The sequence below is a fragment of the Gracilinanus agilis genome, chromosome 1 (genome assembly GCF_016433145.1).
Source record: "Gracilinanus agilis isolate LMUSP501 chromosome 1, AgileGrace, whole genome shotgun sequence".
Taxonomy (NCBI): domain Eukaryota; kingdom Metazoa; phylum Chordata; class Mammalia; order Didelphimorphia; family Didelphidae; genus Gracilinanus; species Gracilinanus agilis.
In genome coordinates this window covers 790,067,880-790,191,282 of record NC_058130.1, presented here as the reverse complement: position 1 = coordinate 790,191,282, position 123,403 = coordinate 790,067,880, and the positions used below count along the sequence as shown (strand labels likewise).

At 36.3% G+C, this 123,403-nt stretch overlaps 1 protein-coding gene and 1 pseudogene across 1 annotated transcript; both read left to right on the top strand.

The window, feature by feature from the left end:
* The first annotated feature begins 20,029 nt into the window (after positions 1–20,029).
* LOC123232476 lies at positions 20,030–40,982 on the top strand (annotated as a pseudogene).
* Positions 40,983–61,415: 20,433 nt separating this feature from the next.
* Positions 61,416–117,802, top strand: LOC123232475 (vomeronasal type-2 receptor 26-like). The gene is made up of 6 exons (XM_044658931.1): positions 61,416–61,566; positions 70,520–70,848; positions 79,361–80,164; positions 94,253–94,480; positions 109,180–109,303; positions 116,907–117,802. Exons 1-6 carry the CDS (start codon positions 61,416–61,418, stop codon positions 117,800–117,802), a joined length of 2,532 nt encoding a protein of 843 aa, XP_044514866.1.
* The last annotated feature ends 5,601 nt before the right edge of the window (positions 117,803–123,403 follow it).

The window sequence follows — 123,403 nt, the reverse complement described above, 5'->3', positions numbered from 1 at the left end:
ACACACACACACACACACACACACATATATATATATATATATATGAAGAGAGAAACCCATTAATTATCCCTTGAGTACTGCTTTGACTGCATCCCATAGAATTTGATAAGTTATTTTTCATTGTCATTTCCTGCAATGAAATGATTATTGTTTCTTTGATTTGTTCTTTTATTGACCAGTTTTGAAGAATTAGATTATTTAGTTTCCTATTAATTTAAAATTTTCCTCTCTAGCAACACTTACTATTATTTTATCACAGTATGATCTGAGAATTTTGCATTAATTATTTTTGCTTTTCTGCATTTGTTTGCAATATTTTATGGCCTAGTAAAGAGTCAGTCTTTGTATATATGCCATCTGCTGCTAAAAAGAGTATATTCCTTTTTATCCCTATTCAATTTTCTCCAGACATATATTAGCTCTATTTTTTAACATTTAATTCACTTCCATTACTTCTCTCTTATACATTTTTTGGTTTGATTTGTCTTGTTCTAATGGCAGAAGGTTGAGGTCCCTGACAAGTATGGTTTTACTACCTATTTCTCCTTAAGCTCTTTTAGTTCAGTTAGTTAAAAATCTGAAATCTGTTCCATTTTGTGCATATACATTTTTACTAATATTTCTTCATTCTTTATATTATCTTTTATCAATAAGTAGTTTTTCCTCATCTCTTTTAATCAAATATATATACATATATATGTAATATATATATATGTGTGTGTATATATATATAACTTTAGCTTTGTCTGAGATCACTATTGCTACTCCTGCCTTCTTTGTCTTAGTTGTAGCCCAATAGATTCTGCTCCAGTCTCTTGTGTGTGTCCACATGCCTCATGTGTGTTTCTTTTAGGCAACATATACTAGGATTGTGAATATAATCTACTCTACTATTAAGTTGATTTCTTTATGGTGGCAAAAAATTGAAAATGATGGTGTGTTCTTCAATTGGGGAATGGCTGAACAAATTGTGGTATCTATTGGTGATGGAATACTATTGTGCTGCAAGGAATGATGAACTGGAAGAATTCCATATGAACTGGAATGACTTCCAGGAATTGATGCAGAGTGAAAGGAGAAGAATCAGGAGAAACTTGTACACAGAAACAGATACACGTTGGCACTATCCAAAGTAATGGACTTCTCTACTAGCAGCAATGCACTGATCCAGGACAATTCTGAGGGGACTTTGATGCCGTACCTATCAAACTACCAAAACCCTTTTTTACTGCATTAGAAAAAACTATAACAAAGTTTATTTGGAAGAACAAAAGATCAAGAATATCAAGGGAAATAATGAAATAAAAAACGTGAAGGAAGGTGGCTTAGCAGTACCAGATATTAAGCTATACTATAAAGCAGCAGTCATCAAAACAATATGGTACTAGAACTTCCTGGTTAAGATGGAGGCTGAGTAAAAAGCAGGTGCTTAACCTCACCTAACTGAAACATACAGGACTCCTCAAGAAGACATAAAAACAAATCCAGAGGAATGAAGGGACTCCACAACAGGGCACAGCATTGAAGGTACGTGGAATTGGGGCATTTCCATGCTATAAAGGGGTGAAACAGCTCTCACTAAATGGTGAGCTCAGCAACCCCCTCCCCCACCCCACACCACCTACAGTGCCAAAGCCAGTGCACAAGAGCTAGAGCAAGCTTGGGGCACCCATTCAGTCATTGGCAGCTACCTGGGGTCACCAGGGCCTGTTCCTGAGAGCAGCAAGACTTAAGACCCCAAGAGGCTAAAGAACGCGCATAGACTCTGAACACAGACCCTGAGTGCAGGCTCAAGCACAGGCTCTTGTGTCCATGGATCCTGAGTGCAGGAGTGGACTCGGATCCTGAGCCGAGGAGCGGACTTGGATCCTGAGCACAGGAGTGGACCTTGAGTGAGGACCCAGTGCAGAGGGGTGCAGAACTGTGGAAACAGCTCCCTGAAGCTGATAAAGGAGCCTCAGACAGAGGAACAAACAAGGGGTCACCAGGAGGCTTGACCCTGAGAACAAGGAGATCTGAGACTTCAGGAGCCTAGAGAGCGCAAACAGACTCTGGGTGTGAAGATAAACCTGAGAGGGTGCAGGGCTAACAATGGCAAGGCAGAGACAAGAACCCAAAAAGAGAAAGATCATCAAGAAGAAATCTGTAACACTGGACAATTCTTACACAAAGAAAGTCCAGACAGCAGAGCAAACAGGTGAGGAGAACAAACAAGTAATCACATCCAAACTTTCCCAAAATAACGAAAACTGGTCACAAGCTATTGAAGAGTTCAAATCTGAGATGATGAGAAAGATGGAAGAGATCTCGCAAGAAAATAATAGTTTAAAAGGCAGAATTTCGCAATTGGAAAGTGAGGCAAGTTAACTGAAGACCAGAAATGACCAGATTGAAAAGGAAAACCAAAAGATTATAACCGAAAACCAATCCCTAAAGACTAGAATTGAGCAATGAGAAGCTAATGATCTCTCAAGACAGCAAGAACAAATAAAACAAAGTCAAAAGACTGATAAAATAGGACACATGAAATATCTCAATGAGAAATTGACAGATCAAGAAAACAGGGCTAGAAGAGAAAATTTGAGAATCATTGGTCTTCCTGAAAAAGCAGAAATTAATAGAAATTTGGACTCCATACAAAAAGAAATCATTCAGCAAAATTGCCCTGAAGCTCTACAACAAGAGGGCAATATATAGAAAGGATCCATAGATCACCCTCTACACTAGACCTCCAAAGGCAACCCCTAGGAATATAATAGCCAAATCCAAGAGCTTCCAAGTAAAAGAAAAAAATCTTACAAGAAGACAGAAAGAGACAATTCCAATATCAAGGAGTACCAATCAGGATCACAAAGGATCTGGCAGCCTCAACACTAAAAGATCACAAAGCTTGGAATATGATATTCAGAAAGGCAAGAGAACTGGGTCTACAATCCCGGATCACCTACCCATCAAAACTAACTATATACTTCCAGGGGAAACTTTGGGCATTCAACAAGATAGAGGATTTCCAAGTATTTGCACAGAAAAGACCAGGACTAAATGGAAAGTTCAATATACAACCACAAAAATCAAGAGAAACATGAAAAGGTAAATAAGAAACAGAGAGGAAAGAAAGAAAAGTCGTATTTTTTAAATTTGCCTCTTTAAGGGCTTCAATACAATCTAATTATTTGTATTCCTATGTGGAGAAATGTTATGTATAATTCTCTGTAGTGAACTTTATTTATTATTATAGTATTCACTATTATAGTAATCAGAAGAATTATACATATGGAGAGTTTGGAATACGAAACGGTCTAAGATGATATGGGGGTGGGTGGGAAAGAGGGTGTGAATAGTAGAGGACACCAAGAGAAACTTGAATAAATGAGAAAAATAGGCAGGAGTGAAACAAGGGTGCCCCATTATCACCTCTATTATTCAACATAGTACTAGAAACACTAGCAGTAGCAATTAGAAAAGAAAAAGAAATTGAAGGTATCAAAATAGGCAAGGAGGAGACTAAGCTATCACTCTTTGCAGATGATATGATGGTCTACTTAAAACAATCCTAGAGAATTAACTAAAAAGTTTGTAGAAATAATCAACAACTTTAGCAAAGTTGCAGGATACAAAATAAATGCACAAAATCACCAGGATTTCTATATATTTCCAACACATCACAGCAGCAAGAGGTAGAAAGAGAAACACCATTTAAAATCGTCCTAGACTAAAATACTTAGGAATCTATCTACCAAAACAAAAACAATAGTTATAGAAAACAACTACAAAGCATTTCCAAACAAATAAAACTGGATCTAAACAATTGGAAAAACATTGATTGCTCATGGGTAGGATGAGCTAACATAATAAAAATGAACATTCTACCCAAATTAATTTACCTATTTAGTGCAATACCTATCAAGCTACCAAAAAACGTTTTTACTGAATTAGGAAAAACTATAACAAAGTTCATTTGGAATAACAAAAGATCAAGAATATCAAGGGTGATAATGAAAAAAATGTGAAGGAAGGGGACCTAGCAGTACCAGATATTAAACTATACTATTAAGCAACAGTCATCAAAACGGTATGGTACTAGTGAAGAGACAGAAGGAAGGATCAGTGGAATAGACTTGGGGTAAGTGACATCAGCAAGACAGTATATGATAAACCCAAAGAGCCCAAATTTTGGGACATGAATCCACTATTTGACAAAAATTGCTGGGAAATTTGGAAAACAATATGGGAGAAATTAGGTTTAGATCAACATCTCACACCCTACACCAAGATAAATTCAGAATGGGTGAATGACTTGAGTATAAAGAGGGAAAATATAAATAAGTTAAGTGAACACAGAACGGTATGTTTGTCAGATCTCTGGGAAAGGAAAGATTTTAAAACCAAGCAAGAGTTAGAGAAAATTACAAAATGTAAAATAAATGATTTTGATTATATTAAATTAAAAAGCTTTTGTAAAAAAAAAACAATGCAACCAAAATCAGAAGCGAAACAACAAACTAGGGAAAAAATCTTTATAACAAAAAACTCTGAAAAAGGTCTAATTACTCAAATATACAAGGAGCTAAATCAATTGTATAAAAAATCAAGCCATTCCCCAATTGATGAGTGGGCAAGGGACATGAATAGGCAATTTTCAGATAAAAAAAATCAAAAGTATCAATAAGCACATGAGAAAGTGTTCTAAATCTCTAATAATTAGAGAAATGCAAATCAAAACAACTCTGAGGTACCACCTCACACCTAGCAGATTGGCTAAAATGAAAGAAGGGAAGAGTAATGAATGCTGGAGGGGATGTGGCAAAATTGGGACATTAATGCACTGCTGGTGGTGGTGTGAACTGAGCCAACCATTCTGGGTGGCAATTTGGAACTACACTCAAAGGGCTATAAAAGAATACCTGTCCTTTGATCCAGCCATACCATTGTTGGGTTTGTACCCCAAAGAGATCATACATAAACAGACTTGTACAAAAATATTTATAGCTGGGCTCTTTGTGGTGGCAAAAAACTGGAAAAGGAGGGTATGTCCTTCAATTGGGGAATGGCTGAACAAATTGTGGTATATGCTGGTGATGGAATACTATTGTGCTCAAAGGTATAATAAACTGAAGGAATTCCATGTGAATTGGAAAGACCTCCAGGAATTGATGCAGAGTTAAAGGAGCAGAGCCAGAAGAACATTGTACACAGAGACCAATACACTGTGGTAAAATAGAATGTAATGGACTTCTGTACTAGCAGCAATGCAATGACCCAGGACAATTCTGAGGGATTTATGGAAAAGAACACTCCCCACTTTCAGAGGAAGACCTGCAGGAGTGGAAACATAGAAGAAAAGCAGCTGCTTGAACACATGGGTTGAGGCAGACATGATTGGGGATATAGACTCAAAACTACCACAGGAATGCAATGATCAACAATTTTGAAATAGGTCTTGATCAATGACACATGTTAAAACCAGGGGAAATGTACATTGGCTTGGGGGGGGAGGGCAAGGGGTGAAGGGGAAAGTAGGAGCATGAATCATGTAACCATGTTAACTTTACTAAAAAATGAATATTGGTAAATGTTAAAAAATATAAAAAAAGAAAAAGAAAAAGAAAAAACCGCTTGTCTTCTATCTTGGAATCAATACTATGTATTATACGATACTATGTATTGATTCTGGGGTGGAAGAGTGGTGGGTGCTGGACAATGGGGGTTGGGTGGCTTGCCCAGGGTCACCTAGCTGGGAAGTGGCTGAGACACCCCAGACCTTCCATTTCTGGGTCTGGTTCTCTGTCCACTGAGCCACCCAGCTTACCCCTGGACTGAAACTTTTAATAAAATTCTGAAGAGACAGATGAGAAGAAAAAAAGAAATTAATAGAGACTAATGTGGATATACCATTTCATATCACAATGATGTGTACAATACAAAGGCCCAAAAGCAAGGAATTGAGGATAAATACAAGTGTACCATCATCCCATAAGAATCATCAAAGGTACTAATGACTCCAACTCCTGTACAAGTAATCTGATACTGCTAATGACTGTGCAGGATTGCAAAAAGAGAAGTCATTTTCATTTTATTTTTTTTTTTTTGCTATTTGGGTAACAAGTGAAGTGGATCAAAGTACTGCTTGGAGGTTCATGTGTTAATTTTTTTAAAAAACAGATAAGGGTTGGGGCAGTTGGGTGGCTCAGTGGATTGAGAGCCAGGCTTAAAGATGAGAGGTCCTAAGTTCAAATCTCAGACAGTTTCTAGCTGTGTGATCCTGGGCGGGTCACTTGGCCCCCATTTCCTGGTCCTTGCCACTCTTCTACCTTAGAATTAATATATAGGATTGATTCTAAGGTGGAAGATAAGGGTTTATTTAAAAAAAAGGTAACAGCAACAATGGTGAAAAATTTTGAATTTTGCTTTTGTTTTGTTTCTAAGGAAAATGATCCTTAGGCTGAGAAAGGTTGAATAATAATATTTAGCAAGGATTGGATATCCAAGGTAAATGGGTAGCTTATTGATGTCTTCACTAAATTCAACTTAATAATATTCCTGGTTGAAATTAATGCTAACTCACTAAAAGAAAAAAACCAATATGGTACTGACTAAGAGATAGAAGGGAGGATCAGTGGAATAGACTTGGGGTAAGTGACGTCAGCAAAACAGCGTAGTATAAACCCAAAGAACCCAAATTTTGGGACATGAATCCACTATTTGACAAAAATTGCTGGGAAATTTGGAAAACAATATGGGAGAAATTAGGTTTAGATCAACATCTCACACCCTACACGAAGATAAATTCAGAATGGGTGAATGACTTGAGTATAAAGAGGGAAACTATAAATAAGTTAAGTGAACACAGAACGGTATGTTTGTCAGATCTCTGGGAAAGGAAAGATTTTAAAACCAAGCAAGAGTTAGAGAAAATTACAAAATGTAAAATAAATGATTTTGATTATATTAAATTAAAAAGCTTTTGTAAAAAAAAAAACAATGCAACCAAAATCAGAAGGGAAACAACAAACTGGGGAAAAAATCTTTATAACAAAAAACTCTGAAAAAGGTCTAATTACTCAAATATACAAGGAGTTAAATCAATTGTATAAAAAATCAAGCCATTCCCCAATTGATGAGTGGGCAAGGGACATGAATAGGCAATTTTCAGATAAAAAAAAATCAAAAGTATCAATAAGCACATGAGAAAGTGTTCTAAATCTCTAATAATTAGAGAAATGCAAATCAAAACAACTCTGAGGTACCACCTCATACCTAGCAGATTGGCTAAAATGAAAGAAGGGGAGAGTAATGAATGCTGGAGGGGATGTGGCAAAATTGGGACATTAATGCACTGCTGGTGGTGTTGTGAACTGATTCAACCATTCTGGATGGCAATTTGGAACTATGCCCAAAGAGTGATAAAAGAATGCCTACCCTTTGATCCAGGCATACCATTGCTGCGACAAAAATATTTATAGCTGGGCTCTTTGTGGTGGCAAAAAACTGGAAAGCAAGGGTATGCTTTTCAATTGGGCAATCGAATTTAATGGACCTCTGTACTAGCAGCAATGCAATGACCCAAGACAATTCTGAGGGCTTTATGGAAAAGAACACTACCCACATTCAGAGGAAGAACTACAGGAGTGGAAACATAGAAGAAAAACAATTGCTTGGACGCTTGGGTTGATGAGGACATGATTGGGGATGTAGACCCGAAAAGACCACACCAATGTAACTCTCAATAATATGTAAATAAGTCTTGACTGACCTCACATGTTAAAACTAGTAGCAATGTGAGTTAGCTATGGGGGCGTGGTTTGAAGGGGTGAAGGGTAAAGTAAAAACATGAATTATGTAACTATGGAAAATTTTTCTAAAAATAATAAATTAAATTAAAAAAAAAAAACATGTCACTCAGCTCAGTTACCTCCTTTTCCTCTCTGGTCTCAGGATCAGAGGAAATGGTCATTCTTCTCCTAGCTAAAGAAAATCTCTCTCCATGTGCAAAGAACCTATCCCACCACTAATCAGTCTATTCCTCTCTGCAGGGCACCCATTGATCTTTCATCTTCAGCCTTTCTGACACGAAGTAGCTAATGACTCTCTTCCTCTGTGAACCAATAAACAGTTTCTCCCCATTGCTCCAAATACTCTCACTTTTTCTGTTTCTCCCCATGAGATAGTGTCCTACATCTGTACTTGGGTTCACAGCTAAACTGATAGAGATGACCATTTGCAGTGAGTTGTGATGGCTCCTTTGCCTTGTTTTCTCTGCTATACTTTCCCCCAGAATCTTCAGTTTGACTCCCCTGAAGCCCCAGGTCACCTAGCCCCATTAGACCTCTTCAGGGAATCTTCTCTTCAGAGCCTTCCTTCTCATGATTGGCTGCCCCGGAACTGGAATCTAGAGGGCTTCTACAGAACTGTCAGCTTGCTGCTATCAGCTCCAGTAGAGGGTGAGCTCCCTGAGGGTAAGGGAGATCCACTGTAGCCCTTTATGTCCCCTATAACTCAGCCCAGGACTTGGCACAGAGCAAAAACTTATATGTGTTTCTGGATACTAAAGAGTTCAAAGGGGATAAATTCAGCGGTTTCCTTACCTGCTGGAGACTTCCAGGCCCTTCAGGCCAAACACTGATTTCTTAGGGGGTCACAGACTGATCCCATGAAGGGAGCTGATAGGAAATGGAGACCTATAGCCTCATTTTACAAATGGGGAGGACAAACTATCTCTCCGGCTGACACCTAGAATCTGTTAGCTACGAGTTTATGCTGGTTAATGAGAAAAAGTTTCTCAATAGTAGATCCACCCTAGAGGGGAAGAGTGTGGGAGGAAAACCCTCCTGAACAGGTTACCTGGATGGGTTTGGGAGACACAATTATGGACCAGGGAGAGGCAAGATGGAATTAGCTTTGAGATTACTTTCATGTCTGAGATTCTCCAACACAGATTTGATCTCATACTTCAGGAGCACCATAGGGAGCCCCCAAGGTCTCATTACAGAATGCATAGTTCTTTTACAGGAGAAACCGGTAGCAGGAGGGCCATGGTTCTGGGACTTGGCACACCAGCCCTCATCCCTTCCTCATGTCTAAAAATTGCTCCCAACCCTGCCTGCTGCTGAGGGCAATATTCCTTTGGATGGCCAATCTGGGCAGCAGGGAAGGGGCTCCTTATCCACAGAAAAGAGGTTCTGGGCATTCTCCAGCATCACCTCCTTGTACAACTCCTTCTGAGGAGGAGACAAGAGGTACCACTCCTCCTGCGTGAAGTCCATAGCCAAATCCTTGAACATCACCAACTCCTAGTGATTTTCATCTATACAAGTTTCATCATGTCAGTTCACTACTCAATAAACTCCAGGGCCTCCCTGTTTCCTTTAGGTACAAGTTCAAAATCCTAAGTTTCTTATTCAATGTCTGTCATATCCTGTCTTTGTCCTTCCTGTGACATTTTCTTATACTTTATTCCTCTGTGGATTCCTCAACTCAGTAATATTGACTTCCTGGCTTTTTCTTACACTCAGTACTGCATTTCCTGACTCAAGTTATTTCCTTGGGGGACTGGTTGTCCCCAATACCTGGAATCTCCTGCTTTCATCTTTATGTTTTAATTGATCCAGCATTCTTCTTGCCCCAGGTAAAATCCCACCTTCTACAAAAAGCATTTCCCTAGCCTATAACATTAAACCTATTATTTAGTATTTCTTGATAATCTCAAATTTATCAGGTTTATCCTGCATATATCTTGTTTACATGTATTTGTTTGCCTGTGTAAGGGGGAAAAGGTGTTTTATGGTTTCAATATATTAAAAGATGGTCTCCAGAGGATTGATTATCAATCCTCAATTAAGAATAATCTCAAGTCAAAATTGACTTTTATGGTAATTTATTTACAATTAGGAAAGTTGAAGGTAGGGAAATTGAGAGAGAAAAACTCTGGCCCGGACCAGAGGCCCTGAACACTTAAGAATTTAGAGGCCCCAGCAGAGGGGAACATAGGTTAATTAAACAAGGCTTCTAGCCACAAGGCCTTTTACAATTAGAGAGGCAAGAGAAGCCTCCCTGAGGGTAGAGCATCCAGAAACACCAAGGGAAGAGAGAGAGAGTCAGCCTAACTTACTCAGGTGACAATTCAAAGGGAAGTAGTCAGAGGTCCCACCAGAGATCCTTCTACACCAAGTTCAAAACGCCAACTGCCTCCACAGGAAATTACCATCATATTTAAAGGATAGCATCTTTCATCACTTCCTGCATCCAACTCCAATTTGCATGTCCAATCAAAATAGAGACTTCTCATAGTACTGCCTAGGAGGGCAGTCAGTTGATTCTGATTCATCACCCACTCTAGCACATGTGAGTTACTCCCAGAATTAGAAGTGTTCTCACCTTTGGTGATTAAATCTAAAGATGGGCAGTGTAGACTTAATCTAATTATCACAATCCCCCTGTGATCATTTGCGAGACTGGTCTCCCCAATTGATCATTTGACATGATCATCTTGTACCCCTAAAGTTCTAACTACAATAGTTAGAGATAAGAGGTAAGTAGAAGAGATAGAAAGTGAGACAAAAAGCCAATTAGGGGGCAATCCCCTATGGCATAAGTGTTTACAATTCAAATAATATTTTCAATACCTCAAGTTCAGTTAGTTGTACCCCAAAGTTCATTTTGGATCATCTTGATTCAATGTAGATTTCTGCAGGCATCTTTTCTGGATCCTCTTAATTCAGTGTAGGTTTCTGCAGGCAAATTGTCCATTTTCTGGTTTCAAAGCATTAGCAGATTTCTTTTCCTGAAAATTTTCTCTAACAAAATTTTAAGGCTTGGATTTTTATAATAATACAACCCCCCCGAAGAGGGTGTTTAAAAAAGAAATACCCAGATCAGCTCAGAATACATCTTTGAGTTATAGGGGTGTATGAGTCAATTATCAAAAGAAAAACCAAAAACATAAAAAGAAAAGCAAATAGAAGAAAAATGAAACTTTGGGAGATAGATAAAATTTAAAATCAGAATCAAAATATCAAAACCTATGTATATAAAATTTCTGAATGAACAAAAATAAATTCATAACTGGCCGTTGTATTAGGGTCCAATTGATATAATTACATCCTACTCGTCTGTAAGACAAAATGCAGTAATATTGCATTTACCCATTGGCAGCCAAGACTACAGGAAGTTGCCATTCTATAAGAGAGTAAAAAAAACCCAGATTTATGTGCAAGGGAAGTGTCTGTCATTCCCTGGTATATTTTACCTTCACTCATAAGGATATGGGTGAGCCAGGATGATGGCCAACCTTCAATACCTGACTGGCAGTGTAGTTCGAAGAGTCCTACATCTTAACATATGTTAAGTGTTGCAACTTCATGACTTACACTGAGTTTAAGACTTTCAGTACTGGCATAAAAGTTCAACAATCCTACTTGGATTGGCATGGTGTTTTTTGACCTTGTAATCTACAGACCCACCTCCTAGATTTAATCCACAACTAACAACTTCCAGAAATATTATAGCCAAATTCTAAAACTACCAGACCAAGGAAAAAATATTACAAGCTGCTAAAAAGAAGTCATTCAGATACCAAGGAAACACAGTTAGGATAACACAGGATCTGGCTGCATCTACATTGAAGGAACAGAAAGCATGGAACATAATATTCCTGAAAGCAAGAGAACTGGGTCTACAACCAAGAATCAACTATCCAGCAAAACTGACTATATTTTTTCAGGGGAAAGTATGATCATTCAATAAAACTGAGGACTTCCAAGCAATCATAAAGAAAAACGACTTAAAGAAAGAGTTTGCTGCCTAAACACAGAACTCAAGAGAATTGCTACAAGGTAATTAAGATGGGGGTGGAAATAAACAAAAACATTTCTTTAAGGTACCCAATAAGTTCAATCAATTTGTATCCCTAGAAGAAAAGAAGATATTGGCAAATATTAAAAATTGTTATTACCAACAGGGTAACAAGAAGAAGTTGAGATAAAGGGAACAGTGACAAATTGTATAGGACAAATATATATATATATATATGTATATATGTACATATATATGTATGTATGTATGTATGCATGTATGTATGTGTGTATAAATATATACAGAACTTGAAGGGAAAAAGCAGGTAATATTAAGCAAATTGGGAAAACAAACAAAATGGAGTAAATTTATATTTCATAAAGAAGACAGTGGGGTGAACAGGGAAGAATAATAGTAGAGTGGAAGGGTAAAGAGGTTGGAGAGAGGAAATATTTAATACTTAAGTGCATTGAAATAAACTTAAAGAGGGAAGAACAATCAAATCCATTCAGGCAGAGAATTGATTCACACCTATAAAGAAATGGAAGGGTAAAAAAAGAACTGGTGTGGAGGGAAGTGGAAGGGAGAGGGGGGCAGTAGCTCAAAACAACCTAATAAAGAATGAGAGGGGAATAAGATAGGAGATGAGAGAAAGGGAAGTACAATAAGGGAGGGAATTAGGGTAACTGATTAACATCAAAACACTGGTATAGAAGGAACTAGTGAAAGAAGAAAGTGCAGGACAAGGGGAGAGAATCAAAATGTCTGGGAATACACAAGTGATAATTATAACTCTGAATGTGAATGGGATGAACTCGCCCATAAAACGGAAGCAAATAGCAGAGTGGAATAGAAACCAAAATCCTACCATATGTTGTCTAAAAAAACCCATATAAGACAAGCCAACATATATAGAATAAAAATGAAAGGATGGAGCAAAATCTATTGGGCTTCAACTGAGAAAAAGAAGACAGGTGTTGCAATCATGATTTCTGACAGAGCCAAAGTAAAAATATATCTTATTAAAAGAGATAGAGAAGGTAATTATATCCTAATAAAAGGCAGTATAAACAATGAAGAAATATCAGTACTCAACATGTAAGTACCAAATAGTGTAGCATACAAATTTCTAAAGCAGAAGCTAGAGGAGCTTAAGACAAAATAGATAGCAAAACTATACTAGTGGGAGACCTCAACCTTCCCCTATTGGATCTAGATAAGTCAAACCAAAAAACAAACAAGAAAGAGATAAGAGAGATGAATAAAATCCTAGAAAAATTAGAGTGAATAGATATATGGAGAAAAATAAATAGGGACAAAAAGGAATACACCTTTTCAGCAGCACATGGAACATTCACAAAGATAGACCATGTAATAGGGCATAGAAACATGGCATACAAATGCAAAAAAGCAGAAATAATAAATGCAACCTTATCATATCATAATGCAATAAAAATAGTTATTAGTAAGAATACATGGAGAAGCAAATAAAAAACTAATTAGAAAATAAATAATATGATTCTCCAAAATAAGTTAGTGAAAGAACAAATAATAGAAACAATTAATAATTTCATTGAATACAATGACAATGATCAGACATCTTACCAAAACCTATGGGATGCAGCCAAAGCAGTTCTTCTAAGGGGAAAATTTATATCGTTGAGTACATATATTGACAAATTAGGAAGGGCAGAGATTAATGAATTGGGCATGAAACTCAAAAAACTAGAAAATGAACCAATTAAAAATCCCCAGATGAAAACTAAATTAGAAATACTAAAAATCAAAGAAGAAATTAATAAAATTGAATGTTAAGGAACTATTAAATTAATAAATAAGACTAGAAGCTGGTATTTTGAAAAAAAAACAGATAAAAAAGAGGAAATTAAGGCAATCATTAAAACTATTTTGCTCAATTTTATGGCAATAAATATAGCAATCTAGGTGATGTGGATGAATATTTACAAAAATATAAATTGCCTAGATTAACAAAAGAAGAAATAGAATATGTAAATAACCCCATATCAGAAAAAGAAATTGAACAAGCCATCAAAGAAATCCCTAAGAAAAAATCGCCAGGCCTGATGGATTCACAAGTGAATTCTATCAAATATTCAAAAACAACTAGTCCAAATACTGTGCAAATTATTTGATATAATAAGCAAAGAACTTTTACTTTTATTTTTTTTATTTTAAACCCTTAACTTCTGTGCATTGACTTATAGGTGGAAGAGTGGTAAGGGTAGGCAATGGGGGTCAAGTGACTTGCCCAGGGTCACACAGCTGGGAAGTGTCTGAGGCTGTATTTGAACCTAGGACCTCCCATCTCTAGGCCTAGCATTCAATCCATCGAGCTACCCAGCTGCCCCACCCCCCAAATTACTTTTATGACACAAATATGGTACTGATTCCAAAGCCAGATAGATCAAAATCAGAGAAAGAAAACTACAGACCAATCTCCCTAATGAACATAGATGCAAAAATATTAAATAGAATACTAGCAAAAAGACTCCAGCAAATGATCAAGAGGGTTATTCATCATGATCAAGTGGGATTTATACCAAGAATGCAAGGATAGTTCAACATTAGGAAAACCATCCACATAATTGACTATATCAACAAACTAACAAGCAAAAATCACATGATTATCTCAATAGATGCTGAATAAGCCTTTGACAAAATACAACACACATTCCTATTGAAAACAGTAAAAAAGTATAGGAATAGAAGGACCTTTCCTAAAATTATTAAATGGTGTATATCTAAAACCATTACATGCCATCATCTGCAATGGGTACAAATTAGAAGCATTCCCCATAATATCAGGAGTGAAACAATGATGCCCATAATCACCTCTATTATTTAACATTGTGCTAGAAACACTAGCAGTAGCAATTAGAGAAGAAAAAGAAATTGAAGGTATTAAAATAGCCAATGAGGAGACTAAGCCATCACTCTTTGCAGATGATATGATGGTCTATTTAAAAAATCCTAGAGAATCAAATAAAAAGCTAGTAAAAATAATTAACAATTTTAGCAAAGTTGCAGGATACAAAATAAAAGCACATAAATCACCAGCATTTCTATATATTTCCAACACATCACAGCAGTAAGAGAAACACCATTTAAAATCACCCTAGACAATATAAAATACTCAGGAATCTACCTACCAAAACAAACACAGGAATTATATGAACACAACTGCAAAACACTTTCCAAACAATTAAAACTACATCTAAACAATTGGAAAAATATTGATTGCTTATGGGTAGGGCGTGCTAACATAACAAAAATGACCCATACCTCTCAAACTACTGTAAGGGGGGAAATAGTGTTTTTTGGGTTCAATATATTAAAAGATGTTTGCCAGAGTATTGAACTATCATCAGTCCTCAATTAAGAATAATCTTATGTCAAAATTGACTTTTATGGAAGTTTATTTACATTTAAGAAGAGAGAGAGAAAATAAGGAAACAAAAATCTAACTTAGTAGGTAAGAGGCCTGGAGAAGAGTGAAGCAAAAATTCATTCACAGAGTCTATTAAAAAGTTTCTTAAGAGAAGTTCAGGAAGATTTAGTCTTTAAACACACCATGTGGAATTCAAAAGAAGATATTTAAAGTAGTCTCACCAAGGTCTTGGCACTCCTTCATGGACCAGAAGAGCTCCTTCATCAGTCTCCCTCTTCAACAGAAGCCTCCAGCTGACTGAGGACCTTCTCCTTTTAAAGGGGTCACTTATGCGCCACTTCCTGTGCCTCCCTCCTAATTTGCATGTCCAATCACAATAGACACTTCTCATAATTCTGCTTAGGAGCCAGTCAGTTGATTCTGATTCATCACCCACTCTTGCACACGTGGATTATGGACCTCCAAGAATTAGAGGTGTTTTCACCTTTGGTTATTAAATCTAAAGATGGGCAATGTAGACTTAATCTAATTATCACACTACCAAGAAATATTTTTACAGAATTAGAAAAAAAACTATAACAAAGTTCATTTGAAAGAACAAAAGATCAAGAATATCAAGGGAAATAATGGGAAAAAAATAGGAAGAAAGATGGCCTAGCAGTACCAGATCTTAAACTGTACTATAAAGCAGTGGTCATCCGAACAAAAGTGTACTAGCTAAGATACAGAAGGGAGGATAAGTGGAATAGACTTGGGGTAAGTGATGTCAGCAAGACAGTCTATTATCAACCCAAAGAGCCCAACTTTTGGGACAAAAATCCACTATTTGACAAAAACTGCTGGGAAAATTGGAAAACAATATGGGAGAGATTAGGTTTAGATCAACATCTCACACCCTACCAAGATAAATTCAAAATGGGTGAATGACTTGAATATAAAGAAGGAAACTAAAAGGAAATTAGGCAAACACAGAATAGTGTACTGGTCAGATCTCTGAGAAAGTAACGATTTTATAACCAAGCAAGAGTTAGAAAAAATTCCAAAATGTAAAATAAATAATTTCTATTACATTAAATTAAAAAGGTTTTGTACAAACAAAAACAATGCAACTAAAACCAGAAGGAAAACAACTAAGTGGGGAAAAAATCTTTATAACAAAAAAAAATCTTACAAAGGTCTAATTCCTCAAACATAAAAGGATCTAAATCAATTGTAAAAAAATCAAGCCATTCTCCAATTGATAAATGGGCAAGGGACATGAATAGGCAATTTTCAGATAAAGAAATCAAAAATATCAATAAGCACACGAGATAGTGTTCTAAATCTCTAATAATTAGAGAAATGCAAATCAAAACAACTCTGAGGTATCACCTCACACCCAGCAGACTGGCTAAAATGATAGCAGGGGAGAGTAATGAATGTTGGATGGGATGTGGCAAAATTGGGATATTAATGCACTACTGGTGGAGTTGTGAACTGACCCAACCATTCTGGACGGCAATTTGGAACTATGCCCAAAGAGCACTAAAAGATTTCCTGCTCTTTGATCCAGCCATACCATTGCTGGTTTTGTATCCCAAAGAAATCATAGGGGGAAAAGACATGTACAAAAATTATTTACAGCTGGGCTCTTTGTGGTGGCAAAAAACTGGAAAGTGAGGGCATGCCCTTCAATTGGGGAATGGCTAAAGGAATTGTGATATATGCTGGTGATGGAATACTATTGTGCTCAAAGGAATAATGAATTGGAAGAATTACATGTGCACTGGAAAGACCTCCAGGAATTGATGCAGTGTGAAAGGAGAAGAACCAGAAGAACATTATACATAGAGACTGATACACTATGGTAAAATCGAATGTAATGGACTTCTGTACTAGCAGCAATGCAATGGTCCAGGATAATTCTGAGGGCTTTATGTAAAAGAACGCTACCCACATTCAGAGGAAGAACTACAAGAGTGGAAACACAGAACAAAAACTACTGCTTGAACACATGGGTTGATGAGGGCATGATTAGTATGTAGACTCTTAATAACCACCCTAGAACAATTTTCAGTAATATGGAAATAGGTCTTAATCAATGACACAGGAAGAAACCAGTGGAAATGTATATCAGCTACTGGGAAGTGGGGTGTTGGGGAAGAAAGAGCAAGACATGAATCATATAACCATGGAAAGATTTTTTTCTAAGAAATAAAACAAATTAAAAAAAAGAACTTGAGGAAGGGTCAAAGGCAAACTGTCACCAGAAAATAAATAATTAATAGCTTAATCAATGCTTAGAGTGTGATTTTGACATGGTGTAAAAGGGTGATTTATAGTAAGAATTTAGGGGGAAAAACCTATTTATGTAACCAAATTAAGAATATAGTCCCAGAATAAAATCTGAGTTATATTTTAAAGTGTGTCTGTTGTTAGAATAACATGAAGTGTGTGTTATTTTATTAATTATAAGTAAGTTACTACATTTATCATAAGTGTGTTAATCCATTCTACAATTTACTCCAAGCAAGCTAGTTCATTGTAGGAAATTACCACCCACCCCCAAAAGCAGAAGACCACACAAGGACCATGGAGAACTGTGGACCTATCAAGTCCTCAAACCCTGAAGGCCATGGCCTTAGAGGCCTAAAGGATTCAGAAATTGTCTCTGAGACCTTTTGCTTTTGTTTGGGGACAGACAGGAATCTGTAAACTGTGTGTTCTACAAGAGAAGTCGGAAGAAACATGTTTACCTCTGGTCCCATGATTTCTCTGTCACAATAAAGTTAGATTTTAACCCAGAAAGGTCTGCCAGCACCCTATTTTTACACATATATTGTTGGTCCTTCATAAACAGCCTTAATGACTTCCTTAGTTAGTTGGTGGGTAGTGCTGGGTATTGGAAAAATGCTAGATTTTTAAATCAGAGGAGGAAACTACAGCATACTTATGAACATGTCACTTATCTGCTCTGATATTTGATAAAAATGGTAGTACTTTCTTCAAGGGCTGATTGGGGATCAAATGAGTTCATGTAAAGGGTTCCTTGGGTACAATATACACGTCATCTACATGCTGATACCAAATCAATCTTTAGTGTCCCTCCAACTGTATTCCCTCTTCCTTCCAGGAAGTCTGGAGAGATGGAGTCTGGAGGAAGACTAACATGTTGAAGGGTTGTAGAATAATTTATACACACACTGAATAAAGGAAATGGAAATATCTAGCCTGGAAAATAAAATATTTAGATAAAGGAATCATAAAACATATTCAAGTATTTCAAGACTTGCCATGGAAAGGTTGCAGAGGAAGAATAGATCAAGGTGGCAAAGCTATAGAGTTTAAAATGACATGAAGAAAATGTCCCAATAGAGTTGATCCAAAGTATAATGAACTGTCCTTGGAGGTGGTGAAGTTTCTATCACTGAGTAAGATTATATATGGGGTTTTCTAGCTAGAATTCTCTTTGAAGAAAGGATTAGACTAGATTCAATGTGAATTAGTCAAATTCTCAAGGATTTGTCACTTCTCAAGGACAGTGTCATGATGGGGTGCTGAGGTCAGTAAAAATTTCAGGACTATGTGGGAATGATTGTGAAGGAGCGATTTCTTTCCCTGTATGTAAAGCTAGATCTAATGACATTAAATGGTCCTTTTAACTCGGATATTCTGTTCATTTCTAACTTAGTTATTTTGATGGGATAGTTGGGATGGGAAGGGGACTTGTAAGTAATTCATGCCCAAGGACAAGATCTAGAATGAATCACTCTGTACTCTAAGTTGTGGTAGCCTTGAACTGTATAGCCCAAGGTTAGCAAAAGAGGAAGGCAGATAACATCATGGATAATAGAATTAAATCTGAAGTCAGGAAGACTGAGATTCAAATATTGCTTCAGACAGTTCCTAGCATTGTTACTGTTTCCTCCTCCATCAAATGGATGATAGTGGATACAATATCATGGATTGGTTACATGACACTGGATGCAAAAATAACATCTACATACCCAAGTTATCATAAGGATCAAATGATATAATATATCCAATGATTGGTAAGTCTTAAAGTGACGTATAAATGCCATTTTCTGAGAGCCCTGGTTATTATTATTATAAGTATTTAAATGTGTCAAGAATACAAGTCTTGTAAGCTTTTGGCTTAACTGCCATCACTGAGAGTTTGCTATCTCACCACTTCATATTGACTCTATCTGAAACCCAGAATCAATCTCAGAGAGAATTTTGCCTTGACTTAACAGCATCAGTCCCAGAGTCCATATAGTCCCTTGCTAATACAGAGAAACATATGGTTCCACAGCCAAGGAAGAGGAAACATTATAAATAGGAAATATCATAAGAAACAAAGTTTCTTTGGTCCCATGAGCTCTGTCTGCTAGGGAAAGAGATTCCAAAACATATTTTTCTTTTTCTACTTTGATTCTCCCCTTGGACTCAGACAGAGTTGGAGATGCTACAGGTATAGATGGTCCCCAGAGATTCTACCTGCATGAGGGTGAGGGCTGATGTTAAGGAAAATCAAGACACCTGTCACCTCTCCAAAACAAAAGCATTAAGGATCCAGTCTAAGAGCTACATACTTAAATACTCTCCCCTTACCATTGCTACCCCAAATAGAAGCCTGCTTTACATTTGTTTGTGTTTCCTTTGAAATACAAAATAGGTCTTGGCACTCAGAAGTGATATTTCAGTTACTGGACAGTTCCCCGTCAGAACAAGACCCAAGGAGGCGAGTTTGTTCCATTGCTAGTCACAACTTAAAACTTCCCCAGGCTTGGGACTTTAACTGATTGCAGGGTGATGCTGCCTGATATTAAGAGAAAATTTTCCTTGATTTCTGTCCTCCTGATAATACTCACACAACTGTTGCCTTCTGTGACTAAGACTCAGAAGCCCTACTGTTTCCCAAAAACCAGTCCCAGCCTTTCCAGGGATGGAAATCTGGTGATTGGGAGTTTTCTTCCCCTTTATTCAGTAGAAGTTAGCAGTGTCAGAGGAGCAGGACTGTTTGGGAGCCATCCTGACAAGGGCTGTAGGGATTACAAGTAAGTGTCTATCTGTTTATCTCATAAATGACTCTTTTCACTGTGATGATTACAAATGGTCCTGTAGAAGAAGTTCCATTCTGTTTTCTCTAACATTCTATGATCTCTGACAGTTCTAGCTTTATGATTCCATCACCTGACAGAACCCTCTGGTTGAGCTAATGAGACTGTGTTTGAAAAAACATTTTATAAACTTCAAAGAACCATATTAATATCTATGGGCCTCAGTTTTCTCCCTTATTAAATTTAGATAATAGTACCTATTTCCCAGGCATTTAATAAGACCCAAATGAGATACTATATGTAAAGTGAATAACTATATAAGTATTAGATATTATTATTATTTTCTAACCTCTACAGGCCTTAATTTCCCCCCCCCTTGTAAAATGGCACCTACCTCTGAAGGATTTATGGAGGCATCTCGTTAGCATTTGCTGTCATGCTCAGGCCTCAAATAGCAATATCTATGTGGATAATTCAATTTAATGTTTTGCTTAGATTTTGTTGCCACTGGGAAAATATGGATAACAGTAAATATTTAATGTGTAGAAATGCAAAATCAAGAGAGAAATGGGCACAAATCTTGACTCAAGAACCAGAATTTTGTCTTTCCAAATCTGGATCCTTCTCCAGGAATGTCCTTGCCCGAGCAGTATCATCGTTAAATAGTTTGACAATCCCAGAGTTAAAAGATGTACCTGGCCATGAGATTGGAGGTGAATAAGAGTGGAACATATGTGGAAATGGCCAATAGGAGACTAAAATTCCCTTCATGAGTCCTTATGTCTGCATTTCCGTGTCCTTCATTCTGTCCCTTTATCTAGTGATCATTCTCCATTTCTGGTTTTCCCTTATCCTCTGTTTTCCTCTGCTCACCAGGCAGATCTACATTCAGCAGTCAAAATACAGAAACAAATTATTATTTGTATTATTACATTATTTGTATTATATGTATTATTACAGTTGATTACATTGTTTGAATATATTTTAATGTTCTCCTTCTTTTCTTTTTAATCTACTGCTATTTTTCATCTACTGCTCAGAACTTGTCCCAGTTGAATACATATTGTGACTTTTGTAAAAGTTTGAATAACTTCTATTTTGATTGAGTTGTATAAAAGAAAAGGTAGAGGTTAGTTATGAGGAGGGGAAGCTCCTGCCATCAAAATTATAATTGAATAGAACAAAAATATAAGAATGGTTAACCTGGAGAATCATCAAGTATTTACCATACAGCTCTTATATATCAGGCACTGTTCTAGGAGCAGCTGAGAATATAAACACAAAGAAATAAACCAACCCATCTCATCAGTTTATATTTTAATGAAGGAGACAACAATTATACATAAACTATATATGAAAGAAATTAAACTTCATAAATATGGTGTTCATATTCAGTCATGTTTGAGATTTGGTGACCCCATTTGGGTTTGTCTTGGCAAAGATATTAGAGTGGTTAGTTTTGTCATTTCCTTCACATGCTAATTTTACCAGTGAAAAAACTGGGGCAAAAGGAGTTAAGTAGCTTGCTCAGAGTCACTCAACAAGTAAGTTTATGAGACCAGATTTAAACACAGGTCTTAATAGTCACTAATTCTAGACCTGGCACTCTTTACACTAAGATATACACTATACACTAAGATAATTTGGGAGGGAATCACAACCTATTTGGGATATTAGAATTAGATAAAACTTAATTTAAAAAAAAGATGTGTTTAAGCTGTGTCTTAAATGAAGGAAAAGGCCTCAAATAATGCTGGGATATATTCCAGGAATATAAGATTGCCAGTTCAAAGATACAGAGACCACAGATTCTATGAATCACTTCCATTTTATTGTTTTAGAAAGATTCAAAAGATATACTGGAAAAATAAGGTAGCAGACACTGAGATCCTTTTTTCAAATGAGAACTGCTCTTTTCCTTTATATCCTAGACCTTCTGCACAGGGTCTGACACATATTAAGTGTTTCATAAATGTTTGTTGATTGATTCTAATGGAATAGCTTTGAATATTTTGTTCTTAGTTTACTACTCTCTATCCCTCAGGTGGCTGTACAAAAATTACCAGCAGGTCCTGGCCCTGGTATTTGCTGTGGAAGAGATTAACAGGGACCCCAATCTGCTACCTAATATTTCTTCTCTGGGATTCCACCTCTACAATGCCTACCACAGTGATGAGAGAACCTTGGAGAGCTCCCTGAGGTGGCTGTCTGGGCAGGGCCAGCTCATTCCTAACTACAGCTGCAGGCAACAGGAGAAGCCTGTGGCTGTCATTGGAGGAGCCACATCAGCTCTGTCTGTCCAGATGGGGACCCTGCTAGAGCTCTACAAGGTTCCACAGGTGGGGGATACTGAGGCTGCCACCTTTTGTGCTTTTCTCAAACTACTCAGACTTGGAAGTAGTGGAGTTGTCAGTCAGTACTGGCCAGACTATGGACTGATGATAGAATTTATTACCCAATTTTTGTCATGCCTAAGGGTCCTAGAGATGAGCTAGAGCAAACTCCCTATTGCACTACAGCAAACTCTGAAGATCAACATGAGCAACACTTTCCTAAGGCCACACATCTCCTCGACAGCAGAGCTAATATGAGAGCCCAAATGCCTAGGCTTATAGTTCAGAACATGGGTCAACAAACTGCATTGTCTCTGCATTTCAGAGGGAAAAGAATGGAAATAAAATTAATTAAAAAACGATTCTAGTGTTCCAGACAAGAGGTGATGAGCTTATGGACAAGGTGCTGGCAATGTGAGAGACCAGAAGAGGACAAACTAAGAAACATTTATTTACTATATGCTAGAAACTTCAGGTACAAAGAACAAGAAGAGTACTTGCATTCAGTGAGGTGTTACAGGGAATTTATAATTTATAGATAGACTTATGTAGTGTGTAAAGTAAAAGGCATACCAAGCAAAGCTGGTTGAGGATGAGAACATTTTATGGAGTAAATTTGAGATAACCTAAAGGGGGAGGTGATACCTTTAAAGGGGACCATGAACATGCTCTTATAGAAGGTGAAATTTCAGATGAAAGAAGCTAGTAAATCTAGAAAGTCAAGCCAAGCAGGGGGTTTCAGGTAGGGCAGATAGGCAAATAAAAAGGTGCAAAGGTGGGAAATGGGTTGTGTTTGAGGCTTGTAGCACAGAAAGATGAGAATGCCAGTCAATGTAGAATGTGTAGAGTGGAGTAAAGTATAAAGTGATTCGAACTATAGGAAGGGACCAAGTTTCAATTTGCTTTAAAAGCCAGAGAATCTTGTATTTGACCTTAGAAGAAATTGAGAACCATTGAGGCTAATTGACTGGGAGCCCAATATAGTCATATCTGTATTTAGGGAGATTACAATGGCAGATGAAAAGAGGACAGAGTTGAGTGGATAGATTCTGGGGAAAGGAGATCAACCAGAAGGTTATTAAAATAGGATAGGTGTGAAATGATGAGCATTCAAGCTGGGGTCATGACAGTGTCAGAGGAAAGTATACAGAAAACATTACAATGTCCCAGTCAATAGGACCTGACAACAGATTAGAGATGAGAGGGTGGTGTATCAAAAGAGTTAGAAATAAAAAAAATGACTTCTAGGAAGATGTTTCTGTTTTTGACAGTAATGGTGAATTTAGGAAGAGAAGAAGGTTTGAGAAGGGGTGAGTTTGTGGAGTGGGGAAAAAGTTCAATTTGGCACTTAATTGAGTTTTAGATGTCTATGAGAAAGTGAGCTCAGTGTGCAAAAATCAATTGGAGATTCAAGATTAAGGGTGAGGAAAGAGGATATGGCTGGATAAATAGATCCCAAATTCTATGTAGGTTGAACGAAAGATGTGGTCACTAAATGGATATGGAGAGATTAAAGGAAAGGAGCCAGTCAAGGATGATTAAGAGGTTATGAACATGGGTTACAGGGAGGTGTCAGTGGCTGATTTCAGTAGAAAAGGGCAAGACGGAAAAGGAGAAGTTTGGGGATAGTTTAGCAGTGAGCTACATTTTCTTTTTTCTGTATATTTTATTTTTCCTCTTACATTTAAAAACAATTTTAACATTTGTTTTTAAATTTTTTGAGTTCCAATTTTTCCCTCTCAATCCCTCTCTTAAACTCATCTAGAGGAAGACGCAAATTGATATAGATGATATGTGTGCACTCATGAAAAACATATTTACATATTAGTCCTGATACAAAAAAAAAACATAGACCAAAGGAAAAAGATGCTAGCAAGGATGAAGCAGGCAAAGCCCAAGGGAAGCTTTTACATACATGATGAAATGTAATGATCAACTAATTATTTACAAGGGGTACAATAGATTTGGTTTACCTCATCAAATTTAGATAGAGTATCCTATAGGACAGTGGTCAGCAACCTTTTTGGCCATGAGTGCCATAAAAGCCACATTTTTTTAAATGTAATTTCTTGAGAGCCATACAGTGCTCACAGTGCCGCTCCTGTAACAGTGCCTGAAAAAAAAATGGACTTTATGGCTCCTGCAGAAAGAGCCATATCTGGCCCTCAAAAGAGCCGGATATGGCTCAAGAGCCATACATTGCCAACCCCTGTTATAGGATAATAGATCAATATGTCAATATGTAACCATCTAACCCAGATTCCCAGAGAATGCATACATCAGTAGTTTTATAAGAACATTCAGTCACAGTGGGAGGAGTGGAAAGGAGGGTTTTAGGGGCTATGTGTCCAACTTCAGCTGAGCTATGACCTTGGTTTTACTGAAGGTCTATGTCCTCCAGAGTTTTGCTCCTTGGAAGTCCTTGGGCTTTGCCTGCTACATCCTTGCTAGCATTTTATTAAAACTTTTGCAAGACTGTTAATTAAAGAAACTGGTGTACAGTCTTTCTCTTCTTTTGCCCTTCCCGGTTTAGGTATCAGCACCGTATTTGTGACTTACAAGGACTTTGGTAGGACTCCTTTTTTGTCTATTTTTGAAATGTTTATATTGCATCAGGAATAATTAGTTTTTAAATGTTTGGAAGAATTCACTTAAGAATTCATCTGACTAGGAATTTCTTTTTTTGGCACTCATTCATGACTTGTTCAATGTCTTTTTCTAAGAAGGTATTATTTACATGTCTTTTTCTTCTTTTATTAATCTGTGCAATTTATATTTTATAATTATTTATCCATTTTACTTACATTATTAGATTTATTGGCATATAATTGAGCAAAATTGCTCCTAATAATTGCATGTCTTTCCTCTTCATTGCTAGTGACTTCACTTTTTATACTGCTATTTCAGTTTTCTTATTTCTTATTTCAATAAAATTGAGAGTATTTTATATTTTTTTATAAAATGAGCTCCTACTTTAATTAATTAGTTCAATAGTTTTCTTGCTTTCATTTTTATTAATCTCTCTTTTGACTTTCAAAATTTCCAATGTTTAATGTGTTTAATTTTAATGTATTTAAGTTTAATGGTGTTTAATTAGGGATTTTAAATTTCTTCTTTTTCTATTTTTTTAGTTGCATGCCCAATTCATTATTCTGCTCTTTCTCAATTTTACTGATGTAAGCATTTAGAGATATAAATTTTCTTAAAAATATTTGTTTGGCTGTATTGAATAAATTTTGGTACACTGTCTTATTACTCTCATTAACCAAATTGAATTTTTTGTCTTTGTTCTCTGACTCACTCATTTTTGGGATTCTATTATTTACTTTACAATTAATTTAAATCTAGCTTTCCACAGCCCTCTATTGAATATAATTTTATTGCATTTTGATTGAAAAATGCATTTAATATTTCTAATGTTCTGTATTTTGTATTCTCTCACAAAAATGGCCAATAATGAAATATATTTTGTGTGATATACAACTTAAATAAAATTGCTTCTCATATCAGGGAGGGGGGAGGGAAGATAGAGAGGGAGATAATTTGGATCTTAAAATTTTGGACTGTGTATACTGAAAATTATTATTAGATGTGATTGGAAAAATAAAATGTTTAAAAAGTTTTGAATACTGTACCATTTGGTGCCTATATGTTCATTGATATTACTCTTTTGGCTCTTAGGTATAGTTTACTTCTTTATTTCTTTGAATTAGACATATTTCACTTTTGCTTTGTCTAAGATCATTATTGTTAGTCTTACTTTAAAAAAAACCTTCACCTGAAGTATAATATATTTTGCTTCTGCCCTTTATTTATACTTTCTGCATGTATGGCTCTCTGCTTCAAATGTGTTTCTTGTAAACATCATATAGTTAAATTCTGAGTTTTTATCCACTCTGATATCCACTTCTATTGTATGGATGAGTTCATCCCATTTACATTCACAGTTATGAATACTAATTGTGTATTTCACTCCATCCTATTTACCCTCTGTTTGTTCTTCCCTCTCTTGGTCTTTCTCCCTTCTTTTAGCCTATTCCTCTTCAAAACTGTTCTGCTTCACAACACTCCCACTCCCACAATATGCCCTCCATTTAATCGACTGTACCTTCTCTCATTATGCTTCTTTGCTAGTTCCATGTAGGACAAGATATATTTCTATACTCAACTAACTGTGTTATTCTCTCTTTCATTCAATTCTGATGACCCAAAGTTTCAAGCATTCTACACTTCCCTCATCTTTCTCTCCTCTATAACAAAATTCTTCCTTTTCTATCTCTTTCATGAAACAATTTACCCCATTCTACCTCTCCCCTCCCCTTCTAGCAATGCATCCCTCTTTCTCCAATATTAATTTTATATTTTTGAAATCATGCCATCATAGGTGCCTCACACTCATGCCCTTTATCTATTGTCTCCCCCTCTTCTCTGCCTCCAAAACCCATTGAACAGCCAAGAAAAATTAATACTATTGAAAACAAATATAGAAACGCAAGAAAAATTTGTACATTAACTATGTTTCAAGAAAATTAAAAAGAAGAAAATAGGTTTCAATCTCTACTCTGAGTTCATAATTCTCTTTCTGGAAGTGGATAGCATATTTCATCATGAATCCTTTAGAACTGACGATGGTCATTGTGCTGATCAGAGTTACTAAGTCTATCTTATTTCATTAACTTTATGATATTGCTGTTACTCTACAAATTATTCTTCTGGTTCTGTGAACTTCAATTTGCATCAGTCCAGGCAAGCCTTCTCAGCTTTTTTGACACTATCTTTCTTAGAGAAATATATTTCTTATAAAACATTCCATCATATTCATATACCATATCTTGTTCGGTTCTTCCCTAATTCATGGGCATCCCCTCAGTTTCAAGTTCTTTGCCACCTCACAAAAAAAGAGTTTTTCTACACATGGATATTTTTCCTTTTTTAATCTCTTTGGAATATATGCCTAATAATGTTGTCATTGGGTCAAAGGGAGTTCACAATTTAGTAACTTTTGAGATAAAGTTCCAAAGTGCTTTCCAGAATGGTTAAACCATGCCTCAATGTCACCAATCCAGCCTCTTTGACATTTGTCATTTCTTTCATTGCCAACTTTGCCAATCAGATAACTGTACAATGGAACCTCACATTTACATTTCTCTAATTATTCCAGAGTTTAATAATTATTTACCGTGGCTCAGGACTTCTTCCTCTAACAACTGTATGTTTCTATCCCTTAATTATTTATCAGTTGGGGAATAAATATCATTCTTGTAAAGGTGTTTCCATGCCTTACATATCTTGAAATTGAGACTTTTATCAAAGTAACTTACATCAAAGATTTTCATCAAATGGCCTATTTCCCTTGTGATTTAACCAACTTGGCTTTGTTTCTGAAAAAGAATTTAATTTTATGTAATTGAAATCATCCATGTTATCTTCTTTTTTCTTAAACCCTTACCTTCCATCTTAGAATCAATGCTGTGTATTGGTTCTAAGGCAGAAGAGTGGTAAGGGCTAGGCAATGGGAGTTATGTGACTTGCCCAAAGTCACAGAGCTAGGAAGTGTCTGAGGTCAAATTTGAACCCAGGACCTCTCATCTCTAAGCCTGGCTCTCAATCCACTGAGCTACCTAGCCGCCCCCACCCCCAATTTTATTTTCTTGATCCTTTCCATCCTCTCCTTAATCAGGAATTATTTTCTAATCAATAGATTTGAAAGGTATTTTCTCCTTCCTTTTTAATTTTTTTATGTCAGTCTTCATGTCTAAAATGTGTGCCTATTTGAAGGTTATATTGATACATGGTATAAGACTTTTACCTACCTATTTACTGCCATTCTATATTTTGGTTTTCTCGGCACTTTTTGTTAAATAGTGATTTCATACCACTATTGGCTGAGGTCTTTAAAATTTATCAAAAATTATGTTACTGTGATCATCTTGTTGTATAGTGTTTATAACATCTATTCCACTGAACAATCTCTATTTCTTAAACAATACAAAACAGTTTTAATGATTATCCATTTATAGTAAAACTTGAAGTCTGGTACATCTAGGGAATTGTTATGATTAAAAATGATAAAGACTGATGTAAATATAGAAATTAGTAGTTTAATTAAAGCCATGGCCATGCTGGTAAAATTATTAGACCACGCACCAGAAAGAATTCAAAACTCCTGCCGGCATTTTACCTTTCCTATTGCGTGCCTCCGGGTAGCTAAAGAGGGCTTACTTTTGGATTTCCTCTCATTTAAACTGTTCTCTGCGTGGTGACGCAGGTGTCCCCATGCTCAAAGAACCAGAATTGGAAACACATTGGACCACAGAAATGTAGTTTGATAGTTCTCACGTGTCCATAGAAAATATATATACTTTTAGATGGCATCTCCCAAATTCTAATTTTACAGGTTCTTTGTGATTTTTTTCATAATTTCCCTTGAGATCATTTATATCTTATTCTTCCACATCAATTTAATTATTTTTATATAATTATGGTGAAATCTTTGAAGGTTTATTCTTACAAATAGAATTGATTTAGATAACATTATAAACATTACCAGGGAATTCTTAAATCCATTGCCTTTCTTCTAAAACTAGAAATTTTAATAATAATTTTTACTTTCTTATAATTCCCTCAATAATATCAAAGTTAGAGAAACCAAAATGTCCCATGTTTCTTTCCCATGCAGATCAGCTATGGACATTTTGATTCCATTCTAAGTGACAAGGCCCAGTTTCCTTCTCTCTTCCAGCTGGCCCAAAGGGACTCCTCTCTGCACAGTGGTGTGATCCGCTTAATGGTACATTTTGAATGGACATGGGTGGGTCTGGTGACCACAGATGATATGAGAGGTGAGGAATTCCTCTGGGCCTTAAAAGGGGAGATGCTCAAGCATGGCATCTGTCTGGCCTACACAGAGAAGCTCCCAGTCAGTGAGAGACGACACGAAGAATCCCAGGATATGTTTATGCCACGTATCTTACAATCCTCAGTCAGAGTCTTCATTATCCATGGTGACACGGATTCACTCATGATCCTTAGATATTCACAGCCTGTTTTTGTCTATGTAGGGAAAGTGTGGATCACCACATCTCATTTGGACATTACAATGAGGCCCCATTGGAATGATGGTTACACTTTCCATGGAGCACTTACATTTTCACATATAACAAATGAGATACCTGGTTTTAAGACTTTTCTTAGGACAGTGAACCCTGCCAAATATCCAAATGATATTTTACTTAAGGAGTTCTGGTGCTCAGCATTCAAGAGTCAAGAGAAACTTGAAAATCAGGAGCAAAATGAGTGCTCACCAAATGCCTCCTTGGAAGCTCTGCCTGTTAGTTTCTTTGACATGTCTATGACTGGTCTGAGTTATACCATCTACAATGCTGTATATTCTGTGGCCTGGGCCCTCCATGAAATGCTTCTGGGGACATCAGAGAAAGTATCTGTAAAAGATGGAGAAAGCGGGCTATTTCAGCCATGGCAGGTAACATTAAATGCCTACAATGTGCCAGCTATTGTGGTAAATACTAGAAATGTATCAATGCTTCTAGAATATGTTATTTCTTCATTGTGGCTGCTTCTTATCCCAGTATAGTTTGAAACTTGTCTATAAAATATAGTCTTAGAGTTTCCTAATAAATTCATAAATGAATAAATAAGTAATTTATTAAGAGCTTAATTTCAGCCAGTTTAATTGAACATCATACTAAAACCACATAATCTAGCTTGGAGAAAAAAATCTAAACTTGCATAGTTTGTCAATGTTCTCAGATATATCTGTGCCCCAAGACAATTTGAAGTGACATTTTTAAAGAATCTTGAATCAGAAAAAGTTATAACATGTTAAAAATACATTTTGGGGTAAACATTACAGAACAATAATAGCAGATGTGGATTAGAGTACATAAAGAACCCCTTGAGGCAGTGTAATTAAGAAAATCTGCATCTTTCTATTCAGCTTGGATTAATTACCACATTTTAAGGTTCAAAAATTGTAAATTCAAATTTGTTCTCCAAGAGACTCTACTAATTCACACTAAACAGGTCCTACCTAATGGAGACAAGAGTTAAGTTTAGTCATCATCTGTCATCTCTTTCCTGACATCTTGGCCTGTGTTCTTGCCATATTTTCAAACAGGAAAAAGTCTGGAAAGCATTGTTAAACCAGAAAACTCTCATTTCTTAATATTTTCATTTGAACTGGAAAATAAAAGTTTGTAATATGATTTTACATTAGCAATTCTAAAATCAATCAGCAAGAATGTATGAAATGCTACTGTGTGGTTGGCAATGTAGATAAAAAAAATGACAATTAAAGAGTCCTTGTCTTCATGAAGCTTGTGACCTATTAGAAAACAAAACATGAACATATGAAAATATATTCAGAATAAAAACAAATTAAATATGAGGCTATGTACAGTCTAAATGGTCTTATCTAAAAGGGGGAATGAATGAATTGTATGGAGAAGTAGTCCATGCAAAGAGACAGGGAGGCAAGAGACATAATGTAGAGTTTAGGCCATAGCAATAAATTCAAACTACCTACAATATAGTGTGTGAAGAAAATAAGGTAAAATATGATAAGATTCTTTTTAAAAATACATCATCATGAATTCTCTACAATATACTCCAAGTTGTTAATATGCACAGTTGTCATAGTATATTTCCCTTAATTTCAAAAGGAACTCAGGAGAGATTTTTTTATTTCTCTTTGTGAGCTGACTTTCTTGCCACTAACATATGACCTAATATGGCTCACTTCTTTCCTCAATGTGATGCTCCCTTCCCACCTTTACAACATTATGAGGAGGGCATTATTATTATCCCTATTATACAGATGAAGAAGATGAGACCCAGAGATTTTAGTTTATTCCAGAGTCAAACACCTACTAAAAATCTGGACATTTGAAATCAAGCCTTATTTACTCAAATCCAGCCAGTTGTCCTCTAGGCCACTTATCTTTATGAGATGAAGTCTCTTAGAGAACTATCAACTTTCTTTGAGAGAAATTGTAGCAAATTTGTCTATCCCTGTGTGGAAAATCAGACTGATTAATTGAAGACAGTCCTATTCAAGGATTATTGAAAATCTCCACTGGCCCAAAGGGCGAGACTAGACTAGATCTTCTGTTAGTAGCAACAAATTCCACTAAAATGTATACACGTTTCTGACTTTCCATGCCTGGCTCTCTCTCAGAAACATAATTTTTATTAAAAATATAAATATAAATACAAATATATACACATACACACTGCAACTTTGGGTTACATTTTCTCCATAGCATTTGATGGAGGAGCTTACTCTGGAAGTGAAAGGAGGACAAGCTTGTGAGAACTGTGTGACCTCATTGCCTAGCTAGAGTGATGTTATTGTGAGCACTACATGAAGGATTGAATGTGCCCTTCTTGCTCAGAAGTCAATTCACATAATTTTTAAAAAATATGGTAGTGATTGGTTACATGATTCATAATTTTTCCCACTCCTCTCACCTTCCCCCTCCCAGAGCTAACAAGCAATCCCACTTAGTTATCTATGTATCATTTGGCAGCTGGGTAGCTCAGTGTATTGAGAGCCAGACCTAGAGACAGGAGGTCCTAGATTCAAATCTGGCCTCCGACACTTCCCAGCTGTGTGACCCTGGGAAAGTCACTTGACCCCTATTGCTCACCCTTACCACTCTTCCACCAAGGAGCCAATACACAGAAGTTAAGGGTTTAAATAAATAAGTAAATTTAAAAAAATCTATTTACATATTATCAATATTTGCAGTAGATGATTCTTTAATATCAACATCCCCAATCCTGTTCCCATTGAACCACGTGATCAATAATATGTTTTTCTCAGGGGGCAGCTGGGCTAGCTCAGTGGATTGAGAGCCAGGCCTAGAGACGGGAGGTCCTAGGTTCAAACCCGGCCTCAGCCACTTCCCAGCTGTGTGACCCTGGGCAAGTCACTTGACCCCCATTGCCCACCCTTACCACTCTTCCACCTATGGGACAATGCACCGAAGTTAAGGGTCTAAAAAAAAAAATAAAAAAAAATTTAAGAAAAAAAAATAATATGTTTTTCTTCTGCATTTCTGCTCCCACAGTTCTTTCTCTGGATGTGGAGAACATCTTTCTCATAAGTCCCTCAGCATTGTCCTGGGTCATTGCATTGCTGCTAGCAGCAAAGTCAATTACATTCAATCATGCTACAGTGTATCCATCTCTGTGTACAATGTTCTCCTGGTTCTGCTTCTTTCACTCTGCATCAATTCATGGTAGTCTTTCCAGCTCACACGGAATTCCTCCATTTCTTTACTCCTTTCAGCACAATAATATTCCAACACCATCAGATGCTACAATTTATTTAGCCATATTCCAACTGATGGATACTCCTTCATTTTCCAATTTTTTTGCCACCACAAAGAGTGTGGCTATAAATATTTTTGTACATGTGTTTTTCCTTATTATCTCTTTGGGGTACAAACCCAAAAGTGGTATGGCTGGATCAAAGGGCAGGCAGTCTTTTAAAGCCCTTTGGGCATAATTCCAAATTGCCCTCCAGAATGGTTGGATTAATTCACAACTCCACCAGCAGCATATTAGAGTAAATTCACATCATTTAAATAAACATTTCTTGAACACTTGATAACATAACTGAAACTCACTTTCCTTGGTGCTGAAAATATAAAAGTATCCCCATAGTAGAGTATAGAGACTATTTTCTAGATGTGTTCTTAAAGAAACAAGGATATTTATTTTCCTCACCAAACAAGAGCACAAACATCTAGTCATAAACCCTAGGGTGTCCTAGGTCATGCTTTGGGGAGATCCTTGCCCTTGGCCAGAAGAAAGTGACTGATGTTTCTCTTCCCTTTCAGCTCCATTCCTTTCTGAAGAACACCCAGTTTAACAACAGTGCTGGTGACCAGGTGTTTCTGGATGACACAGGAAGTTCTGAGGCTCAATATAGCATTATGAACTTTTTGCACTTTCCTAATGATACTGAAGCTTTAGTAAAAGTGGGGCAGTTTATCCCCAGTGCTCCACTTGGTCAAGATTTCACCATCTGTAAAGAGGCCATAGTGTGGGGTTGGTTGGAATCAAAGGTCAGAGATAATTTCAATATTAATTTGAGACTTCCAGCCATAGAAATACATTTTGTTTATTAGACTATGTACACAAAGAGCTTTTAAATATTAAAATCCTGCATAAATATTAGGTATTCTTATTAATTCATGCATAGTCATATTTCTATAGAGAATATCTTAATCTGGAACTTGTCTACATTTTCCCTAAGAAATCTCAGGAATAAATAGCAAGTAATCAAGTAAGATATTATTCCCACCATGTATTTCATATGCTGTATTATGCCAGACCACCCATTCACTTGACTTCAACTAAAGTAAATCATTCAGTCATTGTGAAGTTCTGCCTAATGAAACTGAACAATGGGTTGAGTTAATTTATTTTATATGAGCTGCATTTTATAATATTCTAGAACAATTTGATTTACCATTAAATGTACCAAATTGCTGTGGGGTTTGCTATTAATTTCCCTGAAAAACCTGCTCTGTCACATCTTTTAACTCTGTATGCCTTACTTCTTATATGGATAAAAATAGTAGTCTTTCTTTCAACAATAAAGATTGTTACAATGAACCATATTGCACTTAGAATTAGATATTTTTATAGTCCAACAACCTCCTTTTTCAGATAAAGAATCTGAAGGCCAGGGCAGAGGAGTAGCTCAGTTTGAGACACCTTGCAATGATGAAAGGGAATAAAAATTAGAATGCAAGTGTAGGAGATATTCTATTGTGTGTACTTATTGATTTATGGGCCAGAGAGAAGTCCTAAAACTCTTCTACAAAACATGATTTCATTACTCATTATTCACAAAATGATAGAATAAATTCTCACACAATAATCTACCATCTGTTGTTATGGTCCAGACCCTTGAAGCACTTTCTTCTCTTTTCACTATTCAGGTTCCCCTTGCTGTGTGTAGTGATAGCTGTGCCCCTGGATTCAGGAAAATCCCACTGGAGGGAGAGCCCATCTGCTGCTTTGACTGTTCAGCTTGTCCAGAAGGGGAGATTTCCAATCAAATGAGTAAATATTTGTAATGACTTTCCCTAACAAATCCAATGAAGGTATAATAGATAGCTATTCAGGTCTTGTTGATACATAAAATTCATGGGAACACTGATGATAAAGTAACAAAATATGCAATCCCAAAGGGAAGCAGATTGTTTTCTTTCTTGGTGTGGATCTCATGTCCTTGTTCTCTTTCAGGTCCTGCACACCTTGGCATTAGGATAAGCATCAGTTGGATGAATATGTAGGATCATAGATCTAGAGTGGGAAGGAACCTCCAGAGCCAACCAGTTCAATTCCTTTATTTGACCAGTCAAGGAAAAATCAGAAAATGAGATGTGACTGCACAGATCTATTGATGTCAAGTGACTTGTCCAAGGTTACAAAAGAAGTATCAGAGTTAGGATTTCTACCCAGGTCCTCTGAGTCAGTGCTTTTCCCACTGTTTTCTTGGTATTCATCCTCTGTTTTTAAAGAGGGTCAATGACATTACAGGGTAATGAAAAACTTGTGCATGAATTGGATTTAATTGAGGGAGAGTTGAACAAAATTATTAGCCTCACTCTTCCAGAGTCATCAAAGTCCAGTGGCAAGACAAAGGTGAGGATGACTGGCTATGGCCTGGGATGCAGTAGATGTCCTTGGCACCTCCAATGTCTGATCATGCTTTACGTGCTCCACTGCTTCTGGTTCTCCTGCCTTCGTGACCATTAAACAAATTGTTTTTATCCACAATTCCATAGGGGAAAGTCTTCATGTGTTTGGGGTAAACACCGCCCCCCAATTCACTAAAAGGTTTATGGCCTATTAGTGATTCTCAGCCTGGTTTAACCCATCTCCTTAGATGCTTTACCAGGGTGTGGCTGCTATGCATGCTACAGCTTCTTAGAGTCATGGGTAAGAGCTGGCTGCCAGAAGGACACCAAAGATGAAAGAACAACCCTGAAAAGGGCTCAACAAGCCCTCACATTAGAGATGATAGTCCTTCTTGAACACTCATATACTCGATAGTGCATTCATTGTACTCTGGTGTAGTGGATATAGGACTGGACCTGGAGTCAAGAAAATCTTGATTTAATTTCCATTTCCTATACTTTTTAGCTGTGTGTCTCTGTTGTAGCATAGCTTCCATTGGTCTCAATTTCCCCACACTTCTAAAATGATAGGATTAGATGAGATAGTCTGCAGGTTCATTCAATCTTGACTCCCATGATCTTTGAAAGACAAAGTGGTTCAATGAAAAGAACAGTTAATAAAGGGTCAGAGGATTGGGGATCAAATACTATCTTTGATATTTACCATCTGTATGACCTTGGGCAAGTCATCTTACCTCAGAAGTCCTTAATTTCCTCATTTCTATAATAAAATGATTGATATAGATGGCATCTAAGATCCTTTCCAGGACTAAACCTGTGATTCTATGTAGATATATGAGTACTAGGATGAAGGTAACTGTGTATGTCAGTAGATTACTATTTGATATGAAAGCGGGTACAATACTTAATATCTCCATACAACTAAACACATAAGTTATACTGAAATTCTTGCTGAAGAAATTCACAGTGAAAATTCTCTTTATGTGCTATTAATTACTGAAATAACCTTGGTACGTGCTGAACAGCCATTTCCTAAGTCCACTGAGACAGCTCTCCTACTTTGGCATTAACATTAGCCACCCCCACAGGGGTTGTTGACATCAGTCATCATGTGTCCATCAGCACTGATTAGTGGAATCATACTCAAATGAGAAAGGGGAAAAAGAAAAAATCAAAATAAGATCATATCTCAAACCCAATTGCACAATGTAAAATTCAAACGTGCACAAAAAATTCAGATTGATTACTTAAAAATGAAATCTATTGTCTCCCTAGCATGACCACAATCCATAGTATGCATACATAAGTTTTTCTCTTCATGAATGCTTGGCATAGGCTTTAATACAAAACTAAGACAAAGTCAGAAAAGGACATAAATTCCAAGAATTAAGAATTCCCATTTGGCTGCTATGCCATATTGTTTTTTTCCACATACCAAGATAGAAGTACAGGCTCACACATCACTCTATGTACTCTCATCACAGAAAAGGCAGAGAAAAATTCACCATCAAAAACTGTAGCCCGTCTTGTCAAGACTTCAGTTTATGATGGGAGAGTGTATCATTAGGAAGAGAATTGAATAAAGACAGCAAGGAATAGGCATTTTCAGTATGAAGAAGTATTTCTGCTGAAGTCCCTTGGGAATCAGTGCTTAGATTATTTGACTTTAAATTTTGATAATGCATCTAAAAAAGGGAGTGAACAGTGACTCCTATAATAACAACAGTAGCATTCATATAGTACCTTAAAGGTTGCAAATCATTACAAATATTACTTCCTTTTATTTGCTCCCAAATCTTGAGAAGTAGGTTCTACTAAGATTCTCATTTTACAAATGAGGAACTGAGGTAAACAGAGGTTAAGTGACTTGCCAAATGTCATACACCTAGTAAGTTAAAATATTTGAGGTAACATTGGAACTTGGATTGTCCAAATGCAGTGTTTTTTTCATAGCACATCCTAGCACTGTTAACAAGCATGGACTCCTCCAGGCAGCTCTTCCAACTTATCTGATAGGGATCAACTTCAGGAAAATGTCATTGAGCTGAGTGAATAGGCTAAAACAGTAAGTGAGTTATATCATGGAGAAGTGTGATTGAAGACATGAAAAAAATGGGCAAACTCATCACACAATAGACCATACAACAATTGAATGTTCTCATTTCCTGATCACATGCTTTAGCAAAACATTTCCATAGGACAAAGTTGGCATCCTCAAGATGATTGTTGGAGCAACAACATTGTGTGATGATTAACTATGGAAATTTGGCTACTCTAAGCAATGCATTGGTCTGGGACAATCCTGAAAGACTTCTGATGGAGAATACTATCCACTTCCAGAGTAAGAAATTTTAGAGTTGGATGGATGTGGATCAAAGCATACTATCTTTTGCAACAGCATATTTATGGTTTTATTTGAGGGTTTTATTTTTGTATGAGTGTGCTCTTACAACAATGACTAATATGGAAGTGTGTTTTGCATGATAATAAAAACACAATTATTGGAAAACAAAAATGGAAACTACACCAAAAATGAACCCTCTTTGACTATCTACTCTTAGTCTTTTTAAATCATAAAATAATTCAGAAGGGCTCTATAGACATTAAGACTCTCATCCATTATTGAATTGGAAGGATTTGGTCACTCTATGTAAATCAGAAATGAAGCTGGATTCCTGCTTTAACAAGATGTTCACACACAATGATCCCCTGAAAAACCATGAACACTTTGTTTTCTGCTGAGATGGAAAGGTCCATACCATTTATTGACTGACACAATATGAATGCAAAAATAGTTTGGGTAGCTGGATGGCTCAGTGGATTGAGAGCCAGACCTCGAGACAGGAGGTCCTAGGTTCAAATCTGGCCTCAGACACTTCCTAGCTGTGTGACCCTGGGCAAGTCACTTAATCCCCATTGCTTAGCCCTGTAACAAAAAAATTAATAAATAATAGTTCAATAATCAATTCTAAGACAGCTGTGGTAGAGCCAAGTATAAAGGAAGAACTGAGCATCTAAGAATGAATCACTCTTTAGAGGATGGAGGGGGTTTCTAAGTCATATTTCTAATTACCACAAAAACATAATGCCAAAGAAGGCACCCTTTTCAGGAGTCAGAAAGACAGTGTGAAGCAGCTTCAACTACAGTTGAGGGACATATTTTCCAAGCTGACACTGATACGAGGAGATAATCATTTAACACTAGAAGCAACTTCAAGGACTATGACTTCTGGTAGAAAAGGAGAAAGCCAGCTATTTACTGAATAAAATTACTTTTTGCAATAGCGATTTGGGGACAAAGAATATTAGATCAAGAGAGAAATGAATGTTGCCTAACTGTACTGGTAACTCAAGTCACAATAACCATGTTCATTATTTATTTTCTATTTTATCACAATATTCTAAGATTGTGTGTGGGTATATTTGTGGGATAGTGTGACATAGATTTTGAGAGGGAAATGATTTGTAAAAACTATTTCTTACTATTTAATTTTAGTAAAATAAAAAATCTAAACCTTAGTTTTACCTACTTTATCTATTGGCTAATAAGGGGAACTATGTCAGTGAAGCTGGAAATGAATCATGCAATAATATTAGAGGAAAGCCACATTCTCATACTACCTGTAAAACCTAAGAATGATGCAGTACATTCTGGGGATTCAATTCTCAAAAATGAGAACAAATTGATCAAATAGGTGGCACAGTGGATAGAATGCTGGGGAAGGAGTCAGGAAGACCTGAGCTCTAACCCACCCCCAGATCCTTACTAGCTCTGTGACCCAAGGAAAGTCATTTAACTAATGCTTGCCCCAGTTTCTCCCCTGTGAAATTGGTATACTAGAAGGACCACTCTCACAACATTCTTGTTAGGATCAAATGTGATAATCATGGTTAAAGCACAATTCTTGGAAAATAATAGATGGTAAACAAATGCTAGCTTATTATCATTATTATTATGATTAATGTTGGGGAATTTGCATCAAGCACATATGCAATTCATGTATATATAGACCGAGGAATAATTGTTTTCAATTGGGAAAGATAAATACAGAAAAATAACATGATGTAAGACTCCTAAATTATAAGTGGTATAGACACAATATAACTGGGCTTGATCACATTGGTGGCTACCTGTTGTATTGTCTCCAATGTAATAATTAAAATTATGAGACTGAGAGTAGCTTAATAACTTTATTAAATCAAAGAAATAGTACTAGTAAAGAGAGGGAAAGGTAGAAAAAATATAGATACTTAGCTTTCTAATCTATTGGCAGCCATGATGAGCTTATAGCTAAATTCCATCAAGGGTTCGTTCTGCTCTCCTAACTCCAGCCAAAAGATCCCAGCTGGCTTCTGGTCTGACCTTATAAGCTCTTTTCTCCACTCACTAACTCTTACACATCACATCTCAAGAACCAATCATAGTTTCTTAATTTGCCTCAGCCACCCAAGGGTGCAGTGCTTCTGGAATCAGTTTCCCATCTCATTGGTTCCTTGGTTTTTTAACTTCCTTTTCCTATGGGTTTATCTATACTTGAATTTACTGGCATTTGACCTCCAGTCACTGAGAGATGGTGTTAAAAAAAGTGACACAATGGAGATAGAAATTTGCTTCTGACACCAATAATATCTCAAGGGGCACATACCACCAACTGGAGCCAAAAGAATTAACCAGAGCTACTATATTTGTTTACTGGATCTGAGAATAAGGAGAATTTTATAAACATAAAACTGAGATGATTCTTTTTCTCTACAGATATGAAGCATTGTATGAAATGCCCTGAGATTGAGTATCCAAATAAAGAAAGAGATCACTGCTTCCCCAAATCCATTACCTTCCTGGATATCAAAGAACCTCTGGGGATGACTCTAGCCTGTGTAGCTCTTTTCTTTTCTGTACTGACAGCTCTGATTTTCTGGGTGTTTGTGAAGTTCCGTGATACCCCCTTAGTTAAAGCCAATAACCAAGCCCTTAGCTATATTCTCCTCATCTCCCTCACCTTCTGTTTCCTCTGCTCCTTACTCTTCATTGGTCATCCCACTGCAGCCACCTGTCTCCTTCGACAAACTACATTTGGAGTTATGTTTACTGTAGCTGTTTCTTCCATTTTAGCAAAAACCATTCTGGTAGTTCTAGCCTTCAAGGTTACAAAACCTGGGATCAGGAAAAGGATATGGCTGCATCCTAACATGTCAAATTATGTTGTTCTCCTTTGCTCTGGGGTACAAGCAATTCTCTGTGGCATCTGGCTGGGAATCTCTCCCCCCTTTCCAGACATAGACATATATTCTGAACCCAAACAGATCATCATTGAATGTAATGAGGGATCTATCATTGGTTTCTACAGTGTATTGGGCTATGTTGGCTTCCTAGCACTGGGGAGTTTCACAGTGGCTTTCATGGCCAGGAGCCTGCCTGATACTTTCAATGAAGCCAAATTCATCACCTTCAGCATGCTGGTGTTCTGCAGTGTGTGGGTCTCCTTTATTCCTACATACCAGAGTACCAAGGGCAAGGCCACGGTAGTTGTGGAGATCTTCTCCATCCTAGCCTCCAGTGCTGGGTTACTAAGTTGCATCTTTATTCCCAAATGTTATGTGATCTTGCTGAGGCCAGAAGAGAACACTCAAGAATATATAAGAAACAAATCAAATTACAAGAGTGGGAAGCATTCAGGGACATTGCTTCAAATTTCTTCACAAGGAGAAAGAGCTACCTGAGAAATAGCCTATACCATTCTGGGATATCTATGTTTCACTGACTGAGAAACACTTGAATCTTGACTACTTTGTACATTCCATTGATGCTTTCACCTGATTGCTCTAGTTTTGTCACTGATAGCACACTATTAAATCTCCTAATAACATCATTTTGAAAACATACCTCTTTATACTTCTATCTTTTACATTCCACATTTAATGTTCACTTGAGTATTCCTGATTGCATTCCTCCATTTCTTTACCCCTCATTATTTTTAAGAACATCAAAACAGCTACTGTGTATGACTGAATCAATCAACTGATCCACTAATAAACATTTATTTTTATTGTTCAACAATTTTCAATCATATCTGACTCTATCTGACCCCAATTGGTGTTTTCTTGGCAAAGATATTGAAACAGTTTGCCATTTCCTTCTTCAGTTCATTTTATTGATGAGGAAACTGAGGCAAACAAGGCTTTCTCAGAGTCACCCAGCTAGTGTAAGAGACCACATTTGAACTTAGAGAGATAAATCTTCCTGATACCAAGTCTGGCACATCAGGCAGTATGGACCATTTTGTTAGGCAGATATCCTATTTAAAACCAAATAATTTTGAGCATCTACTATGATCAATACTGGTTTAACTCCTAGCATTACAGAAGGAGGTATAATAAAATCCTCAACCCAGAAGGCCTCATTGTCTATTGGGGGAGAGAACAAGCAAAGAAGTTCAAACAAATTATCAACAGGATAAATGGAAGGAATTTTAAAAGGGAAGATGTTAGCATTAGGAAAGATTTCCTATAGAAGATTGGATTTTATTTGGGATTTTTTTAAAAGCAGAAAAGTTGGTGGCTATTTCTAAGCAGATAGAATGCTAGGCATGGGGGATAATCCAAGAAATTTGAGTGTCCTATCTGTAGAGCAGCCTGGATCCGAGTGTCACTGGGTTAAGAGTTTGTATCAGGAAGTAAGGGTCAAGGAAGCAGGAAAAGTAGAAACAAAATAGGCTATAAATGATTTTGAATACCAGAGAACATAGCATTTGATCCTGGAAGTAATAGGAAAGCACTGGAGTTCATTGAATATAGAAGTGAAATGATCAGTCATTTCTTTAGAAAAATCACTGGTAAGTTTAGGGAAAGACGAGGTAGACAGATACAGCAACAGGTTATTGTCCTAATCCAGGTATGAGGTAAAAAGGAACTGTGCTAGAGTGTTGGTAGTGTCGGAGGAGACAAGGGAGATGTTGCAAAAGTAAAATCTGCAGGCTTTGACAACATATTGGATATGGAGATTGAAAGATAAGTGGGGAGTCCAGGATAACTCCTAGGTTGTAAGGTTAAGGTTAAAGAACTGAATATAGCTATTAAGGGTAGGTTTATGGGGGGAATAATGAATCTTGTTTGGGACATACTGAATCGAAGATGTCTACTGGACATCCAGTTCAAGTCTGAAGTGTAGCTGAAGATGTGAGACTGCAGGTCTGTAGAAAATTTGAGAGAAAATAAGTTTTGAAAGTTGTCAGCATAGAGATGGTTATTAAATCCATGGGAACTGAGGAGATCACTAAGTGAAGTTGTCCTGAGGGAGAAAAAGAGAGGGTACAGGACAGAACCCTGTGGAACACCTAAAGTTAAGGTCATGATGTGCAGGAGAATCCATCAAAGAAGACAGAAAGGAATAAAGCAGATAGGTAGAAAGAAAACAAGAAAAGGGTGATGACCTAAAACCCAGAGAAAAGAGACTATCAAGAAGGGCAGAGTAGTCATGAATGTCAAAGACTGCAGAGAGATGAAGGAGAATGAAGACTGAGAAAAGACTATTTGATTTCAGCCATAGCTGGCCTTCCCTCCATGAGGATACATTAGAGATTAATTTTAATTGGCACATTTTCTTATCTACTCCTCATATCTTTAATAATTCTCATTACATTCATTTTATAAGCTTTTTCAAACAAGGAGTCAAGACCAAGCCATCTAGTGACATCTAGATAGACACAGCAATGGCAAAGCTTGAGTACCTACTGACAAGTAACACAGGAATTATTAACACTTTTGTGTCATGGACACCTCTGGCAATCTGGCAAAGCCTATGAACAGCTTCTCAGAATAGGGTTTATAAGTTCATTAAACAAAATGTATAATGAGGAAGCTTATTTAAAGACCTATTGTTCATTTTGTACCTATTAGAGAGATGTAGCTTGATACTGATTAGCTTTGGGATCTTATGATATATCTTTTCAAAATTTAATTTTCTCTCTCTTGTTTTGGGGAGAACTAATTCATATATTATTTAATACTTTTTTTTGAAGATCAGTATCCTACCTAATAGCTTAGCCAAACATCCTTTGTCAATTCCATTGTTGGTATATGTCCTTCTGAGGGGTGGATTGTGTAATTACTCTAAAAGTCTAAAGTCCAAGTTCTTTTTAAAGCAATTTTAGGAAAAGATATCACCAGTCCCCTGGACCAGAAAAGCGGTTCTCCTGGAGAAGATGCTGTAGGGGGACCGTCATAATTTCAAATGGGCTACACAAAGATGACACTAATGAAGGGTGCTTCCAGAAATCAAACACTACATTATGAGACTCTGCATGAGCCTCTGGATATAATAAAGGGAACTGAGGGGGTTTGAGTCCTCCATTTATCCTAATTATAAACATTCATGCCAAAAAGGGGAAGGCACCCAGTGACTCTTTGTCAATAGGCCTATAAATCATTTTTTTGTCTCCTCTTTCTTTTTGTTACCCAAATTGTAGTAACTCCTTTCATGAAGTGTACAACATCTTTTCTGCTCTAATGCACTCTAGTGAGACAATCCTAAAATGTATAGTCTACATATATGAAATGATTCATTGTGTAGACTAACATTTGAGAGAACCCAATGTGGGGAGACTTAACAGGCTGGTCTCTCAAAGAATGGGGGAAGGAATTGTGTGAAATAGAAATAGAAATTTGCCACATTCCCATTAAGATAGGATGAAAGCACTCCCCTCCCCCCAAGCCCCTTCATGGCTTCTGACCTGACAGCCTTGTGTGATTATATGTCTGGACATCAGAACACATGACTCAGACTGTCTGACTGAAAGCAGAATAGGTGTAAGCTGATGATCAAGATAAAAGAGCCAGGGCAAGAAGGGAAGGCACTTTTGCCATTTTTGGGCTTGTGGAAGGACCTCTCTCACTGGCTAGAGAGTGAGAATTTACCTATGTAACCCAACTCTGGAAAGCACAGCAGGGGGCTAACACAGAATCCAGGAACTATGACAACATCATTTGGGGACTTTGACTTAGATAGGATGAAAATCTTATTTCTCTCTTTTTTTCTTGTTGCTAACAAATGCTTATAAATTTGGTATGAAGTCTCTAAGATAAATTTTTATTCATAACAAGAATGAATAACTGTAGATTAGACTTTGAATAATATAAAAATTTCAGAAAAAGGAGGAAATATAGAAACTTTTTTCAACCTTTTATAGAGAATCTGAAAATACTAAAAAATGTTCATTTCTCTTGTCTAAACACTACTTCCAGACTTCCCTGTTTGAGCGTAGGTTAGGTGAAAAAAAATAAGAAGGTCCCTACTAAGGGAAATGGATCTAGGTTAGTAACCACAACTTAAATAACTTAAACCAAAAGTATCTCTTATTTAACTCATTGCCTTCCCCATTTCTGTAGTAATTGCACTATTGACCCATTTAAGGGCAATCTCCTCTTTGTCAATCTCCTGAGACTGTACTATCTCTCTATGAAAGAGGTTACAGTGATATGGAATTATGAAAAGAGGTCCTTTTTTTCTGCTTCTGGCAGATAGAAAAGGAGTTATCTGGAAAGTGAGTGGGATGGGGATTCTGGGAATATGGCAGCCTAGAAGCAGCAAGGCTCCAAACCTCCGTAAAGCCCTACACCACCAATTAAGAACAAAGGGCTCCAAAGGAAAGAGAAAATCAAATCTGACAACACAACAGAGCTGGAGGATCCTCCAGCTGAATGCAATTTTAAAGCACAGCAGACAAGAAGTCTTCAGAGAGCAGGGAAGCTCCAACAACCCTACCCCCACAGACTACAAGGAAAGTAGAGAAATTCACTTCTTAAGCTTTTAAAAACAGCTGGGGAAAATCTTGCCTCAGGGCACTTAGAGCTGTGCAGATCAACCCCAACTGCCTTAATCCTATCAGCAGAGCAGACAAGAAATCTTCAGAAGGCAGGGAAGCCTGGTAGGACTCCTTCTTTGCTTATTATATCAAATAATTTGTATAGTATTGGGATGAGTTGCTCTTTGAATGTCTGATAGAATTCACTTGTGAATCCATCAGGCCCTGGAGATTTTTTCTTAGGGAGTTCTTTGATGGCTTGTTCAATTTCTTTTTCTGATATGGGATTATTTAGGTATTCTATTTCTTCTGCTGTTAATCTAGGCAGTTTATATTTTTGCAAATATTCATCCATATCTACTAAAATGTTATATTTATTGCCATATAATTGGTCAAAATAGTTTTTTTTTCCTTTTTCCATTATATTTTTTAAACATTTATTAATAATCATTTTTAACATGGTTACCTGATTCATGCTCCTACTTTCCCGTTCACCCCCTGCACTCCCCCCACCCATGGCTGACGCACATTTCCACTGTTTTAGTCATGTGTCCTTGATCAAGACCAATTTCCAAATTGTTGGTAGTTGCATTGGTGTGGTGATTTCGAGTCCATATCCCCAATCATGTCCACCCCGACCCATACGTTCAAGCAGTTGCTTTTCTCATGTGTTTCCTCTCCTGCAGTCCTTCCTCTGAATGTGGGTAGTTTTCTTTACCATTAATCTCTCAGAGCTGTCCTGGGTCATTGCATTGTTGCTGGTACAAAAGTCCATTACATTCTCTTTTACCACAGTATATCAGTCTCTGTGTACAATGTTCTTCTGGCTCTGCTCCTTTCACTCTGCATCAGTTCCAAGAGGTCTCTCCAGTTTGCCTGGAAATTCTCCAGTTTGTTATTCCTTTTAGCACAATAGTATTCCATCACCAGCATATACCACAGTTTGTTCAGCCATTTCCCCAATTGAAGGACATACCCTCCTTTTCCAGTTTGTTGCCACCACAAAAAGCACAGCTATAAATATTTTCATACAAGTCTGTTTATCTATGATCTCTTTGGTGTACAAACCCAGCAATGGTATGGCTGGATTAAAGGGCAGGCATTCTTTTATAGCCCCTTGAGCATGATTCCAAATTGCCAGCCAGAATGGCTGGATCAGTTCACAACTCCACCAGCAATGCATTAATGTCCCAATTTTGCCACATCCCCTCCAACATTCATTACTCTCCCCTTCTTTCATTTAAGCCAATCTGCTGGGTGTGAGGTGATACCTCAGAGTTGTTTTGATTTGCATTTCTCTAATTATTAGAGATTTGGAACACTTTCTCATGTACTTATTGATACTTTTGATTTCTTTACCTGAAAATTGCCTATTCATGACTCTTGCCCATTTATCAATTGGGGAATGGCTTGATTTTTTATACAATTGCTTTAACTCCTTGTATATTTGAGTAATTAGACCCCTGTCAGAGTTTTTCGTTATAAAGATTTTTTCCCAATTTGTTGTTTCCCTCCTGATTTCGACTACATTGTTTTTGTTTGTACAAAAGCTTTTTAGTTTAATATAATCAAAACCATTTAATTTACATTTTGTAATTTTCTCTAACTCTTGCTTGGTTTTAAAGTCTTTCCTTTCCCAGAGATCTGACAAGTATACTATTCTGTGTTCACTTAACTTATTTATAGTTTCCCTCTTTATATTCAAGTCATTCACCCATTCTGAATTTATCTTGGTGTAGGGTGTGAGATGTTGATCTAAACCTAATTTCTCCCATATTGTTTTCCAAATTTCCCAGCAGTTTTTGTCAAATAGTGGATTCATGTCCCCAAAATTGGGCTCTTTGGGTTTATCATACACTGACTTGCTGATGTCATTTACCCCAAGTCTATTCCATTGATCCTCCTCTCTGTCTCTTAGCCAGTACCATATTGTTTTGATGACTGCTGCTTTATAGTATAGTTTAATATCTGGTCCTGCTAGGCCCCCTTCCTTCACATTTTTTTTTCATTATTTCCCTTGATATTCTTGATCTTTTGTTATTCCAAATGAAATTTGTAATAGTTTTTTCTAATTCAGTAAAGAAGTTTTTTGGTAGCTTGATAGGTATGGCGCTAAATAGGTAAATTAATTTGGGTAGAATTGTCATTTTTATTATGTTAGCTCGACCTACCCATGAGCAATCAATGGCTTTCCAATTGTTTAGATCCAGTTTTATTTGTTTGGAAAGTGTTTTGTAGTTGTTTTCATATAATTGCTGTGTTTGTTTTGGTAGATAGATTCCTAAGTATTTTATATTGTCTGGGGTGATTTTAAATGGTGTTTCTCTTTCTACTTCTTGCTGCTCTAGTGTGTTGGAAATGTATAGAAATGCTGATGATTTATGTGCATTTATTTTGTATCCTGCAACTTTGCTAAAGTTGTTGATTATTTCTACAAGCTTCTTAGTTGATTCTCTAGGACTTTTTAAGTATACCATCATATCATCTGCAAAGAGTGATAACTTAGTCTCCTCCTTGCCTATTTTGATACCTTCAATTTCTTTTTCTTCTCTAATTGCAACTGCTAGTGTTTCTAGTACTATGTTGAATAATAGAGGTGATAATGGGCATCCTTGTTTTACTCCTGATCTTATTGGGAAGGCTTCTAATTTATCCCCATTGCATATGATGTTTGTTGATGGTTTTAGGTATATACTGTTTATTATTTTTAGGAAAGGTCCTTCTATTCCTATACTTTTCAGTGTTTTCAATAGGAATGGATGCTGTATTTTGTCAAAGGCTTTTTCAGCATCTATTGAGATGATCATGTGATTTTTGTTTGTTAGACTATTGATATGGTCAATTATGTGGATGGTTTTCCTAATGTTGAACCAACCTTGCATTCCTGGTATAAATCCCACCTGATCATGGTGGATGATCTTCTTAATTACTTGCTGGAGTCTCTTTGCTAGTATTCTATTTAAGATTTTTGCATCTATGTTCATTAGGGAGATTGGTCTGTAGTTTTCTTTCTCTTTTTTTGATCTCCCTGGCTTTGGAATCAGTACCATATTTGTGTTATAAAAGGAATTTGGTAGGACTCCTTCTTTGCTTATCATATCAAATAATTTGTATAGTATTGGGATTAGTTGCTCTTTGAATGTCTGATAGAATTCACTTGTGAATCCATCAGGCCCTTGCGATTTTTTCTTAGGGAGTTCTTTGATGGCTTGTTCAAATTCTTTTTCTGATATGGGATTATTTAGGTATTCTATTTCTTCTGCTGTTAATCTAGGCAATTTATATTTTTGTAAATATTCATCCATATCTCCTAAATTGTTATATTTATTGCCATATAATTGGGCACAATAGTTTTTAATGATTGCCTTAATTTCCCCTTCATTAGAGGTGAGGTCTCCCTTTTCATCTTTGATACTATCAATTTGGTTTTCTTCTTTTTTTTTTTTATTAGATTGACTAGTACTTTGTCTATTTTATCTGTTTTTTTTTTTCGAAGTACCAGCTTCTAGTCTTATTTATTAATTCAATAGTTCTTTTACTTTTGATTTTATTAATTTCTCCCTTGATTTTTAGTATTTATAATTTAGTTTCCATCTGGGAATTTTTAATTTGCTCGCTTTCTAATTTTTGAGTTGCATGCCCAATTCATTAATCTCCAGGAACTGATGCAGAGCGAAAGGAGCAGAGCCAGAAGAACATTGTACACAGAGACTGATATACTGTGGTAAAATCGAATGTAATGGGCTTCTGTACCAGCAGCAATGCAATGACCCAGGACACCTCTGAGTGATTTATGGTAAAGAACGCTACCTACATTCAGAGGAAGAACTGCAGGAGAGGAAACATATAAGAAAAGCAACTGCTTGAATGCATGGGTTGGGGTGGACATGATTGGGGATGTGGACTCGAAACTACCACACCAATGCAACCACCAACAATTTGGAAATAGGTCTTGATCAAGGACACATGACTAAAACAGTGGAAATGTGCATTGGCCATGGGTGGGGGGAGTGCGAAGGGTGAAGGGGAAAGTAGGAGCATGAATCATGTAACCATGTTAAAAATGATTATTAATAAATGTTTAAATTTAAAAAAAAGAAAGTAAAAAATAACAGTATGTGACAAACCCAAAGAGCCCAACTTTTGGGACAAAAATTCACTATTTCACAAAAACTGCTGGGAAAATTGGAAAACAATATGGATATGGGAGAGATTAGGTTTAGATCAACACCTCACACCCTATACCAAGATAAATTCAGAATGGGTCAATGACTTGAATATAAAGAGGGCAAGTATAAATAAGTTAAGTGAACACAGAACAACTCTTAGGTATCACCTCACACCCAGAGACTGACTAAAATGATAGCAAGGGAGAGTAATGAATGTTGGAGGGGATGTTGCAAAATTGGGATATTAATGCATTGCTGGTGGAGTTGTGAACTGATCCAACCATTCTGGATGGCAATTTGGAACTATGCCCAAAGAGCTCTAAAATATTGCCTGCCCTTTGATCCAGCCATACCATTGCTGGGTTTGTACCTGAAAGATATCATAGATAAACAGACTTGCACCAAAATATTTATACTTGCGCTCTTTGCGGTGGCAAAAAACTGGAAAGCAAGGGTATGCCCTTCAATTGGGGAATGGCTGAACAAATTGTGGTATATGCTGGTGATGGAATACTATTGTGCTCAAAGGAATAATAAACTGGAGGAATTCCATGTGAACTGGAAAGACCTCCAGGAATTGATGCAGAGTGAAAGGAGCAGAGCCAGAAGAACATTGTATACAGAGACTAATACACGGTGGTAAAATAGAATGTAATTGAAGTCTGTACTAGCAGCAATGCAATGACCCAAGAAAATTCTGAAGGATTTAAGGAAAAGAACGCTATCCACATTCAGATGAAGAACTATAGGAGAGGAAACACAGAAGAAAAACAACTGCTTGGACACGGGTTGATGAGGACATGATTGGGGATGTAGACCTGAAAGGACCACACCAATGTAACTATCAATAATATGTAAATAAGTCTTGACTGACCACATATGTTAAAACCAGTGGAAATCTGAGTTAGTTATAGGGGGAAGTTTGAGGGGGTGAAGGGTAAAGTAAAAATGTGAATTATGTAACCATGGAAAATTTTTCTAAAAAATAAAAAAATAATTTAAAATGTTTTTTTAAAAATCGTATTGGAAAAATAAAATAAAATGAAATAAAAGACTGTGTGCTCTTCGATCCAGCCATAGTTTTGCTGGGTTTTAAATAGAGTGGTAGAAAAATATTTATAGCCACGCTTTTTGTGGTGGCAAAAAACTGCAAAACGAAGGGATGCCCTTCAATTGGGGAATGGCTGAACAAACTGTGGTATATACTGGTGAAGGAGCACTATTGTGCTCAAAGGAATGGTAAACTGGAAGAATTCCATGTGAACTTGAAAGACTTCCAGGAATTGATGCAGAGCGAAAGGAGCAGAACCAGGAGAACATTGTACACAGAGGCTGATACACTGTAATAAAATTGAATGTAATGGACTTCTTTACTAGCAGCAATGCAATGACCCAGGACAATTATGAGGTATCTATGGAAAAGAATGCTACCCCCATTCAGAGGAAGAACTGGAGGAGTAGAAACACAGAAGAAAAACATCCACTTGAACACATGGGTTGATACTGACATGGTTGGGATTGTGACATTAAAAGACCACACCAATGCAAATATCAATAATATGTAAATAAGTCTTGATTGATCACACATATTAAAACCAGTGGAAGTTCTCATTGGATATGAGGAGGATAAGGGGAAAGTGAAAACAGGAATAATGTAACCATGGAAAACTTTTCTAAAAAAAATTAAATATTAAAACAAAAAATAAAAAAAATAAAGAACAATAAGAGTAGAATATGAAGGGAGGGGGAGAAAGGAAAGTACAACATGGGAGGGGATTAGGGGAACTGATGAACAATGAAACACTCTTATAGAAGGAAAGAGTGAAAAAAGAAAAGACAGGACAAGGAGAGAGAATCAAAATGTTTAGGAATACATAATTGATAATTATAGGTCTGAAAGTGAATGGAATGAACTTGCCCATAAAGAAATAGCAGAGTGGATTAGAAACCAAAATCCTACCATGTGTTATCTACAAGAAACACACATGAGACAGGCAGAGGTAAATACATAGAGTAAAAATGAAAGGATGGAGAAAAGTCTATTAGGCTTCAAATGAGAAAAAGAAGGCAGGGGTTGCCATCATGAACTCTGACAGAGACAAAGTAAAAATAGATCTACTAAAAAGAGATAGGGAAGGTAATTACATCCTAACAAAAGACAGTATAAACAATGAAGAAATATCAGTACTCAACATGTATGCACTAAACGGTATAGCATCCAAATTTCTAAAAGAGAAGCTAGTGGAGTTCAAGAAGGAAATAGATAGCAAAACCATACTAGTGGCGGACCTCAACCTTCCCCTATCAGATCTAGATAATTCAATCCAAAAAATAAGTAAGAAAAAGATAAGAGAGGTGAATGAAATCCTAGAAAAATTAGAGTTAATAGATATATGGAGAAAAGTAAGTAGAGACAAGAAGGCATACACCTTCTTTTCAGCAGCACATGGAACGTTCACAAAGATAGACCATGTACTAGGGCACAGAAACATGGCAAACAAATACAAAAAAGCAGAAATAATAAATGCAACATTATCAGATCATAATGCAATAAAAATAGTTATTAGTAAGAATACATGGACAGGCAAACCAAAAACTAATTGGAAATTAACTAATATGATTCTCCAACATAATTTAGTGAAAGAACAAATCACAAAACAATAAATAATTTCATTGGAGACAATGACAATGATGAGACTTCTTACCAAAACCTATGGGATACAACCAAAGCAGTTCTAAGGGGAAAAATTATATCACTGAGTGCATATATTAACAAATTAGGGAGGGCAGAGATTAATGAATTGGGATTGCAAAAAACTAGAAAATGAACAAATTAAATATCAAAAAACTAGAAAATGAACAAATTAAAAATGTGCAGATGAAAACTAAATTAGAAATACTACAAATCAAAGGAGAAATCAATAAAATTGAAAATAAAAGAACTATTGAATTAATAAATAAGACTAGAAGCTGGTATATTGAAAAAATAGATAAAATAGACAAAGTGTTCAATTTAATAAAAAAGGAAAGAAGAAAATCAAATGAAGAGGAAATTAAGGCAATCATTAAAAAATTATTTTGCCCAATTACATGGCAATAAATATAGCAATCTAGGTTATATGGATGAATATTTACAAAAAGATAAATTGCCTAAATTAACAGCAGAAGAGATAGAATACTTAAATAATTCAATATCAGAAAAAGAAATTTAACAAGCCAACAAAGAACTCCCTAAGAAAAAATTGCCAGTGAATTCTATCAAACATTCAAAGAACAACTAATCCCAATACTATCCAAATTATTTTATATAATAAGCAAAGAAGGAGTCCTACCAAATTCCTTTTACGACACAAATATGGTACTGATTCCAAAGCCAGGTAGATTAAAAACAGAGAAAGAAAACTATAGACCAATCTCCCTAATGAACATAGATGCAAACATCTTGAATAGAATACTAGCAAAAAGACTCCAGCAAGTGATCAAGAAGATTATCCACCATGATGAGATGGGATTTATACCAAGAATGCAAGGATGGTTCAATATTAGGAAAACCATCCACATAATTGACCACATCAACAAGCTAACAAACAAAAATCACATGATCATCTCAATAGATGCTGAAAATGCCTTTGATCAAATACAACATCCATTTTTAGTGAAAACACTAGAAAGTATAGGAATAGAAGGTCCTTTCCTAAAAATAATAAACAGTATATACCTTAAACCATCAATAAGCATCAGATGAAATGGGGATAAATTAGAAGCCTTACAAATAAGATCAGCAGTGAAACAAGGATACCCATTATTACCTCTATTATTTAACATTGTCCTAGAAACAGTAGCAGTAGCAATTAGAGAAGAAAAAGAAATTGAAGGTATCAAAATAGGCAATGAGGAGACTAAGTTATCACTCTTTGCAGATGATATGATGGTCTACTTAGAGAATCAATTAAGAAGCTTGTAGAAATAATCAACAACTTTAGAAAAGTTGCAGGATACAAAATAAATGCATATAAATCATCAGCATTTCTATATATTTTCAACACATAACAACAGCAAGAGGTAGAAAAAGAAACACCATTTAAAATCACCCTAGACAATATAAAATACTTAGGAACCTATCTACCAAAACAAATACAGAAATTAAAAGAACAAAACACTTTCCAAACAATTAAAACTAGATCTAAACAATTGGAAAAACATTGATTGCTCATGGGTAGGATAAGCTAACAGAATAAAAATGACTGTTCTACCCAAATTAATTTACTTATTTAGTGCCATACCTATCAAACTACCAAAAAACTTTTTTACTGAATTAGAAAAAAAACTATAACAAAGTTCATTTGGAATAACAAAAGATCAAGAATATCAAGGGCAACAATGAAAAAAAACATGCAGGAAGATGGCCTAGCAGTACCAGATCTTAAACTGTACTATAAAACAGTGGTCATCAAAACAATATGGTATTGGCTAAGAGACTGAAGGGAAGATCATTGGAATAGACTTGGGGTAAATTACCTCAGCATGACAGTCTATGATCAACACAAAGAGCCCAGATTTTGGGACAAAAATCCAATATTTGACAAAAACTGCTGGGAAATTTTGAAAACAATATGGGTGAGATTAGGTTTAGATCAACATCTCACACCCTACATAAAGATAAATTCAGAATGGGTGAATGACTTGAATATAAAGAAGAAAACTATAAGTAAACTAGGTGAAAATAGAACAGTATTCTTGTCAGATGTCTGGGAAAGGAAAGATTTTAAAACCAAAGAAGAGTTAGAAAAAATTACAAAATGTGAAATGAATAATTTTGGTTACCTTAAAGTAAAAAGTTTTTTTTTTTACAAACAAAAACAATGCTACCAAAATTAGAAGAGAAGCCATAAATTGGGAAAAAATTATAACAAAAAACTCTGACAAAAGTCTAATTGCTCAAATATATAAGGATCTAAATCAGCTGCATAAAAAATCAAGTCATTCCCCAATTGGTAAATGGGCAAGGGAAATGAATAGGCAATTTTCAGATAAAGAAATCAAAATTATCAACAAGCACACAAGAAAGTGTTCTAAATCTCTAATAATTAAAGAAATGTAAATCAAAACAACTCTTAGGTATCACCTCACACCCAGAGACTGGCTAAAATGATAGCAGGGGAGAATAATGAATGTTGGAGGGGATGTGCCAAAATTGGGACATTAATGCATTGCTGGTGGAGTTGTGAATTGATCCAATCATTCTGGATGGAAATTTGGAAGTATGCCCAAAGAGCACTAAAAGATTACCTGCTGTTTGATCCAGCCATACTGTTGCTGGTTTTGTACCCCAAAGAAATCATAAGGGAAAAAGACATGTACAAAAATTATTTGTAGCTGCATTCTTTGTGGTGGCAAAAACTGGAAAATGAGGGTATGCCCTTCAATTGGGGATGGCTAAACAAACTGGTATATGCTGGTGATAGAATACTATTGTGCTCAAAGGAATAATAAATTCAAAGAATTCCATGTGAACTGGAATGACTTCCAGGAACTGATGCAGAGTGAAAGGAGAAGAACCAGGAGAACATTATACATAGTGACTGATACACTATGATAAAATAGAATGTAATGGACTTCTGTACTAGCAGCAATGCAATGGTCCAGGACAATTTTGAGGGCTTTATGTAAAAGAACGCTACCCACATTCAGAGGAAGAACTATGGTAGTAGAAACACAGAAGAAACATCACTACTTGAACACATGGGTTATTGCAGATATGATTGTGGATGTAGACTCTAAACAACCACCCTAGTGCAACTATCAACAATATGGAACTAGGTGTTGATTGATGAAACATGTATAAACCAGTGGAAATGGGCATTGGCTAGTTGTTGTGGGGGGGGGGTGTCTGGGTGGAGGGAAGTGTAAAAACATGAATCATGTAACCATGGAAAAATCTTCTAAAAATAAAAATCCAAAAAAAACAAAAACAAAAAATTTCACAAATACAAGGCTGAATATGCAGGTCTCCTACTCAATAAACTCCATAATCTATGTATGCCAGGATCAAATGCAAAGTCATCAGTTTGGTATTCAATGTCTTTCACAACCTGACTCTCTCCTACCTCTCCCACATTCTTGCACCTTACTTCCCTTCAAGGACTCTCCAATCCATGAATGCTGCCTTCCTTGCTGTGCCATACATTTATTCTTCCATTTCCTGATACCAGACTAATTTTCACTGGCTATCCTCCATTCCTGTAATTCTCTTTCTCCTTATCTCTACATCCTGACTTCTTCAGATTTCTTCAAATCTTAGGTAAAATCTCACCTTCCACCAGAAGCTTTTCCCTATCCTATGTGGAAAATTAATATTGAATTTTGATATGATTTTAAATCATTCCCCCCTTTTCCCACTCCTTTCTAGGACAGGCTGAAACAATATGATTCTAAACCTAAGGCTCTGAAATGTAAATATGAAAATTAGTGGTTGGACAATAATTTAATGAAATTATTTGGTCACCAATATTTATTATATCTCAATTCAGAAATTTATTTACAATATAGAGAAGAAACAATAAAGTAGAGAAATGTGAGTGGAATAGAAAAGTTATCTATCATATCTTAATCCAGGCAGATATTAATTAGCTCTCAATCAGGAAGGCCAGTAGTTCATAATCATGTGGCCTCCTCCAATATGAAAGCTATGCTCTCCAGAAACTAGGAAAAGAGTCCACCTTTGACTCACCCCACAAAGTAGTCAGGAGTCAGAGTCCAAGTTGAAGCCAAGCCCACAATCCAAGCTGCAGTCTCCATGTAAGCTCCCTCAAAGACTCTCTTCAGTCAGGAGACTATCTCCACACAACTGACTCAAGTCATAGGATTCATGGCTTTTTATGGTGATTTGTCCCTGTCCCTCTTCACTAGGACCAATCACAGTTTCAAAATTATCTGGCACTAACCAGGGGACAGTGTTTGTGGGAACCAGTTCACACCTTCTGGAGAGGTGAATATTTATCAAAAGGGTTCACAGATTCCTGGCTGATTGAGTTTCTGAACATGTAAACTCTGATCATAGGATTCACAAGTTTGGGACTGGGTTAAAAGGGTGAAGCTCTCTAAGTAAGTGACTTGTGAGTTCTCTAAGTACCTGGCTAGTTTCTCACCTACTACTAAGTAGGGTGTTCAATATTTTGTTGATTCAATTCAAAAGTAGACAAAGGAGAGTTAATCCTGTCTTCACAATGTAAGTAGGGGTACTCAAATTAGTGTTAACTCAAAATAGACAAAGGAAATAAAAGGATTCCCTTTCTGGAGTGTAAATTCAGAGAGAACAAAGAATTCCTTTTTACATTCTCCCCCTACCCCATGATTCCTTGGGAGACTAGTCTCCTCAATGAATCATTTTACATAATCAATAACTACAATAGTTAGAGATAAGAGGAAAATGAAAGAGAGTTAATCAATGTTTGATAGACCCATTGACAATAAGCCAATTAGGGGCAGTCCCCTTTGACAGAAAAGTTTACATTCAAAATACTTGTGTTCAACCCAACACAGTTCAATTAGTTATACTCCAAAGTTCATGCTGGATCTCCAGATGCTGTGGAGGTTTCTTCAGGCATCTTCATGGCATCTTTCTTCAAACAATTACTTTTCTTAATTCAAAGAGGTATACAAACTCATTTCCCTGAAAATTTATCTCAGACAATTTAAAATTTTGGATTTTATGGCAATTATACACAAGTTGTCCTCCCTCAGGTAATGGAACTGAATTGGAAACTACAAATTTTTATTAAGATATTTTTAAGGATAAAAAAAAATATTAAGGGCAGATCTGGCCAGCCATAATGAACCCTGATAAAGGATGGGCTGAGGAGGCATGTTTAACTTTGACTAAAATAAAGTGGTCTGGAAACCTAGCTGTGCAAACTTGTCCTGCCAACTTCCAGGTCCCAGGATGAATACATTCTGCCTGTGAGGAGGTTACAAGGTAGAAGTTGAGCACTCAAAGTCCACCTCTTCAGTGACTCCTTACCAATCACAAATGTCTTGGGATGCTCAGGTGAGGTCCTAAAGTCAAGCTGCTGGGCCAGTAATAAAGAGAATAGAACTCTCTTTATAAGAAAGAGACAGGATTGGCTGGCTCACTTTTACTTAGGTGGATGGTCAAGGAGCTTTTTTTCTTAGCATATGCATGGATCAAAACAATGATATTCCTGGAGAAATCGCCTTATATTCTTTACTTGTTAAAATTTAGTCAATGCACCAATAACCCATAGAGTTAATATCTGATCTTTGTTGATTAGCTCCAATTTATCTGGTTGATCCTGTATATATCTCGTTTGTACATATTGGCCTTCACCTTGTCTCCAGGATTAAACTGTTATTGCCTTAAAAGCATATTACTGGGGGGCAGCTGGGTAGCTCAGTGGATTGAGAGCCAGGCCTAGAGACGGGAGGTCCTAGGTTCAAATCTGGCCTCAGCCACTTCCCAGCTGTGTGACCCTGGGCAAGTCACTTGACCCCCATTGCCTACCCTTACCACTCTTCTGCCCTGGAGCCAATACACAGTATTAACTCCAAGACGGAAGGTAAGGGTTTTACAAAAATAAATAAATAAAATTAAAAAAAACATATTACTGGTTTCAATTTTTGTACACCCTTTGTACATAGTTGGTCCTTTACAAACAGTCCAATTGACTCCCTCAGTTAGTTGGTGGAGGTTGTGAGGTAATGGGAATGATGCTAGATTTGAAAACAAGACAAAATATGGCATACTTATGAACTTATCTGCTTTGATTTTCACCAAAAATGGTAATATTTTCTTTAAGAGCTGGTTAGGTCTCAAATGAGATCATATAAATGGTTTTGAAGGCAAAACATACACTTCAGCTACATGCTGATTCCATATCAATTTATGGTGCCCTTCCTACAGTATTCCCCCTTTCTTCCAAGAAGGCTGGACAGACAGGGAGTGGGGACCAACAGGTTAAGGGGCTGTAAACTGCTCTATACATACACTGATTGAAGTAACATGATATGTTGTAAGGAGGAAAAAGGGGTTTTATGGTTTCAATATATTAAAAGCTGGTCTCCAGGGGAAATTTCCCCAATTAAGGAATAATCTCAAGTCAAAATTGACTTTTATAAGAGTTTATTTATTTACAATTAGGAAGGTTGAAGGTAGGGAGATTGAGAGGAAGAAACTCTGGCCTGGACCAGGTAAGAATTTAGAGGCCCAGCAGAGGGGCACAGAGGTTAATTAAATAAGACTTCTAGCCACAAGGCCTCCTCCAATAAGAGAGGCCTCCTTAATGCTAGAGCCTCCAGAAATGCCAAGGGAAAAGAAAGAGAGTCAGTCTAACTTACTCACATGACATTTCAAAGGGAAGTAGTCAGAGGTCCCACCAGAGTCTCAGCATTCCAACACTCCTCCATGAACCAGAAGAGGTTCTCACTTGATGCTATCTTCCACACAATACCTCAGCTGACTGAGGATCCTCTCCTTTTAAAGGGGTCACTTATGTGTCACTTCCTGCTCCTCCCTCCTTATTCACATGTCCAATCACAATAGAAACTTTCTTATAGAAAGCTTAGGGGGGCGGTGCCTCAATTTTGATTGGTTATTCACTAGCACACGTGGGTTAGGAGCTCCCAGAATTGGAAGGTGCTCTCACCTTTGTGTAGACTTAAATTAATTATCACAATGTTCAGGCTGGAAGAGAAGATATTTTGGTAGAGGATGCATAATGTGTGTCTAAGTATTTCATAATTGGCCAGGGAAAGGAGGAAGAGGAAGAATGGATCATGGTGGCAGAGATGCAGACTTCAGTATGACATGAATAAGACGTCCTAAGAGTCAATACTGATCCAGAATGGAATGAACTCTCCAAAGAGGTGGCAAGGCCTCTACCAATGAGACTCTAATTAGAGATTGAGATTACAAGGAGTTGTGAAACTAGAATTCCCTTTGAACTATGGATTAGTAGAAATGCCTCTTAAAATCCCTTATAACTCTCAAATCCTCAAAGATTTGTCACTTCTTAAGGACAATTACTTGTGTAATGATGGAGTGTCAAGGTCAGTACAAATTTTAAGTGTAAAGAGGAACCATTCTGAAGGGAGGTTTCTGCTCCTGAATATGGACTGGTGTGGAAGGCCAATTGGAGAAATAGGGTTATGATAGGGCATGTTATCTGGATTCCCTATGTAACCAATCCAGGCTGAGGTAGTCTTTGTGTTTGTGCCCTGAAAAGGTACAAGCAGGTTGGTTAATCCAAAAATAACTTGACCCCTCCAGGAGGCTATTGGAAGTCATTTAGAGAAAGAGAGTCTGTAATAGATATTTCATCTGGATCCCACTACAAAATAATTGGCAAGTAAAACTGTGTGTATGATTTTTTCTGCATTGTATGTCAGGACTCAGACAGAATGGGTTATTGTGATAATTAGATTAAGTCTACACTGCCCATCTTTAGATTTAATCACCAAAGGGGAGAACACCTTCCAATTCTGGGAGGTTCTAACCCATGTGTGCTAGAGTGAGTAAAGAATCAGAATCAACTGACCACCCCCTACACTTTCTATGAGAAAGCATCTATTGTGATTGGAGAGGCAGGCTAGGGGAAGGTACTAGAAGTGATGAATATGTGGCCCCTTTAAAAGAGGGAGTTGATTGAGTGAGGCTTCTGGTTTGGTGAAGGGGTCCTGAGGGAGCTTTGCTGGTTCATGACCAAGACTGTTCCACCTGGTGAGTTTAAAGACTGAATCTTCCTGAACTTCTATAAAGAAACTTCCTTTTATAGACTTTTTAGACTTCAGTGGGTTTAGTATAATTTGTAGCCCCTTCACAGCTGTGATTCTTTCTCTGTGCTCTTTGTGTGAAACTAGTATATATTAAACTCAAGACTCCATGGCAAGTTGGAGCAGTTATGAGCTAAGCATTTAGTCTGACTATTCTCATTCAAGCCGACACCACTAAACGCCACTCAGAACCCCCAGAAATATAGAGCTGGTTCTCTATAGGCTGGAACTGAGGACTTCAAAGAGCTCTTTAATCTCTGATATTCTGTTATATGTCTCAAATATTCAGTTATTGTGACAGGTACTTGAGATATGAAGGGAAGGCTTCATGTAAGTAATTCATGGTCAAGTACTAAAACTAGAAAGGAATGCTCTGGATCTCCATTATATCAGGTTTGGATCACATAGTCCAAGGTTAGAATAAGAGACAGATAAGTTGTATGGATAATAGCATTCTACCTGGAGTCAGGGGAACGCAAGTTCACATTTTGCTCAGGTACTAACTTTGTAATTGTTTCTTCACTCATAAAAGGGGCATAATAATAACAACCACTTCACAAGGTTGTTATGATGACCAAATGAGACATTCAGTGCTTTGTAAGCCTTAAGAGTAAGTCATATTATTATTATTATTATTTTTAGATGAGCATGACTATATTAATATAATAAGTCTCATAGGCTGTTGGCCTAACTGCCATCATTGAGAGTTTGTGATCTTATCACCTTCTTATCACCTCATTCTGACTTCCTTAGAGCCCAGAATAAGCTCAGAGAGAATTCTATCAGATAGAACAGGATGAGTCAGCCCTGGATTCCACAAAGCCTATTGCTGATTCAAGGACACATCTGCCTCATTATTTGACGAAGAGGAAACATTGCAAATAGGGAAAATAAGAATCTTAAGAAACAAAGCTTCTTTGATCCCAGGAGCTCTGCTAAAAACAGGGAAGAAGATTCAAAAACATATTGTTTTACTTCTATTTTAATCTTCCCCTTGAACTCAGGTACAGAGCCAGAAATGCCTCAGGCCAAGATGGTCCCCAGGGACACCCTACCTAAAAATGGGAGTTGATGTGAGAAAAAAGCCAGACACTTGTCAACTCTCAAAAACAAGAGCAATAAGAGGGAAAGTGTCCAGCCTAAGAGCCAGTGATGCTTAAATAATCTTCCATCACTGCCCCAAACATAGGCCTGATTTATGTTTATTTGGGATTCCTTAGACATACAGAATAGGTCTTGGCACTCAGAGGTCCTCATCAGAACAAAATCCAAGCAGGTACCCTTGTGCTAGTGTTAGCTATTGCTTGGTCATCCCCTACCCCGGGTTTGGGACTTAGACTAATGTTCAGAATGATGTTGCCTGCCATTCAGAGAAAGCTTTTCCAGATGATTACTTTCCTGGTAATGCTTCCACAGCTCTCATGTTCTGCACACAAGGCTGAGAAACTACTTTGTTTCTCAAAAACCAGTCCCAGCCTCTCTAGAGACGGAGACTTGGTGATTGGGAGTTTTCTCACCCTGTATTCAGTAGAAGTGGGCAATATCAGAGGAGCAGGACTATATAGAAGTCATCCTGACAAAGGCTGTAGGGATTACAAGTAAGTACCTGTCTAGCTATATTATAAAGGGCTCTTTTTCCTGTGATGATTACAAAAGGTCCTGAGAGAAGGGGCTCCATCCTGTTGTCTCTAAAATTCTTTTTTGATGGGATCCCTACCAACTCTAGCTCTATGATTCCAACACCCTTTGATTGTTTTTGGAAAGTATTTTGTATACTTCAAAAGACAACAATAATCTCTATTGGCTTTGGTGTCCTCTCCTAAAATAAGGAGAGAATAGTAGCATTTTCCTCCAAAAGTCTTTTTGAGGCTTAAATAAGATAATGTATTTAAAGTGCTTTCCAAACAATATAAATACTAGCTATTATTATAGCTATTATTGACCTTTCTGGGCCTCCATTTCTTCCCTTGTGAAATAGTGCTTACTTCCCAGGGTTTGGAAGAGGCATCGCATTAGCATCTGCTCTTATGCTCAGTCCTCATGTAGCACAGACAGCTCAGTGGATGGTCCCATTTAAAGTTTTGCTCTGATTTTGCTGCTACCAGGAAACTGGCATAATACAACAGGGATTTAATGGGTAGATTTGCCAAATCAAGAAAGAAATGAACAAGAATCTTGACCTAGGAATCAGAGTTTTGGCTTTCCAAATCCAGATCCTTCTCTATGGATATTGCTACCCTAGTAGTGTAGTGATGAAATAGTTTGTGGGTTCCAGAGTTAACAAATGCAGGTAGATAGAAGAGGGGAGTTGAATACTTTCCTAATCACATCTTCAAGGTCTACTTCAAGAAACTCTTAATTGGTCTCTATGCCTAGAATGTATTGATTGCATCCAATTTGTTTTGTATAGAGCTTGCTTGTATATAGTTATTTGCTTGTTTTCTCCCCCATTAGACTGCTAGTTCCTTGAGAATTGGCTTTGTCTTTGACCTTTCACTGAGTCAGCTTTTGTCATTTGCCTGGCTAGAATTAAAGACAATTTACATTTCAAAGCCTTGCCCAAGGTTCTGACTTTTACCTAGATGAGCCTCTGGGTGCTCTCAATATGAGAAAGAAAGTGAGGATTGTAGACTTTCTCTCTCCAAACCTTCTAACTCTTAGCTTTGAATACTGCTACAAACTCAACTTTCTTCTTTTCTTCTCAATTCCCTCACCTCATGGGTAGCCTGGATAAAGGAAACCAAGAGTAACTTTCTTGGAGCTCTGCAAACACTATATTTGGACTTCTGTTACTCCAATCTTGTTAAAATTGCTATGTAAATTACTGAGACTAAGTTGAGACTCTAAGAAATCCTTATTATGTAGTAAGTTAAAGTTGTTTGTTTGGGTTTTTTAAGGCCTAGAATTGTATTATAATATCTGACATAAAATCTGTAATGATTTCAGCTGAAAATTTGGTACATATGTATTTTTTTCTTTTTTTTAATTCTTACCATCTGTCTTAGAATCAATACTACATATTGACTTGCTCAAGATCACACAGCTAGGAAATGTCTGAGGCCAGATTTGAAACTAGTACTTCCCATCCCCAGGCCTAGCTTTCAAATCCACTGAGCAACCTAGTCATCCCCTGCTATTTACTTTTGAAATTTATAAGACTCATGAGAATATATTTTGTTAATTTGACTTTTACTATTTTGCATTTGCAAAGAGTATCATTGCAAATTACTAAAAAGCATTTTTTTTCATTAAGAACTACCCACATGTCTATTTGGATTTTTCCCCTGTGGGTTTTTAAGTTGATTTGATTATCTTTAAAAATAGATAAACTTATTAAGTTGAAGGCAAGTGGAATGACAAAGAAGTAGGTGAAGGTAAAGGTTTGTCTCCTAGAAGAGACAATGTTGTGGATTCTTTTACCCTTTTAACAATAGGAACTATGTGACCAGAAATGGGGAGGATGGGGGGGGGGAGATGTGCTATGCCTCCAAGACAAAGGAGGGTGGGTTGTGCAGTTCAGGAGATAATTAGATATCTGAGATACAAAGGGATGATTATGAGAAGCAAACTGGGAGGTGCATATCTGTGCTTATCAAAAAAGTTAGGGTAGAGGCCAAAAAGAATGTCTGTCCCAGAAACACCTTCTTATTATATGAATTTTGTTGCTCAAGGTCACCTTCCTTCAGCCAGTACTGCAAGGATGCAAGGAAAAAGGAATTCCTTATGTACTCTTTGGCCTGGGATACATATGGGGTTTTTGGGTGTTCAGGGGAAACCTGTGCCCCTATATCAGCACCAGCTTTGCATCCAGACTTCAGGAGCCCCAGAGCGCTACTAACCAGACCTTAGCAGCTGCACTTTCTTAGCTGCCTCTGCTCACCAATGATATGGGGGTATGGCTTCCTCTAGACACCCCAGAACCTCAGATTGCATCCCAGGCAAAGAATATATAAAAGGTTCATTTTCCCTTATATTCCTGCAGTGCAGGGAAGGTGACTTTGAGCTAAGAGGAAGATCCCCTCTGAGCTCTCTCCTCATTCTTTTTTTTAAACCCTTACCTTCCATCTTGAAATCAATACTGTGTATTGGTTCCAAGGCAGAAGAGTTATAAGGGCTAGGCAATGGGGGTCAAGTGACTTGCCCAGGGTCACACAGAGGGGACGTGTCTGAATCCAGATTTGAACCTAGGACCTGCAGTCTCTAGGCCTGGCCCTCAATCCACTGAGCCACCCAGCTGTCCCCTCTCTTACCTCATTCTTGATGAGCACAGACAGACACCTTCCAGTCTGCTCCTGTTAAGCATCTATTTTATATCACAGATATCTGATTTATAGTTCACTCCCTTTTGACTTTGAGGCATAGGACATAACCACATGACCCATCTCAGATACAAGAGACCCAGTAACACACTGTCATCATCCCATCTCTAGTCATGGAGGCACTGTTGTTGGAAGGGTATATAAAGTCCAGAACATGTCAACTCTAGAAGGCAGCATTCCACCCACTCTGCCATCCTCGGGCATCCTATTTGTCTTAACCATTTGACTTACATTTGAATTGATAAATCTCTTTTATTTTTAAGCTAACTCTTGGAGTCTGTCATTCTTGACAAGGACAACCTGTCCAGATTCAGGGTTTTACCTTAAAATTCCCCCACATCACCATGATACCAGTGCAAAAGAGACTGAAGCTTTCCTTGGACCTCAAACTTATATCCTCTATAAGATCACTTTTTTTGGGGTCTCTCTGATTGGTCAGACTTGGACTCTCTTCAGAACATCAAGTCATATGGGACAAAAAGCAAATATCATCCAGGTGCCAGGGAGCCATGAAGTCCTCCCAGAGTGTTCTCATGTGTCCCTCCAATATAGGAATCTTTGGGCCTTGTTCTTAACTGAATCAGAAGGGGGGGGGGTTCAGAATAGTAAATTCTCACTTTCCGTAGATGAATATAGAAAATCGATTATATTTAAATGTGTTAATAAAAATTTCCCATTGGAAAACATTTCTAAATTATGATGTGAGAATTTTGGATGTGAAACCAATGCAAATAGAGGAGAAAGTTATGTTAGCAGTTCTAAAATCTTGATCTGGTTTGATCAATAGCTATTTTGGATTTCTCTCTTAGATCAGCTGAGATTAGCTTTAAAGTGATTAGACTACTGTAAAACTTAATGATAATTTTTAATAGAATAAAAGACTAGGTATTTTTACTTGAAAATTTTTTGTGATATCATTTGGACCAGGTTGGATTGGAGCAACCTTAGTGATGTATTTCACATAAGTAAATTGTCTATTTTGAATTGAAGTTTGACTAAGTTTACACACTTCTTAGCTTAACATGAATGTGATAATTCATGGTATTGAAAAATGCTATAATGGATTATGTTGAATCCAGTTTTGAACTCTAACAATTTAGCCACACTACCTAGAAATCTACAATCTGCTGCAGGTAAAGTAGAAAAGATACATTCATAATCTGGATTTTCAAATTCTCAAAATCTCCCCCAAGATATCCAACTTGGGAGAGGGGTGAATATGGTGCTGAGCATTGTTATGAGTAAGATTAGATTAGCTGGTTATTAGGTATTGATTATGTATTGATTAGGAAGTACCTAGCAGGAAGGAGCTGGAGCTGGGAATTCCAGGTTGGAATGAAGGAGGTAGAAGTCTGACTGTGCCCTGAGTGTGGACTCCATTAGTGGTGGGCAAAACTGTTACCAGCCTGGAGACCTCAGAGCAAAGGACACCCTGCATCCTGATTTCCCCTGGGATCCTCTGTGGTGTGGCATCTAGGAAAAGGACAAATCTACAGAGCCAAGAGAGGAGGAGAAGTTTGAAAACTGGAGGACAGTGCTTCAAGCAGAACCCTCTCTACCTGGTACCTGAGATCATCTTGACTCCTGGCATCCAGAGATCATCAGTGGATAGCAGTGAGAATCCCAAAGCCACTAAGTCCTAGCTGCACTCAAGCCTGGCAGGTTCCAGGTTTGAGGCAGAAACCCAGAGACTCCATTCATAGCTCCTTGGGCCCTGTTAGGTTAAATCACTTAGATAAGAGTAGAATAAGTCCTCCCATTGCCCTGTGGTTTTATCCTTTAGATTTTAAGTATAGAAATCCTTTCCCACCTTTTAGTCTAACATAATTAAAGCTGTTAAGTCCCTTTTACCTTGTTAGCCTGTTACTATATTCTGGTCTAGTGGAAGCTGGGTGACAGTTAAGATCAACTGCCATTCCTGTGGAAATCCAGTAAACTCTGGTCTCTTCACCCTGGTCCAGCCTCTCATAAATCCTAAAGTGTGTTCCCACAAACCACTTAGTTTATTGTAATATCCCTGGTGACCCCATTCCCTTACATATATTTTCCTACAGTATGTGACAAAATGGGTGGCCTAGGAAAATAGTGTGTTGGGAAATAGGTCTGCATATCCCCTTTAATTAAAAAACCTATCTGAATTAATATTTCCTTAATTTACTTTGTAATTTTCTTTGCCTCTGTCAGCCTCTTTTGGTGCTATGGGTGGGAACAAGAATTGTTTCAATGAACTCAGAAAAAATTAGGCCTTTGGGGTGGTATCTAAATTTGAAGAGTCTAAGAAGCTGATGGTTTCCCTAAAATGTCTAAGTTAAAAATTTATACAGACTTTTAAGTGTGATAAAGTAAGATCATTTGAAAATTTGTGTTTTTTTTATATTTTAAATTATTAAAATTTCTTATGATAATTGATAATTATGATAACTGATAACTTGGCAAACTTGTAAAATTTAATGATAAAAGTATTTCTCTTTATTCTGGATGTTATTAAATTATGAACCAAACTTTTCAAAGAAATCATACACATATTTGAAAAAGTTGTGATTTAATTGTATCTGCCCTGATGATTATGTGTTATGATATTCTATATTATTCTGATTCTAAATCCTAATTTTGGAGAATTAAGTTTATTCTTAAATTATTTGGCTATTTATGACTATCTGAGGAAATGATAAATTTATTTTTTTTACTTTCTAGAACTGTTTAAATGCAAATTATGACATGCTTTCTTTATTTTAGGTTTTGAAATATTATTTGGTATTTTTATGAAAATGTTAGAGGAAATGTGGAAATATTTCCTCATTGAATTATTGTCAGCTGACTAAGTATAAATTTCATTTTTTAAATGTGTAATATCTAGTATATTAACATTTTTTCTTATATTTTAGCATTTCAGATCAGCTTTTAAGTTACTCCCTATTGTAATCTGAATTTTGTTAGATTGTGAATGTCTATTTTTAATAGACATTTGTTTTATTAGGTATGTTTTTGTTTTAAGTTAAATAAGTATTAATAATGCTTAATGACTTACTGCCAAAAAGGCATAGTAGGTTCCTCTCAGATCTTTATTTGTTAGTCCTGTTATTAGGTCTTTTGACAGTGTTTTGAAACTCTGTATTATCATGCTTAAAGAATTAGGTTTTGGGACAGCTGGGTGGCTCAGTGGATTGAAAGCCAGGTCTAGAGATTGGTAATCCTAGGTCCAAATCTGGCCTCAGACACTTCCTAGCTGTGTGGCCCTGGGAAAGTCCCTTAACCCCCATTGCCTAGCCCTTGCCATTCTTCTGCCTTAGAAACACTACACAATATTGATTCTAATACAGAAGGTAAGGGTTTTAAAAAAAATTAAGTTTTCTCCTTGTTAAAGTAAGGATTTTTATAGTTAAATCTTTATGATGAGTAAATTTTTATTTTTAATCATTTGTATTTGTTAATTATCATGTAATTGTATTTGTTAATAACTGGAATTACTAGAGCTGCATTTTTAAATATATGAAAGTTTAGATTGTAATTATTTTCATGACATATCAGTAGTAAATTCTGATTTAAATTGAGACATGGAGAAAATAACAGTGATCTGATCCCAAGCTATAAATGATGGAGATTTTGCTTTTGAGAAAAAAGTGGTGGAGAAGGCATTGTTTTGGAGAATTTTGATCTAAGCAGTGATTTCAGGTATCAGTTTTTTACCTTCATTTAAGAGAATAGCCATGTGTTCCTGCAGTCTGAGGCCTGCCTGTAGGATGATTGAGAAAATGATTTTGTGAATGTGAATGTAGAATTCTTTTGACTTGATTTCCCCATCTTAAAAAATAAGGAACCCAAGTGAATTTGTGATTTCTTGCAACTTCATGGTAAGCCTTCGTGATTCATACATGAATTCAAATAGGCCAGAGGGACCTATTTTGATGCTGTGTGCATTTTCTCCATTCCTTTTTCTCTTATAGCAAGTTCCTCTTAATCAACATAATGATCAGTGAAATATATGAACACCATAGTAAATCTTTATCTTTTATTTTAAAGCTGAAATATCTATGCTATTAGTGTATAAAATCAAAGGTGCTCAACTTGAAATTACAATTTTTTTAAAATCCTTGGATGAAATCAAATAGACAAGCATTTGGCTTTGTTATCTACTATTAATTTAAAATCCTCCAAATATCTCAGGGTTAAGCAATGGTCTAGGAGCCTACAAACCACAATATAATATTACTGATTAGAAGTTTACATCGGAAACATTTTTTCCATTTTGAATTAGAAGATTTGTGTGGAATCATTTATCTTAGAGAAAAATGATTTATGCTCATATTGTGTTTTTTCTAAGTGATATCTTGACTTGTTATTGTTTGCAATACTAATGCTTCTGATTGGGATGTATTCCTTAATGCAAGGAGCTTACAAAAGGTATGAGGAAAATCTAAGAACATTACTCTATATGAGTGCAATATCTAGTTTATGAGCATATTTAGAAACTGATTTTGTTTGACTATAGATAACTTATTTGATAAAATGGAGAATAATTGTCTAGCTTTTTATAAATCCCATCCCAAGTATATTGTTACGATGTAAAGGGTAAAACATATTTTAGTTGAATTTATATATCATCTAATTTATGCATAGAAGCCACATGTCATCTATTAGTTTTGAATAGGATAAGATTCTTAACAGAATCTCATTCTCTTGAGGGAAGATTCAGAATAAAAGTGAATAATAAATAATAGCAAATAATAAACTGTAATACATAATAATAACTAATAGGAGAGAGAAGATAATTAAAAGTGAATAAAGATAATAAATCATGCAAGTGAGATAATGATGATAGAAATGAAAGTTTTTGAAGAAAGTAGAAAAGATCAGATGATTATATATGTCAAATGTTTCTAATTGCTTCTAAAGCATTGAGTATGATCTAATATTAAGTTGCAAAAATCAGTTATATATAAAAGTTTTTATTAGAAAAGCTAAGTCTATAGGTCAAATTATCATAATTTTAACAAATTTCCTTTCAATCTGTTATTGGCAGTTTTCCAAATCAAGTATCTTGTTCAGATAGAAATAAAGAACAACAAAAGTACAGTAAAAATAATTTCTTTAGTGCAGAGGTTCATAATAGGATCTCCTTCACATTAATAAAATTAGAATTGGAGATAGGTCTCAGCATCTGACCTAAGTATTTGTGATATTCAATAGCATATTGTATATCACTATGTCAAATCATATTAAGATATATCTTTCAATCAATTTTATTTAAGATGTTACCAGTGACCTAGACCAAAAGAGAGCAAATCTGGCAGAGAAAGTGCTGGGGACTACCATGACTCCATATGGCCTGAGTAGATGACAGCAATAGAAGATGACTCTAGAAATCAAACATTTGCATCATGAAACTTACAGTCCTTGTACATAGCTAGCTGGACAGTGGGGAAAGGATCACCTATTCCATTCAGATCTCTCCTTTGCATCATTATTTTCTTTGTTTGTAAGCCTCTTTCCCAAAAGAGAAGTGCACCTTTATTGTCTACCTGTTAATTCAGCTATCAATCACTTTTAAATGTCACATTGAGAAACACCTGAGCATCATAGTTAGACCTTCCATGTAATGCTTAGTCAACATATTTGATGTGCTTCATTGGGAAAACTGAGACTCAGTTTCCCTAAGAAGCAGAGGGGGAGTCATGAGAATTTATTTGTCATAATTCCTACATCATGGCTCTGGATTAGAATCAATCCTTGTATGTTAGAAAAAATTACTATTTCTGTACCTGAGGACTGGATCAGAGATTCTCCTCACTGTGCTCCTTTTTACCTTTTCTCTATGCTTAGGAAATTCAAAGAATGGCTTCCTTTTTAATAGAACTTGGTTAATAATTGAAAAGAACAAGGGTTCTTTTCCTGTGTACATGAATTCCATAGAATGGGGATAAGGAGGGATGGATAGTTTGAGTGACCATCTCTCAATTATTTACCAAGTAGACATCTCTTCAAGGAAGGGGATGAATAATGAGCTCCTAAAATTCTATTTGTACACTTATCTAGAGGTCTATTGATATCTTTGATCCTCTGAGAGGACCAATGATCTGTCACTTTATTGGTTATGATGCGGACTTAATTAATAAACTGACATTCTTCCCCAAAATCAGTCTCTCAAGATAATTTTAATTTTAACAATTTATTCTGATAGATTATCTTTGAAAATTTTGTTCTTGGTTTTTTACTCTCTGCTCCTCAGGTGGATGCACAGAAATTACCAGCAGGTTCTGGCTCTAGTATTTGCTGTGGAAGAGATCAACAGGGACCTCAATCTTTTACCTAATAGTTCTCTTGGATTCCATCTCTATAATGCCTACCACAGTGATGAGAGAACCTTGGAGAGCTCCCTGATGTGGCTGTCTGGGCAGGGCCAGCTCATCCCTAACTATAACTGCTTGGGTCAGGACCAGCCTGTGGCTATCATTGGAGGAGCCACATCAGCTCTGTCTATCCAGATGGGGACCCTGGTTGAGCTCTATAAGGTTCCACAGGTGAGGAATACTGAGTTTGCCATCTTCTGTGCTTTGCTAACACCACTAAGTCTTGGGAATAGTTCAGCTGTCCTTCAGTAACTACAAGACTATAAACTGATGATAGAATTTATAAAATCTGGCATGCCTATGGTTCGTAAAGATAAGCTAGAGCAAGCTACCTATTACAGTACAGAAGATCCTGAAGATCCATATGGGCAGCAGCTTTCCTAAAGTCAAGCAGTTCCTTTGTAGCAGAGATAAGATGAGAGCCCAAATGCCCCAGCTTATAGCTATGCTCCTGGTTCAACAAACCACACTGTACATTGCAGAAGGGAGAAGTAGGAAGCAAGTTGATTAATTAGAAGGTCATTTCAGTGGTCCAGATGAGAAGTGACGAGCATCTGAACTAGGTGCTGGCTATGTGAATATAAAGAAAGGAACAAAAAAGGAGCATATAAGTGCTTGATGCATGCTAGTCAGTGGAGATACAAAGGACAAAACACTACCTGCATTTAGTGAGATCACAATCCAAGAGGGCATACGACATGCAGACAGCTAGGTCCATACAAGTTATATATGGGGTAGACTGGAGATCACCTCATGAGGGAGGAAAGAGCTTTAAATGAGACCAGCAAAGGCCTTTTGTAGATGAGATTTTAAATGAGAAAAGAACTTAAAAACTGGGAGGTAGAGAGAAGAAAGATCATTGCAGATAGGGCAACCTGTCAGGGAAAAGGCACAAGGGAAGAATTTGGGGTGGGATCCTTACGGTTGAGGCAGAAAGAATGAGACAAAAGAAAATCAGTCAAGGTAGAGTATGCAGAGTGGAATAAAATGAAAGAAGACTAGAATTGTAGGAAGGGAACAGGTTGTAAAGTGCATTAAAATCCAAATAATTTTGTTTGACCTTAGTGATAACAGAGAAGGACATTGATACAGTCAGACCTATATTCTGGAAGAGTACTTTGGAAGCTTAGTAGAAGGTGGATTTGAATGACTAGAGACCTGAGGTAGCCAGACAAGACAATGAATGTGAGGTATGAGCATCTGTTCTAGGGTGCTGGCACTGTCAGTATAAAGTATACAGAAGATATTACAATGTTACAATTAACAGGATTTTAAAATAGGTTATTTATTTTTTATTTTTTAGAAAAATTTTTTCCATGGTTACATGATTCATGTTCTTGCTCTCTCTCCCCCTACTCCCCAGCCCCCTGTAGCCAACGCACATTTCCACTGGTTTCTTCATGTATCATTGATCAAGACCTATTTCCATATTATTGATAATTGCTCTAGGGTGGTCATTAAGAGTCTACACCCCAAATCGTGTCCGCATCAACCCATGTGTTCAAGCAGTTGTTTTTCTTCTGTGTTTCCACTCCTGCAGTTCTTCTTCTGAATGTGGGTAGCATTTTTTTCCATAAATCCCTCAGAACTGTCCGAGGTCATTGCATTGATGTTAGTACAGAAGTCCATTACATTTAATTTTACCATAGTGTATCAGTCTCTGTGTATAATCTCCTGGTTCTGCTCCTTTCACTCTGCATCAATTCCTGGAGGTCTTTCCAGTTCACATGGAATTCCTCCAATTTATTATTCCCTTAGTATTCCATCACCAGCATATACCAAAATTTGATCAGCCATTCCCCCAATTGAAGGACATACCCTTGTTTTCCAGTTTTTTGCCACCACAAAGAGCACAGCTATAAACATTTTTGTACATGTCTTTTTCCTTATTATCTCTTTGGGGTATAAACCAAGGCTGGATCAAAGGGCAGGCAATTTTTTAGTGCTTTGTGGGCATAGTTCCAAATTGCCATCCAGAATGGTTGGATCAATTCACAACTCCACCAGCCATGCATTAATGTCCCAATTTTACCACATCCCCTACAAAATTCATTATTCTCCCCTGATGTCATTTTAGCCAGTCTGCTGGGTGTGAGGTGATTTGATTTGCATTTCTCTAATTATTAGAGATTTAGAACACTTTCTTGTGTGCTTATTGAGTTTTGATTTCTTTATCTGAAAATTGCCTATTCATTTCCCTTGCCCATTAATCTATTGGGGAATGCCTTGAATTTTTGTACAATTGATTTAGCTCCTTGTATATTTGAGTAATTAAATCTTTGTCAGAGTTTTCTGTTATAAAGATTTTTTCCCAGTTTGTAGTTTCCTTATGATTTTAGTTTCATTGTTTTTGTTTGTACAAAACCTTTTAAATTTAATGTAATTTAAATTATTTATTTTACATTTTCTAATTTTTTCTAACTTACTTGGTTTTAAAATCTTTCCTTTCCCAAAGATCTGACAAGTATATTATTCTGTGTTCCCCTAAATTTCTTATAATTTCCTTCTTTATATTCAAGTCATTCACCCACTCTGAATTTATCTTGGTATAGGGTTTGAGAAGATGATCTAAACCTAATCTCTCCCATATTGTTTTCCAAATTTCCCATCAGATTTTGTCAAATAGTGGATTTTTGTCCCAAAAGTTGGGCTCTTTTTTTTTTGGTGTTTTGCTGATGTTGCTTACCCCAAATCTATTCCACTGATCCTCCCTTCTGTCTCTTAGCCAGTACTATATTGTTTTGATGATCACTGCTTTATAGTAGAGTTTAATATCTGATATTGCTAGGCCACCTTCCTTCACTTTTTTTTTATTCTTCCAAATGAACTTTGTTATAGATTTTTCTAATTCTGTAAAAATGTTTCTTGGTAGTTTGATAGGTATGGCACTAAATAAGTAAACTAATATGGGTAGAATGGTCATTTTTATTATGTTAGCTCACTCTACCATTGAAAATTAGTTAGATTAAGTATTGGAAGAGGAGGATTGAGCGAATGAGGGATCCAAAATGTGTAATATCATTTCTGCTATGCAAAATGGAGAGCATGATGAGTGGTACTCAGCAGTTTAGAATTCTGCAAACCCTCTTTTATTGAATGTAATAAATAACCTGTAATATTATCTTTTCTTTTTTGATAAATCTCACTTTATCCAAAGATCTCCCATGTAAAAAATTCCATGTTCTTCTAATTTTCTTATAATATGACCCTTTATGTCTGAATCATTTTTTACCTTATCTCAGTAGATGGTATGAGAATGTTTCTATACTTAGTTTCTACCGAACTACCACCCAGTTCTCCCAGCAATTTTTGCCAAATAAGAAGTTCTTATTCCAAAAACTTGGATCTTTGAGTTTATTAACACTAAATTAATGTGGTCATTAATGACTAGCTATAGTCTACTACATCTATCCCACTGATCTACCACTCTATCTTATAGCCAATAGTAGGATGCTTTGATGATTGCCACTCTATAATATAATTTGAGATCTGTTATTACTAGGCCAGCTTCTTTCACATTTGTTCTCATTGATATGCTAGATATTGCTAACATTGATATGCTAGATATATGCTAGATATTGGTTCTTCCAGATGACTTTTCTTTGTAACATTTTTTAGCTCTTTAAAAAATGCTTTCGGAGTCTGATTGCTATGGCATGGAAAAAATTAACTAGAATTGTGTTTTTTTTCTTAACTTGGCCTACCAAAAATAATTAATGTTTTCAGTTTTCTAGATATGGCTTTGTTTCTTTTAAAAGTATTTTGTTATTATGATCTCATAGTTCCTGGTTTTATCTTGATAGGTAGAAGAAGTCCAAGTATTTTAATTTGTCTACAGTTATTTTAAATGAAATTTCTCTTTCGGTCTCTTGGTATTCGATTGTACTACAAATATATAGAGAAATGTTGGTGATTTTATTATGCATTCTGTGACTGCATAAATTATTAGTTATTTCCACTAGTATTGATATCCTTTTCACAGGAGCTAGGAGCACACTCACAATCTAGAAAATCCATGTAAAAATTGTTTCTTTTATTGAGTTTTTACAGTACCTTATTGTAAATTTAACATTAAGTAAAAATACATTTCCAAACTTTTCCTATGTCATTTACTTGTCTTCATGTATCATCTGGGGTTTTGAAAAACAACCCCCAAATTCTCAATTAATTCCTTTTGATGAGTTTCAAAAAATCAAAACTGCAATGGAGAAAGTTATGACATAGAAGGGTTATCTATATTTTAATTGATTCTTTTGGATTCTCCAATTATAATATTCTATCATCTACAAATGATGATAGCTTTGTTTGCTCATTGTCAACTGTAATTCCATTAGTTTTTTTTCTTCTCTTAACTCCACTGTTTTTGTTTTACTATTTTCTCCAGTAACTAATTTAACTGCTTTAAAACCATGGATGCTATTTCATTTGGTATGTATATGTTTAGCAATAAAATTAATTCTTTGTCTATGATAGCTTTAATCAAGATATAGCTTCCTTTTATCTCTTTTAATTAGATATATTTTTATTGTTGCTTCATTTGAAATCATGATTGCTACCCTTGCTCTTTTTAACTTTGCATGAAGTATAAGAAATTCTGCTCCAATCCCTTATTTTTACTCTGTGTGTTTCAGGTGTGTTTCTTACAAATATGTTGTAAGATTCAAAATTTTTATTCACTTCTTCCCTTTCTCTGTCTCAGTCTCACTGTCTATTTCTCTGTCTCTCTGTCTCTCTGTCTCTGTAACTCTCTCCCTCTCTCTTTGTCTGTCTCTCCTTTTATCCCTGTCTCTTAAAAAACTGTTTTGTTTCTGATCACCACGTCCCTATGTCTACTTTCCCTTCTATCATATCCCTTTCTCTCATCCATGTGTCTTATTATTTCTTTCTATAGCAAGATAGATTTCTATACTCAGTCGACTATATATATTATTCCCTCTTTGAGACAATTCTGGTGAGAATAATGTTCAAACATTGTCCATTCTCATATTCTTCACCATAAAATTCTTCCTTTTGCACCTCTTTTATATGAAATTATTTACCGCATTCCAAAAATCCCTTCATCTTCTGCCAGTACCTCACTCTTTTACACCCTTTTATTTTTTAAATTATCCCATTATAATTAAATAATACCCTCTATCTATGTAGACTCATTCCAACTGGCCTAATAATAATAAAGTTCTTGTTAATAAGCAGCATTTTCCCATGTGGAAGTATAAACAGATTAACTTTATCGAATCCCTTTTAATTTTTTTCTTGTTTGCCTTTTTTGCTTTTCTCACATCTTGCATTTGAAAATCAAATTTGTCTTCAACTCTGTTCTTTTCATCAGAAATGCTTGAAAATCCCCCACTTCATCAAATATCCATGTTTTCCCCTGAAGGATTATATTCATTTTTGCCAAGTGTTTTTTCCAAAAAAGTATTTCAGATTTTCTTTTCTTGTGTCATTCTTTTAACATGATTTTATTGTTTCTTACTGTTTCATGGAGTCATATACTTCTACTGATCCATTCAAATTTCTAAGAAACTATTTTCTTCAGTGAGCTTTTGTACCTCCTTTAAAATTTGTGCATTGTTACTTTTTAAGAAATTCTTTCTTTCAGTGAATTTTTATACCTCTTTTTTCCATTTGGGAGGTTCTACTTTTAACAAGTTCTTCAGTTTGATGGATTTTTATGTCTTTTTAATTTTTTTGCTGTTTGGCTAATTCTATTTTTCAGGTGTTATTTTATTCATTAATTTTGTACAGCTTTTATCTGTTACAGTATCTATCTCATTCTCAAAGGGGAATGGAGAGGCACTGTCCCCCGCTTCAAGTTATTTATGTTGCTATATTCAGAGATAGTTCTGTGGGTCTGTAAATTTTTTATTCTTCCAAGGTGGCATATATAAGGAGAGATGTGGTTTCTGTTCTTGGCCTAGGATCTAGGTTATGAGTGACCATAAGCACACTTTTCCATCCTGGAATTGTCAACATGGTCCTTGATATTATCTGTCAACAAATGCTTCAAGGTTAGTGATCATCCTTGACCTGGGACTCTGACCAAGGTACACATGTGGGCTATGAAATTGAGACCTGCAAAAAGTTTCAATAAAGGTTCCTCTCTAATCTTCTTCTGACCAGTTGTTCTATCCCCTTTCTGTCTATGAGCTGAATTTTCCTGACAACTTCTAAAAATGTCCAATGAGGTAATATTGTTTAATTCCCAATCTTCATTAATTCTACCTTTCCAGAATTCAATTTGTAGTATTATTTTAAAATTGTTTGGTATGGGGTGGGGAATTTGGGAGTGCTCTGGTGACTCCCTGTATTCCCTCACTGTGACTGTTAGAAACATTGCACTTTAGAACTGTTGCACTATCTCTAAACTGCTCTAGTTCACCTAAGGTCTTTTCCTCTCATACAATTTCATATCCTTGATATCATGCAAGCTTTAAATTATTCCTACTTTAAGGGGTTCATCTATTAAAAGGATTCATATAGGTAAATAAAGAACAGATACAAAAAATTAAGTGTCAGATCTTTCATACCTGTTAAATAACACCATCTTAAAGACTGTCGAGATATCACTTTAAGATTTGGAACTTATGCTCAACTAAAGTCCTTGGGCTGATTCAAAATAATTGCTAACAAAACAGTTCTTCATCTTTCCCTCCCTTTCATGTCAACCTATACTACTTTAACCACTAATTTTATTTTATTTTTAATATCAATTTGTCACACTCTCTTCTGCCTCCTCTACCTTTCAGAAGGCAAAAAAGTTTTGAAAACATATATAGAAATACAAGACAAATGTCTGCATTAGTTATGTATTAGGGTGAGGGAGTAATAGAATAAAATATACTTTAATCTCTACACTGAGTTCATCAGCTCTGTTCCTAAAAGTGAATACTATATTTCATCATGAGTCATTCAGAGTTGTGGTTGATCACTGTATTGATCAGTCATTAAATCTTTCCTGTTACATTATCATTGTAATACTTCTTTTACTGTGCATTTTTTTGTTCTTTTCACTTCATTTTGCTTTAGTTCATGCAAGGCATCCCTGCTTTTTCTGAAAATATTTCATTTATCATTTATTTCAAAATAATAATATTCCATCACTTTCACATTCTATAACTTGTTCATTTTTTCTCTAACTGATGAGCATTCTCTGAGTCTACAGTTCTTTGCCATCACAAAAAGAGTGGCTATGAATAGCATTCTACAAATTAATCATTTTTGATCCCTTTGCAGTATGTCTAGTAGCCTTGTCTTTGACTCAAAGAGTGTTCATTATTTTCTAACTTTTGAAGTACATTTCCAAACTGTTTTCAAGAATGGCTAAAACATTCCTTGGTGCCAGCATATGTGCAATATCATGTCAGTTTCCCCAAAGTTTTTCCAACTTTTAACATTTCGTTTCATTATTCACTTTGCTGATCAGGTAAGCATGACATGGAGCCACATCGTTGCTTTAATTTATGTTTCTCTAATGATGCTTGAGTTAAATGATTATTTCTCACAGCTCAGGGTTTCATCCTATGACAACTACATGTTTGTATGATTTAATTATTTATCAGTTGGGAAATTATTATTGGTAAAAAAGTGAATCAATTCCTAAAGTACCTTGAAAATTAAACTTTTCTCAAACGAACTTATTTCAAATATTTTCCCCAATTACCCATTACCCTTCTAATTTTATCTAACTTGGTTTCGTTTCACCAAAACTTTAATTTTATGTAATCAAAATTGTCATTTTATCTTCTGTTATCCTCACCATCCTTGGCTTGATCATGAATTCTTTCCCTATCCATAGATCTGAAAACTATTTTTCTCTTTGATCCTCATATTTGTTTTTTTTGTTATTTTTAATATCTATTGTCTATCTATTTGTAGATTATCTTGATATGTAGTGTAAAATCTTCTTATATATGTAATTTTAAAACTGCTAAGAAAACTGAAAATAAGTTTGTTTTTCAGTTTCCTTACCAGTTTTTGTTGTTAATAGTGAGCTCTTACTACTAATCACTGGGGTCTTTAGATTTCTCAAATAGCTAATGTGATCATTTACTTCAGTAATTTGTGTAGCTTCTCTGTTCCATTGACCAACCTGTATTTAGATCTTAAGATCTGGTAATGCTAAGTTCTTCTTAATTTTTTCTTTAAATCTTTTGTATAATTTTCATTTTAAATTTAACTTAATTAAATTAAATTTTAATTTAAAAATTTTTAATTTTTTTCATAGTTTCTATTCAAATTATTGATATTTTGTTCTACTAGGTAAATTTAATTATACATTTCCCAGACATATGAAGGAATATATTGGTAATTTGAAAATGAATAGGGAATTTAATTTAGATATCATTGCAAATATAAGCTGATCATTCTTTCTTGTTGTTTTTTTTAACTAAAAACCCTTACCTTTCATCTTCAAATCAATGTGTGTATTGATTCCAAGGTAGAAGAGCAATAAGGGCTAGGCAATGGGGGTTAAGTGATTTACCCAGGGTCACATGGTATAAAGAGTCTGAGCTCAGATTTGAATGTAGGACCTCCTGTCTCTAGACCTCAGGTAATTCTTATATCCACTATTATTCTTCTAAAACAAGGTAATTTATTAACAGTTTGTCCTTTGCTGAAATTTCCTAAACTATATCAAAAGTGCAGAAACCAAAATGCCCCATGTTTCTTTCAAATACAGATCAGCTATGGACCTTTTGATTCTCTCCTGAGTGACAAGGCCCAGTTTCCTTCTCTCTACCAGCTAGCCCATAGGGACTCCTTTCTGTCCCGTGGTATGGTCCAACTAATGCTACATTTTGAATGGACGTGGGTAGGCCTGGCAACCACAGATGATATGAGAGGTGAGGAATTCCTCTGGAACTTAAGAGGGGATATGGTCAAGAATGGCATCTGTCTGGCCTTCACAGAAAAGATCCCTGTCAGTGAGAGACGACACAGTGAATCCCAGGATATGTTCGTAATGCGTATTATACAATCCTCAGTTAAAGTCATCATCATTCATGGTGACACAGATTCACTCATGATCCTTAGATATTCACAGCCTATTCATGTCTACCTTGGGAAAGTGTGGATCACCACTTCTCATTGGGACATCACCATGAGACCCCAAAGAAATGATGGCTACGCTTTCCATGGAGCACTTTCATTTTCACACATGTCAAATGAGATACCTGGTTTCAAGAGCTTTCTCAGGACAGTGAATCCTGTCCTATATCCAGAGGACATTTTACTTAAGGAGTTCTGGTGCTCTGCATTCAAGGATCAAGAGAAACTTGAAAATCAGGGGCAAAATATGTGTTCACTAAATGCCTCCTTAGAGGCTCTGCCTCTGCACATCTTTGACATGACTATGTCTGGTCTGAGTTATACCATCTACAATGCAGTGCATGCTGTAGCCAGGGCCCTCCATGAAATGCTTCTGGTGACATCAAAGAGAGGATCTGTAAGACATGGAGAAAGCTGGGCTCCTCAGCCATGGCAGGTAGTACTAAGGGCCTACAATGTGCCAGCCACTGTGGTAGGTACTGGTATATAGCAATGCATGAAGGAACTGTCATGTTGTTGATGTAGATGGTTCCTTCGCCAATGAAGTTTGCAATTTGTCTATAACATATTATCTTAGTTTTCTAATAAACCCATAATAAATAAACAAATATTTATTGAGGGATTAATAAGTGTCAAGCCCTGTGCTAGATGGTAGAGATAAAATAAAAAAGAATGTAATAACCTCTATAAGGTAATGTAATTAAGTAATTAAGGGGACAGATATGGATGGGAAGAAATCACCAAAGGTGCTCTGGGGAAGGAGGTGAGGGAGTTGTAACATGAAGCAAGGGATTCTATATTGAAGAGGAAATCAGGGTGTGCATTCCAGGCATGGAGAGACTAAGGCAAGCAGAAAAAGTGTCTAGAGATGGGAAACAAAGGCTCTTTTGTGAAGATCCCAGGGGAGCCCTAGTTGACTGGAAAGCAGAGTGCAAAAGGACTTATGTCCAAGAAACCAGGAAAGATAAGTTGGAGTCAGATTGTGAAGTGTGTTAGAAGTTAACAAGTTGATTTTTATAACTTAGTAAATGGTTCCTATTAAAAAGAAGACACTGCTTTTAGGTGGGTCTCACTTGGCACCACTTGGCACTCATTTCAGAAGAGTGGGAATGCAATGGTTCAATCTAGACAAGAGTTAATTTTGATGATCACTTGTGATACATTTCCTAGAACCTGATCTTTGTTCTTGGCTTGTATATATATTCAAACAGAGGATAAATCTGGAAAGAATTGTTACATTACAGAACTGAAATTTCTTAATGTTTTCATTTGTAATAGGGTGGTACTGGGATTGGACCAGATAGGGTCAGTATCAGGATTTTAACTATGGTTTGGGAAGGTGTTATCAAGAAAAGTAAGAGATGATCTTTAAATCTTTAGGTTAAAGGGGGGATAAAGATGAGATAGGTATTAGGAGAAGGAATGAAAGAGATGAGTAAGTTTAGGGAGGAATGGACAAGGTGGTATTTGAATGGTAAGGGTATAGGTGAGGTATTCGGGAGAGGCAGCTAACACACACTAGACACTCAGGCTAGAGACAGAGGACACTGGAGAAATCAACTGAACCCTTTCAGGCGGGAAAGGTACTTCTACAGACACAAGTAATGAGGCCAATCAGAAATGGTTTATATCTGACTTGAGGGCTTTCTTGTCAGTTTCTCAAATCCTCAAAGGAGGAGTCTCAAGGCTCCTAACTGTCACTGAAACTGACGAGAATCCAGGAGGAAGTATCAGGCAACTACTTCCTCCCAAGATGGATGCCTCCAGTTCCCTCAGTAAATAAAAGATAAATAATTCCTTCCCCTTAAACCCTTGCCTAAATCTTCAGCACAATGATTCACCAGAGGTTTTGATTAGGTAACAATGGGGATTTATTAATGTTCAGGGTTAGTCAGAGGGAGAGAAGGGTTTGGGGTTTTTGACAGCTGCTAGGGAGAAACTCAAGATGGGGGACAGTCACAAGAATGGGTTAGACTGAGAGAGAACTTGCTCTCTCAGCCAGGGAAGATTTGGCTGCTTTTAAAGTAGAGGGTATACTAAATCAATAAAGCAAGGGATGGTTAATTCAAGAATGTCCTACTTGCCTATAGGGAAACTAACCCACAAAGTCTATTCACTAAAACCCCAAAGCCACCCTTCCTCCCAAAGCCCACAGGAAAAACAGGAAAAGTAACAGGGGAATAGTCTGGAGAAGGTCAGGCAGAAGTCCAGAGAAAGTAGCTAAGTTCAAATTGTCCAAAGATAAGGCACAGGCCAAAAGCAAAGCCGAAACCCAAACGCAGAGCTCCAGTTGGTCCTTCTGCTCTCCTCAAGCCTCCAGAACCAACTGACTGTCAGGATTCTAAGGTTTAACTGCCAGAAGTTTTCAGTTAACTTTTGCAAGGGCAAAGACTTTATTGCATCTTTGCATTACAGTCTGCTCATTATTCTTTTGAAATTTGCACCTTGCAACATTTTCTAGTTGCTAAGATCTAAGGAGTTACTACTCTTATTCTAAGCTAAATTCTAACTAAGCTCTTATCCCTATCTATGTTCTGCAACATGAGAAAAAGGGTTGCTTACTCCTAAACTATTCTAAGACTAATCTAATCTAAAACTAAGAAGGGTTATGGGAAAGGCATAGGAAAGGAATGCGGACTTGAGTTTTGCAAAAAAATTTGAACAGGAAGGAAAAGCAGATCAAATGCAAACATTCACAAACATTCTTAAAGCTAACATTTGCTAACTAAAACTAATAAATTTTATCTATATATCTATCTAATTTCATGAACTAACAACAAAAGTATCAACTAAGAAAATTTCCTGCAATCTAAGCTTCTAAATTCTAACTCACTTTTTAAAGCTAGTATTTGAACATGTTACTACATTTATGCCTATGTTAGAAAAGTTAGTTAGACTAAGTAAGACTATTATTATTTGTAAGTCTTTTGGTTAAACTATAGACTTAGCTATATACAATATTTACAAAGAAAGTTTAGAAAATTTAGTTTAAAAAGTTTAGAAAACTGTGCCTGTGTGTTAGTAAAACTTATTGCTGAGTGTTAGTAAGCAAAATTTACATATTTACATTTTTACGAGAAATGTCAGGTGATTTGAGTAGAAGGTGTCTGAACCGAAGTAAGAGGAAAAATCTATGCTAAGGCAAGCAAGTTTCTCTCCTAAGTGTAAGTTTGGTGTTTCACATGTATATGTGAAGTCAGAAAATATTCTATGTGTTGTCTAATGCGGCCTATCCGTATAATGAAGTGTTACATACTTACTCCACTGGAATTCTTCTGCAAAGAGGATGTACTGTGTGGATGGAATCTAAAGTGTTGGATGCAGTGAGAATTCTGTTGGGTGTAAGTTATGTTCTTCAAATTCATGTGTCTAACGCTGTTCTGATGTTCCTTTTCACAGTGTAGATGTTCCATACACTGATTGTGTATTCGATCACGGATGTTTTTTGTAGTTCTCAGGTTTGCTGTCCTCGTGAGGATCTGCAAAGTCAACAATGCCTCACTTGTGTCATTTGATGTTACCCTGCACTTGTCAACTTGCACTGGAACTGATGTTTTGGTGTGTTGACTTGTGTCATTTGATGTATCTGAGCTTGTCATCTTGCACTGGAACTGATGTTATAGTGTGTTGACTTGTGTCAGGAACAAAGTTCAAATGTCCATCAAATGTGATTAATCTTTTCTTCTTTCTTTTTTCCTTTATGGTTTAATAAAGATGATCATAGGTAACAAGAGTGTTCGTGATTAAGTCTTTGTGCTTTCATTTAATTGTTGATATCAGTTTCTAGGTCTTTGATTGCAAATCAAACGTTGTGTCTTCTTCTGCCATTGATTCTTTTTCCTTGTCATAATGATTTATCAATGATTCTTCTAAGTTGTAATAGGGATTGGGATAATCATTTTGGTATAAAATTTGGTGTGATATCTGATTGTTCACTGATTCTTGGTCTAATTCTGGTTCTGATTCATGCTCTGATTGTCATTCTGATTGCTGCTCTGATTCTAAGGTTTCATGTATAGGCTGTGGACTTTCTGAGGACTTATATGATTGACTGGTTGGTGCTAGTTGATCTTTGTGCTGTATAATAACTGGGTCTTTTGGTTGTTGTTGGGACATGTCTTTTGCTGGCTAGACATGAGTGATAAGGAACCAAGGATCCCTTCCTTTAATTTTGACTGCACTAGGAGTAGTTAAAATTACCAGGGATGGTCCATGCCTTTTGGGTTCTAACACAGACTTCCTAGTGAAGTTTCTGATATAAACATAATCTCCAGGTTGGAAGTTGTGTAGCCTAAAATCAAAGGGTAATGTTTGATGTATGAAGCCTAATTTATGAGTTGATTTAATCATTGTTTGAGTAATTTTATATATTCATAGTTTGCATTTAATACCCAGATGTGATAATTTGTGAATGCTTTGAGGTGATTTGCCATGGTAAGGTGGATGACCATACAGCATTTTGAATGGTGATAAGTGTGTAATGTTGTTGGGTTGGCATCTGAGGTGGAATAGTGCCAACAGTAATGCATCAGGCCATTTCATGTGAGATTCTGCACAGATTTTGGCTACTAGAGTCTTCAAAGATTTATTCACATTTTCAATTTGCCCATTCAACTGTGGTCTGTATATTGAGTGAAGATGTTGTTTGACTCCTAAGGTCTCATAAACTGTAGCTAAAATCTTATTCCTGAAATGGGACCCAGAATCTGATGCAATATGAAGTGGAATGGAGAATCTGGATATTAATTCTCTCAGTAAGACTTTCACAACAAATGCTGAAGTGTTACATTTTGCTGGAAAAGCTTCTGGCCACTTAGTTAATCTATCCACTATCACTAATGCATGTCTGTAACCTTGACTCCTTGGCATGGTGATGTAATCAATGTGTAAGCATTCTAATGGTGTATAGGCTAGTGGTTTGCCTCCCAGACTGTGGACTTTTGTAATTGTCTGGTTGAATTGCATACAAATTCTGCACCTCTGTGAAACTCTCATAGCAACTTCATATAAGCCCCTTGCATTCCAATACCTATTTATGGAATCTGCCATGGCCAGACTTCCATAATGCCCTTTTGGGTGTAGTGCATTGCAAAAGGTGAAATACAGGGATTTAGGCAACATAGGTTTTCCATTTGCCCCAGCCAAACTCCATTAGCTAAGTATGCACCGTGATGTTTCTTCCAATTCTTCACTTCCTTTGGGGAGTATGCGTTTTTGAGATCATCTTCCTCCACCAAAGATAAGTTCAGAATTGTAAGTGGTCCATACCTCACCGTGTATTTGGCTGTGATATCTACATGTTTGTTCCCTAATTCCACTGGCCCTTGCATCTTGGTATGAGTCTTGCAATGAATGACTGACACTTGGGCTTGTAATTGGATTGCATACAACAACTGATTAATTAAATTCCCATATGCTATCTGTTTACCATTGGATCTTCACAGATGTGTAGACTTTTTCCCTCCAGAGGTAAATCTGGGGTCAGAGTCGCAGGATTTAAGTTTCCGCCCTGGTGAAAAGTTATGTTTTCATTACCCAACAAGATTGGTCAATATTGTGACAGTCTTTGGGAGGTGAATGCTTCTAATGTGGTGTTTCTTAAAGTAGATTCCACCTGGTGTGGGGAAAATACTTTCAGTTTGCTCCCTAATACCAAGGATGAAGATCTTCTAATCATGATGGCTACAGCAGCTATGACTCTTAAACAACTTGGCATACCACAGATCACTGAATCTAATTTGGAGGTATAATGGGCAACTGGTCTCAGGATATTACCAAATGATTGTGTGAGAACACTAGAGGCTATCCCTTTATCCTTGTGTAAGTAAAGGAGGAATGGTTTGCCATGATCAGGGATACCTAAGGTTGGAGCTGCTAGAGTAAGTGATTTTAATTTCTCTATTTCATGGACATGGCCTTTAGTTAATTTTAATGGTTCTGGAACTTCCTTCCTGGTTAGCTCTATCAGAAGTTTTGTGATGAGAGCATAACCTGGAATACAGTTTCTACAGAAGCTTGTTACTCCTATAATTGCCCTGAGCTGCCTCTTGGTCTTAGGTGAACTCAAATTTTGAATATTTTGTGTTCTCTTTTGGGAAATCCTTCTGGAGCCTTTTCCTAGGATGAATCCTAAATAATTTACTTTTTCCATTACTAATTGAAGTTTCATTTTGGAAATTTTATGGCCCCTTTTGCCTACCTCTTTGATTAAGTGTACACTATCAGTATAACAGACTTCATCAGATGGTGACATTAGCAGGATGTCATCAACATAATGTACCATTTTGCTGTTTTGAAAAATGATCGACTCAAGGTCTCATTGTAGGATTTGACAGAAGACCGAAGCTGAATTTGAAAAACCCTGGGGCAAACAAGTCCATTGGATGGATTTGCCTTCCCATGTTAAAGCGAACAGCTTCTGGCTGTCTCTGTGCAGGGGAACAGAGAAGTACACAGAGTCCAGAACAGTAAACCAAGCAGCTTCAAGTGGTATTGCTGCTATGATTGGTGATGGACTTGGTACCATGGCATAGGTATTTTGCACATGGTCATTTATTGCTCTTAGATCTTGTACTAAATGCCATTGAGTCTTCCCATCTACGAGATAATTTGGCTTTCTTTACTGGCATGATTGGTGTTTTATATTGAGAAAAGCCATATTTTAGTATACCCTGCAGCAATAAACTTTCTATAATGGGTTTCATTCCCTCTATGGCCTGTTGGCTAAGTCTGAGGTGAGGAATTCTTAGAGGTAATCCTTCTTTTACCTCTATTTTTACTGGTTCTGCTGATAAAATCCTGCCCACCTCATTTGAATTTTTAGTCCACACGTAATCTGGAATATTGTCAGGAACCTTATAGATGTTGTCATTTGATTGGTATGATGGTTCCTCACTACATGGGTCTAAAAATAAAATGGGATGGTCTTTTAGAGATCTCTTGGGTAGGTGGATATAAATTTGTCCATCCGGTCGACATTGGATGGTGGCAGCCAATTTGCATAGGAGATCTTGTCCCACGATGTTCAAAGGACACGATGGCATCAATAAAAAGGTGTGTTCAAGAATTAGAGGTCTGAATTTTACCATCTTAACTTTTAGCTTCAGGACTTGTTAGGCTATCCCAGAAGCTCCTCTTACCCTCAAAATACCCTGATATTGGCATTCTTCAGGTGGCTCGAGCAAAATGGAACAAGTTGCACCAGTGTCCAGCAGTCCTTCATAGTGTACCCCTCACATTTCTAGGGTAACTGTTGGTTCTCCACTGTCATTGGACTTCACTGGCAGTAGGGGTAATAAAGAATCCTCAGTTTTGTGTGTACATTTATCACTGATTCTGTGTTGCGTATGATTATTTGTATCTAAACCCGAACTTCCTGTAGCACCATCAGGCAAGTTAAGTTTAGAATCAGTAATACAAAAAGCAGGCTTAAAGACCATTCTCTCTTTCTCATCGAGAATTGGAGAGTCATTATCAGCTGTGCAAACTTCATGTTGGCTTTTGCTAAGGGCTGCAGAAATGGAGGTTTGATCTGATTCACCGTCCACTCTGATATTTAAAGAACTGTCATGCCCCAAGTCAGAAATTTTCCCATCGGTAGTATCCAGGAATGCATGGTAGTTAGTGTTCCCTTCAACACTTCTGGTATGACTACTGACTTAAAAGCTGACTGATGTTCCCTATCTTGCCCTGAAGTTTGTGTGACTGAAGTCAGATGTGTTTTGTCTTCAATCACTGAACAAGCTTCATTGCTGATGTTATTAATCACACTGGTTACTGGGGATGACAACTGCTTCCTTTCCCTTCCCTATGCTTCTGGTTGTAATTCTTCAGCTAAGGGGTTGAGAAAGGCGAATGTAGAATTCCTAAACAGTTGCTATCACCCTGCAACTCAGTGGGTTGCACTTTGAAGTCCAAGTTTTTGCCAGCATACTGATTTGTTTGCTCAATAACCTCAATCTGTGACATTGTGTCTGAAGCAAGTGAATGAGATAGAATTTTGGCACTTAACTCCCCCAAGGTTACTAAATGTGTTCTTTTCTGTAAATATTGTAAATCCTTGCCATTATGTTCTTTATCCAAGTTGCCCCTTTGTTTTAGACTTGGAATAAAGAGAGGAGTTTGGGTTTTGATGATTTTGAACAAGATAGCAAAGCTTCATGATGCGAGCTGTTGCAATTGCTTGATTGATCCTTATGCTTCTCATCCAGTGTTTCTGTGATGGAATGAGAAAGCTGATCCCTTATATAATCATCCTTACTATTGCCATAAATTTCTCTGTGCATCTGCATTATTTCTTCCCATTGTTGATTATCTACCACCAACATATCTTTTTTTTTAAACCCTTGAACTTCAGTGTATTGTCTCATAGGTGGGAGATTGGTAAGGGTGGGCAATGGGGGTCAAGTGACTTGCCCAGGGTCACACAGCTGGGAAGTGGCTGAGGCCGGGTTTGAACCTAGGACCTCCTGTCTCTAAGCCTGACTCTCACTCCACTGAGCTACCCAGCTGCCCCCAACATATCTTGATATTGTGTGTAGCTTGCTTTAGACACCTGTTCTGTTTTTCCCAGATTTTCAATTCTACTTTCTTCTTTCAGTCTAAACACCATCACACCCAAATTACAATGATTAGAACTTTTTGAATTAGGAATCTCAATTCATAATGATTTTGGCTTCATTCCCATCTGTATGTATCTTTCCATGTCTTCTAAAGTTGTGGATTGGCTAAATTTTTTACATGTGTGGCTACAGCACAAACCTTCATGTTTGCTTTCTTCATTTCTCTTTGTGTCATGATTGTTTTTTGACCACTTCGAATTATAATAGGTCCTTCTATTTCCTCTGTCTCTTTTATTATAGTTTTCATTTTTGGAGAAATCAATTTGTTGTTTGAATCTACAAAAACGGATAATATGGCCTAAATGCCCACAAAGATAGCATCTAGGGGAAGATGATTTTGGTTTTTGGGTGTTAACTGTAGGTTGCCTGTATTGATTTTGGCTCCTACTAGTTTGGAGGGCAAAATATTTTACCTCCTCAATTTCTTTCTAGCATTTTGCTTCTTTCAATTGTCTTTTTAAATCAGCTATCATTTTGTCTTTGTCTGAGTCTGTCTGTCTTGCAATCCTTGCTTCTTTCTGTTTTGAGCATGTTGCCTTACATCGTCCAGTGGCAGTGATTCCCACTATGGACAATTCTGTCTAAAGTAGTTTTGTATTGGGATTGATGTTCTCTTTACAAATTGCCTACGGATATGGTCTATGGTGTCCTGGGCATGTGTATCATGTAGACCAAGGATTGTCTCAGCTGCCTCATTTACTCAATTCAGAAAACTAATTGGGTGTTCTTCTTCTCCCTGTTTTAACTTCTCAAACTTTTGCCAAGAATTTGGTCTTTTTGCATGAATTCTCATTGCCTCAAGTAAATCCTTTCTGCACTGAATCAAGTACTTAAGGTTTGCGTGTTGTGTGAAATCTAGATCCTGATGAACTAATGGTCATGCTGTCAAATTTGGGTTTGTCCTTGTTTTGTTCAGGAATTTTTCCTTTTCTGAGGAAGAGTACAATTCCAATAGAAACCTGTTCAGGCAGAGCCTGGTCTGGGACCAATACACAGATAACAAATCACCATAGTGGGAGTGTACTTTATTAAAGTAGGGAAAGGTTGAGAGGGTAGGGGGAAATCTTAACAGTGGGATTACTAACCAAAGTACCCCAAAACTGAAATCTTCACATGAAGAATCTTCTTAGAGTTAAGGTCCTACACTGACTCCCTGACATATTAAGTTGTAATCCCAGTCCCTGTATATCTAGTCTTCCCTACCCCTCTTGGTTATGGGAGATACTGGCAAATACCAGATCAGGCAGGGATCCAGGGACAGATCCTAAGCCAAGATGGATTTGGACTTTATCTTATAGACAATTGCAGATGACTCAGGACAGAGACACCTTCCTCAGATCTTCTTCAGGACCCATAGCACCAAATCAACAACACAGCAATAACACAGGATTGAGTCAAATTCTGAGAACTTGACATCCACACCCTCCAGGATCAAATCCAGAGAGAAACAGATAGCCTAACAGTCCATGAGGTTTTTTCAGCTTAACCCCCTTTCCCAAGATTCCAGAATTCTCTCTTCTGCTAGTCTCATGCCATTGTGTTCTGCAAGCCTAAACTCATCTTTTCCTTATAATGCAGTTGAACAAAAAAGTTTAATGTTTCCACACTAGGGATTGTAAAATCAATTAGCAAGAATTTATCAGACAATATTATGTGCTAAACAATGAAGACACAAAGATAAAAATTAATGAGTTTCTATTCTCAAGGAGCTAATTATTTTTTTCAGAAAGAATCTATTTACATGTAAATATTTTAGAATAAATATAAATAAATGAGGCAAAAGTTTAGTCTAAATTTATTTATCTAAAGGATGAAATGAGTACATTTTATTGGGAAATAGTCCATGGAAAAACAGGAGAGAGAAGATGTAATGTACGGTTCAGGCCATAGCAAAAAAGAAAGGTTAGCTTCAAAATGCTGTATGAAGGAAGTAAGATGAAATACCATGGTCATTTCTTTCTTTTAAATTTTTTTCTTTTTCATAAATTACATTCCACCATGAAGTCACTAGGACATATTCCAAATTGTTAGTATGCACAGTTGCCATAGTATCTTTCCCACAATTAAAATAGAAGGTCAGGAAAAAATTGTCATTTCTCTTTCAAAGAAACTGGATGCCTTGACCCCAAGAAACAAGAAATGACCTGATATGGCTGAGAATATACAAAGTCTCTGGATCCATCCCAGATGTAATTTAATCTATATAAAAGTTTATTTATTTATTGAACTGCATAAATGTTTATATGTTTGTGTATATATAAAACTGTTTTACAAATTTCAGTTTACCAGTTCTTTGCTTGGAGGTGGACATACACATCATTCATCAAATAATATTTTTAGTGCTATCTGTAATATTCTCTTGGTTCTGATCATTTCACTTCTTAATTTCATGTAGGTCTTTCTATCATCATTTTTTTTTACCTCACAATAATATTCCATCACGATCGTATGCCACAACTTGTTTAGCCATTTCCCAATTGTTGAGCATCCCTTCAATTTCCAGTTCTTTGCCATCACAAAGAGGCCTGCCTATAAATATTTTAGAATAAATTGGTTCTATTTTTCCCCATGATCACCTTAGGAAATAAACCTAACAGTATTGTTACTGGAAAAAAATGTGCACACAGATTTGTAACACTTGGAGCATAAATCCAGATTGCTCTAGAAAATTATTGGATCAGTTCACAGTTTCACTAACAGTGTATGTCCCAATTTTTCTACATTCCTTCCAACATTTTTCATTTTTCATTTTTCATTTTTAACCAATCTGGTAGATGTATAACGCTATCTCAGAGTTATTTTCGTTAGCACTTTCTATTTAATTATGACTTAGAGCATTTTATATAGTTCTATATAGCTTTGATTTCTTCATTTAAAAACTGTGATCATATTTTTGACCATTCATCAAATGGGGAATGGCTCATATTCCTATATATTTGACAACATTATTTGTTGTTGTATTTTAGACATGAGACCTGTATTTGATAAACTGTGTATAAAAATTCCCCAAATTACTGCTTTCCTTCTAAACTTGGCTATATTATCTTTATTTGTACTGAATCTTTTTTTAATTTCATGTATTTAAAATTTTCATTTTACATCTCAAAATTCTTTCTTCCTCTTATTTATTTATTAATTCTTATGTAATCCATAAATTTCATAGGTGACATGTTCCTTATTCTTCTCATTTGTTTGTAATAGCTCCCTTTATACTTCAGTCATGTATCAATTTTGATATTATCCTTCTAAATGGTGTAAGATATTGGTCTATATCTAAATTCTGCCAGACTACTTTCAAGTCTTCCCCAAAATTTTTACCAAATAGGGAATTCTTATCCCCCAAACCTGTATTTTTACTTTTGTTAAATGCAAGATCACTGCAACCTTTTACAACTCTTGGTTGTATGTCTGTTCCATTCTATTGATCTGTTTTTCAATTTCTTAGCCAATATCAGTTAGCTTTGATAATTACTGCTTTGTAATATATTTCAAAATCTGATAGTCTTTGAGCTCATTCCTTTATATTTTTCATTCATTCCCTTGAAATTTTTGACCTTTTGGTTTTCCAAATGAATTTTCTTATTCTTTTTCTAGTTTAATAAATTTTTTTTGGTAATTTAATTGGAATGGCATTGAATATGTAGATTATATATGATTATTATTTTAATTCTTTTTACTCTCCCCCTATGAATGATTAATTCCCAAATATTTAAATCTGAATTTTTTTTAATATTTTTAAAAATACTTTTAAAAATTGAAAGTATTTTAAAATTATGTTCATGTACTTCTTGAGTTTGTTTTGGCAGATATATTAGGAATTTTATTCTATCTCTGGTTAGTTTAAATGGACAATCTCTTCTCTTAAGGCAGTGTTAGTAGAAATGCTAGTGATTTATATGAGTTTCTTTTATATCCTTCTACTTTACTAAAATTATTGATAGTTCAGCTAACTTTTAGTTGAATCTCTAAGACAATACACATACATGCATAATATATGCATATATAATAAATATATTATATTGTATTATATATATATAAATAGAAATATATGAAAATAGTTTGTTACGTTTGACCATTGTGATTCCTTCAATTTCTTTCTTTTCTCCTGCTGCTATTGCTAGCATATTCAAGACAATATTAAATACTATTGGTGATAATGAGCAGCCTTGTTTCAGTGCTGATCTTATAGGCAAAGTTACTAAAATTATCATTTTAGATAATGTTTGCTGTTAGTTTAAAATATATGCTGCTTATCATTCTAAGAAAATTTCATCATACCTATGCTTTCAAGTGTTTTTTTCAAAAGCTTTTTTCTGCATCTATTAATATATTATTTTTTGTTGAAATAATTATTTTAATAGTTTTCCTTATATTAAACTATCCCTACATAACTGGTATCAATTATTTTGGAACACAATGTACTATCTTTGTGATAAAATGTTGTCATTTTCCAGCTAATGTTTTATTTATGATTTTTGTATCTACATTAATTAAATGGAACTATAATTGTCTTCGTCTGTTTTTGCTCTTCTTGGTTCAGGTATCAGCACTATACCTGTTTCAGGAAAGGAGTTTGACAGGACCTCTTTACCTATTAGACTAAATTTATTTAATATTGGAATTAGATAATCCCTAAATCTTTTACAAAATCTACTTGTAAATCCATCTGGCCATGATGAATTTTTCTTAGGAAGTTCATTTAAAGCCTACTCAATTTTTTTAAAAGAAAAGTTTATTTAGATATTATATTTTTTCCTCCATCAGTCTAGTCATTATATATTTTTGTAAGTATTCTTCTACTTCATTTCACTTGTTAATTTTTTGGCAACTAATTTTGCAAAATAACTCCTAATAATTGCTTTGATTTTGTCTTCATTAATAGTACATTCAATCTTTTAATTTTTGATATTAGTGATTTAATTTTCTTCTCTCTTTTAAAAAAACTTATTAATTCATAATTAATACACACAGAACATTTTGTTGGGTTTTTCACAAAACCATAAAAAAGTATTTACTAATTCATTGGTTTTCCTACATCGTTTTGTTATCCTCACTTTTAATTGTTAGGATTTCTGATTTAACATTTAATAGAGGATTTTTAATTTGTTCTTTCTTAGGTTTTTTATTAGTATACTCAATTTATAGCCCTGTTCTCTTTTTATTTTATTGAGAGAATACTTACAGATAGAAATTTTCATTTAATTACTGCCTATCATTTTCAATATTCTTAGCTCCTATAGTTTCTCCAGAGGCAAACATAAGAAGTTTCCTACTCTTCTGTCTTGGAGCCATAATCAGGAATTCCAGTCTCCCAGGGTTCTTGTCTCCCTCCAGTCCTACTGACATGTATATTCACTCCTTCTCTTCCACAGTCACAACTTAATACATTACTTAGGCAGTGTAGGTAGGCCCTGGGATCTGCAATATGTTTATTCAGTTGTTAGATTACCAACCAGAACCTTCCCAGCTTCTTCTCAATTTCCCTTATGTTGAACAATTCTTTCTCCCAAACACCTAACTATTCTTGTTACTTTAAAGTTTACTCAAAGACAGTATTTTAACTATGTGTAGGAGAAATTGGAGAGTGAGGTAATCTGGCCTATTCCACCATCTTCCCACAATGCAATCATTTTGATCAACATCTATTGAACATTTACTACTGTAAACAAAAAAAAAAATTTTGGTTCTTGGTATTAATAGCAAGAAAGCATGTCATAACAGTGCAGTATTAACTTTCTAGATGTGTTTTCCCCCAGAAACCAGGATGTTTATTACCCCACCCAACAAGAGCACAAAATTTAGATCATAAGTCCAAGGATTTGCAGTTAGCCAATAGGTCCTATTTTAGTAACAGCTCTGCCCTCGGGCAGCAGGAAATGAATGATATTTCTCCTCTCTTTCAGCTCCATTCCTTTCTGAAGAACATCCAGTTTAACAACAGTGCTGGTGAGCAAGTGTTTCTGGATGACACAAGAAGTTCTGAGGCCCAATATGACATTATGAACTACTTGTTTTTCATAAATGAGACTGAAGTTCTGGTGAAAGTAGGACAGTTTATTCCCAATGCTCCACTTGGTCAGGATTTCACCATTTCTAAGGAGGCCATAGTGTGGGGCTGGTTCGAGTCAAAGGTCAGAAACATTGATTATATCATCTACATAAGGTGCTTTTTGGATTTGGAAATTTTGCATAACTGTTATTACATATTTTTATTCACTGATGCATATTCAGATTCTATAGAGAAAAGCTTCCTCTGATACCTGTCTCCCATTCCTTCCAAAATTTTCAGGAATAAATAGCAAGTAGTCAATCAAGCTGATATTCCCACATTGTGCAATATTTCATGTGCTACCTTATATCAAAGGATCCATTCACTTGACATTATATTTATTTTATTTTTTATTTTTATTTTGAATGTTTTCCCCTAGTTACATATTTCATGCTCTTTCCCTCTCCTCCAAGCCCCTCTAACTCCCCTTAGCTGACACACAATTCCATTGGGTTTTATATATATATCATTGATCAAGACCTGATTCCATATAATTGATAGTTGGACTAGAGTTATCCTTTAGTGTCTACATCCCCAATAATATCCCCAACAGCCCATGTGTTAAAGCAGTTGTTTTTCTTCTTTGTTTCTCCTCCCACAGTTCTTCCTCTAAATGTGGCTAGTTTTCTCTCTCATAAGTCACTTAACCTTGCTCTGGATCTTTACATTGCTGCTAGTAGAGAAGTCCATTATGTTTGATTGCACCACAGTGTATCAGACTCTCTGTACAATGTTCTAGATCTGCTCCTTTCACTCTGCATAATTCCTGGAGGTCATTCCAGTTCACATGGAATTCCTCCAGGTCTTTATTCCTTTTAACACAATAGTATTCCACCATCAACAGATACCATAAATTGTTCAGCCATTCCCCAATCTAAAGACATTCTCTCATTTTCCATTTTTTTCCACCAAAAAGAGCAGAGCTATAAATATTTTTGTACATGTCTCTTTCCCTATGATGTCTTTGGGGTATAATCCAAGCGGTGCTATGGCTGGATCAAAGGGCAGGCATTCTTTTATAGACCTTTGAGCATAGTTCCAAATTGCCATCCAGAATGGTTGGATCAGTTCACAACTCCACCAGCAATGCATTAATGTCCCAATTTTGCCACATCCCCTCCAACATTCATTACCCTCCCCTATCATTTAAGCCAATCTTCTAGGTGTGAGGTGATACCTCAGAATTGTTTTGATTTGCATTTCTCTAATTATTAGATATTTAGAACACTTTCTCATGTGCCTTATTGATAGTTTTGATTTCTTTATCTGAAAATTGCATAGTTATGTGCCTTGGCCACTTATCAATTGGGAGATGGTTTGATTTTTTTGTACAATTAATTTAGCTCCTTGTGTATTTCCATAATTAGACATTTATCTGAATTTTTTGTTATAAATATTTTTCCCAATTTGTTGTTTCCCTTCTAATTTTTGTAGCTGGTTTTGTCTGTACAAAAAAAATTTAGTTTAATGTAGTCCAAATTATTTAGTTTACATTTTGTGATTTTTTCTAACTCCTGCTTGCTTTTAAAACTTTTCTTTTCAAGTATATAATTCTGTGCTCACCCAATTTACCTATAGTTTCCTTCTTTATATTCAAGTCATTCACCCATTCTGAGTTTATCTTGATATAGGGTGTGAGATGATGATCTAGGCCCAATCTCTCTCCCATATTGTTTTCCAATTTTCCCAACAGTTTTTGTCAAATAGTGGGTTTTTGTCCCAAAAGCTGGGTTCTTTGGGTTTATAAAAAACTGGCTTGCTGAGTTCCCTTAACCCTAGTCTTTTCCACTGATCCTTCTTTCTGTCTCTTCGCCAGTAACATATTGTTTTTTTAAACATTTATTAATATTCATTTTTTAACATAGTTACATGATTCATGCTCCTACTTTCCCCTTCACCCCCCTCTCCATAGCCGACGCACATTTCCACTGGTTTTATCATGTGTCATTGATCAAAACCTATTTCCAAATTGTTGATAGTTGCATTGGTGTGGTGGTTTCGAGTCCACATCCTCAGTCATGTCCACCCCAAACCATGCCTTCAAGCAGTTGTTTTTCTTATATGTTTCCTCTCCTGCAGTCCTTCCTCTGAATGAGGGTAGCGTTCTTTACCATAAATCCCTCAGAGCTGTCCTGTGTCATTGCATTGCTGCTGGTACAAAAGTCCGTTACATTTGATTTTACCATAATATATCAGTCTCTGTGTACAATGTTCTTCTGGCTCTACTCCTCTCACTCTGCATCAATTCCTGGAGGTCTTTCCAGTTCACCTGGAACTCCTCCAGTTTATCATTCCTTTCAGTGCAATAGTATTCCATCACCAGCATATACCACAATTTGTTCAGCCATTCCCCAATTGAAGGACATACCCTCCTTTTCCAGTTTTTTGACACCACAGAAAACACAGCTATAAATATTTTCATACAAGATAGTTTATCTATGATCTCTTTGGGGTACAAACCCAACAATGGTATGGCTGGATCAAAGAGTAGGCATTCTTTTAGGTCCCTTTGAGCATAGAATCCAAATTGCCATCAGTTCACAGCTCCACCAGCAATGCATTAATGTCCCAATTTTGCCACATCCCCTCATGCATTCATTACTCTCCCCTTCTTTCATTTTAGCCAATCTGCTAGGTGTGAGGTGATACCTCAGAGTTGTTTTGATTTGCATTTCTCTAATTATTAGAGATTTGGAACACTTTCTCATGTGCTTATTGATACTTTTGATTTCTTTACCTGAAAACTGACTATTCATGTCTCTTGCCCATTTATCAATTGGGGAATGGCTTGATTTTTTATACAATTGCTTTAACTCCTTGTATATTTGAGTAATTAGACTCTTGTAAGGGTTTTTTGTTATAAAGATTATTTCCCAATTTGTTGTTTCCCTTCTGATTTTGACTATATTGTTTTTGTATGTACAAAAGCTTTTTAATTTAATATAATCAAAACCATTTAATTTACATTTTGTAATTTTCTCTAACTCTTGCTTGGTTTTAAAATCTTTCCTTTCCCAGAAATCTGACAAGTATACTATTCTGTGTTCACATAACTTATTTATAGTTACCCTCTTTATATTCAAGTCATTCACCCATTCTGAATTTATCTTGGTGTAGGGTGTGAGATGTTGATCTAAACCTAATCTCTCCCATATTGTTTTCCAAATTTCCCAGCAGTTTTTGTCAAATAGTGGATTCATGTCCCAAAATTTGGGCTCTTTGGGTTTATCATACACTGTCTTACTGATGTCATTTGCCCCAAATCTATTTCACTGATCCTCCCTTCTGTCTTTTAGCCAGTACCATATTGTTTTCATGACTGCTGCTTTATAGTATAGTTTAATATCTGGTACCACTAGGCCCCCTTCCTTCACATTTTTTTTTTCATTATTTACTTTGATATTCTTGATCTTTTGTTATTCCAAATGAACTTTGTTATAGTTTTTTTTCTAATTCAGTAAAGAAGTTTTTTGGTAGCTTGATAGGTATGGGGCTAAATAGGTAAATTAATTTGGGTAGAATTGTCATTTTTATTATGTTAACTCATCCTACCCATAAGCAATAAATGGCTTTCCAATTATTTAGATTCAGTTTTATTTGTTTGGAAAGTGTTTTGTAGTTGTTTTCGTATAATTGCTGTGTTTGTTTTGGTAGATAGATTCCCAAGTATTTTATATTGTGTAGGGTGATTTTAAATTGTGTTTCTCTTTCTACCTCTTGCTGCTCTAATGTGTTGGAAATATATAGAAATGCTGATGATTTATGTGCATTTATTTTGTATCCTGCAACTTTGCTAAAGTTGTTGATTATATCTACCAGCTTCTTAGTTGATTCTCTAGGATTTTTTAAGTAGACCATCATATCATCTGAAAGAGTGATAGCTTAGTCTCCTCATTGCCTATTTTGATAACTTCAATTTCTTTTTCTTCTCTAATTGCTACTGATAGTGTTTCTAGTACAATGTTAAATAATAGAGGAGATAATGGGCATCCTTGTTTTACTCCTGATCTTATTGGGAAGGCTTCTAATTTATCCCCATATTATATGATGTTTGTTGATGGTTTTAGGTATATACTATTTATTATTTTTAGGAAAGGTCCTTCTATTCCTATATTTTTCAGTGTTTTCAATAGGAATGGGTACTGTATTTCGTCAAAGGCTTTTTCAGCATCTATTGAGATGATCATGTGATTTTTGTTTGTTAGACTGTTGATATGGTCAATTATTTCGATGGTTTTCCTAATGTTGAACCACCCTTGCATTCCTGGTATAAATCCCACCTGATCATGGTGGATGATCTTCTTAATTGCTTGCTAGAGTCTCTTTGCTAGTATTCTATTTAAGATTATGTTCATTAGGGAGATTGGTCTGTAGTTTTCTTTCTCTGTTTTTGATCTCCCTGGCTTTGGAATCAGTACCATATTTGTGTCATAAAAGGAATTTGGTAGGACTCCTTCTTTGCTAATCATATCAAATAATTTGTATAGTATTGGGATTAGTTGCTCTTTGAATGTCTGATAGAATTCACTTGTGAATCCATCAGGCCCTGGCGATTTTTTCTTAGGGAGTTCTTTGATGGCTTCTTCAATTCCTTTTTCTGATATGGGATTATATAGGTATTCTATTTCTTCTGCTGTTAATCTAGGCAGTTTATATTTTTGTAAATATTCATCCATATCTCCTAAATTGTTATATTTGTTGCCATATTATTGGGCAAAATAGTTTTTAATGATTGCCTTAATTTCCCCTTCATTAGTGGTGAGGTCTCCCTTTTCATCTTTGATACTGTCAATTTGGTTTTCTTCTTTCCTTTTTTTATTAGATTGACCAGTACTTTGTCTATTTTATCTGTTTTTCCAAAATACCAGCTTCTAGTCTTATTTATTAATTCAATAGTTCCTTTACTTTCAATTTTATTAATTTCTCCCTTGATTTTTAGTATTTCTAATTTACTTTTTATCTGGGGATTTTTAATTTGCTCACTTTCTAATTTTTGAGTTGCATGCCCCATTCATTAATCTCTGCTCTCCTTAATTTGTTAAAATATGCACTCAAGGATATAAATTACCCCCTGAGTACTACTGCCTTGGCTGCATCCCACAGAGTTTGGTAGGATGTCTCATCGTTGTCATTTTCTTCAATGAAATTGTTGATTGTTTCTATGATTTCTTCTTTGACTAATTGGTTTTGGAGAATCATGTTATATAATTTCCAATTAGTTTTTGATTTGCCTATCCAGGTACCCTCACTAATTATTATTTTTATTGCATTATGATCTGAGAAGGTTACATTTATTATTTCTGCTCTTTTGCATTTGTTTGCAATATTTCTATGCCCTATTACATGGTCAATCTTTGTGAATGTACCATGTGAAGCTGAATAGAAGGTATATTCCTTTTTGCCCCTATTTATCTTTCTCCACATAGCAATTAAATCTAATTTTTCTAGGACTTCATTCACCTCTCTTACCTCTTTCTTATTTATTTTTTGATTTGATTTATCTAGATCTGAAAGAGGAATATTTAGATCTCCAACTATTATGGTTTTACTTTCTATTTCTTTCTTGAGCTCTGCCAGTTTCTCCTTTATGAATTTGGATGCTATGCCACTTGGTGCATACATATTGAGCAGTGTTATTTCCTCATTGTTTATACTGCCTTTAATCAGGATATAATGACCTTCCCTGTCTTTTTTTTCATCATATCTATTTTTACTTAGGCTTTGTCAGAAATCACAATTGCCACTCCTGCCTTCTTTTTGTCATTTAATGCCCAAAAGGTTTTGCTCAAGCCCTTAACCTTAAACTTGTGTACATCCACCCTCCTCATATGTGTTTCTTGTAGACAACATATGGAAGGGTTTGGGTTTCTAATCCACTCTGCTATTTGCTTCCGTTTTATGAGCGAGTTCATCCCATTCACATTTAGAGTTATATTTATTCCTGATTCCACAGTCGTATACCTTTCTGCACTGGTACCCCACTCAGGGTTTCAGAGCCTTAGCTCATGCGTGCCTGTGTGTGCCTGTGCTAGAGCCTGCGCTCTGTGTCTACGCTCAAAGTCTGTGCGTATTCTTTAGCCTTTTGGGGTTCTAAGTCTTGTTGCTCTCAGAAACAGGCCCTGGAGCTGCCAATGACTCAATGGGTGCCTCAAACTTGCTCTATTTCTCTTGAGCTGGCTTTGGCTTTGTAGGTGGTGTGTGTGTGTGGAGTGGGGTTGCTCAGTCCAAGATTTAGTGAGAGCTGTTTCACCCCTTTATAGCATGGAAATGCCCCAATTCCACGTACCTTCCACACTGAGCCCTGTTGTGGGGTCCCTCCTTTCGTCTGGATTTGTTTTTATGCCCCCTTGAGGAGTCCTGTATGTTTCAGTTAGGAGAGATTAAGCGCTGCTTTTTACTATGCCACCATCTTAACCAGGAAGTCTCAGTACCATATTATTTTGATGACTACTGCTTCATAGTACAGTTTAAGATCTGGTACTGCTAGGACACCTTCCTTCATTTTTTTTCATTATTTCCCTTCATATTCTTGGTCTTTTGTTCTTCCAAATGAACTTTGTTATAGTTTTTTTTTTCTAATTCAGTAAAAAAAAACTATTTTGGTAATTTGATAGGTATAGCACTAAATAGATAAATTAATTTGGGTAGGATGGTCATTTTTATTATGTTTGGTCATCCTACCCATGAGACTCAATGTTTTTCCATGTGTTTAGATCTACTTTTAATTGGGGGTAAAAAGAGTTTTGTAGTTGTGTTTGTATAATTCCTGTGTTTGTATTGGCAGATAGATTCCTAAGTATTTTACATGGTCTAGGGTGATTTTAAGTGGAATTTCTCTTTCCAACTCTTCCTACTGTGATGTTTTGGAAATATATAGAAATGCTGATGCCTTACGTGGGTTTATTTTGTATCCTGCAACTTTGCTAAAGTTGTTTATTATTTCCACTAACTTTTTAGTTTATTTTCTAGGATTTTTTTAAGTAGACCATTATACCATCTGCAAAGAGTGATAGCTTGGTCTCGTCATTGCCCATTTTAATACCTTCAGTTTCTTTTTCTTCTCTAATTGCTACTGCTATTGTTTCCAGTACAATGTTAAATAGTGGAGGTAACATTGAGAATCTCTGTTTCACTTCTTATTTTATTGGGAATACTTCTAATTTATCCCCATTGCAGATGAAGTTTGTTGATGGTTATGGATATATACCATTTATTATTTTTAGGATAGGCCCTTCTATTCCTATACTTTCTAGTGTTTTCTGTAGGAATGAGTGTTGTATTTTGTCCAAGGCTTTTTCAGCATCTATTGAGAAAATCATGTGGTTTTTGTTGGTTTGCTTGTTGATATGGTCAATTATGTGAATAGTTTTCCTAATATTAAACCATCCTTGCATTCCTAGTATAAATCCCACCTGAACATAATGAATAACCCTTGTGATCACTTGCTGGAGTCTTTTTGCTAGTATTCTATTTAAGATTTTTGCATTTATGTTCATTAGGGAGATTGGTCTCTGGTTTTCTTTCTCTATTTTTGCTCTACCTGGCTTTGGGATCAGTATTATATTTGTGTCATAAAAGAAGTTTGGTAGAACTCCTTCTTTCCTTATTGTGTCAAATAGTTTGTATAGTATTTGGAATTAGTTGTTCTTTGGAGGTTTGATAGAATTCACTTGTGAATCCATTTGGTCCTGGAAATTTTTTCTTAGGGAGTTCTTTGATGACTTGTTCAATTTCTTTCTCTAATATTGGATTATTTAAGCATTCTATATATTCTGTTGTTAATCTAGGCAATTTACATTTTTGTAAATATTCATCCATCTCACCTAACTTGCTATATTTATTGCCATATAATTGGACGAAATAGTTTTTAATGATTGCCTTGATTTCTTTTTCATTTGAGGTGAGGTCTCCCTCTTCCTCTTTGATACTGTTAATTTGGTTTTCTTCTTTCCTTTTTTAAATTAGATTGACCAGTACTTTTTCAATTTTATTTTTTTCAAAGTACCAGCTTCTACTTTTATTTATTAATTCAATAGTTCTTTTACTTTCAATTTTATTGATATATTACTGATTATTATTTTTATTGCATTATGATCTGAAAAGGTTATATTTATTATTTCTGATCTTTTGCATTTCTTTGCCATGTTTCTATGCACTAGTAAATGGTCAGTCTTTCTGAATGTATCATGTGCCACTGAAAAGAAGGTGTATTCCTTTTTGTCCCTATTTATTTTTCTCCACATATCCATTAACTATCTATTTTATTGATCTATTATCTTCTGATTGAGATATTTCATGTTTCCTTCTATTTTATCAGTCTTTTGACTTTGCTTTATGAATTCTTGCTCTCTTGTGAGATCATTGGCTCCTACTTGCCCAATTTTAGCCTTTAAAGACTGATTTTTGGCTATAATCTTTTGGTTTTCCTTTTCAATCTGGTCTATTTAGCTCTTCAAGGCTTCCAGCTGGTCATTTCTGGTCTTCAATTTGGTTGTCAATTTATTTGATTTATGAGCCTCACTTCCTTTCTTTTTTGTTGTTTTTGTTTGTTTTTTAACAAAATTTTAGTATTTATTTTTTAGAAAAGTTAACATGGCTACACAATTCATAATCTCACTTTCCCCCGCACCCCCCAAACATCTCCCCCACCCCCGTGGCTCATGCACATTTCCACCAGTTCCAACATGTGTCACTGATCTAGACCCATCTCCAATTCATTGAGAGTTGCATTGGTGTGGTAGTTTCCAGACTACATCCCCAATCATGTCCACTTCAACCCATGTGTTCAAGTAGTTGTTTTCCTTCTGTTTCCACTCCTGTAGTTCTTCCTCTTAAGGTGGGTAGCGTTCTTTACCATAAATCCCTCAGAGCTGTCCTGTGTCATTGCATTGCTTCTGGTACAGAAGTCCGTTACATTTGATTTTACCATAATATATCATTCTCTGTGTACAATGTTCTTCTGGCTCTGCTCTTTTCACTCTGCATCAATTCCTGCAGGACTTTCCAGTTCACATTGAATTCCTCCAGTTTATTATTTCTTTCAGCACAATAGTATTCCATCACCAGCATATATCACAATTTGTTCAGCCATTCCCCAATTGAAGGACATACCCTCCTTTTCCAGTTTTTTGCCACCACAGAAAACACAGCTATAAATAATTTCATACAAGACAGTTTATCTATTATCTCTTTGGGGTAGAAACCCAACAATGGTATGGCTGGATCAAAGGGCAGGCATTTTTTTATAGCCCTTTGAGCATAGTTCCAAATTGCCAGCCAGAATGGTTGGATCAGTTCACAGATCCACCAGCAATGCATTAATGTCCCAATTTTGCCACATCCCCTCATGCATTCATTACTCTCCCCTTCTTTCATTTTAGCCAATCTGCTAGGTGTGAGGTGATACCTCAGAGTTGTTTTGATTTGCATTTCTCTAATTATTAGAGATTTGGAACACTTTCTCATGTGCTTATTTGATACTTTTGATTTCTCTATCTGAAAATTGACTATTCATGTCTCTTGCCCATTTATCAATTGGGGAATGGCTTGATATTTTATACAATTGGTTTAACTCCTTGTATATTTCAGTAATTAGACCCCTGTCAGAGTTTTTTGTTATAAAGATTTTTTCCCAATTTTTTCTTTACCTTCTGATTTTGGCTACATTGTTTTCGTTTGTACAAAAGTTTTTTAGTTGATATAATCAAAATCATTTATTTTACATTTTGTAATTTTCTCTAACTCTTGCTTGGTTTTAACATCTTTCCTTTTCCAGAGAACTGACAAGTAAATTATTTTATGTTCACTTAACTTGTTTATAGTTTCCCTCTTTATATTCAAGTCATTCAACCATTCTGAATTTATCCTGGTGTAGGGTGTGAGTGGCTGATCTAAACCTGTTCTCTTCCATATTGTTTTCAAAATTTCCCAGCAGTTTTTGTCAAATAGTGGATTTTTGTCCCAAAATTTGGGCTTTTTGGGTTTATCATACACTGACTTGCTGACGTCACTTACCCCAAGTCTATACCACTGATACTCCATTCTGTCTCTTAGTTTTGAAGACTGCTGCTTTATAGTACAGTTTAATATCTGATACTGCTAGACCCCTTCCTTCATATTTTTTCATTATTTCTCTTGATATTCTTGATCTTTTGTTATTCCAGATGAACTTTGTTATAGTTTTTCCTAATTCAATAATATTCAATAAAAAAGTTTTTTGATAGTTTGATAGGTATGGTGCTAAATAAGTAAATTAATTTGGGTAGAATTGTCATTTTTATTATGTTAACTCATCCAACACATGGTGAAAAATCAATATTTTCCCAATTGTTTAGATCTAGTTTTAATTGTTTGGAAAGTGTTCTGTAGATCTTTTCATATAATTACTGTGTTTGTATTGGTAAATAGATTCCCAAGTATTTTATATTGTCTAGTGTGATTTTAAATGGTGTTTCTCTTTCTACCTCTTGTTGCTGTGATGTGTTGGAAATATATAGAAATGCTGATGTTTTATGTGCATTTATTTTATATCCTGCAACTTTGCTAAAGTTGTTGATTATTTCTACAAGCTTCATAGTTGATTCTCTAGGATTTTTCAAGTAGACCATTATATGATCTGCAAAGAGTGATAGCTTAGTCTCCTCATTGCCTATTTTGATACTTCCAATTTATTTTTCTTCTCTAATTGCTATGGCTAGTGTTTCTATTACAATGTTAAATAATAGAGGAGATAATGGGCATCCTTGTTTCACTCCTGATCTTATTGGAAAGGTTTCTAATTTATCCCCATTGTATATGATGCTTGTTGATGGTTTTAGGTATATATTGTTTATTAGTTTTAGGAAACGTCCTTCTATTCCTATACTTTTCAGTGTTTTCAATAGGAATGGATGCTGTATTTTGTCAAAGGCTTTTTCAGTATCTATTGAGAAAATCATGTGATTTTTGTTTGTTAGACTGTTGATATGGTCAATTATGTGGATGGTTTTCTTAATGTTGAACCAACCTTGCATTCCTGGCATAAATCCCACCTGATCATGGTGGATGATCTTCTTAATTACTTGCTGGAGTCTCTTTGCTAGTATTCTATTTAAGATTTTTGCATCTATGTTCATTAAGGAGATTGGTCTGTACCATATTTGTGTCATAAAAGGAATGTGGTAGTACTCCTTCTTTGTTTATTATATCAAATAATTTGTATAGTATTGGGATTAGTTGCTCTTTGAATGTCTGATAGAATTCACTTGTGAATCCATTAGGCCCTGGTGATTTTTTCCTAGAGAGTTCTTTGATGGCTTGTTCAATTTCTTTTTTCTGATATGGGATTATTTAGATATTCTATTTCTTCTGCTGTTAATCTGGGAAATTTGTATTTTTGTATATATTCATCCATATCTCCAAGATTGCTATATTTATTGCTATATAATTGGGCAAAATAGTTTTTAAGGATTTCCTTAATTTCCCCTTCATTAGAGGTGAGGTCTCTCTTTTCATCTTTGATACTGTTAATTTGGTTTTCTTCTTTCCTTTTTTTATTAGATTGACCAGTACTTTGTATATGTTTAGTTTTGATGGTTAAGTGATCCGGTTCTCTTGCCTTTCTGAATATCATATTCCAAGCCTTGTGGTCATTTAGTGTGGAGGCTGCCAGATCCTGTGTGTTCATGATTGTTGCTCCTTTGTATCTGAATTGTCTCTTTCTGGCTTATTGTAAAATTATTTTTCTTTTACTTGGAAGCTCTTGAATTTGGCTATTATATTCCTGGGTGTTTTCTTTTCTGGGTCTAGTGTAGAGGGTGATCTATGGATCCTTTCAATGTCCATATTGCCCTCTTGTTGTAGAACTTCAGGGCAATTTTGTTGATTAATTTCTTTTAGTATGGAGTCCAAATTTCTATTAATTTCTTCTTTTTCAGGAAGACCTATGATTCTCAGATTGTCTCTTCTAGACCTGTTTTCTTGGTCTGTCACTTTCTCATTGAGATATTTCATGTTTCCTTCTATTTTATCAGTCTTTTGACTTTGTTTCATTTGTTCTTGCTGTCTTGAGAGATCATTAGCTTCTAATTGCTCAATTCTAGCCTTTAGGGATTGTTCTTCTTTTTCAATCTGGTCATTTCAATCTGTGGTTTAATTTGCTTTTCATTTCATTTGATTTCTGAGCCTCACTTTCCAATTGCAAAATTCTGCCTTTTAAACTATTATTTTCTTGCCAGATTTTGGTTTCCAATTTGCTTACCATTTCTTTTGATTTTTGAGCATCTTTCTCCAGTTGGGAGTTTCTGTCTTCTAATCTGTTAATTTCCTTTTGAGCTATTTCCCACTTCTCTCACCAAATCTCTTCCATATTTCTCATCATCTCAGATTTGGACTCTTCAATAGCTTGTGGCCAGTTTTCATTATTTTGGGAAGGTTTGCATATGATTACTTGTTTGTTTTCCTCTGCTATTTGCTCTTTTGTCTGGATTTTTTCTGTGTAAAAGTTGTGGAATGTTACAGATTTCTTCTTGATGATCTTTCTCTTTTGGGGTTCTTGTCTCTGGCTTGCCATTGTTAGCCCTGTGCCTTCTCAGGTTTATCTTCACACTCAGGGTCTTTCTGCACTCTTTAGCCTCCTGAGGTCTCAGGTCTAGTTGTTCTCACGGTCAAGCCTCCTGGTGGTCCCCTTTTTGTTCCTCTGCCTGAGGTTCCTTTAACAGTCTCAGGGTGCTGCTTTCACAGTTGTGAACCCCTTCTGCACTGGGTTCCCACTCAAGGCCCACTCCTGTGCTCAAGATCTGTGTCCTCGCCTGAGCTCAGGATCTGTGTCTGGGCTTGTGTCCTCACCCGACTTGAGCCTGTGTTCAGGGTCTGTGTTCAAAGTCCATGTGTGTTCTTTAGCTTCTTGGGTCTTAAGTCTTGCTGCTCTCATGAGAAGGCCCTGGTGACCCCAGGTAGCTGCCAAGGACTTAATGAGTTCCCCAAACTTCCTCTAACTCTTGTGCACTGGTTTTGGCACTGTAGGTGGTGTGGGGTGGTTGAGGGGATTGCTCAACTCAAGTTTTAGTGAGAGCTGTTTCACCCATTTATAGCATGGAAATGCCCCAGTTCCACGGACCTCCAATGCTGCGTCCTGTTGTAGGGTCCCTTTGTTCCTCTGGATTTGTTTTTATGTCTTCTTGAGGAGTCCTGTATGTTTTAGGTAGGAGAGGTTAAGCAGCTGCTTTTTACTCTGCCACCATCTTAAACAGGAAGTCTGAGCCTCACTTTCCAATTGCAAAATTCTGTCGTTTAAACTGTTATTTTCTTCCCAGATCTCTTCCATCTTTCTCATGATCTCAGATTTGAACTCTTGAAGATCTTGTGACTCATTTTCACTTTTTTGGGAAGGTTTGGGTGTCTTTAATTGTTTGTCCTCTGTTTTCTGGGTTATCAAGTGTTACAGTTTTGTCTTAGTCTTTCTTATTCATTTCTTGGCCTTCCTTGGAATCATTATGCTTTCTCTGCCAGAAGTCTGAGTAAGGTAATCTGATTCTCTTTATATGGAGTTAGGGAGCAATTTTTGCCTGAGGCTACTTTGTGAGTCTCCTGGCTTCTCTGGGCTCCCTCCTGGGTTCTCTGGTCTAGATGTTTTCAGGATCAAGCCCCAGCATTCGTAGCCAGCTGCCCAGAGCCCAGAAATTGGCCCATGTTTGCTTCTCCGCCTGAGGTTTTCCCCTGAGTCTGAGCGGGCTGCCACTACCTCTCTCAGCCCCACTCTCTTGTCCAAGGTCTGACCTCTCTATCCTCTTGTGGTCTCAGGTCTTTCTGCTCTCAGGGACAAGCTCCTAGTGGTGCCAGTTAGCTGCCAAGGAGCTAGATTTTGTGCCCTTTCTCGCTCTAACTCTGGAGTGCAGCCTCTGACTCTGGTACTGTGGGTGGGGTGTGGAGGGTTGATCTGCTCATGTTTTAATGGGAGCTATTTCCCCCTCTTATAGCATGGAACTGCCCAAATCCCATGTACCTTCGACACTGTGCCCTATTGCAGGGTCCCTTCTTTCATCTGGATTTGTTATTTTGTCCTTTGGAGGTACACTATATCAGTTGGTAAGGAGAGAAAGTCACCCTGCTTCTACTCTTCTGCCATCTTAGCCCAGAAGTCTCCAAGAGTCCATTCACTTGACTTAGGCTTAAGCAAAGTCATTCAGTCATCCTGAAGTCCTATCTAACAAAACTGAACAATAAGTTTCACTGATTAAATTTGTAAAATTAACTACATTTCAGAATATCTTCAAAATAATTTGACTTACCAAATTTTATTTACCAGTTACTGTGTGATTTGCTGTTGTTTTCTATTGAAAAATCAATTTCATCACACACTTTAATTCTATGTGCCTTTCCTCTTATATGGACAAAGATGAAATGTGGATATTTTAGGTCAGTAGCCTACCATGATTTCAACAATAAAGTTGTTACAATGAACAGGATTACACATGTAATTACAGAATGGTATAACTCAAAGGGATCTTTGAGTCGAACAGCCTCTTTTTTCAGAAGAAGAATCTGAAACCCAAAGCAAAGCAATAATTCAGTCAATCACATAGCTAACTGATAAATAGAAATAAAAATTAGATCACTTAAATATAGTATATGGGCATCCTATTGCATATTCTCATTGGTTTACAGGCCAGGGATAAGACCCATTGCTGTACTACAAAAAAAAAGAATGTTTTGTCTGTCCCCAGAATTATACCAATAATCTACTTTACCATCTGTTGTTACAACCCAGACACTTCATTACTTCCTTTTCTTACCCCTGTTCAGGCTCCTCATGCTGTGTGTACTAATAGCTGTGGTCCTGGATTCAGGAAACTTCCAAGAGAGGGAGAGCCCATCTGCTGCTTTGACTGTTCCCTGTGCCCAGAGGGGGAGATTTCAAAACAAATTAGTAAGTATTTGAAAAGACCTTCTTTAAAGAAAAGGAATTAAGGCATAAAAGAATGGTATGGCTATAGGGCTCTTAACTTCACATGTAATTCATGGGAACACTGTTGATAGAGTAATAAGGCATGGAGCCCCAAGAAGCACTGATTTAGTTTTATTCTATTTGATTCTCAAGTCACTCTCAAGTGTTGTATACTGTGGAATGGGGATGAGCATCACCTAGATGAATATGTAAGATCAATAAATCTAGAGCTGGAAGGAATCTCATGAACCATCTAGTTGAACTCCCTTATTTGACCAATCAGGGAACTGAGGTCTAAGGTGTTTATGTGACTTGACCAATGTCACACAGGAAGTATCAGAGTTGGGATCTCAACCTGGGTTCCCTGAGACAAGTCAGGATTTTTCTTCTGTATTTTGGCATAGTGAATAGATCAGTGAACCTGGAGATAGGAAAACTTTTCCATCCCATTTAACATATTTATTAGTTGTGTCTTCCTGGGTAAAACATAATTTTCCTGGGTCTCAGTTTCTCCACATTTATATAAATCATAGAATTATACTAGATGACCTTAGAAAGTGATGGTGAACCTTTTAGAGACAGAGTACCCAAACTACAACGTTCATGATGCATGTGAGCCACCCCCCAACCCCAGACAGGGGAGGGAGAAAGTGCTCTGATTGGGATGCTGGGCAGAGGAGTGGGTGATGTGATAAATGATCTCAGTATCTGTGGAGAGGGGGAGGGGAACAGTCCCCTCTCTTTTGCATGCCATAGGTTCATCAACACAGGCCTAAGAGGTCCCTTCCAACTTGCCTCCTGTTACCTTTGAAAGGCAAAATGATTCAGTGAAAAGTAGAGGGGGCAAAGGATAGAAGTCTCAATCCTCTCTCTGCTACTTACTTTCTTAATGACCTTGGCCAAGTCAGCTAATTTCCATAGTCCTTAATTTCCTCATTTTGACAATGAAATTAATGATACAGATGACATTTAGGGTCCGTTCTAGGCCTAAATCTGTGATCCTAAATAATGTATATGAATACTAAGATGAAGATAGAGAGGTTCAAAAAGTGTAAGGATTTTTTTTTGTGCACAATTTTTTAAAATTTATTAATATTCATTTTTAACATGGTTACATGATTCATGCTCCTACTTTCCCCTTCATCCCCCGCACTGCCTCCACCCATGGCCAATGCACATTACCACTGGTTTTGTCATGTGTCCTTGATCAAGACCTATTTCCAAATTGTTGGTAGTTGCATTGGTGTGGTAGTTTCATGTCCACATCCTCAGTCATGTTAACCCCGACCCATGCTTTCAGACAGTTGTTTTTCTTATATGTTTCCTCTCCTGCAGTCCTTCCTCTGAATGTGGGTAGCATCTTTACCATAAATCCCTCAAAATTGTCCTGTGTCATTGCATTGCTGCTGGTACAGAAGCCCATTACATTCGATTTTACCATAGTATATCAGTCTCTGTGTACAATGTTCTTCTGGCTCTGCTCCTTTCGCTTTGCAACAGTTCGTGGAGGTCTTTCCAGTTCACCTGGAACTCCTCCAGTTTATTATTCCTTTCAGCACAATAGTATTCCATCACCAGCATATACCACAATTTGTTCAGCCATTCCCCAATTGAAGGACATACCCTCCTTTTCCAGTTTTTTGCCACCACAAAAAGTGCAGCTATAAATATTTTCGTACAAGTCAGTTTATCTATGACCTCTTTGGGGTAGAAACCCAACAATGGTATGGCTGGATCAAAGGGCAGGAATTCTTTTATAGCCCTTTGAGCATAGTTCCAAATTGCCATCCAGAATGGTTGGATCAGTTCACAACTCCACCAGCAATGCATTAATGTCCCAATTTTGCCACATCCCCTCCAACATTCATTACTCTCAGCTTCTTTCATTTTAGCCAATCTTCTAGGTGTGAGGTGGTACCTCAGAGTTGTTTTGATTTGCATTTCTCTAATTATTAGATATTTAAAACACTTTCTCATGTGCTTATTGATACTTTTGATTTCTTTACCTGAAAATTGACTATTCATGTCTCTTGCCCATTTTTCAATTGGGGAATGGCTTGATTTTTTATACAATTGGTTTAACTCCTTGTATATTTGAGTAATTAGATCCCTGTCAGAGTTTTTCATTATAAAGATTTTTTCCCAATTTGTTGTTTCCCTTCTGATTTTGACTACACTGTTTTCATTTGTACAAAAGCTTTTTAGTTTAATATAATCAAAACCATTTAATTTACATTTTGTAATTTTCTCTAACTCTTGCCTGGTTTTAAAGTCTTTGCTTTCCCAGAGATCTGACAAGTATCCTATTCTGTGTTCACTTAACTTATTTATAGTTTCCCTCTTTATATTCAAGTCTTTCACCCATTCTGAATTTATCTTGGTGTAGGATGTGAGATGTTGATCTAAACCTAATCTCTCCCATATTGTTTTCCAAATTTCCCAGCAGTTTTTGTCAAATAGTGGATTCATGTCCCAAAAGTTGGACTCTTTGGGTTTATCATACACTGTCTTGCTGATGTCATTTACCCCAAGTCTATTCCACTGATTCTCCTCTCTGTCTCTTAGCCAGTACCATATTATTTTGGTGACTGCTGCTTTATAGTATAGTTTAATATCTGGTACTGCTAGGTCCCCTTCCTTCACATTTTTTTCATTATTTCCCTTGAAATTCTTGATCTTTTGTTATTCCAAATGAAATTTGTTATAGTTTTTCTAATTCAGTAAAGAAGTTTTTTGGTAGCTTGATAGGTATGATGCTAAATACGTAAATTATTTTGGGTAGAATTGTCATTTTTATTATGTTAGCTCGTCCTACCCATGAGCAATCAATGGCTTTCCAATTGTTTAGATCTAGTTTTATTTGTTTGGAATGTGTTTTGTAGTTGTTTTCATATAATTGCTGTGTTTGTTTTGGTAGATAGATTCCCAAGTATTTTATATTGTCTAGGGTGATTTTAAATGGTGTTTCTCTTTCTACTGTTTGCTGCTCTAATGTGTTGGAAATATATAGAAATGCTGATGATTTATGTGCATTTATTTTGTATCCTGCAACTTTGCTAAAGTTGTTGTTTATTTCTACAAGCTTCTTAGTTGATTCTCTAGGATTTTTTAAGTAGACCATCATATCATCTCCAGAGTGACAGCTTAGTCTCCTCCTTGCCTATTTTGATACCTTCAATTTCTTTTTCTTCTCTAATTGCAACTGCTATTGTTTCTAGTACTATCTTGAATAATAGAGGTGATAATGGGCATCTTTGTTTTACTCCTGATCTTATTGGGAAAGCTTCTAATTTATCCCCATTGCATATAATGCTTGTTGATGGTTTTAGGTATATACAGTTTATTATTTTTAGGAAAGGTCCTTCTATTCCTATACTTTTCAGGGTTTTCAATAGGAATGGATGCTATATTTTGTCAAAGGCTTTTTCAGCATCTATTGAGATAATCATGTGATTTTTGTTTGTTAGACTGTTGATATGGTCAATTATGTGGATGGTTTTCCTAATGTTGAACCATCCTTACATTCCTGGTATAAATTCCACCTGATCATGGTGGATGATCTTCTTAATTACTTGCTAGAGTCTCTTTGCTGGTATTCTATTTAAGATTTTTGCATCTATGTTCATTAGGGAGATTGGTCTGTAGTTTTCTTTCTCTGTTTTTGATCTCCCTGGCTTTGGAATCAGTACCATATTTGTGTCATAAAAGGAATATGGTAGGACTCCTTCTTTGCTAATCATATCAAATAATTTGTATAGTATTGGGATTAGTTGCTCTTTGAATGTCTGATAGAATTCATTTGTGAATCCATCAGGCCCTGGCGATGTCTTCTTAGGGAGTTCTTTGATGGCTTGTTCAATTTCTTTTTCTTATATGGGATTATTTAGGTATTCTATTTCTTCTGCTGTTAATCTAGGCATTTTATATTTTTGTAAATATTCGTCCATATCTCCTAAATTGTTATATTTATTGCCATATAATTGGGCAAAATAGTTTTTAATGATTGCCTTAATTTCCCCTTCATTAGAGGTGAGGTCTCCCTTTTCATCTTTGATACTGTCAATTTGGTTTTCTTCTTTCCTTTTTTTATTTGATTGACCAGTACTTTGTCTATTTTATCTGTTTTTTTCAAAATACCAGCTTCTAGTCTTATTCATTAATTCAATAGTTCTTTTACTTTCAATTTTATTAATTTATCCCTTGATTTTTAGTATTTCTAATTTACTTTTCATCTGGGGATTTTTAATTTGCTCACTTTCTAATTTTTTGAGTTGCATGCCCAATTCATTAATCTCTGCCCTCCTGAATTTGTTAATATATGAACTCAGGTATATAAATTTCCCCCTGAGTACTGCCTTGGCCACATCCCACATAGTTTGGTAGGATGTCTCATCATTGTCATTTTCTTCAATGAAATTGTTGATTGTTTCTATGATTTCTTCTTTGACAAATTGGTTTTGGAGAATCATATTATTTAATTTCCAATTAGTTTTTGATTTGCCTGTCCAGGAGCCCTTACTAATTATTATTTTTATAGCATTATGATCTGAGAAGGTTATATTTATATTTTCTGCTCTTTTGCATTTGTTTGCAATGATTCTATGCCCTATAACATGGTCAATCTTTGTGAATGTGCCATGTGCAGCTGAAAAGAATGTGTATTCATTTTTGTCCCTATTTATTTTTCTCCACATATCAATTAAATCTAATTTTTCTAGGACTTCATTCACCTCTCTTACCTCTTTCTTTTTTATTTTTCGGTTTGATTTATCTAGATCTGATAGAGGGATATTTAGATCTCCCACTAGTATGGTTTTACTATCTATTTCCTCTGGATTTTCTTTGTGTAAAAGTTGTCGAGTGTTAAAGACTTCTTTTTCTTGTTGTTTATCTTTCTCTTCTGAACTTCCTGAGTCTGGGTAGCCATCATTAGCCCAGCAGCTTCTCAGCTTTATCCTTTCACTCAGCGACTGTCTGCTGTCTTTTGGCTCCTCAGGTCTGAGGTCTGTTTTTTTCCAAGGTCAAGCCCCCTGGTGGACCCCCTTGCTTGATCCTTTGCTGGAGGTTTCTTTACAAGTCTCAGGGAGCTGCTTCCACAGTTGTATACCTGTCTGCACTGGTTCCCCACTCAGGGTTTCAGAGCTTTAGCTCGTGGCTGTGTCTGCCTCCACCCGTGCCTGTGCTCTGTGCCCACGCTCAGAGTTCGTGTGCGTTCTTTAGCTTTTTTGGGACCTAAATCTTGCTGCTCTCAGGAACCGGCCCTGGAGCTGCCAATGACTCGATGGGTGCCCCAAACTTCCTTTATTTCTTTTTAGCTGGCTTTGGTGCAGTGGTGTCTGTGGAGGGGGAGGGGAGGTGGTTGCTCAGCCCACGATTAATGAGAGCTGTTTCACCCCTTTATAGCATGGAAATGTCCCAATTCCACATACCTTCCATGCTGCACCCTGTTGTGGGGTTCCTCCGTTCGTCTGGACTTGTTTTTATGTCCCCTTGAGGAGTCTTGTGTGTTTCAGTCAGGAGAGGTTAAGAGCTGGTTTTTACTCTGCCACCATCTTAACCCGGAACCCCCGGGTGTAAGGATTTTAATTGCACTAATGCTTCAGAAAAAAATATTTAAATGAAAGTGGAATTGAAAGAGATCATCTCAGGTGAAAGAGATTCATCCAAACAGAAAGATGGCAATAGAGCCTTCAAGCCTCGGAATGTACTATTATGGGTTTGTATGAGATGGAGCAATTTTAGCTAAATTTTGAAAATTGATGGGATAATGATCTAAGGAAGAGAAACTGAATCTGAATGGGTAATATTATTGGTATTACAAATTATAATAGCACTAATTAAAGCAACTACTACCACTTATATTTTACTTACTATATGCCAGATACTGTGTTAAGCACTTTACAAATCTGATCTTATTTGATCTTAATAACAACTCAGTGAGAAATTTTCCTCCATTATAGATAAGAAAAATGAGGCAAACAAAGGTAAAGTAACTTTCCAAGAGTCACATAGCTAATGTGTCCAAATGTAAGATCTGAACTCAGTTCTACCTGCCTCCAGACCCAGCATTTTATCCACTGCAATATCTAGCTGGGTAGCATAGGCAGAATAGTAATAGACAAGGAGTTAGTGGTTGAAGGAAGGATTATGGTTCGTTGTGGTGAAGTATGATGTAAAGTATGTGTATGGAAGTGAATTTCAGTTCAATATGGGATAGGGTCCAATATTTAAAATTTCTGAACATAATTTTGGTTTCAGCCTAACACTTCAGTATTCAAGAATCCCCATAGAAGTAAATTAATAATGAAAATCCCCTTTGTGTACAACTAAATATTGAATGAATAATGGACTATGAAATTTAGAACAGGTCTTAGATGTTATTGAACTAGAGAAGAGCATAGAAGTTTGTCAGTACCCCAAACATAATCACAAATGTAGAGGGACTTCTAGGGACTGATAGGCATGATAAAGAGAGTAACATGGACAAAATAAGAAGTCTTTGTATTAGCTTCATATACAAGCCAAGACAGAAACTTGAGAATTATTAATTTTAAGTGTGGAGGAAAGTGCCATGACTTAGCATCAGACCCGGGTTAACACAGAAGACACATAGATGCTTGTTTATTTCTTTATTGATAGATTATTTTAAAAAGATAATCTAAGGCTGGAAACATTCTGATGGCTTGTCCATCACCTTAGCTATCTGTAGTGCCTTATATGTAGTGGCTATAATTAAAGAGCTCTGCCCTAAGAAGACACATTCTTCTAGTAAGTGAATCTCAACAATGGGAGGTAATATGAGTAGTAAGTGGGTTTAAAGAAGAGAAGTCTAGAATTTGATACCAGAGTAAAGCTCAGTGGTAATACGTACAGTGGAGATGCCCAGAAGCAGTCAGTGGAGCAATACCCAGAGTAGATATTGGCAAATGGCAACCATGAAAGAACATATCCCTATGCCCCAAGGCAATCATTTGTTATTTTCCAGTTACAAATCCTTCTCCACCTTAGTCAAGTATGCTTTTAATTCTACTGCACTCTTATATGTTCTTACAAAAGACAGAAAAGGGAAAATACTGAGTCTGTGATCTGATTCAGTTTTAAAGCCTAGCAGAAAAGGGAGGTCCCAGCAGTTCAAAACAGCCAAGTCATCAAAAATAACTGCATCCTATCATACATAAGGTTCCAAGGTGTGTATCCATGCCTTTTCTCAAAACTTTCAGTCAAAAGCATCAAAAGCTCAACAGGAAATTCTCCTCAATACTAAATATGCTTCATTTTCCAAGTGTAGAAGCTGAGACTTGAAGTAACTAAGGTTATAACAGTAATCAAGCTAATATTAGAAGCTCCAGATAAAATGAGGGGACTTGGATTTGAATCATAGCTCTTTAAAATTCTACTTGTGTGATTCTTGATGAAATATTTAGTTTCATTTTTCTCCAGTATAAAAGTAGGGGAATGGACAACATATAACCCAACGCTGGAAACAAAAAGACTAGCCAGAGCTACTGTTTCCATTTCCTAGGTCTGAGAATAGAATAGGAATATATTAAAAATGAACTAATGAGATCATTCTTTTTCTCTACAGATGAGAAACATTGTACAAAGTGCCCAGAGGATGAGTATCCAAACAAAGAGAGAGATCATTGCATACCCAAAGACATTACTTACCTAGATTTCAAAGAACCTCTGGGAATGACTCTCACCTGTGTGGCTCTTCTCTTCTGTGTGCTGACAGCTCTGATTCTTTGGGTTTTTGTGAAATTCCGTGTCACCCCCATTGTGAAAGCCAATAACCTGACCCTTAGCTATACTCTCCTCTTCTCCCTCACTTTGTGTTTCCTCTGCTCCTTGCTCTTCATTGGCCGTCCAACTACAGCCACCTGCCTCCTCCGTCAAACTATATTTGGGGTAGTATTCACTGTTGCTGTTTCTTCCATTTTAGCAAAAACAATTATGGTAGTTCTGGCCTTTAAAGTCACAATACCAGCAAGTAGGAGCAGGATATGGCTGCAACGTAGAGTGTCCAACTGCTTTGTACTCCTTTGCTCTGGGGTCCAAGCAATTCTCTGTGGCAGCTGGCTTGGAATCTCTCCCCCATTCCCAGACACAGACACACATTCTCAACCCAATCAGATCATCATTGAATGTAATGAAGGCTCTGTCCTTGGTTTCTACAGTGTCTTGGCTTACATTGGTCTCTTAGCGTTGGGGAGCTTCACAGTGGCTTTCCTGGCCAGAAGCCTCCCTGACACCTTCAATGAAGCCAAATTCATCACTTTCAGCATGCTGGTGTTCTGTAGTGTGTGGGTCTCCTTCCTGCCCACCTATCAAAGCACCAAGGGCAAAGCCATGGTGGTGGTGGAGATCTTCTCCATCCTGGCCTCCAGTGCTGGCTTACTAAGCTGCATCTTTATCCCCAAATGTTATGTGATCCTGCTAAGGCCAGATAAGAACACACATAAGAACATGCATAAGAAATAAATAAGATTGCAAGAGTGGAAAATATTCTTCAAGGTTGCCCAAGGGTCAAAGAGATATCTAAAAAATGACTTGTATCATTCTAGGATAGTTATTTTTCACTGACTGGGTAACATAGTCTTGCCTACTTTATACGTTCCATTGATTCTTTTCCAGATTTCTCTATTTTTGTGAATGGGAGAATCATGTTAAATTCATTTATATTGTGATTGTGAATATGTTCCTCTTAACTTTCTGACTTTTGTACACTTAATGCTCTCACTTATGTATTCCTGATTTCCTTCCTCCATTTCATTAGCTACCATCATTGTTAAGACCCTCCACAGTTTCAGCCTGGATGACTGAGTCAATTAATTCAAACAAAAAATCCATTTATTTTTGTTGTTTATCATTTTAGTTATATCTAACTCTGCATGATTCCATTTGAGGTTTTCATCCCAAAGATACTGCAGTGATTTGCCATTTCTTTCTCCAGATCATTTTCCAGATGAGGAAACAGTGGCAAATAGGTTTAAGTCCCTTCCTCAAGGTCACATAGCTAGTAAGTGTCTGAAAAAAATATTTGAATTTAGGAAGATGAGTCTATCTGATTACAGGCCCATCATTCCATTCACTGAGCCACCATTTATTAAGTAAATCTACTGTGTTCAATGGAACATTTATTAAGCACCTGCAGCATGCCAGGTACTGTGAAAATGACTGGATATGCAAAAGAGGCAGAAGGTAGTCTTTGTTCTCAAGGCTCAAAATCTAACGGAGGAGACAATTAAGCAAACAATTAAGAAAAAAACAAGCTTTTGACAATATAAATATGAAGTAATTTTCAAAAGGGAAGACAGTAGCATTAAAAAAAGCCTTCCTATACTAGGTTGGAGTTTAGCTGGGATTTAAAGGAAGCCAGAGAAATTAAAGGGTAAAGTAGAAAAAAATAAAGTTTCAAGATATGGGGAGCAGCCAGATAAAATTGAGTATCTTGTTGTGCATTAGCCAGGATCCCAGGGCCACTAGATTGAAGAGTACGTGGCAAGGAGTGAGGTGTCATATGGCAGCAAATCTTGCTTCTGTAGATGTTTAAAGGCAAAATAGAGAATTTCATAGTTTTTCCTGGAGGAAATAAGGGGCCATTGGAGTTTATTGAATAAGGAAGTGACATGATCAGAAATGTCCTTTAGAAAAATCACTTGTAGCTTTCTGGAGAAACTCAAGGCAAGCTTCCACACTCCATGGATCAGAGTTATCATATTAATTAGGGTCTTATTACTTAGCACCTTCTTTTCCAAATTCAGGTGGAAGTATATATTGGGGTTTGTTGCCAGAAAGAACAAGGAACATGTGCAAGACTGGGGACCTCAGAGTGCAGATTCCATGTTCCTCCATTGTCCACCTTGTCATAATTTGTAAAGGAGAGGTCTTGATGACCTTCCAAAGTGGGAATGTAGGGAGGGGATATAGTACATTGGAGGACCACTACAGGTGATTAATTACTTCTAAGAACAATATAAGCAATTAATAAAACAAAGTAGGTACAAAGCTGATGCCTAGCATAGAATGTTGCTGATCTGATTCACAGAGTGAATAATTAAACAATCTACAATTCATGTTTGATTAAAGTCAAAACTACAGGTTTTGGAGCTGGTGTTCAACTAGTGTACTAGTGAGAAATGCTGATTCTATCCACTGAGCCACTCAGCTGCCCCCAAACACTCAACTCAATGAGTTCTTTCTATCTTCAGTTGATCCCTATCAGCTTATCTTCTGTGAAAATAGGATTAACTCTCCCCTTGCCTTTGGAGATGTGATCTTACTCTATCTAGTAAGTAACTTGTGAACTCTCATACTTAATGGTAAATAGGGGTACTTTAAGTTTTGAATTTATTGGTAAAAATAGGCTAGGGGAGAGTTAATCCTATTTTCACAGAAGATAAGCTGATAGGGATCAACTGAAGATAGGAAGAACTCATTAAGTTGAGTGTTTGGGATAAAACAGTTTAAGAATTCCATCTTGGGGGCAGCTGAGTGGCTCAGTGGATAGAGAGCCAGGCCCAGTGATGGGAGATTCTGGGTTCAAATCTGGCCTCACACACTTCCTTGCTGTGTGACCCTGGGCAATTCACTTAACACCCATTGCCTAGTCCTTACAATTATTTTGCCTTAGAATGAATACACAGTATTGATTCTAAGACAGAGGGTAAGTGTTTAAAAAAAGAATTCCATCAGAGACAAGTGAGAGTTAAGACACTAAAACAAACCCAACCACATTCATGTAATAATGGACAGATTTTTCCATGATTATCTCCCTTCCTGAACATGTGTTTTTAATCAAACATCCTCCCCCAGAAGGTTGGTATCCTCTAGAAGTTTACTGGAAAACAAACATTTAAATTTGTAGAAGAAAACACCTTCTTTGACTATCTAATATCATTTTTTGGATGATAATATGGCTCAGAAAGGCTTGGAGAAGAACTCCTAGGGAGTTTAAGTTTCTATCCATTATTAATGAATGAAAGGATTTTTTCTTCACAGTTTCAGTTAATATAAATTAGAGATAAAGATGTGTTCCTGTATTAACAAGGAGTTCACCCTCAGTGATCTCTGAAAAATGGTGAACCCTTTTTTCTGCTGAAAGGGAAAAGTCCAAAACATTTACTGACAGAAGTCAGAAAAACAGTGGAAAATAGCTTGAAGCAAAGTTGAAGAAGATAATATCCAGGTAGACAGTGATACAAGGAAATAATCATTTGACATTTGACAATTTAAGTAGGGGTGTCTTCACTTTTAGTTAATTAAATTTGAAAGTAGGCAAAGAGAAAGTCAATCCCATCTTCACATCTCTCACCTTTTGTTTCCCTTGCTCCCTACTCTTCATTGGTTGTCCTAATGCAGCTACCTGCCTCCTTCAACAAACTCCATTTGGGATTATGTTCACTGCAGCTCTTCCATTTTAGCAAAAAACTCTGTGGACATTCTGGCATTCAAGGCTAAAAAACTAGGGATCCGGAAGAGGATATGGCTGCAGCCTAGAATATCCAACTGTGTTATACTCCTTTGATCTGGGGTTCAAGTGATTCTCTATGGCATCTGGCTGGGAATCTTTTCCCTCTTTCCAGACACAAACACATATTCAGTCAAATCATCATTGAATGTAATGAGGGCACTGTTTTTGGTTTCTACAGTGTATTGGGCTACATTAGCCTCTTAGCCCTGGGAAGCTTTTTAGTGGCTTTCTTGGGCAGCAGCCTGCCTAATATTTTCAATGAAGCCAAGTACATCTTCTTCAGCATGCTTGTGTTCTGCAGTGTGTGGGTTTCCTTCCTCCCCACATATCAGAGCACCAAGGACAAAGCCATGGTGGTGGTATAGATCTTCATTCTGACATCTGGTGCTGGCTTACTAAGCTGCATCTTTATTCCCAAGTGTTATGTGATCTTGCTGAAGTCAGATGAGAATATTCATCAATGCATAAGAAATGAGTCAAATTACAATAGTGGGAGCATTAAGGAAAATTTACTCAGAATTTCTTCACAAGATGGAAGAGGTACCTGAGAAATGGCCTGGATCATTCTGGGATGTCTATATTACACTGAGTGGGAAACACCAGAGTTCTACTTAGTTTGCACATTCTACTTTTGCTTTCACCCTGTTTTTCTAGTTTTATCAATGATAATACCCTGTTAAATATTCTTAATCTCTCATATTTTTACTCAATATTTACAGCTCACTTGAGTATTCTTGATTTCATTTCTCCATTCCTTTAGCCAACATCATTGTTAAGACCCTCAGCACCTCCAGCCTTGATGATTGATTCAATCAATACACCAATGAATAAACATTTATTTTTTTGTTGTCATTTCAGTTGAGACTGACTCTTTATAACTGCATTTGGGATTTTCTTTTTGGCAAAGATGTTGGAGCAGGTTTCCATATCTTTCTTCAGATCATTTCACAGATGGGAAAAACTGAAGGGAACAGGGTTAAGTAACTTGCCCAGGATCACAAAGATAATAAGTGAAGCTATATCTGAATTTAATTAGATAAGGCTTTATGACTCCAGAAATGGCTTTCAATCCAATTTGGACTCTTTATTAAGTGAATATACAATTTTAAACTAAACATTTAAGAGCCTTTAATGTTCCAAGAACTGTGCCAAGTGTTGGAGATCCATAAAGAGGCAAAAGACAATCCCAGTCCTCAAAGAGCTCACAATCTAGTGGGGGAAATAACAAGTAAACAATTATAAAAGCTATCCACAGTTTAAATGGGAAATAATTTTAAAAGAATTAAGAAAGACTTCACTTAGAATGTGAAATTTTAGTTGGGATGAGGAGAGAGAATTCTAGGCAGAGGGAACAGCCAGTGAAAACTGAGAATTTTGTTTCTGAAATAGCCAGGAGATCAGTGTCACTGGATAAGAGTATGTGTCAGGGAGTAAGGTGTAAGAAGACACAAAAGGAGGAGGGAGCTAGTATATGAATGGATTTGAATGCCAAACAGATTTTTTTTCTATTTGATCCTAGAGGTAATGGGGGACCACTGGAGTTTATTGAACAGGAAGGTGTCATGATCAGACATGTGTTTTAGAAAATCACTGATTAGAAACGATAGGAAAATTAAAGAGCAGAAGTGACCAGCTGGAAGCTATGAAAAACCAGATAGAGCAGATTGAAAAGGGAAACCAAAAGATTATAGCCAAAAACCAATCTTTAAAGGCTAAAGTTGGGCAAGTAGAAGCCAATGATCTCACAAGACTGCAAGAGTTAATAAAGCAAAGTCAAAAGACTGACAAAATAGAAGGAAACATGAAATATCTCAATAAGAAGATAATAGATCAGGAATATAGGTCTAGAAGAGACAACTTAAGAATTATTGGTCTTCCAGAAAAATCAGAGACAAATAGAAATCTAGATATCATACTACAGGAAATTATCCAACAAAACTGCCCTGATGTCCTCTAACAAGAGGGCAAAATAGACATTGAAAGGATCCATAGATCACCCTCTACACTAAATCCTCAGAAGACCACCCCCAGGAATATAAATGCCAAATTCAAGGGCTTCCGAGTTAAAGAAAAAATATTACAAGAAGCCACAAAGAAACAATTCAGATATCAAGGAGCACCAATCAGTATCACACAAGATCTGGCAGCCTCCACAATACAAGACCACAAGACTTGGAACATGATATTCAGAAAGGCAAGAGAATTAGGTCTATAAGCAAGGATCACCTACCCATCAAAACTGATTATATACTTCCAGGGGAAAGTATGGGCATTCAAGAAGATAGGAGATTTCCAAGTATCTGCATAGAAAAGTCTAGTAGTAAATGGAAAGTTTGATACCCCACCACAAAAAAACAAGAGAAACATGATGAAAAGATAAATAAGGAAGAGAGGAGAAAGAAAGAAAACTTTTATTTTTAAATTTCCTTTATTAAGGGCTTCAATAAAATCAAATTATTTGTACTCATATATAGAGAAATATTATGTGTAATTCTTTTTTTTTTATAGTAATCTAATTTTTATTTTTATTTTTTTTTACATTTATTAATATTCATTTTTAACATGGTTACATGATTCATGCTCCTCCTTTCCCCTTCAACCCCCCCCCC

What these genes read in the sequence shown, in the direction of transcription:
- LOC123232475 (XM_044658931.1), top strand. Translation starts at nt 61,416, where the DNA reads ATGCTTCCACAGCTCTCATGTTCTGCACACAAGGCTGAGAAACTACTT. An exon ending in GGGCAATATCAGAGGAGCAG is followed by an intron (nt 61,567 to 70,519) that starts GACTATATAGAA and finishes GATTATCTTTGA; the next exon opens with AAATTTTGTTCTTGGTTTTT. An exon ending in GGGGCTGGTTCGAGTCAAAG is followed by an intron (nt 94,481 to 109,179) that starts GTCAGAAACATT and finishes ACCCCTGTTCAG; the next exon opens with GCTCCTCATGCTGTGTGTAC.